At 37.6% G+C, this 130,174-nt stretch overlaps 7 protein-coding genes and 3 long non-coding RNA genes across 12 annotated transcripts; 8 read left to right on the top strand and 2 right to left on the bottom strand.

Moving 5' to 3' along the window:
• The first annotated feature begins 31,881 nt into the window (after positions 1 to 31,881).
• Positions 31,882 to 33,002, top strand: LOC136244744 (uncharacterized). The gene is made up of 4 exons (XR_010695560.1): positions 31,882 to 32,027; positions 32,080 to 32,319; positions 32,374 to 32,479; positions 32,533 to 33,002. It is a non-coding gene; the product is annotated as an uncharacterized lncRNA (long non-coding RNA).
• A 23,242-nt stretch (positions 33,003 to 56,244) lies between these two features.
• Positions 56,245 to 62,169, top strand: LOC136244325 (E3 ubiquitin-protein ligase Hakai-like). Its single transcript, XM_066035897.1, has 6 exons — positions 56,245 to 56,404; positions 57,710 to 57,879; positions 60,550 to 60,611; positions 60,660 to 60,758; positions 60,900 to 61,118; positions 61,950 to 62,169. The coding sequence occupies exons 1-6, from the start codon at positions 56,293 to 56,295 to the stop codon at positions 62,050 to 62,052; spliced, it is 765 nt and encodes a 254-aa protein (XP_065891969.1). The 5' UTR covers positions 56,245 to 56,292; the 3' UTR covers positions 62,053 to 62,169.
• A 12-nt stretch (positions 62,170 to 62,181) lies between these two features.
• Positions 62,182 to 69,182, top strand: LOC136244324 (uncharacterized). The gene is made up of 2 exons (XM_066035896.1): positions 62,182 to 62,298; positions 67,241 to 69,182. Exon 2 carries the CDS (start codon positions 67,261 to 67,263, stop codon positions 68,641 to 68,643), a length of 1,383 nt encoding a protein of 460 aa, XP_065891968.1. The 5' UTR covers positions 62,182 to 62,298; positions 67,241 to 67,260; the 3' UTR covers positions 68,644 to 69,182.
• Positions 62,367 to 66,061, top strand: LOC136244323 (uncharacterized). The gene has a single exon (XM_066035895.1). The coding sequence runs from the start codon at positions 62,512 to 62,514 to the stop codon at positions 65,755 to 65,757; it is 3,246 nt and encodes a 1,081-aa protein (XP_065891967.1). The 5' UTR covers positions 62,367 to 62,511; the 3' UTR covers positions 65,758 to 66,061.
• A 1,489-nt stretch (positions 69,183 to 70,671) lies between the features above and the next one.
• On the top strand, positions 70,672 to 78,689 carry LOC136244952 (peroxidasin-like). 2 transcript variants are annotated; one of them, XM_066036477.1, is made up of 11 exons: positions 70,672 to 70,780; positions 71,166 to 71,489; positions 72,723 to 73,085; positions 73,598 to 73,768; positions 73,888 to 74,202; positions 74,353 to 74,715; positions 74,839 to 75,009; positions 75,563 to 75,904; positions 76,747 to 77,085; positions 77,267 to 77,590; positions 78,526 to 78,689. In XM_066036477.1, exons 6-11 carry the CDS (start codon positions 74,631 to 74,633, stop codon positions 78,678 to 78,680), a joined length of 1,416 nt encoding a protein of 471 aa, XP_065892549.1. In that variant the 5' UTR covers positions 70,672 to 70,780; positions 71,166 to 71,489; positions 72,723 to 73,085; positions 73,598 to 73,768; positions 73,888 to 74,202; positions 74,353 to 74,630; the 3' UTR covers positions 78,681 to 78,689. The 2 variants fall into 2 exon arrangements, with proteins under 2 accessions (XP_065892549.1, XP_065892550.1); XM_066036478.1 differs by having other exon boundaries at positions 71,166 to 72,172.
• On the top strand, positions 71,040 to 74,356 carry LOC136244084 (neurotrypsin-like). The gene is made up of 5 exons (XM_066035603.1): positions 71,040 to 71,079; positions 71,166 to 71,489; positions 72,723 to 73,013; positions 73,888 to 74,202; positions 74,334 to 74,356. Exons 1-5 carry the CDS (start codon positions 71,040 to 71,042, stop codon positions 74,354 to 74,356), a joined length of 993 nt encoding a protein of 330 aa, XP_065891675.1.
• Positions 78,690 to 79,208: 519 nt separating the features above from the next.
• Positions 79,209 to 81,471, bottom strand: LOC136244553 (uncharacterized). 2 transcript variants are annotated; one of them, XR_010695421.1, is made up of 6 exons: positions 81,319 to 81,471; positions 79,891 to 81,262; positions 79,664 to 79,844; positions 79,570 to 79,612; positions 79,455 to 79,517; positions 79,209 to 79,402 (listed from the first exon to the last, which is right to left on the bottom strand). It is a non-coding gene; the product is annotated as an uncharacterized lncRNA (long non-coding RNA). The 2 variants fall into 2 exon arrangements; XR_010695420.1 differs by having other exon boundaries at positions 79,664 to 79,833.
• An 11,446-nt stretch (positions 81,472 to 92,917) lies between these two features.
• LOC136244082 (hemicentin-1-like) lies at positions 92,918 to 102,048 on the top strand. Its single transcript, XM_066035602.1, has 9 exons — positions 92,918 to 93,254; positions 94,887 to 95,207; positions 95,519 to 95,854; positions 96,045 to 96,386; positions 96,568 to 96,891; positions 97,039 to 97,380; positions 98,220 to 98,555; positions 98,759 to 99,082; positions 101,886 to 102,048. Exons 1-9 carry the CDS (start codon positions 92,918 to 92,920, stop codon positions 102,026 to 102,028), a joined length of 2,805 nt encoding a protein of 934 aa, XP_065891674.1. The 3' UTR covers positions 102,029 to 102,048.
• Positions 102,049 to 106,216: 4,168 nt separating this feature from the next.
• Positions 106,217 to 108,303, top strand: LOC136244583 (uncharacterized). The gene is made up of 4 exons (XR_010695445.1): positions 106,217 to 107,534; positions 107,871 to 107,906; positions 107,969 to 108,001; positions 108,049 to 108,303. It is a non-coding gene; the product is annotated as an uncharacterized lncRNA (long non-coding RNA).
• A 3,715-nt stretch (positions 108,304 to 112,018) lies between these two features.
• LOC136244081 (uncharacterized) lies at positions 112,019 to 112,612 on the bottom strand. Its single transcript, XM_066035601.1, has one exon. It carries the CDS (start codon positions 112,610 to 112,612, stop codon positions 112,019 to 112,021), a length of 594 nt encoding a protein of 197 aa, XP_065891673.1.
• Between the last annotated feature and the right edge of the window lie 17,562 nt (positions 112,613 to 130,174).

Below are 130,174 nucleotides of genomic sequence, written 5' to 3'. Positions count from 1 at the left end.
GTATCTATATAATTAATTAATACTGTGTAAACTCATCTAGAATATAGTTAGTTACATCTTTAGTCAATTGTTCTTTACCTGTTTTTATTTTGGCCGGTACAGTTATCTGCATGCAGGTGCACAGACGTATCTCCTAGCCCTTGTGCTGGTGAAGCATGGACACAATGCAGTTGGCCCCTTTACCCACATTGAAGGCCTCATTAATCAAGTATGTCACCTAAAAGGTAAAGTGTATGTTAATATCACAACTTTACTTAGGGTATTGCCTCGTGAAGATGCCACATTTCCATGGTGTTAAAAAATAAATTAGGCCAGGTTGAAATGGGTCACTGGGATAGTGTACCTGTTAGTTGTAATGAGAACATTTTTTGCCTGTACATACAGCACATTTTTAACCTGCTGTAAGCTGTAATTCCCTGGCTCTTATGTAACAGGTATGATGAAGGTGACAGAGGCTGGAACAACCCTGCTACACTGAAAACTGATGTCAGTGTTCCCTGTTGGATTTGCAGGCATTACAATACAGTGACTTCTCTGTGATATCTGTCTGCAGATGGACCTTGACTTGATCAATGATCTGTGCAAAGGTGATCATTAATAAAGTTTGAAATTGCTATGTAATATGGGACCATGTTGTGTACCTTCTCCTTTTGGCAGTCTGAACTATTTGCCATCTTCCTTATTGCCATGCTATTCTGTTGGCAGGTCCAGCAGAGACCACTATGTGGCTTTCTGATCCCAATGTGAGGTAGTTGGGATTGCCAGTACTACAGAATATTCTATAGGATACTGGCTGCATCACATCTGAAGCTCTGGTACTCTCACAGCAGGCGATGTAACAGTCCCAAATTTTCTGGATGTTAGTAAGGAAGTCTATAATCCACATGGTGCCGTGAAGTGTGCATGGGCTACTGCTACTGTGTTGTACCTATTAATTGAGCTGCACAAGTGAAATCTAAAGCAGCTGCTTGGTACTGACTCAGTATTTCATGCATCATTAAAGATTTAGTAAGTTTAATTTATTTGTGTGCAAGTGATGAAACAAATTTCACCATAGTTTGGTAACCAGTGAGTCTGTGCATAGGTGTGCCACAAATACTGGTTAATATGACTGACTAAAATGTTCTGTATTTCAATAAGGGGCATTATAAGGAAAATAGATGTCTGTTCAACAACCTTAAAAGCAAGAATTGTGTATCATATACTATGTAACAATTTTACTTTTTGGTAGGAATACCTTACTGGTGCCAGGAGATGGTAACTCCTTCACATCATCCCTTTTGAATCCAGGAATACGGTCTGGCAAACGGATAGCATGCTGTCTGGATGAATTGAAGGATCCCCAGAATCCTCCCACAGCTAAGGGCATGCTTAGGCTGTTTGCCAGTATTCCTATGCTCTCTTGTAAATATTCCGTTGTCCAGAAAATGATCTTTGATGGCATGGACTTTATGCTTGCTAACCCCATATAAAAAGGTAAAGGTCTTCCTGCATACATTGTATGCTTTTTGCATGTACTCGATCAATAGTGGTTCTTTGCCGTTTTGCAGACTTATGAGCACTCCAGACTCAAACATCATCTTCACAGAAAGTACAAACCACAGACCCCAACAGTACCATGTCTAACTGATCCCTTGACAAGAAGAAGCATTGTGCTGTGGTGTCCATAATGTACTGCTGTGAGAACAATGTGCTACATGGTCTTCCATCAGCCATTGTACACCGACAAGTTTCCAATACGAATTTCTCACATTTGGTCAACTCTGATGCCTGTTCAGTTTCCCAGTGCTTTTGTCTAAAAGCCTTATTGATTGCCAACTGCCTTGTGTGGGATTAGTGGACATGGTAGATGTTTGTGGAGTGCACACAGTATCTGAGGAAGCAGTAGTCAGTGACTTAAGTGTTGAATCAATGTCACGAAATGGATCAGGCAAAGAAGGTATTCCAATGAGAGCTGTAAATTTGGTAATGATATATGCTTTGCTAACATTCAAAGAGAGATGTACATACCTTCATCATGAATGTCACCATTATCATCAGAATCACTCAGAGTGACTGGAGTAGAGTCTATCAAGCAAAAAAATGTTTTATTGTTCTATCGTGCAAAGAAATGTTTTATTGTTTAATAAATTTTGTGTATACTTTCATTATTCATGCTCCCATTGTGCATTGTTGTCTCTTGTGGATCTGAAATGACTTAATGTAATTGTTTACATTTATTTTAATTGAAATAATTATACCTTCATTCCTATGGTCACATTCCTTATCGCTTGTGTCATCGTCACTGGGGCCTTCATTAAAACAATCGGTAATAAATGCCTCAATGGAGCTTCCATCACAGCCATCAGGGTAGTAGTTCACCCGTTCGCCTGTAAGGAAATTGAGTGCTGAAAGAACTCTGACATTATTGTGCGTTTACGTGAAAAGCCCACTAAAAAAGGCAGCTGGTGTTACAAACTGCATGATTTTTTTAAACTCTGCATTCGATAAGCAGTGAGTAGCTACAGAGTTGGAAAGAACGCCACATAACTCTACTTGAGAAAGCTGAATCATGATGACATTTTGCAATGCAGTGGAGGAAGGGTATGTCTCTATGTTAACATAATAATCTCAGTTTGCCCCTAAATTTATTTTTGCCATAATTAAAACGTATTCTTTTGGTGATAAGCCCGGTTTTGTCAGACTGGATCACAAATATGGTCATATTTAGATTCGGCGTTGTTTCTCTTTGTAGAACATTCCTTACAGTTTATCTCTTAACTAAAGAACTCAAATGATAGTTTAAGAGTTGAACAGTATATGGGAGTGCTATTTGGCAGTGTATTGTTATATCATTATTTGTTTGTCAGGTAGCTAGCCATAACCGGCTAGCCAAAGCCCAAATTTTGCTTCCATATAGCATCTCGAAATGTTTTGAAAGGGAGGAACATTCCCCCAAACCGGAGCCTGACACTTTCAGTTTTACTCTGATGCTCCTGGCTGTTGTCTGTATATTCATGTAGTGTTTGCATGTGGTTGTATATTTCTTGTATAGGAAACTGTGTATGTGTAACCATGTTGTATTATTTCCTGTGTATGTGTGTGTTCCAGTTCGGAAGAGCAGCTAGTCCGAGCACTGGAGTTTAAACTAATAATCAATCAATCTTGTGATAGAAGATGAGAAACCTGTAGATGAACACCATTACATGAACCCACAAAAAGCTGCAGCAGCAGAATGGAAAGATGACCAGGCCAGGAAACTTGTCCTTCAAAAGTTGGTTTACTGCATCTATGTGCCTGTCCGTAAGCTTGTGCCCACTAACAATTATTATGGTCACACAAATTTACTACAAGATTTACCATAATTATAGCTGTGCTTGCTTACATCTTCTCCTAATATTTGATGATGTCACTGCAGTGGATGAAGAAACATCTTGATATGCAGCTACAGTTGACAAAGTAGATTTCACTTCTGTAGCTACCATTGTTGATAAAAGTATTGCTTGATCTGATGGTGAAACTGTAGGTTGATCTCTGATGGTGAAGTTGATTGTTTATCTGATACAACTATCACTGGTGAAACTGTTTATTGATCTGCTGCTACCGTTGATGGTGAAGTTGTTTGTAGGCTTGTGCCAATTATGCCACCATAATTTCAAGCTTAAAGACTATAGCTAAAGCATTGAGCATTTTGCCAGCATAATAATTATGATAATTTTCAAGATTTTTAATTAAAATGAACAATACGTGTGCCAAAATTGCAGCAAAAGATGAACACACTACACCTTATTACTGCATTTCATATCACGAAAATGTGTAATGTTATTAAATGAGATCAAGATACCCTAATAGATCAGTCACTTACTCTAATACAGCAGTCAGGAAATGCTGATATACTCTAATAAAACAGCCAACTCTAGAGCACAATCTAGATTTTAAAAGCATACTTTTGAGCATAATAGGGTGGGTTTTTGAGCACTGCACAGAAGCATAATAGGCAATTTTCAAAGCATAATTGGCTTAAGCCTAGTTGTTTGTTGATATGCTGCAACTGTCAATGTTGAAACTGTTTGTTGATCTGCTGCTGCTACTGTTGATGGTGAAGTTTTTGTTGATTTGATGCTACCTTTGTTTGCTGATGGCAAAACTGTTAACTAATCTGCTGCTACCTTTGATGATGAAAGTGCTAGTTAACTGATAAATGCTGTGATATTCTTAGCTGGCTTCTGTCCTGTATTCTTGTACTTTATTTCTTCCTGGACTTCTTGGATTGGCTATGATCAACACTTTTATTAACTTTCATCATCTGTTTGTACAAACACATTTTTTCCTTCAGTATCTTCTTCATCAAGAAAATCAAGTTAAAGCATGTAGTTAACATAATCAGGCATTATCATAATATTATAGAATACACAACCAATTAACTAATTACTTGAAATTTTGATCTATTCTTTAATACATAGGCTTTAAAGATCAATGCCACATCTCAGATTAGTACCACACTGTCGTACTGTTTGGAGGCTATTGTCCACTGAAAAGACTGCTTGAAAGTTCTTTGTTTACTAGAGTGGTATATCCCCAACATATGGAACAGTTAATTGTTTGGTATTTTAGTAGTTTTTCATGTTTTACTAAGAGTTTAAAATTTAGTAAAACAATTATGTTCCATATACTTAAAGTTACTGACATTTTATTATCAGTATAATTGGGTACAACTACAGTAAAGTAGCTTAACAAATTAGTAAACTTAGAACCTTCAAGCAGTGAAAATAAAAGTATGTTTTAAAAGTAATTGAGAAAACATGGTGGTTCAAATTGTATTCTTGTGCATGGACTGGCATATTCAAGGCAGTAGATTCATACTCCAGAAAAAATAATAGCAAAATTGGCCTGTGAAACAAAAAGTGTTGCACAATCACTGAAATGGATGAATGCAAATAATACGTACCACTACAGGTCAAGGAATTCCAAAACTACAGCTGATTTTGAAGAACAACTTGGCCCTCTACAGTGTTGGGATTAAGTTCTCTGCAAGGTGGAATGGTCTGCAAAATCAACATGCTCTCGAGATGATGAGTTGTGCTACTCATCATCTCGAAGCATTTTTATTTGATGGGTTGTATCTCACCAGAGAGTACTTTTGAGAGCCTGGAGTAAGCTGCTGGTTTCCTGCTTCTTCAAATCGGCTGGTGGGACACCAGTTGGTTGCCTGTGAGACAGTAGCATGTGAACATGTACCATCACCATTTCCATGACAGTGTGAACCCAGAGTCAGAGTTGATATCACATGTTGACCACAAGTATACTCACCCTTTAAACTAGCTAGCTGTATGTATGTACTTCAACACTGCACTGACTAGGGTTAAATGCATAGGCACACCTGAAGTAGCTCTTTTGGCAGTTAATTATGAGTGGTACAAAGTTACTAGTTTGAATTCAAGTTTAAGAGGTATGTTGTTGAACCATGGGTATGGGAGTTGTAGAAATACTACTAAGTCATGGGCCGGTGAAAGTTAATTGTATCACACCCCATCAGAGTTGCCCATCAGTGCTGCTGCTGGGATATGCTCACTGAGAGTTGGACAAGTAGGTATAATGGTAGCTACAGTATTATACAGACTGATTATTACTTGGTCAGAGCATGATACCATAAATCAGGTTATTTTGGATGGTAATAAATTTTTGAGGTTAGCAACATCCATGAAATATAAGCAAACAGTGACTTTTATTCGCAGATATGGTATTATGTTTTATATTTCACACATGAGTAATGGCTGACATACACTGCACAATGGAGGCACTGGTAAGCCATACACTCTGCGCTGAATAGCTCGAACAGCCAATGCTTGATCTTGAGTAACCACTACTTGAGTCTCAGGTGGTACCTTCAACAATCCATGCTCAAGCCATTGGAAACTTATACTAATATCTCGACATTAGTCTATTTTCCTTAAGAACTCTCCATGCAAACTCTTGTTTCTCCACTGAAGCGTACACCGTTGCCGACACTCTAAAATGTAGTCATCCACAGATCCCCTGTTCTAAATTCACTAAGCATCTCTTGCACATTGCAAAAGGCTTTCATCAGTACTGCAAAGGTAATTTGCAAGAGAATGTCGTTCACACTCTACAATATCAACGAAAGAAATAAAGCCTCTACCATCATTATGATTCGGTTCCGGTTCCCTATACTTGGATTCAGTTTTGCTTGCAAATTTTTGAAGTAGCAGAGAATATTGGTACCTTTATGGCCCAAGTGATGTTGCAGTGGCACACTCAACTATTTTGTGATGACCACCTGTTAGGAACAGTTCAAATCCAATGTGGTATTTTTCAGGGAGACAGTTTCTCCCCCTTACTGTTTGTTTTGGCTCTCATGCCTCTGACAATGATTTTACGAAGATGTTCTAGTGGATAACAACTGGGTAAAGAGCACCATCATGTTATCCAGGGCTGGCATCTATATACTTGAATCTGTAAAAAGATACTCTAGTAGAGCAGTAATCTGAAAGAATATTACTCTAATAGGTACAGTCATCGCAATACTTAATAGACCATTCAACATAGAATATAGCCAATGTTCTAATTATACTGCTTGAATCTCTGTTAACTGTCGATTCAATGAGTCATCTGCATGGCACTGCATTGGACTAATTAGCAATTACAATTCCAATGACTTTTGTATCTCAAAAAATAAAAAAACAACAACAACTAAGCTTTCATTGAATTTTTGTATCATGAAAGTAAAATTAGCTACTAGCTAGACTAGCAGGTATACTTTAGTACAAAACAACCACTATATATTCTTGAATTCAATAAAATGGAGAAAGAGGCTTTGCATGTAAAATAGCTTCTAGATGCCATTTCAGAGCATCTATATTCAAAAATTTCCCTGCATGTGGGAGAATTCCCCCAGACCCCTACCCTCCCCTGCTCCATGTGCTTAGCACATGAGTATCACATGAAAGCAGATAATCTTTCATTTGTCTATTATAGATTAATAAAAAGTAGTGTGCATGACTATGACCTCTATTTTACAAGACATTTCCATATAGCAGCATAGAGAATAGTTGTAGAGTGCCTACTACTACACATACACCATTAACTCTATTGCCCATTAGCTATTAACCATCGTTGCTTACTGCTACCCACTGTTACCTATTGCTACCCACTGTTACCCAAGGTTACCTACTGTTGCCCGCTGTTGCCTACTGTTGTTCCTCACTGTTGCCTGTAGTTACCTTCTGTTACTCACTGTTGCCTGTAGATACCGACTGTTGCCTGTAATTACCTACCGTTACCCACTGTTGCCTACTGTTTCCCACTATTCCTCACTGTTACCCACTGTCGCCTGTAGTTACCCACTGTTACTCACTGTTGCCTGTAGTTACTTACTGTTACCCACTGTTATCAACTGTTACCCCCTGTTACCTAATGCTACCCACTGTTGCCTGTAGTTACTCACTGTTGCTTGTAGTTACCCACTGTTGCCTGTAGTTACCCACTGTTACCTACTATTACCCACTGTTGCCTGTAGTTACCTACTATTACCCACTGTTGCATGTAGTCACCTACTGATACCCACTGTTACCTACAGTTACCTGTAGTTACCCACTGTTACCTACAGCTACCTACTGTTGCATTTAGTCACCCACTGTTACCCACTGTCTCCTGTAGTTACCCACTGTTACTCACTGTTGCCTGTAGTTACCTACTGTTACCAACTGTTACCTAATGCTACCCACTGTTGCCTGTAGTTACTCACTGTTGCTTGTAGTTACCTACTGTTGCCTGTAGTTACCTACTGTTAGTAACCCACTGTTACCTACTATTACCCACTGTTGCCTGTAGTTAGGGATGCGGCGATTATGCCAGCATAATTTCGGGCATAATAGGTATGTGTGGAAATCAGGAATTATGCTAGCGTTTTGAGGTGATTATAAAGCTTTAACAGTAAGAAAATCTGCAGAATGTACAATTCCGTTAAAAAAGATCGAGATACTCTAATAGAGCAGTCAGAATCTCTAATAGAACAGTCACTGAATATTATTTACTCTAATAAAGCAGTCATATTAAAGTCAAATACTCTAATTCAGCAACCATCTAAAGAATTCAAGACTATTTGAAGCTTAAACATCAATGAAAATAGTCTGATACAGCAATAAACTGGCATTATTAGCCAATTGTGGTGGCATAATTTTGGGAATAATGGGCAATTCTCAAAAGCATAATAGGTGATTTTTTTAGCACTGCTCAAAAGCATAATGCTCAATTTTTGGAGCATAATAGCCTCATGCCTACCTGTAGTTACCTACTATTACCTGTAGTTACCTACTGTTACCCACTGTTACCTACAGCTACCTACTGTTGCCTTTAGTTACCCACTGTTGCTTGTAGTTACCTACCGTTGCCTGTAGTTACCAACTGTTGCTTACCCATTACCCACTGTTGCCTGTAGTTACCTACTGTTGCCTGTAGTTACCAACTGTTACCTACTGTTGCTTACCCATTACCCACTGTTGCCTACAGTTACCCACTGTTGCTTACCATTATCCACTGATGCCTGTAGTTACCTACTGTTACTCGCTGTTGCCTGTAGTTACAATATGTCACCTGTGGTTACCTACTGTTGCCTTTAGTTTCTTACTGTTACCTACTGGTACTGTTACCTACTGTTATCTATTGTTACCCACTGTTATCTGTAGTTACCTACTGTTACCTGTAGTTATACCTACTGTTATTCACTGTTGCCTGTAGTTACAAACTGTTGCCTGTGGTTACTTACTGTTGCCTGTAGTTACTTACTGTTACCTACTGTTACCTGCAATTACCTACTATTGCCTGTAGTTACAAACTGTTACCTACTGTGACCCACTGTTGCTTACCGTTATCCACTGTTGCTTACTGTTACTCGCTGTTGCCTGTAGTTACCTACTATTGCCTGTAGTTACTTTCTGTTACCCACTGTTACTCACTGTTACCCACTGATACCTACTGTTGCCTGCAGTTACTACTGTTGCCTGTAGTTACAAACTTTTACCTACTGGTACCTACTGTTGTCTGCAGTTACCTACCGTTACCCACTGTTACCCACCATGTTCTAGTGTTACCAACTGTTGCCTAGTGTTACTTATTGTTGCCTAGCATTACCCACTGTTTTCGTAAGGGTCCCACTGTTTGCAATCTCCACCACTGCATGAGTCAGATACTTTCTTTAAGACCACTATTCTGGTACCTTGTGATTACTGTAACCAGCAACATTAACTTCAATTTCCATTATGCTATACCTCATTTTGAGCCACATCTCCTACAGATGCATGAAAACAACATTTTCTTGGTTCCTGTAAAATACACACTTGTCTGTCACATGCCTACACTGGCTGCACTTGGCCGCACGACACACTATCATGTGTCTTGATATATATACTTAACAGTTACTGAATATGAATGTTTAGTACTATGTAATATCAAGCACTACCAGCACCTTTTATTATCATATTTACTATTCATAAATGGATTTATAAAAAGTAAACAAATTTGTGTACAAATAAGTTTAAAAGTTAAAACATGGGAATAGAGATCACTGAAAAAAGTAAAGAAACAAGAGTCCAACAAATCAACATGTTAAACACACAGAGATCTGTATTTGGACTGGATTCATATAAACATTTATATATCTTTGAAGCATTCTCAGTGCTTATCTGCCCTTAATTTGTTTAGAAATTACTATTTTCAAGATTTTCAAATTTAATACATAATGAGTGAACCCATAGAAAGCAAAACAGTATTAGCATTACAAGTAACTGATCTGTAAGCTTGAGCTAATTATGCTTTGATAATAGCCTATTATGCTTTTGAGCAGTGCTCAAAAATCCAGCTTATTATGCTGCTTTGTTATGCTTTAGAGTTGCCTGTTTTATTAGAGCATTATCAGCCTTTCCTGCCTCAGCTGTAATAGAGTAAGTGACTGCTCTATTAGAGCATCTTGATTTTATTTCTGCAAAGTGTGAATAAGCAGCCAAGAAACAATAAAAAAAACATTGCACATTTTTTCTTGATGTGAAATGCAGTATTAATGAAGTAGTCCAATAGAACAGTTATAGAAAGAGAGATTATGTAAGAAGTTACAATAGCAGTTAGAACATTCAAAATTTACAGCAGATATTGCTCGTAAATTTTATAATTGAATGAGAAGCCACACATCCATTATGATCTCTACATCTTACATGTACCAATAAGGTATCTCAAACATTACTTATATACAATGCGCACTGTTAAAAGAGCAAAGCTAAGCATGCATGAGATTTTGAGGATATAAATATCATACTGATTGGTGTGGCAACACCCCAGGCAGTTTACACTTAGCAGATTCAAGCAGTGCACACAGAAACATGTCATTATTAAAAAACTGGTTTTACAAATAATAAAATGAATCATTATGATGTCATCATATATCACTTACCGATATCCTACAAGACTGGTTCACATTCCAACCTAAACGAAACATATTGATTTCAGTTCATGGTAGGTACTATGGCAATTGGTGACAGGTTTCCAAATTTTCTGTTGAGTGCACACTTAAATCTAGGATGGGAAGTTTTGTATTCTGAGATTGAATCTGGTAACAATTTTCACCAAAAAAAGTATGACGAGATACCAAATAGTTTGTTCAGAGTCCAATACTCAAAACTGTACAATCCGAGTGCTGTGACAGTCACAACACTAGGCAGTGCACCAAAATATTATAAACTGACAATTTTAATTGTGACTTAATCTTAGAAAACCTACCTTTTTGACGCATTGGTCAATTTTCTGTTTTATACCTTAAATGAGGTACTGGGCGATCATCTATCTTGTGTTAAAATTTCAGCTTAATATCTTTAAGCATTCCTGAGATATGGCCAATTTTCTGTCCTATACATTACAAACTAACTTTTATGGTAATGTATTGAGTACTGTGAGTGATTAAGGGTAACGAATGGTGACAAATCACTTTGTTTACCAATAATTCCATTCTTACCATCCAAAATACTTTAAAAGATATTTCTGATAGTTTAATGAAGTATTCTTGGTAATTTTCAGCAGTTAAAAGCCATGTATCATTCTCTAAGACTAAGTTTTAGCCATTCCAGCACCTGAACAAATCACCCAATTTGTAAGTTAATTGTTGTACCACTCATATGAAATTACTACATGGTCTGAATTATCCATATCTCCTAAGCTATGGGTGTGAAACTTCACAGCAAGAAGGTTTAATAATTGCTTTATCCGAATGTGCAAAAAATTAATTTTAAAAAGATTACTGAAATTTTCATTTGAGTTTCCCAAAAAGTTTGCTTGTGCCCAAAAGGTAGGTTTTCCAAGATCCGGTCAAGTTTGAAGCATGCAACAGGCATGGATGTCATATGAGGGTCTGGGAGCATCCCCATGTTGTTGAAAGTGGTTTGTTCAAATAACGCTTCCTTAGCAATGCATAGCAACCAGACATGGGGCCAAGTACATGAGTACTTATACTTAAGTACACTTAAGTACAGATTTGAAAGTACTTGTACTTTACTTAAATACTTCCTTGATTTCCCCAGTGTACTTGTACTTACACTCAAGTACTTTGCTAAGTACTTGAAGTACTTTGCTAAGTACTTGTATGTACTTGAGTACTTGTAAGTACTGCAAACATTGTACGTAGTTTGTACACAGTGGGTGCATAACAAAATTGCATGATGTTGCATTGTACAATTCTTCTAGTGCCTTCCCTAACCTTACTATGTATCATGCAGCCACGATTAATGATGTCATAGAATTCTGGCAAATAAAAACAATGCTGCTGCTAAAGTTAGTGCATTTTAAGTGTTTAAGAGAGTGAATAGTTGACAAAAACCTGAAAGTACCAACCCCACTAGGTACACTTACATACTACAATACACTGAATAAGTGTACATTGTAGCAAAATGTACTTGTACTTTACTTGAGTACTTCCAGCATGTACTTGTACTTTACTTAAGTACTCTCTTGATTGTCGCCAGAGTACTTGTACTTATACTTGGAAAATTCAAAAGTACTTGTACTTTACTTAAGTACTTTCAAATGTACTTGGTCCCATGTCTGATAGCAACATATTTTAGAGAATTATAAAATAGTTCACCCCCCAGAAATTTGAGGCTTTAAGCACTTAATATTACTGTGTTGGTAGAGGTAAGCTATTATGCAAACTGTGACAGTTCTATTAGGGAAGTTGACTGCTCTATTAGAATATTTCAATTTGAGCCAGTCAAATACTCTAATAGAACAGCCACAACATGTAACACTATTATTGTGGTTATGAAACTGGCATCTGCAGCACCATCAAATGGGCACATTTAACCTGCTAGGAATTTTGCAGATAAAATACGCATGGTCCTTTGTATGACTTTTAATAGGACTATCATACAGTATGATAGTACTGTATAGTAGGGACCACAAAGGAGTACCGTATATGTAAAAAAGGTTTGAGGTAGAAAACTTTTGTAGATGTGGTATGTGTGGGTTCACCAGTCATAATAATAATATTTACAAAAAAAGTTAATAAACAAGACAGAAAAAATTGGAATTTTCACCTAGAGTAGGGACCGTAGCCCATCAATAAAAAGTACTGAAACAAGCTGGAGTAGTGTACGATATTAAATCACAGTAAAACAATAATAAGTGTTATATCCCTACTGTGCTCAAGATACCATAGTAAAAATGCACAGTAGGTATACAACACTTCTTATTGTTTTACTATGATTTAATATCATGCACTACTCCAGCTTGTTTCAGTACTTTTTATCAATGTGCTATGGTCCCCTACTCTTGTTGAAAATTCCATATTTTTCTGTGTACTTGTACTTATGACTGTCATTGATCCCTACAACTCTTGATCAATGCAGATCAATAGAAACCATAAATTATTTACATATTTGTGCATAAATCTGCTCTACACCAAAATTTTCATCCCTGTAACATACAAAAGTACCTTCAGCTTCTGCATGGGGAGCTGTGCTACCCAGACCTTTGCTCCGTTTACTTACTACCGTGGTGTATCAAGGTTCTGCCCCTACTAATAGCTAGCAAAATAGCTAGCTATAAATACTTTACCTGAATGGGAAGCACAATTTGCACTAAAGTTTTACTATCAATGTACTGGTTAAGCAAACAATTCTGTAAAATTGCAGGTCATGATCCTACTCTTTTGCTGGAAGGGAGCAAAGATACATATGCACAGAGAATACCTTGTTTCCATTTCAGATGATGCTACATTGGTTGCAATTTGTTTGAACCATGAGATGAAATGAAATACATCATAATACAATTCCTCAGTCACATGCTACTACAAAGACCAAAGCCAAAGTAGGCATGGAAAAGATGAATACAAAAAATATATAAATATTATGTGACTGTATTTTGGAAAAAATGATTTGGAGGCAGACCACAATTACAGCCCAGACACGAAATTACAGGGATGTGTTGCCGACTTCCGAGTGGCTGATATGCAGCAAATCAACATAGAAAATGTCTGTCTAACCTTATCAGGCCATCCACCAGTGCACTACTAAGCCAGGTCCTTCACAAGGTCAGAAACCACCATTTGAGCTCAGTGTAGCTATCCACCAGTAGTGTTATGCATAGTTTGATTTTGCCTGATGTGCGATTTGGATTGGTTTTGTTAATGGTAGGTTACATATGAGTTAATTAGACTACATAATTGCGAACAAATATGTATGGAAGGAAGGAGATCAAAGAGATCTTGAGATGTACATGTAGTCAATGCTGCTACCTTATCAAGTACTTTTTTGCAGTGTGAAAAACTCTGATTTGTAAAGTTCTTTATAGCAGTGACACTCTCATTAAGGTAGTGACCAAGACATCCAATTTTCACAGGGTAGTACTGTACTTCTAATGTAACTGTACTCTCTACAGGGTGACTTGCTTGTAGCTAATGGAGCTGAACTCCCTACAGGGTGACTTGTTTGTAGCTCAACTCTCAACTGGGTGACTCATTTGTAGCAGATTTCTCCAATGGATGACTTGTTTGTAGTTGAACTCTCCACTGGATGATTTGCTTGTGGCTGGACTGTTGACTTTTTGTATCTGAATGCTCTACAGGATGAATTTTTTTTGTAGCTGAACTCTCTACATGGTGCTTGTTTGCTGCTGAACTCTCCACTGGATCATTTCACTGGAAAAAAAACATATTTGTCTATATGTGAAATAAAACACATATGAAGCGAATTTAGTTAACTATATGTACATCATATGTGAGACAACCCAAATGTGATTTGAATGTAACAAAGGCTACATGTGATATTTGTAACATATGTATGTTAGTGGTTATGTGTAGTACATATAGCATCACATTTGCTACACATTGGCTTCATCTGCAATCCCATTGCACATGTATATGTACTTTACATATACTAGTGTGGCCCATGCATTATATATATGATGTAAATATCAAGTAAATATGAATTATACATGCACTATAAGATTGAAATAAAGCACGCAGTCAAGCAGTACTAATACTTTAATAGAATGATCGTTCAGCTGCAGTGCACAAGTTATCAAGGGACAGACCCATAGGCATAGCACCTGGGCATAGCTATAGCATTAAAAATTATTTAGAATAATTTATAATTTCATCTACGTAATTGCACAATTGTTTAGAATAGCAAGTCAACATTACCCAATATATATACTAATACCATACCTGTTTCACTGCCCATACAAAAGTCTCAATAGTAGCAGTGAAATTTATCCCGTATTTCACTGACAGCAGTGAAAAAGTTGTAATTGTAATTTCATTGGCTAGAATTTATGTTAACAATGTAGCGCCAATTAGTGTCGACGCGTGTTTAGTGTGTTTAGTACATAGTGACAAATTGCGTACATAGCAATGCTAATGCACAGCATGCATATATGCAGCGAGTATGGTATTAACTGGGAATAACATGGGTAGCAGTGAAATTTGGGATAAATACCACTCTTGTTGTATTGGAAATGGTAAATTTCACTCGGCTTCGCCTCGTGAAATTTATCTCCATTTCCAATACAACACTTGTGATATTTATCCCAAATTTCACTGCTACCCATGCTATTACTAGTACAAATATGACAAGCAAAAATTACAGATTAGTAGTACAGTCAAATTATTTACATAGTGTGGCCATAGATATAGTTATTTTAACATAGTGTAAATGTTTCATGGTGAATCTGGATTATGAGTATAAGAAAAGCAATCTATATCAGTGTCAAATATGCACAGAACTCACCCACTAACAAATTATATCCTCTTGATGTCCTCTCCCTCCTCCCATAATTTATAGGTTAGTTAGAAAATATAGATCTTACTATTGCAATGTAAAAACAGAATGAGATACAAAACTGGTACACAAATTAAAGTTACAGTTTTGGAGGTAAAACTTTTGGTGGTGGTTATCGCTCATTAGCTTCAACAAAAACACCAGTAAACCAACGCTGGGACTTGTATTTTGCAATGTCTACAAAATGTGGACGACGATCCTTTTGTTTCAAATACTTTATCACAGCTCGGCGCATGTCAAAGCTGGCTAACACAGGCATGTTAACTCTTACCATCAGATAATCATTCATTGTGTCCCTAGATAAAGAAGCACGGTCATCATCCTTTATCAGGTCGTAGCTACTAATGCATCTTTCTACAAACATGTTGTGTGGGCTCAGTACTGCTATTCTGCTAATCAATTGTAATGCATTGTCAGCTGAAAGCATTTTTTTGTTTGTTAGTGAACAGAGATTTTTTTACTAAACCAAGAAATGAGCACTCTTTCAAGTCCATAGCTGTTATTGCACCTTTCACTTCTGTCCATTCAGTCAGTGTTTCTGCCAGTTCTAGGTCTGGCATATATGTGTTGCAAAGTTCCTGCATTTGTTCATTGCCATAATGTGCAAGAAAATTAGCCCTATTAGCATCAATAGCACCTTGAATTGCACTAGGATTTAATACAGAAGTTAAAGCCATCAACTCATTGCTATCGAGACTTACTTGCAGAAACTTTGTATCAGCTGTGATTAATTCATTTCTGACTGCATTGAAATCATGTGACGTAGACACAAAGGCATATGGTTGCCTAGTACGGCTAGTTTGAAGTATGTGACCAAAAAACACTGATTTCTGTGCACTGTCTACATGGAGTTTTTTGATAAATAACTCCTCCCATCCTCCTATTTTCGGTGCTCCAGCCAGCTGTGTTAGTTGAGCAATTGCAATATCTTTATGCTGAGGAATTTGCAATATTGTTAGCTGGTTGGCTTGAAACTTTAACTGTAATCTTGTAAAAATTTCAGCTGTGTCCAAAAGAACAAACAGAAGATGTAACCTATCTTTATTTAGCCAGGTTTTGAGGAAACCTTTAGCTTCAGGTTTTTCTTGTGAATCTTCTCCTATTTCACTGAGGTCTTTCCAGTATGCCAGGCTAGCTCTAAGGTTACTTGCAAATGCTCAAAGAATCTGTACAGTAAACTCAACCATTCTCACTTCTTTAAGTATTGGCCAATGATGTATTTGTACTAAAGGGCTTAAAGGTTGTGCAGTGGTACCCTATTTTGTGCAGCGAACCCCACTTGTGCGGAAAAAAGTGCAAACTGAAACCACATCTGTGAGTAAGTGATCAACTTCAGCAATTGTGTTTCTTATGCTTTTGAATGCCAATGATGACCTGTGACAAGCACAAGAAGTTTTTTTCACACTCTTGCTGTAACAAAGTCCATACTCCACCTCTAGCTCCAGTATTGGCACTTTCACCATCTGTTGTGATACCACATATCTTTTTCTTTGCATCTTCTTCCCACGACCACCCTAAAATACTGAAAGCATTCTTTACTGCTCCTAGAACACCCCTGGCACCACGTTCTGTAGGTTTTTCAGTTGACACAAATGCTGTGAATAAATCACCTTCTTTAGTAACATAAGTCACAGCTACAGCTTTTTTCTCTGTTTGATATGCATCTACATGACCATCAACCTTTACAGATGCAGCCCAACCTTCATTCAAATTCAAAACAAGATCTTCTTTTCCACAATTAGCAATGAACCTAAGGCACTCTTGATGATGCACTGGGTTAGTATACTGTGCTTGGGACAATTTTAGACAATATGGCCTGAATTCTCCTTCTATCTTGTCTCTCCATGGCAGCATTTCTAGCCATGCATCGTGATGGCCAAGACCAAGCACTTAGGATTCCCCGTTTAGAGTCATTGTAGATGTCATACATATTGTAAAGAACTTTTTGATAAAGTTTTTCTTCTGATCTTTTAATAGAAGAAATTAGTGGATGAGCACTGGAGTCTGCTTGTACCAGAGCTTGGCTTCTTAAGGCAATAGTGCAAGCTGAATGAATTTCAGATGTATGGTGTTTCCAGACAATGGAAGTTTGAAATCTGGTTCCTTCATTAGTTGCAATTGGTGGTATTCTTCCTTTCCACAGAGGCTTGATGACATTTGGAAACTGAGCACATATCTTACAATTGACAAACTTTTTCTTTCCTTTCTTCTTGATAACAATCCATTCTTTAGTTAAACGATTCACTTCAGTGGCAGATGGTATGACTGCAGGCGATGAGGTTGATGACTGAATGGAAGTGGCTGTATCACTAGCTATATATATACACACATTTAGCATGTAAATGTTTTATATTGTTTAATCACAACTGCAGTATAGTCTGATTCTGTGTCACTTGATGAATACAAATCTTCTAGTTGTGTTTCAGTGCTTAATGTTCTTTTCTGAGATGAGTCAGATTCTCGCATACCCTCTAGATCTTCTATTTTGTCATCATTAACCACTGAACAATCCTTTGCATGTATATAAAATTGTTACTTCCGGTTGGTAGTGTGAATGCTACTTATAACTAGCTAGCTCAGTCAAAAATTGTAAACTACGGTAGCTGGGTCATTAACAAAATTACAGCAATAAACTGTCTTGCTACAACTATACCAGAGTACATTGTTTACCTTGCCATTTTCACACTGTCTTTGCTTCTTGGCCAAAAAGGAGTCTAGAGTATGAGCTCTCTTAGCCATTGCTAACTATCTCCCATTTTGCACTAAATAATAAGAATCACATAAGTGTTGCTAGGGAATGGATTGAATTTGGCTTCAGTTATATATCTTGGTAGCTACTGTGTTGAATGGTGCAGATTAAGTAAGTTAACTGTTGTAACGTTACTAACGTTGACTAATGCACGAGCACACAATAGCACACTTCACTTAGATTTTACCATAAGATTCTAATCATGGAAACCATACAACAAAATACATTACATAATAATCACACGAGCAAATCAATATTACAACTACAACTATACAGTTAGTCCAGTCTACCACACACTCCCCCTCATAAGTTCAAACGATCAGGGGCTTTTCTTGTTCTCAATGGATAACGTCAACTCTGTGGTAATTGCTCAGTTTCTGGAGAATTAGGACTTCCTGCTACAGACTCTAAAACAGGAACAGAAACATCAGATTCGTCAATGTTCGACGGAAAATCAGCATAGACATTAGGGTCTGTTTCTTGCACTGGCTGTTCATCAACAGTTCTTTTACGGATCTGATCATAATGATGATGCACTACTAGACCACTGGAGAGTTTAACATTTACTGTACGCTGTGCTACACTGATTAATTCTCCAGGTAACCATCAATGTAAAAGGATAGCCGAAAATGTAAGTATGAAAACGAGAAACTCCGAAACCACATGCTAGCCCTTCTTTTTCCACTTGGGGGTACTGTTTTTCAGCAGTAGTCAATGTTCTTTATACAAAACCAATAGGCTTTTCGGAGCCATCTGGAAATTTATGAGACAAGACAGCTCCAATACCTTAGGCTGATGCATCGCAAGCCAAAATAATCGGAAGACGTGAATCAAAATGTACCAGCACTTGTGATGACAGCAGTAACTTCTTTGAAGCAGTAAAAGCATCACGTTCTGTCTTTCCCCATTTCCAAATTGCGGATTTGTGTAACAAAGAATACAATGGGGCTAATACGTTTGGCAAATTCGGTAAAAATCTTGAATAGTAAGACAACAGGCCTAAGTAAGACTTCAGAGTTGACTGGTTACATGGCTCTGGAGCGTTTTGGATTGCTTGGATTTTCTCTGTAACTGGATGTAAACCTTCAGCCTCAATTCGAAATCCTAAGTATGTAACTGAGGAGACCATGAATGTACATTTCTCTTTCTTGAGATGAAGACCAGCTCCAGCCAGTCTTTGCAGAACTGTTTCGAGTGTTGCTAAATGTTTACTGTCAGTTTTACCTGAGATCAGAATGTCATCTAAATAGACGACTACACCTAGAATGTCCTTCAAGAGGTTTTCCATAATGCGTTGAAAAATACCAGGAGCTGATGGCACACTAAAAGGCAGTCTATTATAACGGAACAAACCACGATGAATATTAACAACAACAAACTTGCGGGATTCTTCTATCAGTGGTACCTGTTGGTAAGCTTGACTGAGATCTAACTTTGTAAAGGTTGTGCCTCCTGCTATGCGAACAAACAAATCTTCAATCTTTGGGAGTGGGTACTTGTCAAGTTTAGCAGTTTAAAGTCACCACATATTCTAACTGAACGACCATCAGCTTTCAACACTGGCACAATGGGAGATGCCCACTCCACAAACTGAACTGGTTCCAGAATTTCCTCACTCACCAAACGGTCTAGCTCGTGTTCAACTGCCGTACGCATAGAGTGAGGTACCTGTCGAGCTTTACAATAACTAGGTTTAGCCTGTGGGTCAACATACAGCTGAGCTTCATACCCCTGAAGTGTGCCTAAAGATTCATTGAAAATATGGGTATGACGGTTGAGAACCTCAGTCAAATCACATTTCTGAACTGAATGTATTTGTTTCCGGTCAAGACGAAACTGTAATAACCAATCTCTCCCAAATAAACTAGGACCATTCCCTTCCACTACTATCAGTGGCAATTGGGCTGACTGATCACTGTATTGAATACTGGCCTCAAACTGACCCAAAACACGTAGCTGTTCATTAGAGTAAGTTCTCAGTTTAACTGATGAAGACTGTAAAGGAGTATTTGGCCATTTACTTGTGAATGTGTGCTCTGAAACTAGGGTAACAGCTGACCCTGTATCAACTTCCATTGACAATGGTTGATCATTTATTATCACATCTACCATATAAAATACCTCAGTTCTGGGCTAAGGATGATTGTTCTAATAAACGAGCACTGCTGGGTTTTTTATTCCAATAAAAGACCACCAAAGAGGCACTTACCTGTGATGATTAATATGTAGCCAACTACATAATACATCTGTGTGATATACGACGTTTAATCCTGGGCTAAGGATGTTGATCTAATAAGCAAGCACTTAAGGGGTCTGGAGCATTGTAGCAAGGTAGTTTTCGGAGATTGAATAAATGATCCGACAATATGGAGTTGAATCATCTATATTCACAATTAGCCATGCAGCTAGTAGTTAGTTAATCATTTTGTTGTGAACTTATGACTATTCATACGTAGCTACAGTATAATACATAGCTAGATAGAATAGCAGTATACATGCTCGCCACTTAAGCATAATAGCTATGTAGCCAACCTGTGGGGCTGCAGCTACTCATGTGTGTTGGAGGTGTGCTTATTATAATGTGCACTGCTCCAAACTTGTGTAATATAACATGTCCATCAAGCAAACTAATTGCTGCATGGCAGTAACTACTGAGTCGAGGTCATGTTTAGGCTAGTTGTAAATTTTAGTTTTTTAGCCACTGATTATGCTCGATTACGCTCAATGTTCATCAACGTTGAAACCGGGTCACTACTGCTGACCTGGATGACCCACTGACCCGGATAGCAATTCCGGGTCAGACCCGGATTAATTAAAGCCGAGACGTGTTTCGGCTAGTCTCGAGTGAGCGAACGAGTCTACATTTTGAGCGTTCGATTCGTGTTGAGTAAATATTGCAACTTCAGCCTAGCTGTAGGTTGAAGACCAAAAAAAAAAAAAAAAAGGTCTTCACCTACTGACAATAGCTACCCCTCACCATAGATACCCTCAATTTCGTGCTACATACTACACTTACTAACAAATGAGCGTGGCTGAGCGTATGTTGGTAATGCGATAAGTGGGCGTGGCTCACGAAAGAGCTACGCGATAGCGTTTATAAGTTCCACGTCGTCAAACGAACAATTTCGTTTCTCACGTGATCCAATCCGGGTCAGACCCGGATAAATTGTAAACCGGGTCAGACCCGGATTACCCGGAGAAAATGTGACCCGGATGACCCGACCCGGTTTCAACGCTGATGTTCATGCTTTAGTTCATATGCTTTGTAATAGTTTAACACTGTATAGAAGAAAAAAAATGAGTGGCTGGAACAAATAATAAATTCTTGCTGCATGTAAGAGAAAAGATCGATATACTTTAATAGAACAGTCAGCTTGATGATTGTTCTATTAGCAGGTATAGTCAAATTCCAAAATCGGATGCTTTTTGACCTCACATTTTCATCCAAATATGGATGATGCTTCACTAAATCATCCATTTTGGATGATTATTACTCATCTCTCTTATAGTTAATAAGCAAACATCATCCAAAAGTGGATGATTATTGCTTGATTCTCTATATAGTGAGTGCTTATGTAAGCAAATATCATCCAAAAGTGGATGATATTTGCTTGATTCACTATATAGTGAGAGATGTATGCAAGAAGCATCCAAAATCGGATGTTTCTAACCATCCAATATTGGAATGTAAACTTAGCCTTCCAAAATCGGATGTTTCTAACCATCCAATATTGGAATGTAAACTTTGCCTTCCAAAATCGGATGTTTCTTGCCATCCAATATTGGAATGTAATTTCTGTCGTCCAAAATTGGATGTTTCTTGCCATCCAATATTGGAATGTAACTTCTGCCTTCCAAAATTGGATGTTTCTTGCCATCCAATATTGGAATGCAATTTCTGTCGTCCAAAATCGGATGTTTCTTGCCATCCTATATTGGAATGTAATTTCTGTCGTCCAAAATTGGATGTTTCTTGCCATCCTATATTGGAATGTAATTTCTGCCTTCCAAAATTGGATGTTTCTTGCCATCCAATATTGGAATGTAATTTCTGTCGTCCAAAATTGGATGTTTCTTGCAATCCAATATTGGAATGTAACTTCCGCCTTCCAAAATCGCATGGTTTTTGCCATCCAATATTGAAATATAAGTTTTGCTTTCCAAAAATGGATGTTTCTTACTATCCATTATTGGAATGTAAGTTTTGCTTTCCAAAATTAGATGGTTCTTGCCATCCAATATAGACTATTTCCGAAATGACGTCTTGCAAACTCTATTTAGGGGACTCTTACGTTTTCGAGTACAGCTTCCCACGAAGAATACTTCTAAGGACCTATCATGCGACTTCTAGAGATAATTTCGAAATGAAATCACCAGGTATTGTTAAAGAAATGCTAATTTACCTCTACTCGGAAAAACAGGCGAAAAATTTAAACCCGAGTAAAAAAAATTGTGTTATTGCCTTATAGCTGTACCTGTTAGTTTTAGCTCGATATCTTCTTCCTGTAGTACACTAACAAGTCGACCTCCATTTACAGCCCATAGAAACAGTACTCAAAAACATTGGAGTCCCCCAAATAGAGGTTATTGAAACCTCAATTATTTTAAGTGAGATTGGTAGCATACAGCTGCAGATGATCAGTTTCTGTGGAATTTTCAGTATGTGTAGGGATCACAATAATAAAAGCACTGAAACAAGAAGATAGCAACACAGTGCATGGCAAGAAACATCCAAATTTGGATGGCAACAAATGTATTCCAATATTGGATGGCAAGAAACATCCAAATTTGGATGACCAGAAATGTATTCCAATATTGGCTGGCTAGAAACATCCAAATTTGGATGGCGACAAATGTATTCCAATATTGGATGGCAAGAAACATCCAAATTTGGATAGCGACAAATGTATTCCAATATTGGATGGCAAGAAACATCCAAATTTGGATGATTGTTGCATAAATCTCTCACTATATAGAGATATGAGCAATAATCATCCACTTTTGGATGATTTTGTTCCTTTGCAATAATCATCCAATTGTGGATGAAAATGTGAGGTCAATAAACATCCAAAAATGGAAACGAACCATACCTCTCTATTAGAGTTACTGACTGCTCTATTAGAGTACATCGATCTTATTTTGCAATTGTCATTTTTCCAGCAAGAATTTATACTATCGTACAAATATTTAACCTATCATGCTGGCATTATGCTCAATGCTTTTAGGTACCTATTATGCTCAAAATTATGCCAGCATAATCGGCGGGTCCCTAGTCAAAATATTCCATCGATTGTGTTACACAAATATCTGGTAGGGATAAAACATTGGTAAGGTTGCTTGAAGAATATATTTCTTGTTCAAATAGGGTCTCAGAAAACGCACCAACTATTTTTGAACCAAGCAATTTTTGAAATAAATCATCAGCTGAAGATAAGTTTAAATCACTATTAACAAGTGATCTAACATACATGTTCTGTGTAAAATGACATAGCAATTGAATTTCAATAGATCGTTTGTTAGTGGGAAATTTACCTAACATACCATTGTAACACTCGAAACTAAACAATCAGTATCCATAACAAGGTCCGTAGTCTCTCAGAATATCATGGACATGCAAGTGTAGATACGTATTGAAAGTTGCAAAGTCTGATCCATGCAGTGTTTCTGCAGAAACATAGAACTGATGCATTAGATCTTGGGCAGTAGTAATTTGATAATCGCTTAAAATTGCAGAACTCATTATACTGTAAGCATTCACAAACAGCTGCCAACACATAAGGTGTTCTTGAGGAAGTATACCATGCAGTGTCAGTAGCGAGAATAACAAGGTCCAGTTTTCCATTCATTGGCAGTTAATCTTGAAAATTTGAGGAAATTTTGTATGGAATATATCCTATTTGACTTGTTGTCACACATATGTCTACCTTTCCTTGTATTCTCTCCAGATCACCTTTATTAAGTAAGTTAGAACCAATCCATTGCTTCTCGGCTATTCGTTTGGTGGTGCCGAGGTATAGGTTGTGCATGGGATCAATGATGGAAACCTTATACAATCATAATAAGTAGAGGTGTACCGATATAAGAAAACTAAACCGATCCGATACCGATATGATATGGATTAATCATTTTCAAACCGATACGATATACCGATATAACTAAGTGTAGCTATTTATGTTTGAAGAACCACATATGCCATGTTTAACTTTATTTTAGCTACTGAAGAAACTACTGAAGACAGTCTTAAGATTATTGGCTATGCTTGGTTACCCATGGTGGTGTGGCCTCTATTGACAGCTCAGACTATAAGGCACCCACAAATATTTTAATACATGCCCCTGCCAAGATTAGTCCGGATTACTCCGCATTTTAATGGCTTGTAGAGATGACTGGTTGTTTTATGCTTTGCTCTTGGTTCATCTTTTTGCTGTTTCCCCAGGCTCATCGCTATGAGTGTTTGTTATATGATTGGTAAGCTTTGTGACAACAAAACAGTAATTATCCGCGCACTTAGATGGCTTCGCGCAACGTACTGCTTTTAGACAAGGAAGATAACTACTGTTTCCCGCCCTTGTTAGCTAAATAGTAGGGTTTATAATATGGCTTGATCATTGGACAGTGTCCTCAAGATAGTTCAGTTGTATATCGGTGTATCGTATCGGTTTTTAGCAGCAATATCGGCTCCCACCGATATAGTAGAAATGTCTATATCGGCCACCGATACAATATGTATCGGTATATCGGTACACCTCTAATAATAAGTGAGATGCATCAGTTCTGTGAATCTACTTCCACATTGTAGCTCCATTTTTTCCCTTTCTGTTGGTGTAGAAGCCAAAGAGGCAGCTATTGCATCTTTTTTGTGTTGCTCATGATTTCTAGATGAACCAACTTCAGCACTGCAAAATTTTACTCTGTTCAAATCTTTATCATATGGAAACTCTCTGCTACACTTCCAGCATCCACGCTCGGATGCATGCCCCAAAAATCCACCAACCTTTGATGTTACAGGTACATCACACACAGTTGCAATTAATGCAGCATGCACTAGTACACTTCCTGACTCAGTTTCAACTGATATTCCTTCACTCCACAAAGAATTCAATTCCTTAACAAGCGGCCGTAGGTAACAATTTATTCCATATTGCTTTGGCTCAGATGGTCCAGGAATTATGCCTGCAATCAGCACATTTTCAGGCTTAAATCTAATTGAACGAGGTAGATTCAAAATTGTTAAGTACAAGACACCAACACTGTATTGAGTGTGCTTGTATGGCTGGAACCAGTCACAATTTAACATCAATGCTAAATTATGTGGTTGTGAAAGGAAGGGTCTCCCATTGTAGTTCAAAAATTCCTTCTAGATACAACCATCGTAAACATCAGATAGCATTCTTTCAGGCACAATACGGGACCTCCACTTTTCACACAGTTCAAGGTAGCTGTTTCGTTGAAGAACCTGACGCAGACTTTTGTATAAAGGGTGGTAGCAATATGTTTTGTAGGGAATCAGTTTTATTTCTTTTTTGCTGAGAAGAGTCACTTCCATAAGTAAATTTTGTCCACAAGGGCTCCGTTTAGGTAAAATGGGATGATTTCGATATGGTGTATATTTGCAAGCCTTGGTTTTGTCTCCAGAAGAAGCTTTCACTATGCAATCTTTAAATGCATACACAGAGTTACATTTTTTGCACACAACATACTTTTCAAAATCATCTTCATTTAGAGACAAGCATTTTCTGAGTTTGTAAAGTGAGGTAGGGAATACCGATGCTAAATCTGATAATGGTGGAAGCTTTTCAGCAATTGATATCAACAAATAGTGAAGAAATTGAATCAAGTGATTTAACGCAGTAGCAAAAACATTGTAAAACATATCCCAGAGCTGTAAGAATAACAATGTTGTTTTGACTATCCTAGGCAAATTACGTGAGGAATCGTCAGAAGTTTGGGAGTCTTGTGATGTGTTGAAATTAAAACTTTCCCAAACATCAGTAGTATCTGTATCCCAGTACTCTTGCTCTATGTCACTATCACTGCTATGTTGCTCATCACTGTCACCCAAGCTTAATAATAAAGCATAGTCTCATCAGTAAAATCTGTAAAAAAAGTATTTTACATGAGTACCTTATTCCTTGTACAGTTTTATACTTATAAATCAAGACACACAGTAGTGTGTCGTGCGGCCCAAGAAGCCGGCGCGCCACACCGTGAGTATATTGACAGGAAGAACGAAAACGTCATTTTCACACCTTTGTATCTCGGTGATCACTTATCTGATTGGACCCAAATTTGCTACACAGTTGCCCGCCAGCCAAGGGAGTCTACATTCCAAATTTGAAGGAAATCGCTCCAGCCATTTCCGAGATACGAGCTGCCAAAGTTTCGGTTTTTCTTCGTTTTTTTTTTTCTTCTTCGTCTTTTCGCACACTTGCAAAAATTGCTGTAACAAGCAAACGCGTACTCCGATCGCCGTGAAATTTGGCACACAGAAAGGGAGTCCAAAGGCGAATCCTAGCATCAAATTTGGTACAAATCCGATGAATGGTTAAGGAGTTATGACCGATTATTCGCGTAAAACAAGATCGATTTGTTGTCACGCCTACAGGGTAAACCGCTTCATGGAATGAGTTGAAAATTGCTATGTAGATGGAGTAACCATCGTAGGAGTGCCCTTTGGTGGTTTGAAAGGAATCGAGATAAAGACCACGGAGATATGACACAAAACCCAACCTGTGTCACAATTACGCGATCGATTTTTATGAATAAAAAAGTATTAGTTTTCACGCCTATTAGGCAAACCGCTTAGAGCAATGAGCTGAAAATCGGTGTATAGCTGGAATAATCTTCATTGAAAGTCCTTGCAGTAGTACAGAAGAATCGGATTACAAACCACTGAGTTATGATTCGAAAGCCAACTCCGTGTAGCAAATGCGAGATCGAGATACTCTAATAGAACAGTCATCCTAATAGAGCATTCGGATAATTTATTTATTCCATTATAGAATTTTATTACATCACAAGCTATTCTGTAGGGAGTTCAGCTGCAAACAGTTAATCTTATAGACAGTTCAGCAAGAAGACAGTCACCATGTGGAGAGTTAAGCAAATATATCACTATAGAGATTCAGAACATTACAAGTCATACTGAAGAAAGTTCAGCTATAAACAAGTCATGCACTGTGTAGAGAATTCAGCTACAATTAAGTCACTCTCTAGAGAATTCAGTTACACAGAATTCAGCTACACACAAGTCACTGTGGAGAGAGTTCAGCTACAAACAAATTACCCTTTAGAGTGATCAGCTACAAACAAAACACTTTGCAGGGTGTTCAGCTGCAACAAATCAACCTTTAGAGCGATCAGCAATGAACAAATCAACACAAATCAACCTGTAGAGAGATAAGATAGAAACAAATCACCCTGTAGAGAGTTCAGCTACAAAAAATCACCCTGTAGAGACATCAGCTAGAAACTAGACACAATGTAAGGAGTTCAGCTACAAGCAATCACCCTGTAGAGAGTTCAGCTAAAACAAATCAATCTGCAGAGAGATCAGCTACATACAAATCCCCTTATAGATAGTTCAGCTACAAACAAATTACCTTGTAGAGAGATCGGCTACAAACAAATCACCCTGTAGAGAGAACAGCTACAAACTAGACACAAAGTAAGGAGTTCAGCTACAAGCAAATTACCCTGTAGAGAGTTCATCTACAAACAAATCAACCTGTAGAGCAATCAGCTAGAAACAAATCACCCTGAAGAGAGGTCAGCTACAAAAAATTACCCTGTAGAGAGATCAGCTAGAAACAAATCACCCTGAAGAGAGGTCAGCTACAAAAAAATCACCCTGTAGAGAGATCGATTACAAACAAATCAACCTGCAGAGAGATCAGCTACAAACAAATCACCCTGTTGAGAGATCAACTACAAACTAGACACAAAGTAAGGAGTTCAGCTACAAGCAAGTTACCCTGTAGAGAGTTCATCTACAAGCAAATCAACCTACAGAGTAGAAACAAATCACCCTGAAGAGAGGTCAGCTACAAAACATCACCCTGTAGAGAGATCAGCTAGAAACAAATCACCCTGAAGAGAGGTCAGCTACAAACACAACACTTTGCAGAGACTTCAGCTACAAACAAATCAGCTTGTAGAGAGATCAGTTACACACAAATCAACCTGTAGAGAGATAAACTAGAAACAAATCACCCTGTAGAGAGTTCAGCTACAAGCAAAACACCCTGTAGAGAGTTCAGCAACAAAGAAACCACCATGTAGAGAGTTCAGCTGCAAACAAATCACCTTATAGAGAGTTCAGCTACAAACAAATCACCCTGTAGAGAGATCAGCTAGAAACTAGACACAATGTAAGGAGTTCAGCTACAAGCAAATCACCCTTTAGTGAGTTCAGCTACAAACAAATCAACCTGCAGTGAGATCACCTACAAAAAAGCACCTTGTACAGAGTTCAACTACAAACAAATTACCCTGTAGAGAGATCGGCTACAAACAAATCAACCTGTAGAAAGATCAGCTACACACAAACCAACTTGTAGAGAGATCAGCTACAAACAAATCACCCTGTAGAGAGATCAGCTAGAAACTAGACACAATGTAAGGAGTTCAGCTACAAAGAAACCATCATGTAGACAGTTCAGCTGCAAACAAATCACCCTGCAGAGAGTTCAGCTACAAAAAAATCACCCTGTAGAGAGTTCAGCTAGACGAAGTCACCTTATAGAGAGTTCAGCTACAAAGAAACCATCATGTAGAGAGTTCGGTTACAAAGACACCACCATGTAGAGAGTTTAGCTGCAAACAAATCACCTGTAGAGAGTTCAGCTAGAAACAAAATACCCTGTAGAGAGACCAGCTAGAAGAGGTTACCTTGTAGAGAGTTCAGCTACAAAGAAACCATCCTGTATATAGTTCAGCTACATTTCAAGTCACCCAGTAGAGAGATCAGCTGCAAAAAAATATCCTGTGGGGCATAATGGGCATGTAATAAATATATGTATATAATTTGTATAATTACTAATAAAATCAAAAATAATTGAAGTACTAAAATTCTTCTTTAAGTTCTTTTCTTCTTCCTGTAGTAAAGAAAAAAACACATGGGTTAAAAAAGCCCCAAAGCCAGCCATAGGCCGGCTTTGCAGTATACAAATACAAAAAGAAGTGATATCTAATCAAAAACAGCCAAGCTGTAAAAAAAGGTGCGGCCCCCAAAAAGGCCATGGTGAAAAAAGATGTGAAATCCAAGGTGGCGGCCAAGAAATGGCTGTGATGGTAGGTTAATGGTTACATTTTAATAACAACAATTCAGGTGAATTTGGTGCCAAGACCAAGCGGCACAAAATTCACCTAAATTGTCGTTATTAAAATGTAACCATTAACCTACCATCACAGCCATTTCTTGGCCGCCACCTTGGATTTCACATCTTTTTTCACCATGGCCTTTTTGGGGGCCGCACCTTTTTTTACAGCTTGGCTGTTTTTGATTAGATATATATATATAGTCTGTTCCGGTCACGGAAATTTGCTGACTTTAAAGCCATGCAGGTGGGTGTATTGGGCAGGTAACTTTACACACCAACAACACATTTGGGATTATTAACCAGTTTAGGCAGGTGCATGGCCTCTTGTAATTATACAGTGATCTGATTAGAAAGGTTTCACTGTATAGCAAAATAATTTATATACCTTCAATTTCATTCTCTCTGTCTATAACATCATCACAATCACTGCTGCTTAATGTGGCTACAGAAATGATAACAACAACATAATTAACCACATTTTTACCACTATAAATATTGTACAAAATGCAAGTAGGGCTGTGACAAACATTACCATGTGATAAGGACAACAAATTAATAACTACATCATGAGAATAGTAATCTAGGGCCATTTTGGTAAGCAGAACTGGCAATGCAGGACGAACTGAATGCAGATCCAGTTATGGTACCAAAGTCAACTCTCATCAGGTTCCACAAAAGGTGTTGGTTGATATAGAAAGCAGAATGGTGGCCATGGAAGTTGGAACTTGCAGATGATATACTTCTGAGAAGTTGTGGCAGTGCTGAATAAGACAACTTTAGCAAGTATAACCAGGTGCAACTATTCACTAACTACTTAGAAAACTGTTCCATAAAATGATTTTCAGTATTAATCAAATGATGCATTTTATCAATAAACCTTAACAATATGTACGTTTCATCATCAGTACACATGCAACCATGATGTATACCACAACCAATGTTTTAGGGCATGAACTTACAGTGTATAGTACATAGCTATATAAAATCTACTCTACCTTGATTTCCGGTGCATGCATCTTTGTCAACATCAGAACGGCCACTAAACATGCCTACAGTATAATTATGACAGCATCAACATTACATGCACGCAGTAGTATATTCAATGTGACACTAAAATGAGGACATGTAGCACACTTAATTTATTTAGGGGCAGATATAGTGAGGGATCAAGGAGGTTTCCTCTCTAGAAATAGTTTTACATATACATGACATTGCTGTACGGATATCTTATGGTGATGTCTATTGTAATATTTACATAGATTTGCAAATGTCACCTCCCTAACATATGAATTCTGTACATGCAAACCTGCATATGAATCAGTTAACCCCACAATTAAATAATTTGAGTGTTGTCTATAGGTACACATTAGCTGAATGTATAATCAAACAATTTTCTTTGACGTTTTTGCTTGTTGTCTAAATACAGCATGCAAATCTGTTAACTTTAACCTTTCATATTCAGAGTTTGTCATCATAATATTTATGAGAACTGCATGCATGTTTAGATCCAATTAGCTGTACCATCATATTTGAGTAAGCATACAGTTGGTGCACGGTGCAGAGCTTTACTGTATACATGCATGTAGGAGCTTAGCCAGAACCTGAACCCAGGCCTGGGAGTCAACAACTATTTTGCACTGTATTGAACTATCACTATGAAATAGAATAGTCACCCTGATACAGCAGTCAAGCATTTAGGGAAGGCATAAAATTATGATAGCATGTGATTAGACAGTTTTTGTAGTCACTGATGTATCTTGTAGCTACATGCATGGAGTATATAGCTACTGGCATTCTAACAATCGGCAACATGATTCAGTAAATATCAAATGAGCCGGGGTCACACGATGATTGGGCTGATAGCTAGCTATACGGCGGCTAGCTATACAAGCTATCTAGCTACCTGAAATTATCATGTCATCTTCATAATCCAGTTCTTCTATGCCTGTGGCACGAGGCTTCATTTTCGGTGTCCATTCTCGATTTTTAGGGTCATAAAACAGGTCCTTATGTTTCTTGTAAACCGGAACGGTAAGTGATTCTTTATTGTGCTGGTATCGTTTCTGCTTACCGAGCACCTTATTCTTCGGTGTGCTATCCTCCATTCTCTCTTAAAGTCATTCGGAGTGTCTGAAATGCTAGGAATCATGTGCCCGAATGTCACAGAAAAGCGCAGCTGGTGACGAGCAGGTGCTGTAAGGACAGGTGCTGTTGCAAAGAACATGGCGGTCAGAAGAAATCTCGTCACACCCAGAAGAACTCCGCTGAGAAGGACTGCCATTGGGATGCCATTGCCAGGGCATAAAGTTACGCCGAGAGTGGGTACACCAACACCAACAGATGCAGCGGCGCAGAGGTCGCGATCGACCGTGACAAGACCTGATGAATTAAATCATCATACGGAGGATTCCACATAAGTTAACAATATAAGCCAGTGCTGTTTAGCTATATACGTGATATTTGAATTTTTTCAGTACTTATATTTCATCACAAGAAGCGGCAGCTTTGCACAAGCAACAAAAGGACCTCCAGGCCAGTACATCCAGAATAGAACAAATGATCGGTGACATGCGAAGTGACATGCAACATTCTACATCTGATAATGATCTGCCAAAAAGTACTCACATATCAAGAGACCTTAGTGTAAGTGTTCTGTTGCATGTTCTGCTGAAAATGATTCTCAGTGATATTATAGGCTGTTGTGCATAATGCTTATGTGACGCTGCAGGAAAATGATGATGAAGCTGCGGAAGAATGCACTGGGATTTCAGTGTCAAGTATGAAAACATATTCAGTACTGAGGCTTTACTTTATGGTATTTTCAGATTTGACGACATAAAAAACAAAGAGTTTAATCAGATGATGATCAAGAATGTGCAAGCAGTTGTTGAGAAACATGGCAATGGAACTATTTTCAATGCTGTTACTGTCAAACGTATGTTCCATAAATTAAAATGTTTTCCATGTGTATCCACTTTATGATCAATAGGAGCAGTAAGGACATACTTTAAATCTAAGAAAGGGCAGCATGCCAGGAAAGGGGGCAGCAATCAAAAAGTGCTGCCATTTTTAGGAGAAGGCAGAGAAGGCATAATGTAAGAATTACTGTGCCTTAATTAGAGTATTTTACATATCTTCTATTTTGTAGAAAGCAAATGCTAGGTGTAAAGCACTACACAATTCCACAACTATTGATGAAGAAGCAAAACGAAAATATGAAGAAGTGTTAAAGGTAGAATACATGTCTTCAGATGAATCAGTTCAGGAAGATTCTGATGACAATGGATCTAGTAGCAGTGACAGAGAAGAGGTGCCAAGGCATCCACCAGAAAAGAAGAAGAAGCTGATCAAGCACGCAGTGCCATATTGTGGTAGAGAAATACAAGCTCTTATGGAAAGTCTTGACTGGAAAATTGACAGACGTTGGAGTGCAAGAAGCAGAGCTATGTGCTTGGAAGTGGATGTATCTGGTGCTCGTGAATCCACAAGACCAAAACCTTATGGTGTGCCAGAGTGGGCATGTGAACTTTTTAGTTAGTAGTTCCAAACTCATTGTTACTTAGAAAAACTGTTATTGACTGTGTGTATGTAATATCACAACATGTTACTAGATGATTAAATTTTTGTCAAGTTAAATTTGCCATATGTATTCCAGTGGCGGATCTAGAGGGGTTTCTGGGGTTTCGACAGAAGCCCCCTTTTAAATTTTTGCTTAGTGGCATTTTCAATGCAGAAACATTGTTGCATTAACAATTTGTCATAGCAAACAACTATATACCAGTAGCATGCACACAGTTGCACTTGACTTAACTGACACCATTTATACCTATTATATGGCAGCAACACTTCACTTTTCATCTCCCACTGCATTAAAAACGATCGAGATACTCTAATAGAGCAGTCAAGTAACTACTCTAATAGAGCAATCAAATTAAGCTACAGTTCGTAGTCACCATATTTGCCCTATAGTTAGCTATAGTATTTAGTAACTATTTACAGTTTAAAGCATTGAATTTGTAATTGCTAACTAAACATAGCCTAAAATCCGATCTCAGAGCTTCTAAAATCTCAAAAATTTTCCTGAGAATTGTCATCAGATGCCTTATTTAGTTATACCAATTTTCAGAAACCCCCTTTTAAAAATCCTAGATCCGCCACTGTATTCTACATATATCTTATATCTACACATCAAGTGCACAGCATCTATCCTACATCTGTCTATACATGTACCATTGCACACATACAGGTCACACATGTCACTGGAAATATGATGAGCATGTAAGTGAATGTGATATTCACATACTATGCATTACATATGCACTGTAGGTACAAATATGATTTTTTCCCAGTGATTTGTTTGCTGTAGCTGAACTCTATACTGGGTGACTTGTCATAGTTGAACTTTCTATAGGGTGAAACGTTTGTCTCCACAGGGTGATGTTTGTGGCTAAATTCTCTACAGAGTGACATTTTATATTTAAACTCTCTATATGATTGTAGTTGAACTCTCTACAAGGTGATTCGTTTGTAGCTGAACTCTCTACATGGTGACTGAATTCAGTGGCAGGTTCTGAAAAGGATGTTTCCTATATTATTATTATTATTGTAGCTACTAGTGTAAAAATAATTTTGAAAGCATTAAATCATGAGAATAGAGATCACTGAAAAAAGTAAAGAAACATGAGTCAAACAAGCCAGCATGTTAAACACAGAGATATCTCTATTTGGAGTCAATGGATATGGTAGAAAGTATAGGGCAGAAGCTATGACCAAAGCTTAGAAATGTAGCTTTGCGGATTGAGTAGTTACTTGACTGCTCTATTGGAGCATTTCAATCGATTTTTAATGCAATGATTATAGTGTTGCTGAGGGTTTAATAGCTTAGTGGATGTTAGTTCAATGCACTTGCATGCATGCTACTGAAACACAGTGGTATAATAGTATGTTGCTGTAACGCATGTCAGTACGGAGTGGCATGTCAGCTTCCTTGGGCTGCACAACAAACTACAGTAGCTATGTTATTGTTGGCTATTTACCATAGCAAAGTACAACTTCATTTCACCACTGTGAATGCAATTGTTATTATGGCTCAGCAACATTTTACTGTTTGTAACTTCCATTCATTAAAAAGGATTGAGATAGCTACTCACTAGTATACAGCAATCAAGTAACTACCCTAAATAAACTTTTCATAGATTTGATTTCAAGCATATGACATGTAACCTCAGTGCGTTTAGAATTCCCTATATTTCCTTAGCTATTGTTTAAATTTTCAGAAACATCTTTTAAAATCCTAGATTTACATGTCACTGGTTTTTATTAGATTTTATATGTTCTATAAAGCTGCTAAAGTAAAACAACTCAGCAGTATGTTGTGTCTAGGGGGGTCTGGAGGCAGCCTCCTCAGGAAAATTTCAAAATTTTAAATTTGAGAACAATTTCCACTAAACTGTATTGAATAAATACTTATGTGCATTTTGAAGCACTTCATGTGATCGTGCTGCAGTATGGCTTAAGTTCACAAGTCAAATTTCAAGTAATCTCTGTAATCCCATGTATTAGAGCAGCATACGCAAAAAAATGGGCATTTTGTGCACTTTATGATGAATGATACAACAATGAAACTTTCCACACAAATGGTACTCCAATGACATCTATTTTTTGAGACCTTTACAGCCAATTTTGCATTGAGAATTCATTGCTTTTGTCTTTATCACCCTGAGGCATTATTTACACCGTAAACATGGTTTCAAATGAAAGGTGTTGATCTAAGAAACAACTTGACTTTTTTTGAAGTCAATAGCTTAATCCACTCCAAAGTTATGGTCATTTTTATTAGTCACAAAATTCTCTCCTTAGAGTGTAAATTACTAATGGGTAAGAACTTAATAGTAGAGCTGCTAAGCAACAAATTTTGATGAAGTTGTAATTTTAATGAAATTGTTCAATTTGTGATAAAACACTAAATTTTCTGTGGGAGTTGAGAGTGAAGTAAATTGAGAAACGGTGTCACGTCAATAAAATCATTGCATACCTATAGGCCATGTTTGGAAACTCTTTACTTAGGATATAAGCCCATTTTTAGCTGATTAGGAAACCATATAAGTGCATTCCAAATCTTTAATTTTGCTTAAATAGCATGAATGTGACTCAAATTTGCAGGTGCAATCAGAAAATCTTTCTAAATGTGGTAAAATGAATTGTTTTAAACATTTCTATAATGGATCAAATGTTTCAGTGTTAAAAATACAGACACAATCCAATAGAAATTATATTCCACATCTATGACGTCATATATCTTGACCCTAGAACTGTGCTCCTTAACAATGCAAGCCAATGACCTGGATGGACACCTCCCTTGATCTCATTCTTTTAGATAAAAGCACCAAACTTGGTACAATATTTACTTGATAAAAATAAGTATGGTACCATTAAACTTGCCAATATTATCACGCTTAAAAAGTTTGACAAATAAAAGGGGGAAAAAATGAATGGAAGAAGACATAAAAGTGCTCAATAGTGAATATTCTGAAACTTTGAATCTGCATAGACAAGAAAGAGGTGGTCATATCCAAATGCTGCCGCTTGACTATTATAGGATTTCATGGCTAATACAAATGATCATAACTTTGAAATGAAATGACCTATTGGCTTCAGATAAAACCAAGTTGATTTTGTCAGCGAGACCTTTCGGTATTGGTAAAACCGGGAGGGGAGCGGGACCGGGACCGGGAGATTTCTTAGTAAAACCGGGACCGGGAGCTGGGAGATCACGTATACAATACTGTTATTTTTGCACTAAAGATGGTTTGTTGATGCAGAAGAGGACTTATGCAAGTAGTCTCCCCTCCTTCCAAACATGAGAACGAACTAGCTATAAGCTAGAGAATTAAGTGCAATCGAGCTGATTGCAATAGCTCTGTACTTTTTACAGAAGATCGAAATACTCTAATAGAGCAGTCAACCACTCTAACAGAACAGTTTCATATTCTTTCTCTTAACGGCCATTAGCTTGTTAATTTATTTGTAATAAGTAAAAGAGTATAGTCTTAGGGCTTTCAAATTAAAGTCACCCATCACTGTAGTTGTATGCTTCAAACTCCATATTATTACTATTATTAGCACTTTACAGTAACCAGCACTGAAGGTCTGACAGCAACATGTGCTGCAGCCTTTGGATTACCTAACCTAACAAGAACTAGAGACTTTAAATGATTACTTAATCTAACATATGTGACTTTCATTGTTATAAGTTTGCCCCGGCTCTTTGACCTGCTCCACCTCATATGCTTTGCTATACTTAATTATTCTACTAAATCAAAATTTTTCTTGGGAAAATTCTCATTTTGAGTTCTGTCCCCATGTACAGTCCCTGAAAGGATGCATGCTGATGTGAGCACTATAAGTCCAATCCATTAGTATTGTCACTGTTGTCCTTCTCATGCTATGGCTAGTTCCACTGATTTAATAATGATGGTAGCTATACTGTAATTTATTCATTTTCCGGGTTAATCCATCCTGATGAATTGACATCGTAAATGTGACCCAACTTTGACAGCAGTGAATATATAGCTACCATGGAAAATGGTGAGCATCTGACTAAGAATTTGTAGTGAAGTTCACTATTTGCCACAGTATTCACTATACTCATTTTTTATGCGCACACATCCTTTTTCAATTGGTCAATTTTTCTCTTTTGTATAGCTAGAATATATAAGGCAATGGATATTAATTTACCTATACATCTTGTGTAAATATTAACTTGATACCTTGAAGCATTCCAGAGATATGCATGGCCAATTTATATATATATCAAGACACACGGTAGTGTGTCGTGCGGCCCAAGAAGCCGGCGTGTCACCCGTGAGTATATTAACAGGAAGAAAGAAAACGCAATTTTCACATCTATGTAGCTCTGTGATCCCTTATCCGATTGGAACCACATTTGCTACAAACCTGCCGGCCATCTAGGGGAGTCTACACACCAAATTTGAAGAAAATCGCTCCAGCCATTTCCGAGATACGAGCGAACAAAATTTCGTTTTAATTTCTTCGTATTTTTCTTCTACTTCTTCATTTCGCACACTTCGCAAAATCCGCCATAAAACACGAATGCGTGCTCGGATCGGGCTGAAATTGGGCACACTTAAAGGGCTTATTAAGGCGGATCTCTGTACTAACTTTGGTAGGAATCCGATGAACATTCACGGAGTTATGACCGATTATTTGCGTAAAATAAGGTCGAAGGTCTGTCACGCCTACAGGGTAAACTCCTTTGAAGAATCAGTTGAAAATTGATATGTAGATGGAGCAAACATCATAGGAGTGCCTTTTTGTGGTTTGAAAGGAATCGGGATAAAGACCATGGAGATATGACACAAAACCCGACCTGTGTCAAAATTACGCGATCGATTTTTATGAATAAAAAAACTATTAGTTTTCGTGTCTACCAGGCAAACCGATTAGAGCAACGAGCTAAAAATTAGTATGTAGCTGGAATAATCATCATAGAAAGTCCTTGCAGTAGTACAGAAGAATCGGATTACAAACCACAGAGTTATGATTCGAAAGACAACTACGTGTAACAAATGCGAGATCGAGATACTCTAATAGAACAGTCACCCTAATAAAGCATTCAGCTGCATTTATAATTTACTCAATTATATTACATTGCAAGTTATTCTGTAGGGAATTCAGCTACAAACAAGTCACCCTGTAGTCAGATCAGCCAGAAGAAGGTACCTAATAGTAGGCATTCCAGTATCCGAGATTTTTTAATAAAAAAATTCTCCGTATATTCCCCAATAGAACCCTGGCACAAAATGACAACTCGTGTTTAACTTGGGATTGCTCCGTTTTCCGAGCTCCAATGAAGATGAAAATCGTTGTGGGGTTTGTCTACACGCTGATCATCATGAAAATCTTAGTTTTATCGTGTGCGTTACATATAAGTAAGTTTTGTGTTGTTTTGTAATCTTTTCAAGCCCTGTAATGTATGTAGAATACTTTAAAACTTTAAAAAACGTACTGTCGGGTGGAAGGTAGTCACTGGTGCTTACTTTAAAGTGCGTAGTTACTTCACTTGGGTTAGCGATTTTCAGCTCCAGAGCAATTTCCTGATGGCTGTGTCATCAGCTCAAAAGTATAAACCACTTCAAAGTTGGCATAACAATGCCATAATTGAAACCACAACTCCACCTTAGGTATTGTTGCATCATTGTGGCACCTCCACTTTAGTTGTTTACCTTTATAAGTTGCTAACTTGATGTTTTTACCAACTTGAGATAGTCACTTGCCTATGGGTATACACCATTGTATTGAAAAGTGTGCAGTAGGTGAAACATATTTGCTCACCACAAAGCATGCAAAGATCGCTGAGATCCAAGAAGACCTGAAGTTACTCTCATTACATGTACAAACTTGCAGCTAGAAGCAACTGCAGTTTCAAGATAGTCCAGATTGCTAGATGGCTTCCTGATTCAATTGTGCCATTTCCCCCTGTAAAATGTTTGGGGAGCCCTGGAGAAAAAATGTACCTTTTTTCAGTTTTTAAGCACTGTGCATGCCAAAGTAGCTAATTCCAACCCAACAAACTATATATTTCTGAGATCGGCAACCAATACTCTATTGAGCATGTAAAAAGCCCGTTTTTCCAAAATTTAAAAATCGGTCTCGAATGCCTACTAATAGAGAGTTCAACTACAAAGAAACCATCATGTAGAGAGTTCAGCTCAAACAAATTGCCCTGTAGAGAGATCAGCTAGAAGAAGTTACCTTGTAGAGAGTTCAGTTACAAAGAAACAATCATGCAAAGAGTTCAGCTGCGAACAAATCACCCAGTAGAAAGTTCCGCTATGAACAGATCACACTGTAGAGAGTTCAGTTAGAAACAAATCACACTGTAGAGAGTTCAGTTAGAAACAAGTCATCTTGTAGAGAGATCAGCTAGAAGAAGTCACATTGTAGAGAGTTCAGCTACAAAGAAACTACCATGTAGAGAGTTCAGCTGCAAACAAATCACCCTGTAGAGAACTCAGCTACAAACAAATATTCCCTGTAGAAAGATCAGCTAGAAGAGTTACCTTGTAGGGAGTTCAGCTACGAACAGATCACCCTGTAGAGAGTTCAGCTACAAACAAATCTCCATGTAGAGAGTTCAGCTGCAAACAAACACCCTGTAGAGAACTCAGCTACAAACAAATATGCCCTGTAGAGAGATCAGCTAAAAGAAGTTACCTTGTAGGGAGTTCAGCTACAAACAAATCACCCTGTAGAGAGTTCAGCTACAAAGAAATCATCATGTAGAGAGTTCAGCTGCAAACAAATCATCCTGTAGAGAGTTCAGCTATGAAAAGATCACCCTGTAGAGAGTTCAGCTAGAAGAAGTCACCTTTTAGAGAGTTCAGCTACAAAGCAACCACCATGTAGAGTGTTCAGCTGCAAACAAACACCCTGTAGAGAACTCAGCGACAAACAAATATGCCCTGTAGAGAGATCAGCTAGAAGAAGTTACCTTGTAGGGAGTTCAGCCACGAACGGATCACCCTGTAGAGAGTTCAGCTACAAACAAATCACCCTGTAGAGAGTTCAGTTACAAAGAAACCACCATGTAGAGAGTTCAGCTGCAAAACAATCAATCACTCTGTACAGAGTTCAGCTAGAAGAAGTCACCTTGTAGAGAGTTCAGCTGCAAATAAATCACCTTGTAGAGAATTCAGCTACAAACAAATCACCCTGGAGAAAGATCAGCTAGAAGAAATTACCTTGTAGAGAGTTCAGCTGCAAACAAATCACCTGTAGAGAGTTCAGCTAGAAACAAGTCACCCTGTAGAGAGATCAGCCAGAAACAAGTCACCCTGTAGAGAGATCAGCTAGAAGCAGGTCACCCTGTAGAGAGTTCAGCTAGATGTAGAGAGTTCAGCTACAAAGAAACTACCATGTAGAGAGTTCAGCTGCAAACAAACACCCTGTAGAGAACTCAGCTACAAACAAATCGCCTGTAGAAAGATTAGCTAGAAGAAGTTACCTTGTAGAGAGTTCAGCTACAAAGAAACCATCATGTAGAGAGTTCAGCTGCAAACAAATCACCTGTAGAGAGTTCTGCTAGAAACAAGTCCCCCTGTAGAAAGATCAGCAAGAAACAAGTCACCCTGTAGAGAGTTCAGGTAGAAGTAGAGAGTTCAGCTACAATGAAACTCCCATGTAGAGAGTTCAGCGGCAAACAAATCACCCTGTAGAGAACTCAGCTACAAACAAATATGCCCTGTAAAATATCAGCTAGAAGAAGTTACCTTGTAGAGAGTTCAGCTACAAAGAAACCACCATGTAGAGAGTTCAGCTGCAAACAAATCACCCAGTAGAAAGTTCAGCTATGAACAGATCACCCTATTGAGAGTTTAGTCAGAAACAAGTCAGAAACAAGTCATCCTGTAAAGAGATCACCTAGAAGTATCAGCTTGTAGAGAGTTCAGCTACAAACAAATCACCTGTAGAGAGTTCAGCTACAAACAAATCATCATGTAGAGAGTTCAACTGCAAACAAATCATCCTGTAGAGAGTTCAGCTATGAAAAGATCACCCTGTAGAGAGTTCAGCTATAAGAAGTCACCTTTTAGAGAGTTCAGCTACAAAGCAACCACCATGTAGAGAGTTCAGCTGCAAACAAATCACCCTGTAGAGAATTCAGCTACAAACAAATCTCCCTTTAGAGAGACCAGCTAGAAACAAGTCACCCTGTAGACAGATCAGCTAGAAGAAGTTACCTTGTAGAGAGTTCAGCTGCAAACAAATCACCCCGTAGAGAATTCAACTACAAACAGATAACCCTGCAGAGAGTTCAGCTAGAGTCAAGTCACCCTGTAGAGAGAATCCTGTAAAGAGTTCATCTACGTACAAGCAGATAACCCTGTAGAGAGTTCAACTACATTTCAAGTCACCCAGTAGAGAGATCAGCTGCAAATTATCCTGTGGGGATTAATTGACATGTAATAAATATATGCAAGAGTTCATAATAAATTATAATGAACTCTTGATATTTGCATTATATATATAATTTGTACATTTACTGATAGAATCAGAATGAGTTAAAGTATTTATAAAATCTGCTTCATCTTTTTCTATTTCCTGTGGTAAAGAAAATTATATAGGTTAAAAAGCCCCAAAGCTGGCCATAGGCCGGCTTTGGGGTATACAAATACAAAAAGAAGTGAAATCTAATCAAAAACAGCCAAGCTGTAAAAAAAGGAGTGCGGCCCTTGAAAAGGCTATGGTGAAAAAAGATGTGAAATCCAAGGTGGCAGCCAAGAAATGGCTGTGATGGTAGGTTAATGGTAAAAATTTTAATAACGACAATTCAGGTGAATTTTGTGCCGCTTGGCCGCACTCCTTTTTTTACAGCTTGGCTGTTTTTGATTAGATATATATATATATAATATTATATATAGATATATAGACAATAATACATGTTTTTGCTTTTCTTTTTTAAGAAAAGGACCAAGAACTACTGCATGATGTAACTATCTGAATCTCTTTTCTATTATTAGATGGGATAGGAATGGAAATTTGTCCTCAAAGTCATGGTAGCTACACCAAAACAAGATAGATCATTTTCAGTCATCAGTGTTGCAGAGCAAGGATTGTCTGCAGAAATTGTAGTCATGTGTTAATAACATGATTGGAAGAATTAATACCATAAAGGCAGCATTGAATGATTCACTTACTTCAGACTCTCTTAAGAAACATTTTCCTACTGTAGCAGTCACTTCATCACATCAATCTGCTGACAACTTTGCAATACCTGCTACTTCATGTGACACTAATCCATTCACTTTTGCTGAGCCGGATTTCTGAATCTTTGGTCCTGTCTCATCTGAACTCTCTGGATCCTAGGAAGTCTACAGGCTCAGATGGCCTGTCTGCTAGGTTTCTGAAGAGATAGGCTACTCCATTGCATGGCTACCTTATACTGTTAATGTTCATTGCAGAGTGGAATTGTTCCTTCACAGACAAGAAGTGTTCATATATACTCCAGTTCATAAAGGTGCATGGTGCTTTGGACAATCCTGGCAACTTCAGACCAATCTCTGTTGTGTCTGTTCTTGCTGTTTGTTTGTTTTTGTGTATTTGTTCAATAATCTGCCTTAAGTTAATTGTTGCATTTGTGTCCATGTATACTTGTTTTGTATCCATGTGTTAAGTTTTGTACTTGTAGATGCTCATTATTTTGTCTGTATTGTATGCTGCTCTGACAAGGAAGAATAGTAGTTGCCAATTGTCAGAGGGTAATTTATAAATCAAATCAGTCTGATAATTAAGAAACTTTTATTGCTGACTGACAAACAAAATTTCTTGCTGTACAAATTCCAAATATCAATTGAATTTATAAACTGACAATAGCTACATAACTGTGAAAAGTGCACGCACTCTGGATCTAGCAACTGTCTACACCAGCGTTGAAACCGGGTAGGGTCATCCGGGTCATCCGAGTCACATTTTCTCCGGGTCTCTGACCCGGTTTACAATTTATCCGGGTCTGACCCGGATTGGATCACGTGAGAAACAAAATTGTTCGTTTGACGACATGGAAACTTATAAACGCTATCGCGTAGCTCTTTCGTGAGCCACGCCCACTTATCGCATTACCAACATATGCTCAGCCACGCCCATTTGTTAGTAAGTGTAGTATGTAGCACGAAACTGAGGGTATCTATGGTGAGGGGTAGCTATTGTCAGTAGGTGAAGGCCTTTTTTTTTTTTTTTTGGTCTTCAACCTACAGCTAGCCTGAAGTTGCAATATTTACTCAACACGAATCGAACTCTCAAAATGTAGACTCGTTCGCTCGCTCGAGACTAGCCGAAACACGTCTCTGCTCTAATTAATCCGGGTCAAATCCGGGTCTGACCCGGATAGCAATCCGAGTCAGTGGGTCATCCGGGTCAGCAGTAGTGACCCGGTTTCAACGTTAGTCCCAATACCTTTTATGCACGAGCAGAGATTGATTTGTAGTGTTTGGATTCTCAGATAATATGAGCCCTAAGTCCTTGTGTGAGTCATTATGTGGTATAGTAATATCCGAAATGGTGTAGGTGGTTTCTAACTTGCATTTAAATGATAAATGTACGAATTATTTTAGATTAAAATTCACATCTGTCTCTCTGGACCAAGTAAATAAAGCGATGATATCTTCTTGCAGAGCGTTGTAGTCAGATATAGTACAGATGTGCATGAAACACTTGGTATCATCGGCAAATTTTAGGAGTTGGCTTTGGTGTATATATGATGTCATGTCATTTATATAAATTAGAAATAGCACGGGGCCAAGAAGCCGTTTCTATGGTAAAACTCTTCATTCTAAATAATGCGCTTGTACATACGTATTTCAAAATATTCTTGATTCTTGAGTAACAATTCGTCCTCCTGCTTTCGTACTGTCTGTTTCCTTCACTATGTCTTGGTTAGTCTGCAAAAATAAAACATGAGTACATGGCTGCCATTGAAAAGGAAGCCTAAATAATTACTTTCCTTTTTACATTGAGTGGCTAGAATTGAACTGGCTAATTAATGGAGAAAATATCATAGTGAGAAAGCTATAACTTGCATGTGACTCATTCAGTTGTAGGCTCAGTAGGTATACTGGCTCACCAGCTAAGTTCACCTTAGCTACTAGCTAGCTGGTAATGGGAACTCTTCAGTTTGGTGCCTTCACTCACTTGGAGTTCTCTTTACCCTTAGTGGGTTACTGTTACTCTCCTAGTAATCTGAACTCCCCTTTCAGAGTAAAATATTTTACTCCCCATAGTTACTGTTACTCCCCTGTTTTAACAGTGTATAGCTAGTTCGTTCTCATGTTTGGAAGGAGGGGAGACTACTGAAGCCATAATATTACATACTGAAAACTACAACATACTACTACTTATTACCTAACTATATACTTATTACTACCTATACGTACTTAACTTAACCAATGTCAAAGTCAGGAAATTCGTCCTCAGCAGTAAGCGAATACTGCCGGAGTATCATTTTTGCATTGTACCTCCACACAGTCACAGACAGTTGCTGGAGAAGTTGGCGCCTAGCAAACTTTCGTGGTAAACCATTTCTAACAGTTGTTCTGTCAGCTATGGATCCTAAAATTGATAGGGCATATGGTGACCAAACACCAAAGGTCTCACATACAAGAGGGATAAAATCTCCTCCATTATCATTTACAATGTTCTGGTATTGGTTGTCCTTAGCTATCTCACCAACAGCAGCGGCCACCCCAGCCTGAGAAGAAGCAGAAGATATGACAGCAGACTGAGTGGTACTCATGACGGAGAGATCAAAATAGGCAGGACGACCAAGATGAAAGTCAGGGTGGTATATGTCGCCAGGACGAGATCGGTCAGATGGAATGCCTTGCTCCCTAAGAACACCAGGGTGATCTTGGAGCAAGGCATGGTGTACAACAGACACTAAAGCATTATGACGCTGGATCCTCAAGGGACCATGAGAGCACCCCAGCAGATGATCACCAAACTGGTCAATGACAGATAGACAAGTACAGAGTGGTAAAGAAGGGAACAAAGGAATGCCAAGCCACAAACGTAAAGCTATAGTAAAATCGTGAGGAGGAATAGCTAGACCCAAAGCAGGCTGTGGAAGTGCTTTAAGCCAACCACTGCTGGTGCCAGAAGAATGTGATAAAGCACGCAGACGTGCTTGATCATGAATGGTGGAACTGCTTACAAGCTGTTTAAAAAGTGAATCATCTAAAATGGCTTGAAGGTCAGTTTGAGAGGAGTTTTGCAACACAGAAACAGACATACCTTCGAAGAAAGCGAGGGAACAATCCTCCCCGGGAAATGGCATAAAAACATCAAAAGTTTCCACTAAACGCAACACTAAAATACGGGAAGAATTACAGGACCCCACAAATGCAGGAGCAGCAGAACGCTCAGATTCACGTAGGCCCAAGCCTCCTAACCTAAATGGCAAGGTGGCTTGTGTCCAACTACTATCAGAAATTCCACAACACAAGATTCTACTAAGGCATTCTCGCAACCTAAGGTCAAAATGTGAGGGAAAGGAACCGAAAGAGGAAGATGGCACACAACGTAAAAGGTGAGTGACCTTGCAAACGCTAAGACAGCTCCTAAGCAGATGCAACTCTACTTGAGGGTCCTCGAGGTCAACCAATTTATCCTGAATTGCTCCTGAATTGCAACTATTTTATCAAATTGAACAGATAAAAAGGCATCGTAAAACTGTGGAGGTCCCCAAATAGGAGATCCAAGAAGCTCCAAACCACTGTTCTTGTGGTTGATACGCTTGATGGCAGGATGAAAGTTAGGAAAAGAACTGTCACCAGAAGGCCAGTATAGTTCACACTTGGATAGATTGATGTAAAGACCAAAACTGGGACCCGACTCAGTAAAATGTGAAAGTAATGCGTGAAGACAAGATCTAGTACCTATAAATGTGCCATCATCTAAATACCACAGGTTAAGAAGACATGTTTCACTAAAAGAGATGGAACGAAGAAATTGCACCAACACCAAAGAAAAAAGTAAGGGACCAAGAGGATCTCCCTGTTGGACACCTGTGGAAGCAAGAATACGCCTGTGGCCAAACCTCAGCTCAGCAGGTTGACTGTAGCACCAATACACCCAGGGGGAAATCTCTGGAAACTCTTTACACACACCATCAAGAAAAGCTGAGCGATTACATTCATTAAATGCATTCTTCATGTCTATTTTGAGTAGAGCTAGAGATTCATCATTGCCAAATTGGGAAAGAGAATGACGGACAGCATGGATAGCCAGTGGCGTAGCCAGACTTTTCACCATGCCTGGGCAATGGGTGGGCAAGCCATTTCCCATGCAACACACGTACACATGCCTATCTTCATATGGACATCAATATAACATTTTAAAAATGCATTATGTATCATCCTACACTACTGTCATGCAAGATGACTAATATCAACCTAATAGAAGCGAATGCCTAGCTAGCTATTGGCCTTCTAACATATTACATACATCTAGCTACATGTGTCTTAATACCAGACTACAAAGATTCTTGAATTAAAGCACGAGGCGCTCTATCACGTGATGACTATGCTCTGCCACTAGTTGTTAGCCTAGAAAAGTGGAAACAAAAAGAAAAGAATTGCTGACTGAACAAGTACTCCATACCATTTAAACTGAGCAGTATCCACACGGATAGATGGGTGCTAATTTCACAAATACCTCTAGACTGCTTTGTCTCCCGAGTTTTGACCACACCAATAGCTACCGTGATCACTTAATCCAAATGTAAACCGTCCAGCCCACTATAGTGAAACCAATTCTTTGTCCTGCCACAATGCTGCACCGTTTTTTGTAATCACGTGATCTTACTTCTATTTATTGCCTCCTCTATTTGTGCACAATCACGTTACTCGTAGGGAAAATCCCTTGGATAACCCCATCTCTGTTTAGCCAAAAAGAAGGAAACCATCGGCGAAAATGGCACGGTGAGTATTATATAAGTTGTACAGTGACTATAGTTAAGTAACTTTAGCAAAATCTCGAGCTATCCAGCCCACGTCTTTATAATTACTCTAGGAGCTGATGGTGGGGCAAAGAAGTCTGATACCCGGGCAATTCCCTGGCTTGCCCGGGTTTGGCTACGCCACTGTGGATAGCTGCCTCAAGACCACCTGGGATACCAACACCCACTTGACCATAAGGTAGGAAAAAGTCAGAGAGAAAGGGACGAGCAAACTGACAGCACAGACGACTGGCAAGACGACGAAGAATTTCACCAACTGCAATAGGGCGAACACCCCCGTTCTTTTTCAGAAGAGCTGTTAAAGGGGCACCACACAACCAAAGGGCAAGCGATGGAGAAGCTTTTCTAGAAAGCAAAAAGTTCATCAGACGAGTGAGGGTGGTAAGGCAAAGTTCAGCAGAAGGTGCAGTGTGGCCACTGACTGCATCAAGAAGGTGTTGTGCCCGTAAACCAGAGGCACCAGGACTGGTACCACGAGGAAAACCCTTCAAACATATTAATACAGCAGATTCATCTACAACTAAAGAAGCAGTCTTGGGGGCCGAACAAGAAGGTGGATCAGAGACAGGATGTCGCTGAAGCAACTCTTGAAATGCCAAATCATCATTCTTATCAGCCACACCAGTAGAAGTAAGAGACTGTACAGCATTACTGTACCTACCTTCCCGAGCCCAGAACAAAGCTCGAGAAATATTGTGTTTTGAAGACTGAATACAGTGACTGGAGCGAGAGACATGTAAATCATCTTGTAGAGCTTTCCAAAGATTATACAAACCATCAGGCTGAGACCAGAGATGAAGGCGGTCTAGCAAAACAGAAGCTAAAATAAAACGACGGTGGCGCTGACGAAGTGGAGGCATACGTAGTGCCAGTTTAGCAAACAGAAAAAGACGCATAAAGCCCTAGACTGAAGAAATTGCATTTCGAAACTCGGTAGACAAGACTCTAGCTAGCAAAGGACGAACACTGCGGGGAATGTGAACAACAGTTGAGACAGGACAGGTCATAACATAATTCATCTCTACAGAAAGAGCCTCAGACTCAAGATGAAGAGGGCCAACAAAAGAACATGTAGAAGCTGACAGAAGGGCTAACTCTAAAGGATCAGAAGGAATACTGGTGGAGAAAGCTAAGGAAGGTGGTGAAGGAAGGTGGTGAAGGAGAAGTGGGAGACTGACTTTCAGACTGATCACAAATTAAGAAAGGAAGATCAGAAGCAGAAACTAATGGAGCATTACAGCGCTGACCAGGCTTAAGTAAACGTCTGCAGCCTGTTTTATGAAAACGTTCATGAGTAGCCAAACGGCAGGAGGGAACAGTGCAAATAAGATGGTTACAGCAAGTAAAGAAAGTCGCAGATGGAAAAACATACCTAGATATGTGAACCGAGTTGATGTGTTGCCATAAAAGAGAACAGGAGGAACAGGATTTATTACAAATAGGACAAGATAGAAGTGAAGAAAAGTGATCAGCCGAGGAAGCACTGGCTGGGATATCCGCCATCATTGGTGAGGGCTGCAAAGATGACTGCATCATAGTGTGAGACAAATCACGACTGTCTGAACTTGCTGGAGAGGGCACAACTTTATCAGGACTTGCTGGAATAGTAACAACTTTATCAGGGCTTGCTGAAGAGGACAAAACTACATCAGAACTTGCTAGAGAAAGAACAACTTTATCAGGACTTGCTGGAGAGCACACTGCTTTATCAGGACTTGCTGGAATAGTAACACCTTTATCAGGACTTGCCATAGAGGACACAACATTTACTGGAATAACAACTTTATCAGGGCTTGCTGAAGAGGACAAGACTTCATCAGGACTTGCTGAGGAAGGAACAACTTTATCAGGATTTGTTGGAGAGGACACAACTTTAACAGGACTTACTGGAATAGTGATAACATTAACGGGACTTGTTGAAGAGGACACAGCTTTAAGACTTGCTGGAAAAGTAACAGGATTATCAGGACTTGCTGGAAAAGACACACCTTTAAGACTTGCTGGAATAGGAACACATTTATCAGGACTCGCTGGAGAGAACACAACTTTAACAGAACTTGTTGAAGTGCACACGACTTTATCAGGAATTGCTGAAGTGAAAATTGGGCCACGACCAGCTGAAGAACATGTAGATACTGACAAAGTAAGACTTGCTGTGTCAGCGACTGTCGAGCGTAACAATGGCGGGTTGGAGGTGACAAAACTAACTTCCTTTTTGCCATTCTGATTCACAACACACTGAAGAAAGTCACCAATGGGTTTCCCTCATATCAAAACATGCTATTGGGATTTGTAAAGTCAGAATTGCAAAAATGGCAAAATCAAATTTACAGCCAGTAATCATTTTATCAGCAATATTGTACATTACCAGTGTCCTTTGTTTGTTTTCTGCCCTTAGATCATGAAATGGACTGATTAAACACTGATTTTTTCAAAGATTTCAGGATGGATGGATCACTTTTTCAGTTTCTCCAATACAAACTCCATACATTTTACATCATTTTGTATATTCAATAATTGCAAGCACTAGACACGATCAAATACCATAAAACTTAATATCATTCAACTCCTTATGAATTGCTCTATCCGATTCCGGCCGAACAAAATTCGTAATTGCTATGGTAACGGCGTGATTCCGCTATTTAATTAGAACGCGAAATTCGTGATTTGCTCTCCAATGGATTTTGTATTGCGTAAGTTGCTATTTACCATCGTTTGTTGTAAATTTGCAAGCTGTAAACACTTTAGCTTCGAATAAATTTTGTTACCATCGGATAGAGGAGTGTTATGCGTGTATAATGTCGGCCGAACAATTTTGATACCGCCTTCAGAACCAGAGTTATGATGAATAATGTAACTTAAAACTAACTTACCTCCATAGGCTGCTGTACATTGATTTTACGCATAATAATATTTTACGGAAAATTGTAATGTATGGGTTAATTTGACATGAGTTTTGATATGTGCGTAACGAATTGTTCTCTTCCAGTTCTTGGATGAAAAGCGACCAGCGCGACGCTCAAACTCACAAGGGGTCATAAACGACCCATTCCCGGCAGTAAACGAAATACAACGACTGAAACCATCCTTGAGCTTATCAGGGAACAGTTTGGCCGGTAAGGAACCACAAATAACGTCAATAGGATGGTCGGGAGAGAGAGCACTTTGAGACACTACAACCGGGAGACTACTTGCATGAGTCCTCTTCTGCATCAACAAACCATCTTTTAATAGTGTAAAAATAACAGTTGCTTGCAGCACTGTGTACATGATCTCCCAGCTCCCGGTCCCGGTTTTACCAAGAAATCTCCCGCTCCCGGTTTTACCAATACCCAGACCTTTGACTTGTTTTAAAAGCATATCAGTTTTGCACTAAACCGTCTATACTGATGCAGAATCTAAACATTATCATTATTTGTTTCGTTTTGCTTGATGAAAACAGGACTAAAAATGCAACCATGACCACTGCAACTGCTGTCTAAGAACATAATGATCTAGCGTTGAAACCGGGTCGGGTCATCCGGGTCACATTTTCTCCGGGTCTGACCCGGTTTACAAATTATCCAGGTCTGACCCGGATTGGATCACGTGAGAAACGAAATTGTTCGTTTGACGACGTGGAAACTTATAAACGCTATCGCGTAGCTCTTTCGTGAGCCACGCCCACTTATCGCGTTACCAACATACGCTCAGCCACGCTCATTTATTAGTATGTAGCACGAAACTGAGGGTATCTATGGTGAGGGGTAGCTATTGTCAGTAGGTGATGACCTTTTTTTTTTTTTTTTTTTTTTGCATGGTCTTCAACCTACAGCTAGGCTGAAGTTGCAATTCCAAATTTCGATCCGCACCTGTTTACTCAACACGAATCGAACGCTCAAAACGTAGTCTCGCTCGCTCGAGACTAGCCGCAACATAGCTCTTATCGCACGCCTCGGCTTTAATTAATTCGGGTCAAATCCGGGTCAGCAGCAGTGACCCTGTTTCAACGCTGTAATGATCCATGCAGAGTGTTCTCAGGTGTCCCACATGCAGGGCTCTGTTTTTGGATCTTCGTTGTATTATATTTATGACCTGTAGAGCAGTGCTCGAATTGTAAATTTATATGAGGGTATACTATCAAGGGCAGATCCAGGATTTTGCTAAGGCAAGGGGGGGCACACAGGTACTGGAAATCATTCCACAGTGTGCAAAGCACACTCTGCGAAATGCGAAGCATGAGCTTTCTAGGGGGGTCTGGGGGCATGCTACCCCAGGAAATTTTGAAAAATTAACATTCTGAGATTGAATTTGGTGGCAATATTGACTGAAATTTGTTGATAGTTCAACACTGGAAGTATGAATGCTAATAGTATAGCTACTGAGCTAAAAAGCAAAATTATAGCTATAGTGTAAAGGCCTAGGCTGCTCCCCATAGAAATTTTGAAAATTAATATTCCGGCTGAGATTATAATATTTTATTTGGTGGCAATCTTGACTGAAATTTGCTGAGTTCAACACTGGAAGAAGTATGAATGCTAATAGTAGCTATATACTGAGCTACATAACAGATCTAGAATTAGTTAGTATAGCTAGTATAAGATTTCCTCAAAAAATCAACTTTTTGAGATTGAATTTGGTAGCGATTTTGAATAACTGTTCAATGCAAGAAGCATGAATACTATAATAAAGTCTATAAGGAAATTTTGAAAAATTTACTTTTTGAGAATGGTATTGGTGGTAATTTGACTGCCATTCACGAGAAAGATGAATACTCTTTGCAGCATCTATACCTAAAGATGGTAACCCAATTTATGATTTAGCCAAGGTGGGAACGTTTTTTTATCCAGCCACATTTCCGGTTCCAACTAGGTAAATGTGTCACTGTTAGTTGGTACATGCTCTGTATATACACTACCATCATTGCATGACTCTTCTTCACTACTTTAATTTGCTGCCTTTCATCATCATCAGCTGATTCATCATCAACTGATTCATCACCAATTACTTCCTTGGTAGAAACATGCAGTCTACAATAGAGGGGTAGATTCTGCATTGCATGCAAAATAACTAACACTTGTTCGATTCTAATTAATGCACACCTCACGAAAAGAATTTTTGAGGATTGTGGGATTAGCTTCCTTGGGGGCTCAATTGGCTCAAGAATCACGTTACACCAAGTAAGAATATGTATTACTATGTAGTAACTAATGTTTCATGGATGTTTTTTGCTGAGGAGTAGCTACTATAGCTACACTGTAGCTACCTTATACTTAGCTAGGCTATCAAGGTATACTAATCTACAAAAATTGATATCAAGGTATACTTCGTATACCCCCGTATACCCTCAATTCGAGCACTGATATCTCAGTAACCTTGATCCACTGATATTGTAACTAACACTGTTCTACAGTGTAGAACAGTGTTAGTTACAATATCAGTGGATCAAGGTTACTGAGATATCAAGAAACAATCCAACTAATTATATATTCCTTGAGTGGACAGCTATGTGCATGCATTCATTAATTTTACCTGGATAGTCACACACAATAAAGATTTGGAATCATCTCATGGCATGACATGAATGAATGTTGACTTTATAGACAGTAGCTATTTTGTCAGCTTTGCTTGTTGTAATGGCTAACATGTATAGCTACTGTGAGTACTTCACATGCAGTAATATAGGCTGATTGAAATGATTACTGATTAAAATGATATCACTGATTAAAATGGTACAAAATTATTGTAAGAAATGATATTAACCTAGGAGCATAATGTAAGCATAATCGGAACAATCAAGTGAAGAGTACAATAGGCTAAAATTTTGGCAAATTCCTGAAAGCATTTTGGGCAAAAATTTGAGCATATTTGACCCAGTCCTAGAAATAACACTGTGGATGTGGTAAAATTGTAGTCACAAACCCCTGGTATAATTGGTAATTCCAAAAACGATATGTGGCTCCAATGGGATACATCTACTGTGCTAGTACTGGTGAAACATGACAGACAGAACTGGATAAAATTATTGTAGTGGCAGACACTGCAAATGCTGATGACTGTGATAGAAAGTTGTGCTCTTATTGATTAAAATCCATTATCTTGCAAACAGTTCTACTTTGGAGACGAACCACACATAGTGACAAATGCTGTGTCAGAGCAGCCCCCTAAACTATTATGGCATAGTAAAGGTGTAAAAGGACTAAGAGTCAGCTATAATTGTTTAAGTAATTAACTGTTTTGAGTTCTCTTATGTGAATTGTACTATTACACACTCAGTAAACTGATATTCAGTGGAGCAAGATGTAGATCATTTATTTTTTTGAATAGGCTGTACAATGCAGCATGATCGGTTTGTACTTCGTTTGAGGAGTAGGCTATGCCATTTATGTGCCCACAAAGTTGATTAGCTGGTTTCATGATCAACTAAAGTTAGGATTTTTGGCCATGTGACCACTTTTTAGATATTGAAGTGTGTTGTGGCAGCCTCAGTAATAACAAAATGTTCATAACACAGCCCCACAACATAAAAACTTTTTTTTGCCATAATTGGTAAACTCTCTGGGGACAACTGGTCAATTAATATTTCATGATGTCCTTTGAATAATGAAGGAGGAGAAATCTGATAAAAATCTGCATATACCTGGTGAAATCTGTGACGCTGAGTCAATGTGCCACTTATTGTTAATTTTATGCTTCAGATCAGAAACTTACCCTAAACCAACATGATCGAGCAACTCATATTCTTTACAATCTGACTGTTCATTGCAGTTAGCTGAATGCTCTATTAGAGTACCTTGATCTTTTATTAATCATTATCGATAAGTGAAAGGGTTTACGTCCCTTCTCCTGACATTGTGGTTGGTCTTCAGCCCATCTAACCTTCCTTTCTGTATGCCTAGCTATGTAAGCAAGTTCATATATAACTTCTATACAATTATTAAACATTGAGATGATGAAATAATGGATAATAATGACCAAATTTAGGCAGTGAGACATAGCAATGCAGGCAGAGGATCTGGTTTGCAAGAAGTGGCAGTCTAAAAGGAAATTTGGAATGGTAAGTCAGTGGCAGCTTGTAGAATGAATTCTTTAAATCAAACAATTCCATTTTGCAGCAGATGAAGACCTAACATCACAATAGTCAAAAAGTGGCATTACAAAAGCTGATCTAATACACACAGCACTGCAGGTGGCCAATGACCCATATCGAACAACTGAAGCAAGTCTTGTTCTGATTCTAGATACCATGTTATGAAGATGCAAGGCCCAGGACAATACATGGTCAATCAAAACACCCAAATACTGAGCAGAATTAACTTGAGTCAACACTTTACTGCCAACGAAACACTCAGTGTTTTACCAGTCACTCTCTGACAGCTTCCAATAAGCACACAATTTTATCAACATTTAGATACCTATGAAGCCAAGTAGCAAGTCAAATTGCAAACATGTTTCCATCACATGTAACTCAGAATGGCTATAATGTAGCTCTGCATACAGATCTAATTATAACACACAGTGATTTACAACTGCAGGCAGATTATTAAAAACAATGCAAAGAGCAAAGGACCCAAGATTGATCCCTGAGGCAATTTAATAGAAATAGCACCCTAATTAGACAAATCACCATGAAACAAAACAAATGAAACTGTTTGCTGTTGTTCGGCCTTGTAATTACATACCAAATCATAAGGTGACCCTCAAACTTGAAGACTGATATCTATTTCAGTCATATACACTGTCACAATAGGAAGTAACCTTTTCAGCATTTGCCACTCAGCCATACAGAGATGGCAGCTGATTTTATGCTTATTGTGTTATAGGTACTACTTTATTATTACTGCATGTATGTAAATGATCTGTGATCACATGTGTACTGAGTGTGGTGTTCTTAATTTGTAGGTGGATTCACTTCAAGATCACAAACAACTGGTTTTCACAAAACCAACATCTAAACGAGAGTGAGTCCATGATAACGTGCAGCCGAGATGACTGCAATGAATTTAAGACAGGAACAAAGATCATGGTATATTCAATATATAGTTTGGCTTTACTATATAGACTGTGAGTTAAGATAGCAACAATTGGTCTATTTTGTGATTTTTTGTTTTCATCAAAAATTTCCAAATGTGGAGTGCAGGTGGACAGGTCACATATATCATGCCTTCATATTTCTTTCTGACAAGTAACAAGACAACACGCAATCGAAAGCACAGCTGCTTGTTCAGTATGGTATAGTCACTACACCATAACTCCTGTAGAACCATCCGCAACCAGTATTAAATTTAATCAAGCGATCAAGAGGTTAAGCAATCAAGAAGTCCTCAAAAGAGCACAAAACAATATGCTTTATACTAGCAAGTCAAGCAATCAAGGTCCCATAAATATTCGGATGAGATCAATCATCTTGATCCCAGTCACAGAAGGTTTTACAGGACCATATTATAATATATTCCTTGTTCAGTTATCTAGATCGAATTCATGATCCCTGTTAACTATGATGGCTCAGCTGAGAGAACCATCACTATTTAAATTCAATAAGACAGACAGTAGATTAGTCCTCAGTCCATTTATTTAGCAAACACAAGCTGTTTCATACTCACATGCCAATCAGTTTCACCAATAGCTATGAATCAGATACTGCCGGGTAGCTCTGTGCTGTGAGGCATTCTCAGATTAAATGCGAGACGCCATTGACAATCAGTTGGGGCAGCCTGTGAAAAACCACATTATCCAGAAAAATAATGCGTGAAAATTTTCTAAGTCGAAAGTCTGCCCAAAAAAAATGTTCGCCCTGGAAGCACTACAGACCTGCACTACAAGGCAACTTAAGCCATTTCTTGAATAAACAAGTGGCAATGGATTCTAACTTTGAAATAATCATCTACACACAAACAAAATTAAAGTAATTCCAGTTCCCCACAAACAGGGAGTATGTCAGTGACAGTAAATAAATCAGTAAACCAACTAAATTATCCGTTTAGTAGCAGCAAGTACGTAGCAACCTGGCACTTATTAAAGGATATGTCGAAACACTCTTCAGTTCCCAAAAAAAAACATGGTTTGCTCCGCAGTGATTGTGTGAAACCCTTAGACAGAGCAGAGATAATAATCAACCGCGCCCCTCTATAATCTCTGGACAAAGGTATCCCTTATGGTAAGATTTTGGAGCCATCAAACAAACCGAGATACAATTGAGGGCTTAGCGGCTCCAAGATCAACATGGATTTGTGTATATACCTTGAAGGCAAAGTAACGTCATCAACATATCCCTTGAAAGAGTGTTCCATTTAATTGGCACAATCGTACAGTAAATTACAATCGCAACCCGAGTCGCAACCAATAACTGTGGGACTATAATCTATTTATCGCACACTACTCCAATTAAAGAGCTTCATGTCTGATTCTGCTGTTAGAAAGAAAATATCGCTGCGATTAAAAGGTGATGGAGAACATAAAACAAGCAAGGAGAATAAGGCACAGACTAAAACGTCGCATGAATCTCACGGTAAGCTGCATGTTTATTAATATTGTTTATGGTATTATTAAATGTATTACCCGTGTTGTAACAGTGTAGTTAGCCTGTAAACATTGCATACAATTTGTACTGAATAACGTCTAGTATTTAAAAGCTTCATGACGGGCACACTGTACAGGTATTGCCTAATGTGTAATAGAGGTATTCCATCTCCATAACCACAGTTTTCTGTTAGCCACATTGTTGATCAAGTTGTACACAGTGTGTCATTGGGAAGAGTTTATACTAGCAACTGTGTGCCAATTAACCGCTAAAGCCTTGGAGGAGGTATATAGTTAAAGCAATGTCACACTTGCGTACTAAGGGACAAGTCAAGAGGCTAATACAGCATGAGGCGAAGCCAAGCTAGTGCTGTATTTGTCTTGAAGCATTCCCAGTGCTATGATTTTTTTTTGTACACAAGCATAGGTAGTGCTTTAAGTGGTATATTGTATGGCTTCTTGCTTGGAGCAATTCTCAAATCGCTTCAGTTTTTGGTGATCAGACTATCACTTAGTGTTAATGTAATCTATTTCTAGTTGTAGAACAAACTGGTAAGATTAGTTTGGCTAGTTTTAGCAATTTACAATGATGCGCACATGATCATTCGTGGTGTCCAAGGTTTTTTTTGTAACATTTCTTACTGCATATAATTTTCTGTGTAATTGTACTGTTGTCTGTACTGTATGGTTCATACAGTACAGTTATGCAGTTAATTGGTACTGTGAATCAAAAATATAGTACGTGGTGGCACTTTGATCCACTCTCCCACACAAGGTACAATATATTGTAGTTGTGAAAAGAATCATGCTTTCTGAATTGGTAGCTACACTACAGTGAAACGTTCAGACAACCATGCATCTGGCAACAGAAACTACTGATACGTACTCTCAGAAACTCAAGCAAAGGCTCTTCGTTACATTACTATTCACTAACAGAATAAGTGCTAGAGTCAGTTATGTATAAAGTGTTGTCTTTCTCTGTGTAAATGGCTAATTTTAAGTTTGCCCCGTAAACTTTATTACAAGGAATGTTTCCTTGTTTTTTGCAATATACGGAGTTGTTTCCAATTGATACATTATCTGTGGTTTTAGCCATTCCTACTTGAAAGGTGAGAATTTCCTATTGGTTACAGTGATGGTGTGAAGTGTTGTCATGTATATCATAGATTAATGTACTGTAAAAAAACACATTATAAAGATAGACATTTCTTTGTTGAACTGTGTTTAAATATTGTCTATTGTAAACTCCATGATAACCACTAATCATTACCATGTGTTACTCCCTTTTGTATAGGACCACCAGAAGTGAAGTCATGTAAAGTGGATTCTGCTGGATTCCCATTACACCGTGGAAAATCCCTCAACTGGAGTCAGCCAATCAATTTCTGTGCAAAGACTGCTAAAGAGCCATTAGTACATATCTGTGAGCAATGCCAGTCACCCATACTGATATATGGAAGAATGGTAGGTGTGTAGTAGAGACCACAAAGTGCCTAGATTTATGATTCTGTCTATATACACTTTACAGTACAATATTTTTAATGTAGTGTGGAGCTAATTCACAGTGTTTTAGAATAACTCTGTATGTACATGTAGTTTTTTTGTTAGTGGTGGTGCAATGATGCTAATTCACAAGAGATGAAATCAAATCTTTGTGTTCAGCATCACTATCAGGACTAAATTTACAGCTGCAGTAGAGAAATCCCCACGTAGTGAATGCTGTCTTTAAATAAGACCACCTTTTTATAATGGCCATGTCATGAAAGTCCCAAGCTCATTGAGTCCAAAAGATTTGATGAGCTCCTAATGTCAGTAAGTGGTGTTCTTCATGACTAGTAGTTTGTTTACCTCACTGCTAACCACTCCTTCAACAGTTGAGGTTTACCATGTTTACCAATATCAAAAAGGGTGTTCAGAATTATAAGCCTGACATTTGAATTTGAAATTCAACATCCAGGCATAAGTTACTGTATCTCGCCCATGCTAGTGGTGTGAAAATTATATCAATACCACAATAATTATTTCGGTAATTAAAATGTATAATAAAAAATAACAAATGAAGTAACCAAAAAGTTAGGATTGTGGGCTAGTGCTATGGAATATGTAGATTTGAATTTGAATGCAATAATCAAAATTTTAAGGATCATGAGGTTTGCACTTTCTTACAAAAAAGGTATTGACCAGAAACCAGTCTCCCTTGGCAGTATTGGTACAATGTAGCCCTTCAGTGTGTGACCCAATATGGTTATTTTTAAATTCAATCATTCAGTGGGATTTTTTTACTGCCTGACTGACCAACTGACTTACTAAGCCAACAAGTTGATGTCTAAAACCAGACACACAAAGAATACTATCCCTTGCAATGCTGTTGGCAGTGCATCTATGGGAACTGGTAATGGAATTATGTAAGGTCCTTAGCGCTAACAAAATATATAATATGTTTTAAAGAAACAGATTATTCTACCCCTTTATTGGGATATATCCGCCACATGTGATGATTGTTTGTGACTGTTTGATGAAAGCGGAGGCCATTAGTGGCAAATTGGTGACCACCACATGTTGTCATTTCATGGATTTTATCCGGAATTTCGTCATAGACATAAAAATGGCCGCTGTAGTGTGGGGTCATTCGTAAAATTTGTATGGGTGACTATGGAAAGAAATTTTTTGAATGGCAATATCTCAGCCAAGAAGGAAGATATCGAGCTCTAACCAGCAGGTATGGTTATAAATTAGCTGAAAGAATAGGAATCTAGCGTTGTTTTGATAATCAACCAAAAATCGCTTTTACGTACTTATTGTGATGTCTTATAGCCATACCTACTAGTTAGAGTTCGATATTTTCCTTCTTGGCTAAGATATTTTCATTCAAAAATTTCCTTCCCATAGTCGCCCATACAAATTTTACAAACATCCCCACACTACAGTGGCCATTTTTATGTCTGTGATGTAATTTCGGATAAGGCTCATTTCTCCATAATGACTTTTTACACCATCGTAAACAGTAGCACTACTCAAAACCTCATCAAAACTATATTTTGTACAGTACTTTCAAACATTGTTTAGGTTCATTACATAATGTATGATATCAGCTCATGTGGGGTAGTTATCTGAATAACTTGGTTCCGTATTCAGATTAGTGCTCTGTGATATATCGGTGATACCATTTATCGGGATAAATTATCTTAACCGATTATCATACCATGACAGCCTTTGATAACCGATATATCAAAATACCGGTATATCGATGAATACTGGTATAGGATTGCTTTTAACCCAACCTTTGGTATTTAATTATCCAATTTGTTGATGGTTTAGCAGACATGCCCTGAACAAAAACTTGAGGTTGTCACATTACAACACATGCCTACTTGTACTGAACTATATATTTTTTGTGTTTTTGGAATGATACCGCTTCATACTAGGCCCAAGAAATTATGCAATAGTTACAATAACAAGCTAACTATTTACCTATATACCGCGATATTTTCCTGTTACTAATACTGTGTATTCAAATTTTAATACCGCCAAGCTCTAATTCAGATAAGTGAATTTGTTAAGATCAAAAAGGATGCACACTAGCAATGAAATACTGTCACAGGGATGCAGTATATTAAAATTGCATCCCTGGTATAGCAGTGATAAATCAGCAGTGTCTGTCTCATAATACATTGATTCATTGATTATATAAGTAGCATTTTTCTGTTAATTGTTAAGTACATGTATTTCATAATTAATTTAATTTGTAGTTCATTAACTATGTTGCTAAGGAATGAACTTGTTTTGCTCATGGAAAGACAAACATAGAAACAAACACACATGTATATTTATATTTTGGGAGATGATTTCATGAATCCAAATGTACACCCACAGTCTGCTTCCAACGGTGGATGTGTGTCAAGCTTAAAATATGTCCTTGCAACATCCATTGACTTCAGTAGCAAACCATATCTCATGATGATAGTGGTAATGGCCACTTCATCAATTGTGCTCTAATTGAACAGTCATTTTCATGTAATAATCAACATTTGGACAAACATATGTCACACAGGTATACTACAAGTATATTAATCTATACGGCTCATACATAGAGTTGAAATAGTAATGCCAGCAATGTATGTTTGTTCTTTGTAGAAAAAGTGTCGCCATGCATTCTGCAGGGACTGCACGAAGAAGGCTGGTGGAAAGTGTCCGAGGTCAGTGAGATATGGTGCCACGTAGTTGTATCATTTGATCTTACACAGGTGTGGTGAGGCTGGTCAAGAATTTGATGAGTCCACTATGGGAGCAGTACATGTGTGTACTTTCGGAGGCGGTAGGTATGACAACAAAGGTTGTGGCAGGTGAGTGGTAATTACAGCATAACATGAGACGCACACACACACACATGCACACGCACACACGCAACACACCCACACACACACACACACACAACACATGTGTATGAGTACCTTACTTGCCATACATGTATTGTACACACCCAGGTCGTATCTCTCTAAACGTGACCTTGATGCACATATGGCATATCGTCACAACACCATGACCACCAATCAGCAGCCAGCACCTATGGTACCAGCTCCTCCAGCCTTCTTTCCTTTTCCCCCAGGACTTCCCCCACCACCTCTGCCACCTGCACCGGGAATTCCCCCACTGCAACCTCAAAGACTTCCTCCTCCACCAACAGACCCTAGCCACATACTGAGGTAGGCAGTTGTGAATTTGTAATGCATTGTGTATAACTGTGTAGTTTTGGGCACTTTGTAATAGTAATATTATTATGGTGTAGAAACAGTACTGTTAATGACTTGTATCTAAATTGTGATCACAAAGCAAACCATATCAATAGTGGGAGGATTTTAGTGTTTTAAAGTGTGGAGAAAAATCTTGGGATTGTTTATATTTCAGCTGAGAAAGGGGAACTACAATTCTAATATGCTTATGAGGTAGTTGAATGTTTATTATTTATTTTAATGTCTTATAGCCATATACCTGTTATAGTTCCATTTGTTTTGTGGCTGAAATATGATGAAAGATTCTTGCATTGGTGGATGTGTCGATAATGTTAAGGTCCCCCCACTGTCAGGAGCAATCTATCTAATTTTTATATGATGTCATTTTGGAAATTGGTATAAAAGCACAGTAAGGCTGCTACATGTATCAAATGCTGGAGCAGTTAGAATTTGGGTATTAAGCACAAAGGGTAGTCGCTGCTGTAGAACCATCTCTGCAACCAGCAAATCAAGTGTGATCAAGAGGTTTGAACCAAATAATCAAGTATTCCTCAAAAAAAAGGGGATTAAGCACCGTAGAAACTTTTAACAGTTAGCAAATTGATAAGTTAAAACTAAACTGTCAAGCAATCAAAGCCCTTTTCAGAAGCTATATCTTAGTTGATCAAAACTTGTGTTCTCCCAGTTGAGATGACTATTGGTAGTGGCTACCCCTTGAATCAAGCAGATTTGTTGTTTCATGCATCCTTACGTGATTATTTATCTTAGAATTTATCACATGTTTCTCTGTGTTTACTCATACAGGCCACCACCGATGAGCAGCTCAGGTGCACGTCCTCCTCCACCAGTTATGCTACCTCCTAATATGCAACCTTCACAATGGACGCCTAGCTCATCCGGAGTATAGTGTAGTGCACACACACAAAAAATGTACTCCATTTGTATTAGAACTTCATGTTTGTGATTTTGGAAATGTGATTGTTCATGTTTGCTATCGTTAGTGTAATAAGCGTCTCTTGAAAGAGCTACCGTATGTTGTAGGCGCATGCTTGTGGTAAGAGGTCGCGTGAAACTAGGGTCGCTAGGCCATGCATACCACGTGCAAGATTGAGTCCCAGGTAACTTGCCATACGAAGCTGCAGTGAAACTTTAGGTGAGTCAATACACACATATGTGAGGGTACGTTTGTAACTAAGGCCACACCAAGTCATACCTTAGTTTCTGGTCACCCGCCCGCATGGAAATCTGGAACTACAGTTTATGGGGACTATTATTGTTTTTATAGGCGCTTAACGGCACGTGACTCACCTATCTGGTTTATCACGTATTTAACACGTTTTACAAGTTTACCACGTGTGTTCATAGAATGAAGGTGTTATTGTTATTGCTATTAGTGATGACAATTGTTAACTGTTGCGTAGTGGACAAGGCTAATCACAAAGTGCTGTTAAAGTGGAAAATCATAAAATGTGAAACACAAAACACAGTTGCAGAGTTTTTTGGAGTGATCTGTCAGCAACATTTAGAAGTGGAGGTTGACTCATTGACTGTGGAAGCTGCCTATATAGGTAGGAGTAAGGAAGCACTGGATTCAACAGATTTAGACATTGATTTAGGTGAGGTTATAAGTACTTTTGGTTCCTTTTTAAAATATGAAGTTAAATCAAAGGCTACACAAGTAAAAAGCACCAGTAGTAGCGTTTCAGCATTTGCCATTATGATGGCTGCTCAGAGAGAAGAATGTCGTGGTAGATTACCCGATAAACTAGAGAAAGATACACTTACAAGAAAAGAAAAGTTGTATAATGATGTAATTGATTTGCTGGAAAAATATAACCTTTCATGGAAAGGCAGAGATGCCACAAATAGCTATGGGGTGCGTCTAGTTAAAGTACTTGTTGAGTGTTTGTGGTACCTTGATGGTCGTTACCAAATCTTCATAAAGCAAGGTTATCCAATACCACAAATCTTTACCAGCTTTACTGGCTACAATGTTCCAGAAGCATCTAAGCATCGAAAACGTAGCCTTGATAATATGGCTGCTACCACACTCCGTGATCACTCAACATCACTGCTGTCATGTTTGCAAAGTACCTACTGGAAAGAACCAATGTTTGTAAGTTTCAAAAAAGAAATTGAGTTGTTGACAGAAAGTTTGTTAGGCTATCAAGACTACCTAGAATCACAAAATAAAAAAATAAGGCTTTCGCACAATTCATGTGTCCCTATTCGAAAAATTTCAGAGTCTATAAGTATTGAAATCATTAAAAGGAAACAATTTATAGCTCCATGCCACAAAAGCTTGAGCGTGGCTCTATCACAAGCTGAAGCATATCAACATTTGTCTGTAGGAGAATTTTGTCCTAGTGATGTTCAGTGCCGTTACAGGTACATGCAAAGGTTAAAATCAGGTTTAAATGTTCCCTTTGTCCTTTTGACCTACTCTCCTGGAAACAACATGGGAAATTTATATTTTGTGTGGAATTTTGAAAGCAGTGACACCATAGAAACTGTTTTTCAGAAGAGTTTACCTGTTGTTGATACAATTAAATCATTATTGCCACAATATCATACAAGAGCGATGCGTAAAGCACTCCTGTCAAAGTATGGCTGCATTACAAGTAAAATTCAACCTGCACTCTTAAGGCAGTTTTATAGAGATTTAACTGGGGATTGTTCATCGGCTTCTAATCTTTCTGAAAAGGAAATTGATCTTCGTGTGGCTCACATCATTGATATGGAGCCAAGTGATCCAAGCACAGTTTTTGATCTTCGTTCCTTAAATTCTTCAAGTGATCGCAAAAAATATGACGTTTTTTGGGAATGTTGTTCAAAGTATTTAAATGAATCCATCGGTACTGCTGTTGATGACAGACGTCATTCTGATGTGGTGCATCTGGCACAAGCTATATCTATTCGTGACCTCCGTGATGAAGTACAAAAGAAATGTCCTGAAGGTACTTCTATACCGTCGTTGGAATGGATCAGACTACAATTTTGGCCAAAGTCAAAAAGGTCAAGTAGTATTCATTATACTGGAGTTCTGAAAATCAAATTTATGGTACAAAAACGCCAATGGCGCAAAGAACATTGTGATGCTCATTATGGAGCAGCTGTATTTAGGTATTTACGTGAACTAGCCATCAAATTCTGTGAATACACTGGTTTTGTTTGCTTAGATGATAAGCACAAAATTAAAATTGGCGAGCCTGGGTATCCATTAGCTGCAGCTGAACGTGGTCGCCGTGTTGTGGTATCTGCTACGAAGACATTTGAGGTTGGGGACCATGACTTTTCAAGAGTGTCTGTAATCCCTTCAGTATCATTGTTGGTAGACGTTCCAGCTGATATCTCTGAGTCTTGGTATTCTGGTCGAGTAAATGTTTGTTTAAAGGAGAGTGCATTTCAACCCTCATCTCCACTTAGACATATGTCTGAGTTGCATAAAATTCTTACTCAAGCTAATTTTGACAAACCCATATTATGTATCTACACAGATGGTGGCCCAGATCACCGAACCACATATGTTTCAGTTAAGCTTTCTCTAATTGCCCTTTATCTTAAGTTGGACTTAGATTATTTAATTGCTGCCAGGACACCGCCTTACCATAGTTGGCGAAACCCAGTAGAAAGAGCCATGTCACTTCTAAATTTGGGATTGCAATGTGTTGGCATGATGAGAAGAGAAGGCAGTGAATCATTTGAAAGAGAAATGGCACAATGTGGCAATATGAAAGCTATAAGAAAGGCAGGAGACAAAAGAGAGGGATTCAAGGGTGATCTAGAGGACTCTGTAGAGCCAGTTAAGGGTTTACTATCTCAAATATTTCAGAGACTAAAGTTGAAGGAAAAAGATGTAAATTGTATTTCTCCTGCTACGGACACTGAAATCACAGAAATGTGGGAAGAATTGAAATCTATTGATCCTGGATGTGGTGATCCACAGTCACTGAAGACAAAGTCAGCAGTAACAGAAAACCCAATACTAAGCCAATTTTTCTCCCACTGCTGTCGAGAGCGACATTACTATTTTGAAATTAAGAAATGTGGCAAGGACGAATGCCATATTTGTAGGCCTGTCAGATTAGCCTCATCTGTGTTTCAAAATATCCACCACTTTCCTGACCCAGTTCCAGCAGATAATGATCATTATAAATCTTTTAGTGACATTTATGGACATAACACTACAGAAGAACATCGACCATCTTTAAAGAAACGGTCGTCCAAAGAGAAGACTCTGCCATTTCATGGAAAGCTTCAGCATGTTAAAAATGCAAATCTAATGCTTGAATGTGAAGAGTGTGGTATGTGGCGGCTAATTTATGCCAAAACAAAGCTTACCAAAGCACAGAGTGATAATTTGCAAGCAGCCCTTGAAGGAATGTCATTTTCCTGTGGAGCTCCGCTTCAAGAACTAGAGTTACCATCTGACTTGATTGACACTGTGTTTGTACGTAATCTGAACTGTCATGAACCTATTGAAGCCCTGTACTATAGTGCTAAATACGAGCCCATATGTGTATACTGTGCAAAGCCACAGGGTTTCACTGATGATAAGCAGTACCCCCAATGCAGTGACTGTAAGGATAAGCCTGTTGTTACTAAAAGGTAACTTCAGATTTATAATTTTGTCTACATGAATGCATAGTATACACCTTTGAGATGTTGTAGTTTTTAGAGTTTTCTTTTTGTGTTTGCTATGTACGTTTTTACCAGTCATCAACTTTTGTGTTTTCAGTACATCTTGGCAGTATTTTGTAAGTGTATACGTATGCTTATGTTGTGTGTGTCTGTCTGTTATTCACTGAAGTTTTAACATGAAAAATTAACTGGAAGTAGCTATGCAATTAAATTTAGTTATTAGTGAAAGTCATGTTCATCCTTTGCATTGTGTGAGGGTATAGTATAGTACAGTATATGAGGGTGTAGTATAGTCCTCAAGTCCTGATCATCCGCCCGCCCGCATCAATTTCTTAGGTTGGGTGTGACCAGAAACTAAAGTATGACTTGGAGTGGCCTAAGCCTTTAAGTAACATCATCGCTAGCATAGTAGATTCCGTCTTCACTACTTGCACGTGCCGCACTATTTTGAGTGTGTGTGTGTGCACACGTAAAAAATCGTGCTTTTCTAGGATATATTGAAAAATTTTTTAGCAGTGTAGTATGTCCAGCAAGTTTCTGCCGTGAAATCGCTAGCATTCATGCAACGCACTGTCCAGGTAGTCGGCAGGTAGGTTTTGTCTGTGATCTCTACGCTAGCGTGTGATGCTCGGAGTGACGGGGCTGAGTGCATGCCATGCTGGGGTGAGCCGTGTTAATAGCTAACCTGTTTTCTTTGATGTGTGCGATGATGCAATAGGCTATATAACCACATTAGCTATTATATTGCAAAATGTAAATGCACAGGTGTCCACAAGCAGTGGTGAAGACATGCAGAATGACACAGCGATGGTGTAGTATATAGGTGTAAGTGAATTTTAAGGGGGCTTGGAGGTGCAACCTCCAGAAGCTGAACAATTTTTAGGCTTTTATGCAGTTCATAATGCAAATCCCTCTCCCCCCACCAGGTGTACAGAAACTTTGTTTCACCAAAAAGGGCTGTACACCTTCCCCCAGAATTTTTTATGTCCATAAGGCTGGCTGCTGAGTTATGTACAAATTTCCATAGCATACAGAGCATTAAACCAGGACAAGACTAATAGAGCACAACCAGTTTTCCATATACGTATATATATCCTACTGTTTGTATATGGCAAATTGTAAACAGCATAACAGTTACTATCTAATTCTGTGGTAGAGCCGTTTTTGATTGTAATGCAACCCTGTCTAAATTGTTAAAATCATTTTTAGGAATATGTTCAGTTGTCAAAACACCTTTAAAAAGAGAATAGTATTCAGATAAATGAATTTGTGTGAGTCCATTGGTTCTATACGGTCAATTACTCTAACATGGCATACATTTACCCTAATAGAATGCACACTATAGTGACTTGGCATTCAGATGTTCAGGTCACTGGCCATGGGGTTTAGATAACCAAGAATATGCTATAATAGTAAATTGGGTAATTTCATTGCATAACGTGTTATACTTACAGGTACCTTGAATACAGTGAGAATGAAGAGAGGTTTATTGCAGCAGACAACATCGTTGGGAGACATTATTAACTTCATTGGTATTGGAAGATTCCATTTACTCATTATCTTTATAACTTGTGGAGGATATTGTGCATTCTGTTGTGAACTGATGGTCTATGTGTTCCTTAGTGATAGGCTAGGAGATGTGTGGAATTTGACTCACCTCCAATACTCACTTCTACCATTTGGTACTAACTGTGCTAACTTTATTGGCGGACTGGTGTTGGGTTATATGAGTGACAGATGGGGAAGAGTTTGGTCATTTGCCATCTCTACAATGTTCATTTTTGTGTTTGGATTAGTGTCTGTTTTTGCAACTAGTTTTTCATTCTTTGTTGTGATGAGAGTGCTAGTCAATGTTGGTATTTGTGGAGCACTGACTACATTGTTCCCTACACTATTGGAGTTTCTTCCTTCTAAGGATAGAGGCAGATACATGACCTACATCATTCTGTGTGGTACTCTTGGTGCTACGTTTACTGCCGGCTTATCGTGGTGGTTGGTACCAACATACCCTAAACTGGGCTGGAGAATTGTATTGTTTATATGTGCTGTCCCATCGTTCATCATCTTATTTGTCAGAATGCTGTTTCGTTATGAGTCCCCTCATTTTCTTGTTGGACAAGGAGAGCTGGGTAAGGCTGCTAGTGTACTAGAGACCATGGCTACTATTAATGGTCGTCCATTACATGACATTGGTCTCAGCAGACGTGAGAAGGTAATTCAGGTGTTACACGAAACATATGAGACAGCTCAAGATGAGAACAAAACTCCTGTGACTTCATTATTCCAGAGGAAATACCTACGCACAACTCTATTGCTGTCTGTTGCATTTATTTGTCAAACTGGTGGATATTGGGGTGTGACATTGTTTCTGCCTGCACAGCTGGAGAAACTAGGAGTTGATGGATACTTCAATACTTTTGCTGTATTTCTTGCTGAATTCCCAGGAATACTGTTAGTTGCAATTATCATTGAATGGCCGGAAATTGGACGCCTGAATACCTTCAGGATATTCTCAGCTATGACTGTGTGTTTTATGGCATTGTTTGGGATTGTACAGAACCCTATTGCAACCACAGTCTTTTCCATGTTACTCTACTTTGCCATGGTGCCAATATTTGGAATAATGTACACTTACATATCAGAAGTGTATCCAACAAGAGCACGATCTGTTGCCCTAGCCTACATGAATTTTATCGGCAGCTTGCCAGGGTTAGTGACACCATTTGTGAGTGGTTATTTGGTGGATGTCAAACTGGTGTGGCTTTATCCTGTGGTATGGGCTGTTGTATTTTCCGTGCAGCTAGTTGCTGCAATATTGCTGCGTCAAGAAACCCATCATACTGAACTGCTTGAATGAAGTACAATGCAAGAGTTCACTATCCCTACTTAGTCATTGAAAACTGTAGTTCATGATGTTACTTTTCACTTAGCTACATACTTTCACTTACAAGTTCTGTTTCATGTCAAGTTTTTGTGTACAACACTATCTAGTCAGTAACAATTTCCTCAACTGTTAAACTATTATCAAGAGTATACACTCTTGTTGTTACTTACTGTAGAATTGCTGAATGTGGCTCTAGCTCTGCATGACTATATGACTACTGTATATTATTACACTGTAGAGCCTTTAGTAGATCTAAGAGTTGATCATTTACACGTTTAGCAGCCACCTGTTTATAGACGGACTTTACATTCATATGTGAGATATGGTACAGCACTCCTACAGTTTGCTAGTACTTTTCTGGGAATGTTAGAAAATGATTAGTCCAGAGGTGTTCATGTTTTAGTAAAGTGATCTTGTAACAATAGCAGTTGAAGGCTTAGGTTGTGTATGTAGTGTAGCCTGCATGTAGTGCTATTGATAATGTGGTTTATTATGACTTAGCGATACAACAAGAGGGACTTTCATGAGTAGACACTTTCATGTGGTTTGTATCTTTCACTTCATTAATTTTGTTGTACTTGAGTAGTGTACAGAATGTGCATGCACCTTCATGTCATGATAGTGTCTGGTTTGCTTAGACTATAGTATGGTGTTATTCACCATCTTGGTTTGTGTGTGTGTGTATGCTATCTGAGACTTGAAGTTTAGAGAAAGGGATTTCATCAAACCATAATAATTACTGTACAATCAGTGATGAGAGGTGACAACACTATAACAGTAAACAAGATCACTGTCACTTTCAGCTGTATCTATACACCTCGTTTGATTCAGATGCAATAACTTAATGCTGTTCACACAGGTCCCATAATCTGAATACTTGTATGATTCCATGCATGATATGAAATGTATTGCTAACAGCAAGATTATCAGTGACAAAGCCATTAGTAATTTTAAGTCTCTTTTGTATGGACCACACCCACCTTATAAATATTTGCAAGAAGGCATATTACTGTAGTAATAACATGTTGAGTACTAAAACTTGAACATTTTGCTGATATAAGTCTGTAAGTCTTTGTGTTTCTGATACTGCCAACACATATCTTTTAAATCTTTATTTTGATATTTAGTGCATGGAATGATAATTACACAAAACGTTTGCAACATAAGTAATGGGTGGTTGCAATATTATAATTAACAGCGTAGCTATCACATAATGTAATTATGTGATTATATGTGATTATATGTGATGTGATTACTGATTACTGTACATTTGAGCAGTTATGTATGTCAAGGTTTGTAGTAATTAAAATAATATAATGTAAATTATACTAATATGTCTAGATACCTTAAAACATTAGTTAACTTTAGTGCCTGTAATGTACAAAGGTTGATTATACTCTTAACTTGTATATAGATAACTTAAAATGTATGTGGTACCCCTTTAGAATGTAGTTACTGCCCGGGGATGTTAAAATCTCCTGACTATGGGAAAATTTTCAAGAGTGATTGTTACTCTTCATTTTCAAGGGTGTGGCTAACACTGATAAACTTATGTTAAAATTCACCAGTGGTATCACTGAAAAGTCACCATGTAAGCCCTGAAAACTTGATGAAACTATTATACCCTTCATGATAAATTCTAGTGTTTAAATGTGTGCAATTTCATTTACATTATTATTATGATTATTATCATTTACATTATTATTACGATTTCATTATGTGATTATATGTGATATATGTGATATTATGTGATTATAATTAACAGCGTAGCTATCACATAATGTAATTATGTGATTCTGGTTTCCTGCCTGGTCAAGGAATTGCCTAATAATTATTGTGTGGCTAAGGGTGACCATGGTAACAGTGTGGTTTACTATTGTTATCATTAGAATACACTGTGTGGTTTTTAGAGGAATAGTGGATTCTGGGAATGCATCATGTGTCATATTTGTTTGCTATATATGAACACAGTATTATATAAGAAATTTCATTTCAGTTTGTTGACTGTTTTGTGTTTGTGTTAGGAATACGTATATGAATTATAACCTAATCATGAGAAGTGTGCTTGCCAGTGTATTAATTGTACATTTGAGCAGTTATGTATGTCAAGGTTTGTAGTAATTAAAATAATATAATGTAAATTATACTAATATGTCTAGATACCTTAAAACATTAGTTAACTTTAGTGCCTGTAATGTACAAAGGTTGATTATACTCTTAACTTGTATATAGATAACTTAAAATGTATGTGGTACCCCTTTAGAATGTAGTTACTGCCCGGGGATGTTAAAATCTCCTGACTATGGGAAAATTTTCAAGAGTGATTGTTACTCTTCATTTTCAAGGGTGTGGCTAACACTGATAAACTTATGTTAAAATTCACCAGTGGTATCACTGAAAAGTCACCATGTAAGCCCTGAAAACTTGATGAAACTATTATACCCTTCATGATAAATTCTAGTGTTTAAATGTGTGCAATTTCATTTACCTTGCAGCATTTGCACAGTTGCCATCAGATGTTCGTTTAGTGGATGGTGATGGCTCATACCGAGGTAGGCTAGAAATCAAAAACACTGGAGAATGGGGGACTGTGTGTAACAGGAATTTCAATAATGCTGCAGCGAATGTTGTTTGTCGTCAGTTGGGGTATACAGGAGCATATCGTATACAGTCATTTAGGAGTGGTCCAGCTGGTGGAGTTATCTGGCTAGAAAATGTTCAGTGTAATGGAAACGAGGCATCAATATTGGAGTGTAGTTATGATGGGTGGGGTAATACTAGCTGTAGCCATGATGATGATGTTGGCATTTCTTGTACAGGTACATGTATCCTTACATGATTTAAAGTATCTGATGCTGTTATACATAAAATAAGTGATGCCACTGGAAGCTTTGTCCCTGAACATCATGCAGAGGTCCACAGTGTACATGTCAGGCTTGTCAGTTTCTGATGATGCGCATTCATATCATCTTAGGCCATTGCTATTTGTATGGCAGTCACGTGAATAAAAATAAAACTTAGACAAAACTGCAACAGTTAGGAGAATCAAACCCAAAACATGGCAAAAATACTATCCACTGCCAAGGTGAACCTATAAAAGCATTAAAAGATAAACTAAAAACTGAACCCAACCCTAACCTAATGCTAACTGACAATCCCATGATATCTTTCATTGTATGCATGGAGATAAGTTTTGGTGAGTGCAAAGTGCGCTAGACTTTGAGAGCACAAAGTGCCCTACCCTGGCAAAGCTGGCCATGGACTAACCCTAGCTTGCCACAAACTCACCAAAAACTTACCTCAAATAACTAGTAAAACCCTTTACTTGCAATGTTTAAGTATAGCAGAGAAAACTCTATTCCAGCTGCTGGTGCATGCCTAGATTGGGATCAAGTCACTCTTTGGTCTGGAATCTTTTTCTACAGTTTTAGTTACATATTTCTGACTTCCTGTATTCACAGGCTTAGTCTTCTCACAAGTCCCTAGTGGGACAGCATTTCAGGTGAGTGTGTTTGATTGTTAAGTTGTAAAAGGACCGCTGTACGAATAGCATAAAGATGTTCATACGGCTTGCGCTGCAGTCACTTTGTATATGATATACATTTGTATTTGGTATACAGTGGGGCGCATATAAGTTATCTATATAAACTCATTAGAATCAACTACTGCACAATGCATATGAATCATTGGTTTATTGCTTTACAACATGACCATAAATCACTGTAGTCAAGTGTTAAAGTGGGAAATAATCATCGAATTGAATGCATACGCATTCGTCTATTAGAAATAGTGCAAATTCTGGTCCTGCCTGTGTATGTTACGTGTGTGTGTGTGTGTATGTGTGCGTGTGTGTGTGTGTTTGCATGCGTACGTGTGTCTGTATGCCTGCGTATGTGTACTTGGGTGCATGTACGGCCCTACCTTATATCTCTTACAATCACCAACATTAATTTTGATTTCTTATAATGTTGCATTGTATCAATCACTGGTATATGTAATTAAGCATGTTGTTGTTTAGAACTATGCATAGATTATGTACATTTATTTTGTAGTTAAAGAAGGGTCAGTGCAGTTTATTGGAGATACTAGTACAACAACATCTGATGTAAAAGTTGGAAGTGTTCTAGCATACTACAACGATCAGTGGGGAATAATACTTCACTACAATGGCTGGAATGAAATGCATGTGCAGGTAGTATGCAGGCAACTAGGTTATCACAGTATTACTGGAGACTTTAGTCCATGCTCATCATGTGGACATGTGCCATGCTCCAACAGATTTCCTATTGGTCTTTGGGAAACTGGTGCTAAATGTACTGGGAACGAAGAGTCATTATCAGGATGTATTTCAAATTACTGGAGACTAAATAGGTCATGTGACATGTTTTATAGTTCAGTTGGAGTCCGCTGCTCAGGTAGATTTCAAACAATAGACAAACATTATACAATCACCTACAGGAGTTTATGGTTTCGCTACAAAAATAATAGGAATGCAACTTAAAGTATTGATAAATTTAATACTTATACTTAAAGGAGCATACATATACACAATTCATTCATATACCAATTGGATTAAGTATTTTTCATATCTCTAAGAAATGTGCAGTGTTAAAATATTGTGTGTACTATCATTTAAGGGTGTACGCAAAACACAGAAAATAACAGTATCTTAGACAGAAATGTATGAGGTTATATATATATACAAGTTAATTATGATTGAAATTACTCTGAGGCTTAACAAATAATTTTATGAACAATTTGCCTGGGAAAGGTTTCTTTATGTTTTTGCTTTTTTTACCTGGAATCGCCTGATTAAGTTTGCCATAATATTTGTCTGCCATGCAGTCTGTCCACTCTCAACTAAATATTTTCCCTATTATATATGCATGTATATACTATAGTACAACATACCTTGCTCTTTGTGTAGTACCAGTACAAGGTGGATGGTCTTCGTGGAGTATATCTCCTTGTAGTAGCGAATGTACTGGTGGAATTAGAAGATAAAGCAGAACCTGTGATAATCCAGCACCACTAAATGATGGAGAATTTTGTAAGGGAACATCAAGCTTCACCGAGAACTGTGGATCTACTGAGTGCAGTAAGTAGTTATTTTTGTGCACATATGATATCTCTAGTACCCAAATTTGGTATATAGGTCCATATACTACCATATGTATTGTTATAAAAGAGTGACCAACTCATATGTGTTTTTTGTAGACTCGTTATCAGATGTTCGCTTAGTGGATGGTGATGGCTCATACCGAGGTAGACTAGAAATCAAATACACTGGAGAATGGGGGACTGTGTGTAACAAAAATTTCAATAATGCTGCAGCGAGTGTTGTTTGTCGTCAGTTGGGGTATATAGAAGCATATCGTGTACAGTCATTTAGGAGTGGTCCAGCTGGTGGTTTTATCTGGCTAGAAAATGTTAAGTGTAATGGAAATGAGGCATCAATACTGGAGTGTAGTTATGATGGGTGGGGTAATACTAGCTGTAGCCATCACGATGATGTTGGCATTTCTTGTACAGGTAAATTCAGACTGCAAATACCTATGCATAAATATTGTACATGCATGGGTATGAACAATGTGTCAAAGTGTCACTACATATATAAGATTTGAATCCTCTATGTATTCACATAATGACTATTATCTATATAGACACATTGTTGTTCTTTAGCTAAACCAGGATCAGTCCAGTTGCGCTTGGATTCTACTACAGTGACACCTAATGTAAAACTTGGCAGTGTTCTAACATATTATAATGGTCACTGGGGAACTATACTTAATTACAATGGCTGGAATGAGAATCATGTCCAGATAATATGCAGACAGCTGGGGTATCACAGTACTACAGGAGACTTTAGTCCTTGTCTAACATGTGGACATGTGCCGTGCTCCAAGAAGTTACCAATTGTCTTGTGGCATATTGATGCTGCATGTACAGGAAGTGAAGAAATGCTGTTAGAGTGTCACTCTAGTGATTGGTCAGCAAACAGAACATGTACAGTGCCCTACAATACAGCTGGAGTCCGTTGTTCAGGTACTGTATTCATGTATTTGTAGTGGCTAAGCAGTTTTTATATCATGAGTTTGTATTTACATAATTTAAACATTCGTTTCCTTTGAAGAATCGTGCACCCTTATCACTTTTTTATTTATATAGTACCAATACAAGGAGGATGGTCATCTTGGAGTATATCTTCTTGCAGTAGTAATTGTATTGGTGGAATGAGACAGCATAGAAGAACATGTACCAATCCATCACCACAAAATGGTGGAGAATTTTGTATTGGAAGATTTTCTTTCATTGAAAGATGTGGATCTTTGGATTGTGGTAAGTCATATAATAGTTCATAATTGCTGCATGTTCACTGGAAGATTGAAGGAAGGTACTTGTGAGGCACTGATTGAAGCCCTTTTTTTACCATGCACCAGTAGAAGTTTAAGTCCATATGCAGTACAAGATAACAATGGAAAGGGGGCTATTAGACTAGGATCCAGCTCAATTTGTACATACTGTAACTTTTAATCACTTTCCTATAAGTCTGCATACATACTATGTCACATCAACAAGTAAGGTGAAATGTGAAACAGAAAAACAGGACGCAGTATGATTCAAAAGAAACTTTACTATATACAATTAATGGTTACTAGGTCTTTACAGTGCTTGGTATATACAGATATACAGACCTAATGATCCATTGGTGACCTCTTTTTCTTTACATGTTGTACAGTCTAGCAGATAACAGTATCATGCATACTGAAAGACATGCATGTCATCTTGAATATGTACTTAAAAGAAAAGAAAATCCCTTTTCTCTACACACTGAGCTGTAAATATTGTAAACCATGCAGAGTTTCATTCATTGTTTATTTCTTTACTACAGTTATCCCCATTGCTGTCAAGCAACCAACAGACACAATGTTCATAGTGAGTGGCAGTAGTGTCAACTTTACTTGTGCTGCTACTGGTAAACCACGACCTGCTATTAACTGGTTCAGAAATGATAATAAATTATTAACCAACCATTTAAGTGATGGAGGAGTTCCAGTTATAATAACTAACAGTATAATGGGAAATTGTACCATCACTGATCCTCCTAGTCAGTGTGTGTCATCCAGTACACTACAGATATTGAACACTAGAGCGGTTGATAGTGGAGAGTATACTTGTATTGCTAGTAATGAAGCTGGAAGTGATACAGTGATGGTTAACCTGATAGTCAATGGTAAATATGAGCACTAAATCTGACTGTATATGCTGTAATAACATGTTCACACATGTGTTTAGACTGATTTGTGACATGCTTTCACCTACATGTACCACATCAGCTACACCATGGACCTACCTTCGTCGTTCTTTGTGTCCCATTTCTTCCTCCACTACCTTGATTCAAGGAGGGTAGTGCATATATTACCTGATGTGCTGACTATCAAGCTTATACCTGGAATCTCCATACTGACTGTATTGATTGAAAAAAAACACTTCTTGTACTGTTCTTCATTTGTAATCATGTGTGTTTACCTATATATACCTGCAGCTATTCTAGTAGAAATTTAAACCCTTCTTCAGTAATGGCTATACAGTTGACAAACAGTATGAATAATATGTGTGCTTTAATATAGCTGTGGATGCAGGTCACATTTCTTGTTTCACAGCATTAAATTCCATGATACCTGCTTAAAACTACCAAACTTTTCCTTGTAGCTACTTGTATTAGAAATGATATGATATGATGATATACAATCTTTGATTTGTGGTCTCATGTATACTTACAGTGATTACATTAATTGGTTAATAATTGCTACTAAGTCACATGTACTGCCTTTCTTATTATGTACGTGAGTTTTGCAACAATGTATTACCTTAGTACATTATGGGATTCTAATTATAAAGCATAAGACAATTCAGTGTTGCCAAGAAAAACGTTGCAATAATTCTCTTGACAGGTTACTATAATTTCATTCAGTATATTCACCACAATTAATCAAAACAATATAATTTGATGTTGGGAGAGCATGTGTATAAGTGTATCTAACAGTGCCATTATGTATATTTTCTTTCCTGCAGTCATCCCAATCGTTGAACCACTGGTAGACAGACATACCACATCTGGTGAAGATGTCAATTTTACATGTACTGCTACTGGTACACCACAAGCTGTCATTAGTTGGTTAAGAAATAATAATGTGCTTATAAGTAGCAACAGTTTAAGTGATGGAGGAGTTCCAGTTGTAATATCTAACAGTGTAATGGGAAACTGTACCATCACTGATCCTCCTAGTCAGTGTGTGTCATCCAGTACACTACAGATATTGAACACTAGAGCAGTTGATAGTGGAGAGTATACTTGTATTGCTAGTAATGAAGTGGGAAGAGATACAGCAATATTTAATGTAATAGTCAATGGTACGTCAGTGTATATTGCAGGTGTAACCTTAGTCCTCATACAGGATGGCATATTGCAGAAAAACTATACTGTAGTGCAGCATTATTTAAGGATTTATCCTTATTTTTCAAAAAAAAAATCAATTTGTATATGGCAAAATTTTATTTTATGTATTATAGTGCTTTATTTTCTCTCACACAGTTTTTCCTGTAATCACTCATCCACCAGTAGATGTAAATGCTAACTTAAGTGAAGAAGTTAACCTTACATGTATTGCCATTGCTAAACCACAAGCTACTATTTACTGGATTAAAAACATGAAGACTGTTATTGGTAATCATTTAGGGAGGATGGTATCTAACAGTGTGATGGGAAACTGTACCATCACTGATCCTCCTAGTCAGTGTGTGTCATCCAGTACACTACAGATATTGAACACTAGAGCAGTTGATAGTGGAGAGTATACTTGTGTTGCTAGTAATGAAGTTGGAAATGATACAGTGACTGCTCAGCTAATCATTGATGGTATGTAATTTGTATAAGTTAAAAATCTTAAAATTTGGATGGAATATGACAATGCATGGGTTATATATAATTTTCTCTTGTTTGCTAGGCATATCACTGTAATTTACAAGTATAGTATTCTATGTCAGTTTTATCTTGTTCATGTTTCTATACATAGCCTATGCATGATCGAGTATATGCAGCTAACCATATAATTATGTGTCTGCCTGTTTGCTGTATAGCTATTAGTTATGAGTAGCCATCAATCAGTCAGTTTGACCACCATAACTATACCAGTAACTTTAAATTATACAATGGCAAAATTGTTCCCAGCAATCTTTCATTAACAATCTTAGTAAAACTTGTTGAAAGCACTCATGATCAGAAGGTATTTTTGGGCCAAGCTGTTGCAAATAAAAAGTGAGGGTGGGTTTTTGGTAATATTTTGAGAAGATAAATACAAACATTCATGATCCCTACTATAAAATGCAACCGATACTGTATGATCATGCATGCATGTACTTAATACCACAAATCTAGAAGCATTTACATGGGTAAACTTCCATTTTGTGTACATTATGAAGCACATTGCAAAATAAACTTTCACCAATTTTGTTTGCCACCCACTTTCATGGGAACAAGACAACCATCATAAATAAAGCTTCTGGAATTTTGACTAGACTGTTGTAAAGTGTACAGGTAACCAGATTAATGTGCTACATACTTACCTGGGCTCTCATGTTTCCATAATATGCATAGCTTCTGTTATTCAGATTGCCTCATGCCCCAGTTGATATATACAAGCCTTGCCAATTGGTTATTCTAAAAGTTTGAGTAGGAAACTGTGGTAAAAATGTTGTTAACATTGTGAAGTACAGCTCTTTGCTTACTTCATTATACATCTTTGCATAATTGTATTTTAACCCCTACTTCATCTAATCGTGTTAATGTTACAGGATTAATGGATGGAACAGGAGAGAATAAGTCACCTTCAACAGTAGGAATCATCCTTGGAGTTTACACATCATTTTTGATAGTGATAATAATGATTTTACTTTTGGTTTTTGTGGTAGTCTTACGCTATAAGCACATGCAGGCAGAAATTAAATGACTACCAGGAGATAACAATCATATATTATGTTATTGTATAATTATATAATATGAAACTGTATAAATGCTCACTGTATAGTTATTTCATGTTCACCTGGGCCCTGGCTAAAGCCATTTCAAAGAGGTAAGTGTTTAATCAATGGAAAATAAATAGAAATGGTCAAAACTCATTTGTATGTATGCTAAAGCATGCCACAGTATGCATGCAGTTATAACACACAAGCGCAGTATATATTTGCAATGTATGTTGTGTGCATGTGTTTTATTGAAATTTCAGTTGATTAGGTTATGGATTCACACTGAATTTCATTGTTGATTTCAATGCAATTTTAATTTTCAAAGCATTCTTGGCCCAATATATTGCTAGGTTTACTTCAGACCATGAAATCTCAATGAAATTTTAATACAATTGTGAATGATATTCAGGGGCGTACACTGTTAAAACAGTTGGCTGCATGCCTCCTCACACCGAGCACACCATTTGTAGTGTGTATTACTGACCATTTCACCCATAGTATGTAATGTACACTATTATTTTGGTATGATTTAAATACTGCTTACAATTATATGCATATTTTGAAATATTTCTAATTACAATTATTATTCCAGGGTTTCTTGCTAAACCAGCCAGCGCTGATGTCTTGAAATCAATCATACGGAGATGAATGGTAGCCTTAGGAACTCTGTTGTCATCAGTATGACCTATTTCCATGACCAATGTTTCTAGGGTAGCATGATACTGTGAACAAATGAAACCAGTAAAGAAAGTTCTCACCATGCACAGTTGAAATATTGCCTGGAACTTCTTTCAGCTATTGCAGCTACATTACAATTCTGTCTATAAGTGACAAACCCCATTATATAGTCGTACAGTACATACAAACGTATACCTCAGTCAAGCACATGATACATGCCGGAATTCAAATCAGCATTCTGTGAAGTCAAGTTGAGAATACATTAGATCATTGCACTTCACAATCTTACCATGTTTTGGTTGTCTACCCATCGAACCTGAAGCAGTGTCACTGTGTACTTACATCAGTCTCAGGGGGAATGGGAGGGGGGTGTCTGCATGCTATGTCGACATCGTTGAAACTACAATGCATTGACAGCAACTGCGACTTTATGTGCCATGACTCTATCCTGGTCCTTGCCTAAGTGAAAACTATGAGCTAATGGAAGTACCACACTATGGCGTGAGTGTTACCAACCTGTTATCCAGCCGCTAAGCTGGAACCGGCCAGACTGAGCATGGCCACTTATAGGGGAATTTGTGATTTGCGCATACTCGAAGTATAAGGAACATAAATAAAACTGGACGTATAAATTTATGAGACAACTGGACAAAACATAAAAAAGCAGCTAGCCCTATGAGGTACTCTTGTGTATTAATGAAGGTTTAGAATTGGTTGCTAATGTTTTTCAAAGCTTTCTAGCGAGATATTTAGAGAGAAACTTCGCTAAGAGGGTGGTTTTGCTCATACCCATGCCTGATAAGGACATTGGCATAACAGCCTTACTGTTGGCATAACAGCCTTACTGTTAAAGCTTCGGAGCTCAAACCCCCAACATAACATTGCTGTGAGCTCGTTAACAACAAGACGTGTTCAGTCACAAAATCGCACTACGTGTTCAGTAGAAATCTCGACTTCAATATCACCGTACATTTCCACTGGCGAAATTGAAGTCGAGGTTTCTGCTGAACAAGCAGTCCGATTTTGTAATTGAACATGTCTTGTTGTTAACCAGTTCACACCAATGTTGTGTCGGGAGTTTGAGCCCCGAAGCTTTAACAGTGAGGCTGTTATGCCAATGTCCGTATCAGGCATGAGTACGAGCAAAACCACCCTCTTATCGAATTTTCTCGCTAAATATGTCGCTAGAAAGCTTTTAAAAACATTAGCAACCAATCCTAAACCTTTTTTAAGGCCACTCCAAATAAATTTTCTGTTTCCCGTCCTGGGCTCAGGCTTATTTGCATGTGGGCGGTCCATTTCCATTATTTCATTATTACGGTTGGCAGCTTTTCAAGCCATTGTTTGCCTGGCCCAACCATAAAAAGGTGCATAAAGGCATGCTTAAGCTTGTTCCTTCCTTTTTAAGTTGCAAAAATAACACAAACATGAAATGTGTGCCAACTTGATAGCACTGCTGACACCGTTTCGAGATGGCTTTTACTGAGCCTGTCAGTATGCAAGAATAACCGGAAAATAATAGAAGAATACGGAATAATGGAAGTTTTAGAGCTGACAGTAATCAGATGCGGGCGGTGGACGGGAAACAGAGAATTTATTTGGAGTGGCCTAATATATAAGAGTACCTGACAGAGCTGCCTTTTCACATTTTGTCTATTTACTGCCAACTTCAAAGGCCTGCGGCCTAGCCTGGCAAGTTAGCGCTTGCCTGGGCATCTACAAGCCCATTAAATAATAATAAAAGTTTTATACGTCCAGTCATGCGTAAATTTTCGTGACGCATGAAAAATCCGTAAATATGCTCAATTCACAAATTCCCCTATAGGCACAGTAGTACGAAAGAGTTATATGCAGCACTTGGGCGACCGTTAAATGTGTTTGTAGCTGCCTACAAAACAGTAACGTTAACACCGACAAGAAAAATTTGTGATGTCTGAAACAAACCTGCTCAGTCATGTCAGTGGTCTTCCGACTCAGCTCCGCTCGCCCGGCTCCGCTGCACCACTGCCACTGATGAAGCAACCTAACTTTTAACAGTCTCACTTTTAGCGTGGTAGCTACATAAACAGGGGGTGACAAACTTCCAAGTTTTGTACTAGTCTCGTGCCCAGCCGGGCTCGCGCTAATGCGCAAGCGCGAGCCCGGCTGGGCACAAGACTAGTTTTGTACTAAACGAAAAGCGGGTAGTTATAAAAACCGGAATCGAAACGGGAAACGAAACAAAACGAAACGAAATCAGCCTACACTCTAGTAGAGGACAATCACTATATTATGCCTAGAATCAATAAATATCCTCTGCGACCAACAACATGGTTTCCGACCTAGAAGATCATGTGAAATCTATAATAGAAAAGTTCTGAATAATTTAGATGTAATCCAGTTACTATATACCCTCACCCCTGTAAACATGGTGTTTCATAGTCACCACAGCTCATCATTTTACTGATTACATGCAACTCAGACTTGAAACAAGTATGTCGGTATAAACAATGCTGGTTACGCCTCCCTCTAATTATTCCAGTTTCTACTAACCAATTGTATGCTCATGATAAACAGTTTTGTAAAATGTTGATAGTTAAAAAAGAGACGACAGTTGGCCATCCTAGATGGTTCAGCATGGCAGATACACACAATGCAACAGGCAGCCCGCTGAATGTTCTTGTCCAATTAAGGGTCCCATATACTGGTTATGAGTGTTCAAACAAGAAGATTGGATGCACCAGGCTTCTGTATGCCATGGATTGACATCTTCAGAGCACTCACAAAGGTTGCATGCACTTATTGAAATTATAGATGCTTGGGTACAGATGTTACTTACGTCACAACCATTGAGTTGGTAGATAAACAGGGATAGTATTGCATGGTGACCTGCTACCATATAGCCTAAACATTTCAAGGTGGAAAATTTTTGCTGATTTTGTGGTTTTAGGGGTTACCAACGAATATTTTAGCCTTGAAATATTTAGAACTTCATACAGTCTAATACATTTTGGGAGTCTTTGCAAATCCGCAAAAAAATTATTTTTAGCAACATTGCTCAACCTTGAAAATCTAGGCTATATATGGTATACTTATAGTATGTTCAAGTTGAGCTGAATCCTCAAAAACATTTAATAACTCATGGATACAATTACACACGATCTTGAAATTTGGCTCATTGTAGTACTGCTTGACCTGCTAAAAATATTTCAAAATGTTTTTGTTCAAATGTTTGACATAATATTTACGGCCAATTAAAATTTTCACAATACATTTCCTAAGGAGAAGCCATATAAGTACAGTGTCCATTACAGCCCTTTTAATGGAGCCAAACCATACATGTCTGTTGTTGACACCTTTGCTGTTACCAATAATCATCTGGTTGGCTGAAATGTTAACTCTGTTGAGAAAAAGTCCACTTTTAATTTTTAGCTGTTTTCAGGATTCAGCTCAACGTGAACATACTATAGTAAGATTACACACTTGGCTATGTTAATCATATTTGCCAGGTTACACCAAGTGTACAAATGTTGTTACTGCATGGTTGAATGCATGCCTAGTACATTTCACCACACTTCCAGTTATACATACGTGCGCACAGTGATTTAAATTTTGTAGGGACAAACATTGCCTTATCACACAAAATTACAAACAAAAATTCAGGTAGTAAAATGAAATATTGCATTGTGTAATGTGTTACTGAAATATACATATACATGAGAATCTGTCTACTCTTACGATTCGTTTACACTAGTTACAAAGTAATCTGGTAAGTGTGGTTTGTGTCCTTATACAGTTCTGCAGATCCTTGCGGAGGAGGCTGGAAGCATGTACACGAGTATAATTGTTCTGAACCTCAGGCTACTATAATACCTCCCGCTTGATGGATATGAAGAATCCGTCATGTAAAATTAAAGTGCGGCATTGAACTCCAATTTCTTGTTGAGCTCAACTATGTCACCATTATTCTGCTGTACTATATTATAAAGTTGAAATTCTATATACCTTCAGGCACTTATACGTAGGAATTTATATTGTTTTAAAAGCCATTCCAAAGCCAAGTATTGACATAAATGCAGCTACATACGGTAATGAATACTCTCAGTTTCAGCTACAGTACAAACTGAATGTTCAGGTTTACATTTACATGCACAAATACAATATTAATTCTTGAGGCATCTTATAGGGATACTCATTCAGAATTTACAGACACATTTTCATTTCCTTATATCTATAGTAATTCTGGGAATTGTTTTATTGAACAGTGTATCTTTCCGATATTTACTGCAGCAAATTTAGTACTCCTTACCATCCCACCCCTAAGTAATATTCTAGATCCATTCTCTTGTAGAGGGGAGTCCCAATAGAGAGATAGTGTGAACAGTCTGCCAAGAAATTAGCATACAGTGTACAAATTAGTACCGTACGCAAGGAAATTTTGATGTCAAAAAAATTTGAAGAATTAGTATGAATCGTCAATATTTAATTCGTCAAACTTTAACTGATTAAGCGCCTCTGTACTTTGTGCTGTGCAAAAGCATGTAAAACCAGTCTTAGTAAATACATTTTGAAGGCGCTTAGGCAAGTCCAAGCATTTCGTCAACTTTTAATTCGTCAAATCTGCACAATTGTGAATTCATCAAATTTTTTGACGTCAAAATTTCCTTGGTAGTCTCTTGTGAAGTGCACAGAACTACAAAAAACAGCAAAGCGAATCCTCGGCAGACAAATGATGGTCACCACTCAGTGCTGTTGCTATAATTCAATGCTACCACCTTAGTGAGTTGGAATCTTAATAATTTTCATAGCACTTATGATGCTTCCAACCCCCTCAACTTCTTAGTGGCTCTGTACTCCTCTTGTCCACAACCTTGGATTCCACCATGTAACTTCTGCCCTATGAATACACGAATTGGACTGTGACACTTGATTCACTATGACACTGTTTAGACCCACACTATGACCATTTACAGATCAAAAGTAAGTAAGAGGCCACTGTGAAACACAAATTCAACTCAGTAATCTACACACTAATTGAGGAGAAGTTATGTAGCTAATACTTATTACTTAATTCAGGCCTTAATTTACTTTTTAAGGTGTTGAGGACAAATGTCCTTACATATTCACAAATGTACAGACATAGAGTCAAATTGTATAGACATCAGCTAGAGAAGCATTTTATATACACTGCTGGAAATGGAATAGAGAGTTTCCATTGAAAATTTTGAGGCACACAAACCACATAGCTGCATCATATCACCAGGCTGTGGTCATTACAGCTGCTGGTGATAGCAGTACACAAAGGGGAGGTGGAATTGGTAAATCCATGGGTTGGGAAAATGTACAGTAGTATCTCCTAGCAACAAAGTGACAGTTATTGTTAGCACTACAAAGAAACGTGCTTTTATGGGGATGGTATATTCAGCGGAAAGGCGGAAACAGCAGAATCATCATTTACAGATTATGAACAGCCTTAGAATACCCATCACCAGTTAGTTACCCACTGTTAAGTATATTAATACAGGTCATAGAACTCACCACGATTAATTGAAGCACACAGCCTTTGTAGTACCAATTTTCTGTCTTCTTGCAGCTTGTCATCATCTATGGCAGTCAATTCTTAGACTGTAGACTTATCTCAAGCCTCGTCAATTGATTTAATGATCATCACTCTCCAATTAACATACCATATTGATTGATTGATTATAACACCATATTTTAAAGCGCATGTTACTATAAGTGCCTTATATTTATGTACCAAACATGTGGTAAGAGCATTCTAGAATGTTCTTTAACTTATGTGACTGATTACCACATTTTGAATTGTAGAACAATTGGTATTGAATGGTCAGGCTTAGCCTTGGGTGGTCATACTCTATTTTCTCGGGGTGGCGTTTACAGATTTTCAATTATAATCAAGTGCCCCCTTTGAAGGTGCTTCTAGTAATATGTGCTTCAAACTATGGAGTGTGAGGGGTGAGGTATGACCACACTATAAGAATTGAAGGCCTTAGATGATGTTAAGCTATAAGAAGATAGAAAATCGGTGCTACAAAGACCATGAGCTTTTAATCGTGGTGAGTTCTATGAGCTGTATTTATATATTTAACAGTGAGTAGCTAACTTCTCGAGGGGTCCTTCACTTCCAGAAATGTCGTCGATGACCATGGAAATTTGGCAATTTTTATTCGAAATGTAGGAATTTTTGTTGGAAATTCAGAAATATTAACTGAAATTTTAAATACATAAATCCGTACGATTAAAAATTTTATAATGTTTGGCATTGAATTTTGATTATTTCATTAGTGTAAGTTATATTGCATGGATTTATATGTGTATATACACGAGGCCAGATGCAAGGAAGAGGGGTCACTATCAATAGAAGACGTATAGCGCCATCTAGATTATACGCACTAACATTTGTCCGTAATCTGCTTCGTAAATTTGTTGTATACTTTTGAGCTGATTCGATTCCCACAGTGCAAAGGCCACAGAATGTACTACAACTCAAGCTACAACTTCGTAGCACCCGAGAATTTCCAAGACAGAAATTCGGAAATTTGGTAGAAATCTATCCAGAAATTAGAAATTTGGGTTGGCAAATTTCCACATTTCGAAATTTCGTAGATGAATTTTGTATGTGAAGGACCCCCCGTAACTTCTGATGGGTGTTCTAAGACTGTCCATAATATAATCTGTAAATGATGATTCTGGTGTTTCCACCAGTTCCGCCATTCCGCTAAATATACCATCCCACTTTTATGGTACCATGCACTATTGGTTTTGCAAGGACATGTGTGTCCACCCAAAACTAATTATGTGCAGACATTGTGCTATTTGTGCGGATTTTGTCTGTTGACCGCACATTAATTTAAGGCCTGTAATTATCAATTTCTATAGAACCAGACACAATCCTCTATTACCACACTCATGCCATTACATTGAAACTTATGTCATGTAATAGCCGTGATGTTTTGATGTTTTACGGAACCTAGGTCACTATGGACGTACAAAACATGGGATGTTCTATTAGCATCTCAAAAACTACAACTGCAAATCTGCTTTTGTTCTTATTCACTATACACCCATATTGCCTGTGGAGTATTGTGGCTAAAACTGCTTAACTGTGACTGTGGAACGAATTTCACATTTGGTCAAAAACTTCTGATTAAAGCATACTTTACGTAATCACTGACTTTTCTCCAAAATTTAGCACTGGATATTTTCAGGGCCGCCTACAGGGGGGGGGGAACTAGGGCAATTTGCCCTGGTCCCATTAACTGTAGTAGTTATAGGGACCCACACTCTTGATTTGCCCCAGGCCCCCTAGGATTCTCTTGGCGGCCCTGGATATTTTGTTACTATATATATACTGACAAATTAAATATCCCTCCTTCACTGTTTCTTCGAACAGTCTCTAATAACCATTGCTGAGTAGAGTTACAAAAAGTAATACGTCCAGAAGAGCATCAATTATTTCACATGATTTCCAATATTTCTACATGATATAAGATCAGATGTAATGGCATCCCATAAATATTTGTGTTTTCGGATCCTCTATACAATAGGCATACTTCAAAAAAAATTATTTACTACAGCACTCAGTCCATCTGCTGAACTAACCAGTAATGCAGTTAACATGGCCTTTTAGTGTGGTGCGGGTGCACTTTAATTGAATACATATTTTACTACGCTGGACAACATGACACAAAACCCTAAAGTGTGTCTCATACCTTTAGTTATTGCCACGTAGTCCTTGTACCACTGGCTCCACAACTAGAGTACAGCCACAACTGTTTGAATGAATTATTTTAATGGGCGCATACAAGTGTTACAAAACTTCGCGATTTAAATATTTGTATGAATTTGTAAATCGAGTCAATTTTGACTAAAAATAGAGTTGGTTTTAACCGAAGCTCTTTACTTGAAATCGAGTAGGTTAGTTTCAGAATCGAGTCGGTTCTAACTTGAAATCGAGTCGGTTTATTTTAGGATCGACTTGGTTTGCAATCAAACCGAGTCGATATTATCACCATTGCCAGTGCATAATTTTGAAACAAATGGCACACCATAGAGTCCCAAACCAATCAGGTCCCCCTCTCTGGGTGGTCCTGTTTATCATGAACTGCACCACCAAGCTCAACAGTCGTTGAAATCTAGACAAAGTACTAGCTATCCTTGCATGCCAGATGGGGGTGGCAAATAAAACATGTGGTCATGGCACATTGCACACTTTCTGTGAACACTATAAGGAGAAATTGCTTATAACTCCACCACCCTATGATGGATTTTTATGGAATAAGTGTTTATGTGATCCTCAGGGAATACTACACAAGACTAAAACCTACTTCCATTCATTTTAAAATTCTTCCGGAATCATCACATGTGCTTTGCACCCTCTATCCTCATAAGGGGTCCACAAGTCTTGATCACCTTATTCTTGTGCACTTAACAATAATGTATTAATTGTGCATGTTCCCACACTTGATGGACATTCAACTTTATAAAGAACTACAGTGAGGCTAGTAAAGTTAATTTTGCTTAGTGTGCTTGAGTTTTATGATCTATGTCTTCATGTTTCCTTTGATCCAACTGAATATGTAAATCAACTTGTCCTTCATATATTTAAGGATTCTGACCTACTGGGCCATATATCCTCCTACTTTTTTACTTTGATGTAGGGCTTCAGTGGATAGATGATCAGCTTGTTACCCATAAATTCCAACAAGGGAGGAATTATGTATAATGCAGCTTTCATTTGTGTTTTATCTTCTTTTAGAAGAAATCTGGATGTCATCTGGATAACTGTGGTATTGGTATAGGAAGTGACATCTTAGAGGTTTTACAGGGGATGTTCACTAATTATGTACATAGACATTGTGAGTGAATAAGGTGAAATACTGATACCCACAAAACTCTCATGCAGCTAGATCTCAACATTAGATTTGCCACTTGTTACAATGGTACAGTATTTTGTACCTCTAAACATACCTCTACGATAGAACTTCTCATTTTGTGTTTTAAAAATTGCTGTAAACTCCTCCACTCATCCACTCATATATATCACAAAGATGATACATGTAGGCCAACATGGCTAGAGATTACCTACTACAAAACCTCTCTAGTATTTTGTCGTACAGTATAATTTCATTTTCATAATTTGGAGAAATGCATAGTACGTACGTATTTGAAATTTTACAAGTTTACCCTGTTTGTTTAATTGTTAGCTGTTAGAGAATTCTGTTAAAAAACATTAAACACCTTGACAACATGCAGTTTTCATGAGAATATAGAGATTCAGAGAATATTCCATCACTTATACCTGTTCCGCATAGACTTGCTGTATGATGATTGCACAAGGTATACAGCCATCTAAACAACCACAAGTTGGGCGAAATGTTACATCAACAAGAGTATATCAAAAATGAAAGCTACCTGTATGTACTCTATTATTGCAAACAGTACAGTTTATGCAAAAAAAAACACAAGAAGTACAGCCAAAATAGTCCTTTGTATTACTGTCTGAACTAGTTGGTGATCCAGCGTCAGATCCGAGATAATTTTCACTCTGCAGCTGCATGCACATCACTACATAATGTACGGCACACAGGCTTTGTTTTAGGAGTGCACCTCACAAAAAAAACCAAGACCCTCGCCAAGACCACACCAACCATCTGGTTGGTTGAAATGTTGAGAAAAAATCTTCCATTTTTAGCTGTTTTCTCACTAGGGTTCAGCTCAACTTGTTCGCGGTCTGACCCACACAGCTGCTAGAACAAGCCAGCTGCAAGGATCTGGCCTACAAAAGAAGAGAAAAAATCTTTCATTTTTAGCTGTTTTCTCACTAGGGTTCAGCTCAACTTGTTCGCGGTCTGACCCACACAGCTGCTAGAACAAGCCAGCTGCAAGGATCTGGCCTACAAAAGAAATATATAATCCCAGGAAGCTACTATCAGGCCTGCCAACCCTCACGGATTTACCGTGAGACTCACGATTTCACTACCAAGCTCAAGGTCTCACAAGCAGTAGCTCTAAACTCACGGATTTTTAGTTAAGCTTACCAATTCTCACAGATCATCAACGTAAAACTCACGATTTTCCCACTTTCAAGGTCAGGCCAGAGTCAAAGCTCTCAGATGCTGGCCTTTCCAGTTCTCAGGGGATTTCCCCGGGTGCGTAATTGTGATACAACTAATAATAGAGGCAAGATCACGTGATTATAAAGGCGGGCATTGTGGCAAGGATTCGACTTCGGCCTTCTATTTAATAGCAATACATTGGATATTTAATAGCAATACATTGGAAAGTATTTGGAACAAGATGTGGAGTTGATTTAAGCGGTCAGAACTCTGATCAGAATTACCAACCCTAAGGGGCTTAGTTTGCACGTCAGACAAGAGACCCATACAAGAGCACCTACATGTTTTCCTGGGTTTGTAGCTTATACAAATGGTATGTACTATGTGTTTGGAGTATTGCATTTGCTTGCATCCTCTAGGATGAAATTGACACAACTCTAAGTCATCATGTGATACTATAAGCACCTAGTGGCTTATATCAAGAATGTTCCATAGTCCAGTCAAGTGTTACAACTTCACAGCAATAAAAGAGCAACTGTTTCAACACAGTGGTGACTTCTGAGTAAGTACATTAGCTGGTGAAATAAGACTCGTGCACACGTTTACTCAGGTCTAGAATAGATTAGTGATGCACAACATGTTTTAAATGCTATATTGATGCCCATATAAAGATGGGCATGTGTATATGTGTCAGGGGCGGATCCAGGGGGGGGGGGGGGGGGGCTTTGGGGGCTGAAGCCCCCCCCTTCACTATTAGGCTTTACTTGATTAATATGCTGAGTATTATAATGAAATATTGTCTTAGCATAATTATATGATCACTAATAATACAAATACTACATCTTTCCAAGGTATTATCAGTGGATTTATGCTAAAGTTTATGCTACAAGGACCAGGATCAGCATTGGAGGTGTACAAGATCGAGATACTCTAATAGAGCAGTCACCTAATACTCTAATAGAACATTCACTAGAAGCATATAGTTGGTTCTGTTATGGAATTTTTTCTAGTCTGCCTGCACCTATACATACAATGAAGTGCATTGGTCTGTTTAAAGGGCTTCCTTCATCTACTTGTGTAGTTAATATGTATGGCAATACTTAATTCAGCTACGCAATTTCCATTGAAAATGCTCTCAGATTCAATCTTGTATTGTTAAATTTCAAAATTTTCCACTTTCAACATTATTATTCTAACATGCACCTATTCAGTGTTGTACAATTGTGAGAAGGTGCATCATGTACTTATAGTTGTCTGAACCTACCCAAACTTTTCCATTAACAAAATGCTTCAGAGAGCCATACCTATAGCTAATCTAAAGGCAGTATATTAGGCCAGGCCAAGTTGATTCACAGATTATCGTCCGGGATTTTTGAAAAAGTCACACGGGCGGGAGGTCATTTTTCATATTTCATACTTTTTTAACATGGAAAAACATTTAAAAAGTAGCTTCACACAGTTGCTAGCTACATACTGATTGCAAGCTTATTTGATTACGTCACAATTTATACTTACTCGTTTATGCAATCTCCCTTTAGAAATTAATTTATTGAAGGTTCTAACGAGTCCAGGCTGGGGATAATCATTACGTTTGTTGCACACACCATATTTTAATATCAAAAACGAGTTCGGGAGTGTAAGCAATGATTATCACATGAGAAATAATGAATTATGAAATTATGGCTCTATTCCTAAAAACCCATGCGGGCGGTGACGATAAACTGTGAATCAACTTGGCCTGGCCTTAAATATCTACAGGCAGAAAATATTATGAATTTTATGTGGAAATGTCTCAAAATTGCAGTATTTTAGCATCTATTTTTCAAAAATTTCCTGGGGGGGGCATGCCCCCAGTTCCAGCATGCTGGGAAGTGTGTTTTGCACACCTCTACCCAAGAGATTATAGCCCCCCCCCCCCTTTTATAAATCCTAGATCTGCCCCTGTGTGTTGCATGGTAAAGGTAACCTACGTGCCCATTGTATGGGCATGGGGGATCTTACAACTTGCTGTGTCTGCCTATAATAATGTGTAGATATAGCAGTCAATTCTGGAATTCAAGACCAAGTCTCAAGGTTTTTCTGTTTCCTAGGTTGGCAGGCCTGTACTATGGCGTGGGGGATTCCAGTCTAAAATTACGATGGTAGTTATATATCCGTTTACAATGACTTATACACGAACTTACTCGGCAATTCGCTGGGAGAATAGTGTGATGCATTCAGCGCCTTCATGTCCATTCCGAGGCATACCGTGACATTCAGCAACAACTTGCAGCCGATTCACCTCCACTTGTTACGCACACAGGCCAGTTATATCACCAATCCACCGCTTCAGGAAGAACCATTAAGATGGTAGCCTCGACTTTGTCTCTATCCCCGGTTCTTATTTTCACGTGAAACATCACGCAAAATATCACGTGAGTCCTTGAGGGAAATTTGAGCGTTTGAACGAAGTTTCTCTTAGCAAGTCACTTTTAGTAGAGCTTCTAAACACTGAACTTGAAGCTTTTGCTACTGATTTAGCTAGCTAATCTGATACTGAAGCTGTTATTATGCATGCATGCAGTGTTTCCTATGTAATATAATAGCCAATCTTCAGTAACTGTATGCCGGTTCTCCATTCAACAAAAAGTAGTGATATTCTGTGCCAAAAACAGCCCAGCTGTAAAAAAAGGTGAGGCCAAGAATGCACAAGTACATGTCCAATTGTTCATGGAGTAACTACAACCAAAAGACATGATATCAAAATCTGGCCAAGAAAGCATTTACAGTATAGGCACTTTTATGCATTCATTTTCTATATGCTTCACATTATCACATCCAGCTAGCTGTACATGTGTGCTTGCAATATAAACAATACTACTGAGATGATAAAAGATGATTACACTACATTGTTACCAAAATTAATTTAACTAAAATTTTACAATTGGTTTCTACTTGGCCATCTTTTTATTTTAATATATACAGTGCAAAAAGATGGCCAAGTAGAAACCAATTGTAAATTTTTAGTTAAATTAATTTTGGTAACAATGTAGTGTAATCATCTTTTATCGTCTCAGTAGTATTGTTTATATTGCAAGCACACATGTACAGCTAGCTGGATGTGATAATATGAAGTATATAGAAAATGAATGCATAAAAGTGCCTATACTGTAAATGCTTTCTTGGCCAGATTTTGATATCATGTCTTTTGGTTGTAGTTACTCCATGAACATGTACTTGTGAATTCTTGGTCTCGCCTTTTTTTACAGCTGGGCTGTTTTTGGCACAGGTTATATGTAGTATTGCATGAGCTAACAAAACTGTGGTGATATGATGGGAATACTTGTGATTTGTAAATCCTTCAAGAAACTTGTGTTAGAACATATTTCTAAGTTATATAACATGGAATTTAGTGGTAATTGCATCTCTCCTTTATTGCACCTCTATACTTTAAAATTCTAAAAGCTACATACCATTTCTCTTTTCTTCTTATAACAGTGCCACCCATGGTCACACAGCTACCAGGAGACATACTAGACATCACAGCAGGAAATGGTATAATTCTAAGGTGTATTGTCATGGCAAAACCACGAGCTATAATTCAGTGGCTCAGAAATAACACAGTCTTAAAAGATGACATTACTTCCAGTAAAGGAGGTGATCCACTTATAATAACTAACAACATAACAGGAAACTGTACCATCACTGATCCTCCTAGTCAGTGTGTATCATCCAGTACACTACAGATATTCAGTGCTGCTATAGATGATAGTGCAGTGTACACATGCCTTGCTACAGATGATGCAGGCAGTAGCACAGCCTCTCTGGTGCTGACTATTAATGGTAAGATTTTGTACATGTGAAGTACTAACAGCGCATACATTTGTTAAGTATTCTTACATGTGCATACACACAAATATGTTCACATCTCTTGGGCCACTTTTAACTTGTCTATCTATAACCTATAAAGTATGCTTTCATTGACATTCCTAAGAGTTGCAAGACAATGAGTGTGTAATACTGTTCAATAATTGAGTCAGCATCCAGAATATCACTTATGTTATTGAGTACTCTAGAGCAGCAGTGCCTTGATTTTTCTCGTCACAAGTGTCAAGCTATGCTGACTTCACCAAGCACTACCTATATACAAGTACAAATTTGAAAGGGGTTTACAGAACCCCATAAACTCTCCTTCCTCCCTCTTAATTTAAACTATGTTAAATTCTTCTTGCAAACATAGGAAACACCAAAATACTAGAGATTAGCATAACAAACTATGGGAAATGGAAAATGCATTATAACTTGGTAGGGATAAATCCAAAAGAAAAATATACTCCCACAAAAGAATATAATCCCTTCATGATTACACTATTCTAATAAATCAGTCAACTGTATAGCTGCACTTATACAGCTGTGAATATTTAAGTGATCATGCAAATATTGTGTCAGCTGTACTTGTGTTGACTTCAGGGGCGGATTCAGGGGGGGGGGGGGGGGGGGCCTTGGGGGCTGAAGCCCCCCCCCTTCATATTTAGGCTTTACTTGATCAATATGCTGAGTATTATAATGAAATTTTGTCTTAGCATAATTATATGATCACTAATAATACAAATACTCATAAAACCACCTTATAAACATCTTTCCAAGATATTATCAGTGGATTTATGCTAAAGTTTATGCAACAAGGACCCGGATCAACATTGGAGGTGTACAAGATCGAGATACTCTAATAGAGCAGTCAGCTAACTACTCTAATAGAACATTCACTGGAAACATGTAGTTGGTTCTGTTATGGAATTTTTCCAAATCTGCCTGCACTTATACATACAATGAAGTGCATTGGTCTGTTTAAAGGGCTTCATTCATGCATCTACTTGTGCAGTTAATATGTATGGCAATACTTAATTCAGGTACACAATTTCCATTGAAAATGCTCTCAGATTCTATCTTGTATTGTTCAAATTTCAAAATTTTCCACTTTCAACATTATTATTCTAACATGCACCTATTCAGTGTTGTGCATTTGTGAGAGGGGTGCATCATGAACTTGGTTGTCTGTACCTACCTAAACTTTTCCATTAGCAAAATGCTTCAGAGAGCCATACCTATAATCTAAAGGCAGTATATAAAATATCTACAGGTATGAATTTTATGTGGAAATGTCTCCAAATTGCAGTATTTTAGCATCTATTTTTCAAAATTTTCCTGTGGGGGGCATGCCCCCAGACCCCCCTAGTTCCAGCATGCCTTGCATGCTGGGAAGTGTGCTTCACACACCTCTACCCAAGAGATTAGTACCTTGAGTTAGCCCCCCCCTTTTATAAATCCTAGATCCGCCCCTAGACTTACCTAGTGTTCAATCAATCAATCACTCAATCAATCAATCAATCAATATGGGTGATGTTTGCATTCCATTCAAAATTAAACTCTGACATGCTATACCAGCAGTATGTAATGATATCTTATTTGTTGCAGCTGCTGTACACATTCAAGTGTTTCCACCAGTGATCAGAGTGGCAACACCTAGTGCTGTGACATTCACATGTATGACTACTGCTGAATTTTCAACCAATATCTACTGGATACGACATGAAACTAGAATAGTTAACAATCACAAGTATATAATGACATTTTCACTTGATGCAGAAAACTGTTCTGTCTCAGCTGTTGGTCAGTGTGTATCATCCAGTACACTAGAGATATTGGACGCTGATGTGTCTGACAATGGATTGTATATTTGTTATGGTACCAGTGATGTTGAAAATACTACAGTTACTGTTGAGCTAGTTGTAAATGGTAATATGATAAATATATACAAGGATATAAACATTACACTTTACAATGTGTTGTCAAGATGTTGGTGTTATGTAATTTGACTATGGTATTACATGTATAACTGTTGCTAACTTCACAGTACACAGCAAAGAAATTAAGTTAAGATGGTGGCCAAACTTTAGAAATCTATTATTGTACAGAGCAGTATATAACTACTGTATGTGGCTGTGTAAATGCGGACAGTCATATTTCTAGACTTTTTTCTATGTATATTTAGTTTGTCTAGATATATACTGTTACTTTTTGTAAATGTTCCTTTTCAATCTTCACAGTTCTTTCCAGCATAACACAACCACTTGTGAGTAGAACAGTTTTGTTGAAAAGCAATGTCAACTTCACATGCAGTGCTACTGCTAAACCAAGAGCTGTAATCAACTGGTTCAGGAATAACAGCCTGCTAATGCAAACTATTCACGATGAAAATCATTTTGTTATAGTAACTAGCAGTATAATGGGAAACTGTACCATCACTGATCCTCCTAGTCAGTGTGTGTCATCCAGTACACTACAGATATTGAACACTAGAGCAGTTGATAGTGGAGAGTATACTTGTATTGCTACCAATGAGCATGGAAGTGATGCAATGACAGCCACTTTAATAGTCAATGGTAACACGTTTATGCATGGAAATTAGCAATAAACACTTAGTTGGATTCTTAACTGAATTGCATTCTCATTAGCTCATTTCAAAACCTATTAGTATTGTATTTATTACTTTTCCAGGCTATATATTTGAACTATGTGCATGTCTTCATTTTTTTAGATTCTTTGATTTTACTATATTTCGTTTTCTTGTAGTTGGCCCTATTATCACTCAACCACTCGTGGACAGAATACTGACATCAAATGAAAATGTTAATTTCTCTTGTGTTACTACTGGTACACCACAAGCTGTCATTAGTTGGTTAAGAAATAATAATGTGCTTATAAGTAGCAACAGTTTAAGTGATGGAGGAGTTCCAGTTGTAATATCTAACAGTGTAATGGGAAACTGTACCATCACTGATCCTCCTAGTCAGTGTGTGTCATCCAGTACACTACAGATATTGAACACTAGAGCAGTTGATAGTGGAGAGTATACTTGTATTGCTAGTAATGAAGTGGGAAGAGATACAGCAATATTTAATGTAATAGTCAATGGTACGTCAGTGTATATTGCAGGTGTAACCTTAGTCCTCATACAGGATGGCATATTGCAGAAAAACTATACTGTAGTGCAGCATTATTTAAGGATTTATCCTTATTTTTCAAAAAAAAAATCAATTTGTATATGGCAAAATTTTATTTTATGTATTATAGTGCTTTATTTTCTCTCACACAGTTTTTCCTGTAATCACTCATCCACCAGTAGATGTAAATGCTAACTTAAGTGAAGAAGTTAACCTTACATGTATTGCCATTGCTAAACCACAAGCTACTATTTACTGGATTAAAAACATGAAGACTGTTATTGGTAATCATTTAGGGAGGATGGTATCTAACAGTGTGATGGGAAACTGTACCATCACTGATCCTCCTAGTCAGTGTGTGTCATCCAGTACACTACAGATATTGAACACTAGAGCAGTTGATAGTGGAGAGTATACTTGTATTGCTACCAATGAGGCTGGAAGAAACATAGAGACAGCAAATTTAATAGTAAATGGTATGATAACATTGTAAAGCATGTGATAATCGAATAACATTCTTGTAGTAACACTTAACCAACTGGCTAAACAGTGGTACACAAACCATAATATGCAGTGTCAGGAAATGGCATGACTGTAAACCATTCATTCTTTCTTTACTACAGTTATCCCCATTGCTGTCAAGCAACCAACAGACACAATGTTCAGATTGAGTGGCAGTAGTGTCAACTTTACTTGTGCTGCTACTGGTAAACCACGACCTGCTATTAGCTGGTTCAGAAATGATAGTAAATTATTAACCAACCATTTAAGTGGTGGAGGTATTCCAGTTGTAATAACTAACAGTGTAATGGGAAATTGTACCATCACTGATCCTCCTAGTCAGTGTGTGTCATCCAGTACACTACAGATATTGAACACTAGAGCAGTTGATAGTGGAGAGTATACTTGTATTGCTAGTAATGAAGCTGGAAGTGATACAGTGATGATTAACTTGATAGTCAATGGTAAATATGAGTACTAACTCTGGGTTTATATGCTCTATATAGTAACATGTTCACACACGTGTTTAGGCCGACTTGTGACATGCTTTCACCTACATGTACCGCATCAGCTACACCATAGACCTACCTTCATCCTCTTCTGTGTCCCATTTCTTTCTCCACTACCTTGATTCAAGGAGGGTAGTGCATATATTACCTGATGTGCTGACTATCAAGCTTATACCTGGAATCTCCATACTGACTGTATTGATTGAAAAAAAACACTTCTTGTACTGTTCTTCATTTGTAATCATGTTTACCTATATATACCTGCAGCTATTCTAATAGAAATTTAAACCCTTCTTCAGTAATGGCTATACAGTTGACAAACAGTATGAATTATATGTGCGCTGAAATATAGCTGTAGATACAGGTCACATTTCTAATTTCATAGCCTTTAGTTCTATGATACATGCTTAAAACTACCTAATTTTTTTTCCTTGTAGCTACTTGTATTAGAAATGATATGATATGATGATATATAATCTTTGATTTGTGGTCTCATGTATACCTATAGTGATTACATTAATTGATTAATAATTGCTGCAATGTTTTTCTTACTATGTACTTGTGTTCTGCAACAATGTATTACCTGTAAATTATGGGATGCCAATTATAAAGCATAAGAAAATACAGTGTTGCCAAAAAATGTTGCAATTATTCTCCTGACAGGCATAAAACAGTTACTAGCAGTATAATTTCATTCAGTATAATCACCACAATTTTTCAAAATAACAATTTGATGCTGGAAGAGCATGTGTAGGAGTGCATGTAATGACGTATGTACATTTGCTTTCCTGCAGTCGTCCCAATTGTTGAACCATTGATAGACAGAAATACCACATCAGGTGAAGATGTCAACTTTACTTGTACTGCTACTGGTACACCACAAGCTGTCATTAGCTGGTTTAGAAATGATAATGAATTATTAAACAACCATTCAAGTGATGGAGGTATTCCAGTTGTAATATCTAACAGTGTAATGGGAAATTGTACCATCACTGATCCTCCTAGTCAGTGTGTGTCATCCAGTACACTACAGATATTGAACACTAGAACAGTTGACAGCGGAGAGTATACTTGTGTTGCTAGTAATGAAGTGGGAAGAGATACAGCAATATTAAATGTAATAATCAATGGTACGTCAGTGTATATTGCAGGTGTAAACTCAGTCTTCATATCCTGATGTATAAAAATACAGGATTTCATAATGCAGAAAATTATACTGTAGTGCAGCATTATTTAAGGATTTATCCTTATGTTTTCGCAAAAGCAATTCATATATGGCAAAATTCGAGTAAATATGATTTTGTGTATTATAGTGCTTTTTTTTCTCACACAGTTTTTCCTGTAATCACTCAACCACCAGTAGATGTCAATGCTAACTTAAGTGAAGAAGTTAACTTCACTTGTATTGCCATCGCTAAACCACGAGCTACTATTTACTGGGTTAAAAACATGAAGACTGTTATTGGTAATCGTTTAGGGAGGATGGTATCTAACAGTGTAATGGGAAACTGTACTATCACTGATCCTCCTAGTCGGTGTGTGTCATCCAGTACACTACAGATATTGAACACTAGAGCAGCTGATAGTGGAGAGTATACTTGTGTTGCTGCTAATGAAGTGGGAAATGATACAGTGACTGCTCAGCTAATCATTGATGGTATGTAATTTGCATTAGTTAAAAGTCAAATTTGGATGGAATAAGATATTGATAATTGCATGTGTTGTATATAATTTTCTCTTGTTTACTAGGCAAATCACTCATTTACAAGTGTCAGTTTTATCTTGTATTATACAGTTCATAGCTCTGTTATAACCTATATGTAGGTTATAATCGAGTACATGTAGCTTACAAATTCAGCCATACGTATAATTATGTGTCCGGCTGTTTACTATCAGTTACCATCAATCAGTCAGTTTAACCATCAGTAACTTTAAGTTATACAACAACAATGTTGTTCCTAATTAACAGTCTTAGTATAAGGATATGGCAGTGGCCACATAACTTATTATACTGTATAGTGAGTACAATAGTAGCAAAAATTGTTTACTTTTTGGTAAAAACACCAATCTTGGTAAAATACTGCTTGGTTCATGGCATTACATCTATACAGTATGATAGTACTGTATATTAGAGACCACAAAGGAGTAGGCGTGGCTCATGAAATAACATCACCCAAAAACCAGCCTCAATTTTCCCTGACGACGATGAAGCACTATTGGTTAGGTAAAACTAAGCCCAAACAAGCCTTCAGATCGACCTGAAATGCTTTCAACAAGTTGCTACGGAATTACAAAAAAAATTAACAGAATTTTCTATTGACTGACTGACTGAGTAACTGACTGATGCCTTCAGACAAGCGTAACTCAATAATGGCTGAGACTATATGGGCTTGATTTTTTTGGCTGTTTGATGTTGCTTCAGCCTGAGAGGTACCTTTTTGCATACCGTAATATATACAATGCATTCTTCATGGACTTACCAGTGTCCTCCTTCATCTTTGCACACAGCGAAAAGTGTCGATTTGGTGGTAGCATGTGATGGTTTCCCTTCGTAACAGAAATTGTCACAGTATAGTGTGTGCTGAAACATAGCGTCTTTATTGGCAACCAAAAATGGCCAGTTTACACAACTGTGGCTTCACAAGTACAGTCCCTGGTACTTTCAAGAGTTCCGAAACATGCCCTAAACAATGATTTTCATTTGGAACCCTACCTTTAATCACTTAGAACACATTTTTCAACTTCTACAGAAAATTTGGTGCTTTACCAAAGTTTTGCAATATGGAAAATCGGGAATTATTATTGCTTTACAACGCTAGTGCATACGCAAAAAAAAAGACAGGTGGTATAGTGAGGTACAAAATAGGTGGTGTTGAAGGTTAGGTCAGTTGGTAACATGTGCCAATTGCAACTACCCAAGATTTAAAAATTGGAATAGGATCTTTGCAACAAAGGCAATAAATCAGTGATATTGCTTATACATGCAGCTATACTAGTGGTGCACGTTTGATTCATATATACATCAGTCACATAGCTTGTCTATTATACAAAAACAGCCAAACTGAAAAATGTGTAACACCAAAAAAGCCAGGGTGAAAACAGATATGAAATCAAAGGTGATGGCTAACAAATGGCTACCATAATATTAATCATGTCTCATGCATAAGCAGTCTCAAACAGTGAAGAACTGAATCAAGTTTGCTGCATTCGAGATATGCTTGGCTGAAGGCATTAGTTGAGTTAGTCGAATGTTCTGTTAAATAAAAACCTTTGTTGAAAGTATTTTTAGGGTTGCTCTGAAGCTTCCCAAAATATTACCCAAAAACCAGACTTGCTTTTTATTCACTTGCAACAGCTTGGCACTATTGATTAGGTATAATTGAGCCCAAGAATGCCTAGACAAGTACAAATTTTCAGCTGTACTATATGATCATGTATGTGCTCTGTACAGTTCATGTACAGCTCCCGTGAAATTACCATAACTCACAAATGGTTTGGGCAAATATACTGTACTTTCTTACTGAATATAAGCTAACACTAGAGCACACTTTAGTTCAAACCCAACTGCTAATTTGCTGTAGAATGCAAGTTATAATATTTCCCTTTAAACTAGAACTAGTCTTACAGTTTACACACTAGAGCCTTGATACTTTCATGATACACTACACAAAATAGTACAAACTATTGTGCATTTTTATTTTAGTTGTTTAGCTCTTCAATCATCAGATACTCAACTTCCGGTTTGACACTGCCACCAATCTTTCTTTTCACTTCCATGCTATTTGTCACCCGAAGTTGCTATCAAAAAACTGCAAGCGCTTTTTTTTAGCAAAATTACTACAGTAATTCATCCAAAATTTTCATGCCTTTTGGGTGAAAAATGACAGGCTAGTTCTATTTTAAACATAAGGGTGTAGAATAGTAAGGGGTGTGCCTGTTTCCTAATGTACAGATGCTAAAAATTCAGCAATAAGCCACAGACTAATTAGCGACCATAATATTTCCATCAAAGTAAAAGATAACCTGTTTTGCCATGTGACTTGGGAAGCCTTATGCAAACTGTACAGAGCACCCTTAATACCACAAATACAGAGACATTCACATAGGTAAAGTTCTATTTTGAGTACATTTTGAAGCACATTGCAAAATGAGCTTTCACAAATTTTGTTTGCTACTCACTTTCATGAAAACAAATCATCCATATGCATCTTGAATAAAGCTTTTACAATTTTGACTAGGTTGTGAAAAGCGTACAAGCTATTTACCATAAATGTTTCCAGATTTATATCCTACATAATAAGTTTTATACTCTTGGTTAATATTTACCTGGGCTCTCAAGTTTCCTAGCTTCATTTATACAGATTGCTTAATGCTCTGGTACTGTATTAAGAACCACTGAATAATAAAATTATACACTTTATCATAAATCACTCTTTCATCTAGTTGTGTTAATATTACAGGATTAATGGATGGAACAGGAAAGAATAGATCACCTTCAACAGTAGGAATCATCCTTGGAGTTTGCACATCATTTTTGATAGTGATAATAATGATACTGGTTCTAATTTTTGTGGTAGCCTTATACTATAGGCACAAGTGTTGAAAAAACCAGGAGATGAATAACAATCGTATGTAATATTTAATAGTTATACCATGGCCACGAGGGATTTTCCTGATATATATGCCCAAGCCCGAGGGCGCGGGCATAGAAATCAGGCAAATCCAGAGTGGCCATGGTATAAGTAATATATACCACTCTGGCATGTTCACCTAATAGGTGAAGGAAGACAAACCTGCATTCACCACATTACTTTTATACAGAGGTTTGCAAAAATCGATTGTGGGTTTAAATTGTGGGCACAAAAAAGAAATGATTGTGGGTTTCACTGGTTGTAGTGATACCATTTTAAACCAAATAATCACTTTGTGAATGAATAAAGTTACCTAAGGTGCTAAAATAAACACTTAGACATATAGGTTGTGAATGTTTGAGGCATCTTTTCGTGCAGTTGAAATGTACTCTGTAGAAAAACAATCCCCACATTGCAAAAATGATTATTTAGTGATGCTTAGTAACTGAACTATGCAATGCTGACTCGCTCAATTCTTTTTACTTCACAATAATGCCCTTAACTAAATCAACATGTTTAATTCAAACCCACAATGCAAAACTGTAAGCAGCTCTAATTAAAATCCACAATGCAAAACTTTAAGCATCTCTATATAAATAATCAAAGGGAACTGATGCTTTGTAGCTGACTCAGCATCAAAGGCAGTTGTGGTCAGGGCTATATCATGATAGTGCCCTAACCACAGGGCGATATCTAGATATTTCCCTGTGGTCAGGGAAATATGTGACATATAACCCTGTGATTTCCTTTGATCTGAGGTGTCAAAGTGGTATATATATAATGTGAAACTGTATAATGCCTGCTATGCATAGTTGGTTCATGTTTACCAGGCCCCGGCTGAAAAAAAACCAGCCATATCAAAGAGGTGATAAGTGCTCACTTCCGGGCTATTGGAAACAGGAAAATAAATACAAAACTCATTTGTATTTATGCTAAAGTAATTAACCTTGCTTGGTGGCCACCTCTTAAAGACTACAAAGACCAAGGTTCCAAATATTCTAAATGACTTCATTAATGAGAATACCTCATTTTTGGTAACATCTTTTTACAAAGACTACCTCTTTACAAAGATTTCATTGCAATAATAATTATAGCTTAATTGTAGTATGATCACTGTTGTACTATATACTCTGTATGGAAGTTTCTGTACAGTAAAAAAAGCATAAATACCAATACAAGTAGTACAGTGCATGACTGAGCAAAAAAATCATTCACTTTTTGATAAAAGCACCAAACATGGTACAACATTTACTTGATTCACACTATTTCATATTAGATATGGTGCCATTAAAATTACCAATCATATCACAACTGTCTAATAAAAGTAATAGAAATGTAATAAGGAAGCCATAAAAGTGCTCGATAATATGCACATAGTTGTCGTAATGAATTAAGAGGGCATATGTGTAGTGCTGTGTGCGAGTTGTTAGGCTGGTGTTCAATCATCACAGACCCTTTTGGACCCCACTAATAGTTAACAGACTGTGGGGTCTTTTTTGCATTGTTTGGGACTTCAGTAGAATGGCAAAACAGCAAATTGTGATGAAATTGTTCAGCTGACGAATCGCAAGAGCTTCTTACAACCACCTCCCTCTAGAACACCATGGCGTGGCTTGGAAATCTATTCCAAAGAGGGCACCGTGGTGCAGTGGGTTTTGGGAATGGTTAGTTGGGCTAACTAAACAAGTACTTAAGAAGACCTAGGGCAGAAGCTTTGTCATCTTGCCGATTCTCGAGACTATTGTTGTGGAAGTTGAGGCAACCCTTAATGATCGACCCTTAATGATCGACCCTTAACTTATGTATCCTCCGATGTTACTAATGTTGTACCTTTAACCCCAGCACATTTGTTGTATGGCAGACGGGTGACATCTTTACCTCATTCATATGATGAAGATCCCGAGGACCCAAACTACAATGTGTCAAATGCACGGATGAGGAAGCGACTTACCAACCATACTAGATTGTTGCAACATTTTCAAACCAGATGGAAGAGGGAATACTTAACTAGCTTAAGGGAATTCCACAAGGCGTCTGGTACAAACATGCAGCGTGTCAAGGTTGGAGATATAGTTTTAATTCATAATAAGTTACACTGGATACTTGGTGTTGTAGACAGCCTCATCCTTGGTAATGATGGTTTGATTCATGCTGAAAATGTCAAGACTAACAATCAAGTTACATCCAAGCCGATCAGCAGACTGTATCCTCTGGAAGTGTCACTCCACCATATAACCAGTTGGAACACAGTAATGCACCTGAGAGAACTGTCAGCATTGGTCATGATGCAAGAGATCGTCCACAGCAGGCAGCAACAAAGAGGGCAAGAACTTGTCTGCTAGAGTGGACAACTAGATTAAGCCACCCCCCAGGGGATGTCGAGAACTATACATTAGTGTAATTGTATCTAGGTATTATTTAGGCTATTTTGTGTGTATTTAGGTTTTTAGTTTGCACAAATATACTGCATAGACAAGTAAGAGATCATAAGCTGATCAAGGGAGGTGTCCATCCAGGTCATTAGCTTGCAACGTTAAGAAGCATGGAGGGTCAAAGTATACAAAGCCAAAGATATGCAATATTATTATTCTATTGGATTGTGCCTGTACTTTTTACACTAAAATAATATTATTGGCTAGATGTTTATTTTACCATATTTTGAAAGATTTTCTGATTGCATCTATTAATTGAAATATATTCATGCTACTTAAGCATAAACAAAAATTTGGAATGTGCTTGTATGGTTCCTGATCAGCTAGAAATGGGCTTATAACTTAGTGTAAAGGTTCCAAATATGCCCTAAGGAAATGATTTCGACATTGCACCATATCTGAAATGATTTAGCATACCTTACTCAACTTCCACTGAAAAGTTGGCTCAAAGTGGCTGGTCTCTCTACAGGGTGATTTGTTTCTAGCTGAACTCTCTACACGGTGGTTTCTTTGTAGCTGAACTCTCTATGTGATGGTTTCTTTGTAGCTGAACTCTCTATAAGGTGACTTCGTCTAGCTGAACTCTCTACAGGGTGATTGTTTGCAGCTGAACTCTCTACATGATGGTTTCTTTGTAGCTGAACTCTCTACAAGGTAACTTTTTCTCTACAGGGTGATTTGTTGTAGTTGAATTCTCTACAAGGTGGTTTGTTTGAGGCTGAACTCTCTACATGGCGGTTTCTTTGTAGCTGAACTCTCTACAGAGTAATTTGTTTGCAGCTGAACTCTCTAAATAATGGTTTCTTTGTAACTGAACACTCTACAAGGTGACTTCTTCTACAGGGTGAATTGTTTATAGCTGAACTATCTACAAGGTAACTTCTTCTAGCTGATCTCTCTACAGGGTGGTTTGTTTGTAACTGAACTCTTTGCATGATGGTTTCTTTGTAGCTGAACTCTCTACAAGGTGACTTCTTCTAGCTGATCCCTCTACTAGAAGAGGTCACCTTGTAGAGAGTTCAGCTACAAAGAAACCATCCTGTATATAGTTCAGCTACATTTGAAGTCACCCAGTAGAGAGATCAGCTGCAAAAATATCCTGTGGGGAATAATGGGCATGTAATAAATATACGTATATAATTTGTATAATTACTAATAAAATCAAAAATAATTGAAGTATTAAAAATCTTCTTTAAGTTCTCTTCTTCTTCCTGTGGTAAAGAAAAAAACATATGGGTTAAAAAAGCCCCAAAGCCAGCCATAGGCCGACTTTGCAGTATACAAATACAAAAAGAAGTGATATCTAATCAAAAACCGCCAAGCTGTGAAAAAAGGTGCGGCCCCCAAAAAGGCCATGGTGAAAAAGATGTGAAATCCAAGGTGGCGGCCAAGAAATGGCTGTGATGGTAGGTTAATGGTTACATTTTAATAATGACAATTCAGGTGAATTTTGTGCCGCTTGGTCTTGGCACCAAATTCACCTCAATTGTCATTATTAAAATGTAACCATTAACCTACCATCACCGCCATTTCTTGGCCGCCACCTTGGATTTCACATCTTTTTTCACCATGGCCTTTTTGGGGGCCGCACCTTTTTTTACAGCTTGGCTGTTTTTGATTAGATATATTAACCCAGGTTCAGATCAAAGCTGAAACAGTTTCTATTCTAGAGTATTGTGATTGTTTTTAATGTTATAATTGTATTGTGTATGCTGTTTTGTACCTGTATTTGTTGTTTTGTACCTGTATGAATTGTATGTAAGGGTATCACCTTGTACAGGCATCTGCCTTTTGTGTATCCCTTTAAACAATTTGATAATAAAAATAATAAAAACTTCGATCTTTCGAATTGCAAAATTGTCTCGAACAAATTCAAATCGAATACAAATTCAGATACAAGGGTGTAGGCAGGGGGGGTTCGGATGGTTTGGATGAGCCCCCTTTCAGAGGCAGAATTTTTAAAAGTAAAAATTACACCAAATCTTACATACCTGGAGCTTTCCAGTAGCTACTTAAATGCTGAGCCATTGCAAATCATATCTATTGATTCATTTGATCAATTGCACACGCGATGCATAGTTGAAATGATGCATGTGAAATGGTCATTGTTCAGTGGTTGGTTGAGATAAGGCAGCAGCTGCTAAACTTGAGTGGTCGTATTATACATGTGTCAGGTTAACACAAACTGTGAATTGTTGATGTATATCTGATGCATAAATGGTTTGTTTATTAGTTACATGTTGTGGGCATGTGATGTCTCGAACATATTGGAGTACAAGCCAATTAAGTCTGAAGTTATTGACAAAGAACAGCTGAGAGTAATGTAAAGCTAGAAAGAAGTATTTCCAATGAAGGGACTCAGAGTGTCGAGGGCTTCCCTGGTGTGCTAGGAAATTGAAGTTGGCGGCCAGTTTGCTGTCTGGAAGTGAAGATTAGTTAGTTTACAATAGGTTCATAGTTTCCATAAGCTGCATAAACAGCAGTGTGTAGGTTTTAGCTAGTTAGATGCACAAACAGCAGGTTTTAATGTTACTACCTAAGAGCACATTTTGTGTATACATCATGCATTTTCGTTCAACATGGTCTAGGAGAAGCACCCAGGCCTTCCCTTTAAGACATTAAAGTTTAAGTCCAAACTTCCTTCAAAAAAATCCTGGCTATGCTCCTGGAATATTCAGTATATTTGTTTTATTCCTATACTTGAGATTGAATAGTTGTGTTGATCATAACCATTTTCTATTTGTAAATCTTATTTAATTAGTTAACTCCTTCATGAAGGTTATGACTTTTACAGTTACAAGTTTTGTGAACATTATGTTGTGCTCTAAGTAAGCAGGTATCATAAAATTAATGAATCCATATAATTTATTATACACTGCTTATAAACTTACACCTTATATTAATCACTTCATCTTAACGATTATGCAACTGTACATTATGCTGTGTAAATTTTACTAGCTGTTTTTTGTGTTTGTAGGAGCAAACTTTTGCTTTCTTGCTTTGAAGTAATCCAGAACTTTAGGAAAGACAAAATACTTAAAAACAAGTAGGTGGTGTCAAGAGTTCATAATAAAAATAGTGAGGGAGAGTGTGTAACTGCCAATGCAGCCTGCTACATATAATATTGAATAGATAATAATCTTTCAACAAATTAACACTCTTACTGATGATAGAGAGCTGTTGATAGGTGTTGAGTGTTATTAATAGGTGCTATATAAGGTAAAGCCTTTGATATGGATACTCTCTAAGTTATGCAGTGATTTTGCCTGAAAGTGTCCTCCTAGTTAGATACTCTCCCTTAATATATTTTATTATGAACCCTTGGTGGTATTGTGCATTCGTACAGTAATATGTAATCAAAATCATACCATTTATTGGCTAGTTCTGATGATGATGATGATGATAATGATGATGACAAGTTAGCTAGTTACTGTTGTGTATCAATTAACTTTTATATCACTTGTTTATGTTTCATTACAGTGTCGATGACCACACAGAGCACACTGATCATGAGTAAGTATGCATTACACCAGTCTATTAATTGTGTGGTATTGTTTCAGGGGTGATGTTTATAATTCCCTCAAGATTAATGATTGCAATAACCAAACAGATTAAATTAGTGATGAATGAATGTCAAGACCACATGTAGTTGTTAGGCTTTTGCTCTACTGTTTTGTTCATACAGAACTGTATCTGTTCTGTGTACTTATTGTTTATGTGTATGTGCCTATTTTCAGTATATCTGTGCACATAATTATATACCTGCTTATGCAGAAATAAATATTCTAATAGAGCAGTCATAATTATGGTAAGTGGTACAAATTACCGTATTCAAGATGTTTTGTGTACATTTATAAAGCTCAGAATATATATTATTACTGTCTAGCTACATAACCATTTTGTTACACTATATAATGTAATCTAATCCAAATGTATAATGCAGAATACTAGCAGAGTAAATAATTTGCTAAAACCCTATATATAATAGTATTATTATACACTAGATGACTGCTATGTGGGTGCTATCATACCAAGCATGCTCTTGACTATATAGTGTTGTTGTGCTAAACTACACCTTTTATGGAAAATTTCTGCAAATCCAGCAATTCTGTAGGAGAATGCTACAGTTAAGACAAGCACGTACTGTCACATAATCTGATAATCCTTGTGTTTATTGTAATTTCTTACACTTTGGCTAGGTATCATGCAAATGTGATCTTCTGAAACTGGATAGCATTCCTCCATAGCCACTGTTAGTGGCCTAAATCCTGCAGGTTGTTACCATACACTATGCTATACTGTTGATCATACAGGGATAATCCCAATGAGCTGTGCATTTCGTACAACAGTAGTGAGCAAATGCAGAGTGCAAATCATAACATCAATGCTACTAGCTAGTACTAGTTTGGACTTGTATATATACAATGCCAACTATAATAAGTTTTCAATTGCACATTTCTTATATTAATGAGCAAGTGAGATGCCTACAAAATATTTTATATGCATTAAGTTTGTTGACATACATGATTACCATGCATGTGAATACTCACACTGTAATCTTTTTCATTTGCACTATATAAATTTACCGACTGTAGCAGCAATCATTATGTGATATCAGTAAGAAACAATTTCATATCACCAGGTCTAGATTCAATAGGATTGGTAAATTAATACTAATAGCATGTAGCGTATAATATTTACCCCCAATGTTTTGCACAATATATTATCAGAGTAGATATGCATCCAGCATGAACCACTACTGAGATGAACGTACTAATTTCCAGCAAAATAAAAAAGGTTTTATAGTACAGAGATCATTTTTTTGTAATAAACTGCACTAGTACTGTAACAAACTGTACTCTATAAGGTTGTTAATTAGAACTAAGAATGATACAAGGACAGTAGTCACAACGCTTGATAAGTTGACTCAGTTATCAGTGGGAGAAATGACTGGTAATAGTTAATCATGATAAATATGTGAAGCTTCTAATCATTATCATGATGAAGTCACATTATATGTGCCAAAGATCTCGTCAACAAGCAGAGACAGTTTCCACCTACCAGACTCTATATATCTTGTAACTATCAGTGTATCAGGTCAAATATCAGTTGCATGGGTAAGTGAGTACAAGTATGAGTATAGCAGAGGTCATACTCAACTGCAAGCCGATTATTACTTAATACTGCTAAGCCATAAAGCTTTTCATGGTATAATGGTAAACTACAGATATCCAAGCCATGTATGATATTTCAATGTCCAATTCCTTTGAATTCAACATTAAAACATCAATGATAGCATGTACATGCACATACACACAAAGCCAAGTACATTAATAAGCACTTAAGAAAAGTCCAGCAGTGTTTTAAAAATGATTTATCATTGCTAAAATGATCACTCAGCTGCTTGCAGATCATGTGATGCTAGAAAATAGGCTCATTCTGACAACTAATATAGAATATAACAGTCTTCTTATGTATAGTCTACATATACAGTCTATAGTATGTACATGTTGAGCTGGATCTTCAAAAACGTTTAATAACTCACAAATGCAATTACACACAATTTTGAAATTTGGCTCATTTGTAGCACTGCTTGACCTGCTTAAAATATGTCAAAATCTTTTCATTCAAATCTCTGACACAATATTTACAGCCAATGAAAAATTTTCACCATACATTTCCTATATGGAAGCCACAAAATGTAGTGTCCATTACAGCTCTTTCCCGAACTTGTAATGGAGCCAAGACAGGTGTGTCTGTTGTTGACACCTTTGCTGTCACCACTTATCATCTGGTTGGCTGAAATGTTAACTCTCTTGAGAAAATTTCACTTAATTTTTGGTTGTTTTTCAGGATCCAGCTCAACTTGTACATACTATAGCCTGTATCTTTTATAAGGGAGATGAACATACAGTACCTTCAAGCAAGTAAGCAACGTGAATCCATTCATTATGGTAAGGCTTGCTCCAATAGTATAGCCTAGCGCATTACAACACTACAATAATCATAGCTAGGTGTGAGTCCATTGAATCTACCATGCACGTCACTAGTCTCACATAGCCAGACCACTACTTTTCTCAGTTTTGTGTTGGGGTGGGACTTTTCCCACCCCCATACAAAAGAAAAGTAGTGGTCTAGCTATGCGAGACTGAGAGCAGATTTGGTCACTCTTTAGAAACAGCGCCAGTTGATCTCATCGAGCATGCAGACTGCCATCACTTATGCAGCAGTAACTGTTATTGTTTTTGTACATTTAATTCATTTGTTTTATGGCAAAATTTAAAAGAAAAAGGTGTTGGGGGTAGGCATAAACAGTAGACCCGGGGACCGAGGATTCAAGGACCCAGAGGACACTAACTTTCATGGAATTTTACATATTTTGCACTGTTTATATACACTCTGTACTATTACTAGACACCTCTACTAGTCACAGTGGCTAATTTCACAAAGCCAATCCACTTTTTGTCCATTGCAATTGTTCACGCTGTCAATTAGAAATAACAAGCTGCTGCACAAAGAGCCTATTATTATTTCACCAGTTAATAAAGCTTCAGTGAAAAGATTACTGCAGAGTGCACCAGTAGCTCAATAAACAGGCTTTGTGCCATTCCAGCATAGCACACAAAAGCAATGACCTGTCAAACAAGCCCTTGATTATACTACAGATACTGAAGGCATGAAGAATGAGTACGAATCTATGAGGCACTTGAGATATCTAGGCATTGTGCAAGGAACCGTCATGATGACAAGAGTCACAGGACAGAGGAAGAGTGATCTAGGCCATTTGAGACTAGCCACTGTGACTTGCAAAGGTATCTAGTACTTATAACATTGTGAAGTATGTAAAATTCCCAAAAATTCCACAAATTGTAGGGTGCCCATGAGTCCTTGGGTCCCCGGATCTTTGGATTCCCTGTCCCTGGGTCCACTGTTTTACCTACCTAGGTGTTGATGTCTGACGTTGGATTTTCACATTGACGCTGATGACCATACTTCGAGAGACACACCCACAAACCACCAGGCCCTGCGCAGGCAACCTACCAACAAATTAATCAAAATAATCACTGGCACTATTGATTGATTGATTTTTAATTTAACCTCATGGTAATCGGCATAGCTGTTCTTCCTTACGGGAGCATTACACACATACAGGGCTACACATAAAAGCACAATGACAAGGTGACATACACAAAAACAACTATATTACACAAATAAAATACAATTGACTATTCACTACACAAGAAGAAGTCAAAAACAGCGGCAGGAAGGTTTGATGATAAAAAGATGTCATCAGGTAATCCGTTCCACCATTGTGTCGAAAAAGTTTTTTGGTGGAAGTTAAATAAGAGAGAGAAACCATCATTATAATGATGAACAAATTAAATGTACATAAGTTAAATTGCATGTGAGGCCTCGGGCAACATGCGACCACAAAGTGAATCACCACAACAGAATCACACCGTGGGCATGACAAGGCAAAAAAAAAAGTAGCTATTACAATACAAAAATGAAGAATAAAAGAGCCTATCATTAGTTTGTGTACCACTCCTTACAGTTTCTTGCCAGAAATATCCTCTGAGAAGCAGAAATACTGGCAAAGGCAGCATCATCCAACCAATTCTTGACAGCAGACTTTGGAGAATCAATATTGGGGTGAACAAACTTTAAAAGATTGAGTAAATTCTTGATAGAGGAAACTTGATAGTGGCCCAGTACTGTTATTTCAATAGTGTCATAATAATTAGTAACATTCAAGTGGTCAAACTCAGCCAACAGCTGGAGATATTCTGGTTTTTTCTGCTTTCTTGCACGAGCAGACTCGATATGATGGTTAGAGTCAAGAGGGCAAGTTAATTCCAACAAAGCAACAGATGAACTCTGAGAATTATATAACACAATGTCTGGACGGTATGATGTAATAAGCAGACTAGATGGAATTGTTGACTGGGGGCAATGGTTTGCATGGAAATTAGGAAGATCTGCAAATACTTGAACGTGTGGGGTGCCAGCAAAGAATTCAGTAATCTTAGTGGTCAGTACGAAAAGAACTTGGTCATGATGATAAGTATACCGTGATTGATTGAGTGCTGCAGGGCAGCTACTTAACACATGAGCAGTTGTCATAATACTGGTGGAACAAATCGTGATGAGCATCTATTATTATTATTATTATTATTATTATTGTTTTTCAGTACACACACACAAAAAAGGTACTGAAAGCCACTGACAAGTGCTGCCAGTGACTCTACTACAATTAATTACAGTAAATAATTACTTATAACAGTACTACATATATTGGTGATGGTGACGCTGTTGAACAGTGGCAGCAGGGACAGAGGTAATGGAAGGTATCATTGAATTGCTGCATGAAATGATCCCACATGTAGTTGTACGGTTTGTGTTTAATAATGTTTGTGGACAGAGATAGGTCTATTTTTGGTAATGAGTTCCAGAGACGTGGTAAACGATAAAAGTAAAAGTTTTGAGCAGTGTTGGAGGAACATCTATGATGAACCATTTTTTCAGATGCACCAAATCGTGTATTAGAGGTACTAAACTGGACATATTCAGTAATGTTGAAATGTGATGACTGTTGCTTGTAGGACTTGATGAAGAACATAATATCATTCATTTCATATACATACATTAGTGGTAATAGATGTAGAGTGACCACGTGTGATCTATATGATAATTGGTAGTCATTCAAAATCCACTTTGTAGCTCGCCTCTGTATTCTTTCTATCGTATTGATATTTTTAATTAGATGAGGTCTCCACACTTGTGAACAATATAAGATTTGTGAACGGACAAGTGAGATATACAACCTTTTTCTAGTCTCAACTGGTCCATTACCTGAAAAACTTCTACGAATTAATCCAAGAATTTTGTAGGCCTTACCTGATATTAATTTGTAGTGGTTCTCCCATGTTAAGTTCTGTGTTATTATTATTCCTAGATCTTTAGTGCTATCAACAGTAGCAATCGGCTTGTTGTCAATAAAATAGGAGGTAGCAGTCATGTAGCTCTTTAGCCAGAATTGTAAGTGTGCAAATTTGCTGAAATGGTAATATAAATCAGATGTTATGCCCCATTGGAAGAGGTTATCCAGATCTTTTTGAAGGAGGTTCATTGCAGTTGTATTCAGACCACTTCGATGTTTCAGGCATTTGGTATCATCAGCATAGATAAATGCACTAGAAAACTTTAGGCACTTAGGTAGATCATTTATAAATAGAACAAAAAATAATGGGCCTAGGATACTTCCTTGGGGAACCCCAGATAACACCGGTAGAAACTCTGAGAGACTGTTGTTGACTCGGACATATTGTACACGATTAGAAAGATATGCTACAAACCAGTTAAATAATGTTCCAGTAATGCCAAAAGATCTTATTTTGTGTAGTAACTTGGTATGAGTAACAGAGTCGAAGGCTTTCTTGAAGTCTAGATAAATGACATCTGATACCTTGTTTGTTCTTTTCGCTTCCAATAGTTCATTGATGAATAATAACAACTGCTGTAGGGTAGATCTACCAGGTAGAAAGCCAAACTGATGAGGGGTAAACGAGTTGGATAAAAACTTGATTGATATATGTGACTGGGCCTGCGATAATAGGGCATGTGGGCACATGATTCTTGCCTAATTTTTCACACTTTCATCACTCATAACGTTTTCTACCATTATGCTATGGTATTACAATTTTCAGCTCTTAGTAAGCATTTAATTGGCATCATGATGCAAGTTACAGAATGCAAACATACTATTCCAGCACTGAGATATAATCTGAAGAGTGATGGGGTGTAGTTTGTGCCCACATGCCCTGTTTTTGCAGGCCCGGTCACATATTAAAGATGATCTTTTCCAAAACCTTTGAAATGATACATAATAGTGATATAGGACGGTAGTTGGATATAGTAGCACGGTCCCCACACTTGAAGATTGGAATGACACAATGTGTACGCCATTCAGATGGTAAATAGCTATTTGTAATGGTTAACTGAAAAAGATAACTGATGGGTTGACAAAGGGCGTCTGCACAATATTTTAATACTTTAGGGCTGATGCCATCAGGTCCCATTGCTTTGTTTGGATCTAGGGAGACTAGAGCTTCATGAACATCTTCAGCTGTGATTACTATGTCACTTAAGGAAGCACCAGAAGTTTCATTGGTGGTAGTCAGGGAATCATTGGTCAAGTCTTTATCATTAAAAACAGAGTAGAAATAGCTGTTAAACAATCTGGCTTTGTCCTGGTCACAGGTGGTGGTGTCTGTACCTAAATGCATCTGAGGTGGTAAGCAGTCACTTTTTGAAAGAGAGGATATGTATTTATAGATGAGACTATTATTGCTACTAGCATAGTTGCTGATTAAGTTGGATTCATAGTCACTCTTAGCTTCTACAATCAATGCTTGGAGATTATCTTCTTCTGCTTGTAACTTTAGCTTTAGATTATTACTGGGATTCTTTTTGTACTTTCTTCTTAAAGAATGAATACAGTTCAGACAATGTTTTATGGTTGGTGTAAACCATTTGGGATGCTGCTTCTTCTTGACCAAAAACTGTGGGACAAAAGCTTGAATAGCAGTCTGTAGAATATGTTGTAATGTAGCCCAAACTTTTTCAACGTCACTTAGATGATAGTATTCGTGAAAATTGTGATTCATCATAGAGTTATACATACTGTCCCAGTCAGCTCTTGAGTAATCGTAAGCAACATAGGAGGCTTTCTGTTCCACAGTGTGAGATGATGTTGGAACACTGAAATTAATTATAAAGTGATCAGATGAGAGGCCTTGAGGGTGAGCATCAGATACTGCTGGCTGGTTGATGACAAAATTTGCTAAAACGACATCCAGGATGTTGCCATTAATGTGGGTGGGTTGGTTTATCAACCAGCTGTTCCAAGTTTAATTCAAAAATCTTGTCACAGAATTGAGAGGAAAAGTCAGAGTGACCTTGGTAGTTTCTCCAATCGACATCAGGTAAGTTAACATCTCCTAGTATTAGCAGATGATCATGAAAAGATAGACTTGATAGATATTCCAGTAGGGTTTCATGATGTGATTGGTTAGCATCAGGAGGAACATATAATAAACAAATGGTGATCTCCTTGTTATTACATAAAACTGACACAACAATGGCTTCCAGACTGCTATGTCTACCAATCAACTTAGAGGTAATGTTATCCTTTACTGCAAGCATAACCCCTCCTCCTCTGGAGTGACGATCATTTCTAAAAATATTATAACCTGTGGGTAAAATTTCACTGTCCAGAATGTATGGCTTTAGCCAAGTCTCAGTTATAGCTACAATCTGGAAATCATAACAATATACATAGCTCTGAAAGTGGTTTAGTTTATTTACCAGACTACGTGCATTCCATAAGCAAAAGGACGACTGGTTGAAATTAGATGAACTGTGACAATGGTACTGACCCTGGGCTAGTCAGTTGTTGTCAGTACCATTAGAGGTACTGTGATCACTACTAGGTGGATAGGTGACAGAGTACTGTACATGATGCTCATTATGTGTTTCATCACTGATAACAGTGGCAAAAAGTTTGCCAGCCAGAAAACTTTTATCCTAATTGCCTTTCTATCTTGGCCCTTTTGTATGAGTCGCCACCGTTCTTTTAGCAGTAACGATTCAATTTTTCTGGCCTGCAGAGGTAAATCAGGTTTCACAGTGATACCCTTAGGACATTGCTTTTTGTTGTAAAGTAAGTTGGAAACATAGCCCGAAGAATTAAACTTTACCAGGACAGGTCTAGGTCTTGCAGAATCGCTAGAGTACTTTCCCAGACGCACAGTATCACGGATAACACTGCTTGGATTGTTAGAAGGAACAATAGCAGAGCATACGTCAAAGACTTTACAGAAGTCTTGCTTAAGTCGCTCAAATCTTGTGGTGCCCGTGTTGCATTCAGGGATACCATATATCACAGCATTAAATTTTCTTGAATCCTCTCCTGTTGGTATTGCTACATTTGTTGATTTACTGATTGACCATTCTGACAATTCATCACGATGAAGGGGAGAACTTTGATCATCCATAGCCATCGGCTGCTCTTGGTTCTGAGGACCGCCAAGTAAACTGGTAATTGTAGTCTGCATTGCAGTTTGAAGATCACCGATTGCTTTGAAGATCACCGATCACCAGCAAAGAATTCAGTAATCTTAGTGGTCAGTACGAAAAGAACTTGGTCATGACGATAAGTATACCGTGATCGATTGAGTGCTGCAGGGCAGCTACTTAACACATGAGCAGTTGTCATAATACTGGTGGAACAAATCGTGATGAGCATCTAGTATGATAGCTAGTGATGGTTTTTTTCCAAATGAAATAGCTAAGTTATTTTGTCCAACGTAGCCCGGATTTGCCTCATGGAACACGATATACGGAAGCGTATTGTAAGTGGCGTATTTTACTATCCCGACCTTCAGTTACGAAGGGGTAACGATGATCAGGTAGACAAATTTGAATGGGCTCACGTGAGATGGTTCCAATCGTCCCGGCGATGATGAAGCTTGTTTGTTTGTTTGTGTTACTGGCGTGTGTACAAGCTCGCAGCAGAAACATACCAGGTATTTGAATGTGCTATGACCTATGTAGTACCGTGTATTTACTCACCCGGTAGCCTATTATGAATCACAGAAAGCATGCTCTAGCTGCTCGCATGGCCCAGCCCCTAAAACAGGCGCGCTTAAATTCACAGGAAAATAGGGGCTGGGCCACGCGAGAATATGATCTGCACGAAGCGATTTAATATAGCCTTGCGGATAGCCAGTCCCTCTTCATGCTTGAAGCAAAACAGGCTGACTACTCCAGAGAAGATAGATGTATAGTTGTAGCCTATCAGCACTAAAACAAAGTAGCCAAGCTGTGAAAAAGGGTAAGGCCCCCAAAAGAGCGAGAAAGGTGGCGGCCAAGAATTGGCTGCAATTTTTTTCACCACTATGATTAAATACGTTGTCATCACTTAAGTGGCCAACCTTATGCACTTGTCAATTTCATGCCCCACCCCCCGGGCGTCCCCACACCCCAGGTGGGGATTTGACATTGCTTCTTGTCCCCACCCCTGGGGCAATTGACAGTTGTCCAATTCACTGACCGATTTTCGGTAGTTGCATTTCTAAGCAATATAATCGCACTTGCTAAATTTTTATTACTAGTCGCATGCATGAAATATATATATATATATATATATTTTTTTAATGATATTTAATCAGGGAAAATAGCGTCAGCCAAAGAAGGCTGTTTTTCAGCTATGCCCTGAGAGCACAACAAAAAAATACAATACAATATAAGTACATACATACACAACAAAACAGAATTACATTGTACAAAATAATGTTTTAAAACCATTCACAGTTTTAGCACTGTATAGTGCTTTAGGTAATCTGTTCCATATGGCCATACCCCTGTACGCCAAAGACGCGCTTAGTCATCCTTGAGGTGTTGTCAAATCCCCTACTATGGGGGTGGGGATTTGACAGCCGATTTTTCCCCAGTAGTGGGGAATTTGATACCACGATTTGTCAAATCCCCTGTATTCCCCCACCCTCCCCGGGGGTGGGGCATGAAATTGACAAGTGCATTACAACTTCGAAGAGAGCACTTGTCTAATTTACAAAATAATATCTTACAAATTCCAACAAATCTCCCAACTCCATCACCAATTACTACCACCAGATTAAGAAATGACATGAAGTTCCTCCATTACCAGCCTACCACAGATTGTGCTTTTTCCACGCACCATTCCCGAATGGAACTGTTTGCCTTCAGATGTTGTTTATGCTGATCAATTAGACAGTTTCACAATTAGTTTACTGAATAGATACTATAATTCGTATTTGTAATTGCAGGAGCGGATCTAGGATTTCAGAAGGGGGGGGGGGCTAACATAATGGTTGGTAGGCTAAGAAAAGCGACAACTGGTTAATACAACTAGCTATAGTGTGCGAAACACACTCAGCATTCGGAGCATGCTCTATCTAGGGGGGTCTGGGGGCATGCCCCCCACAGAAAAATTTTTGCAAATTTAGCTTATTCACTATTAAAATTTGGCAATATTTTTGACTGAAAAATGATGCCACTTTTTTTAAGTGATTCACAATATTTTCATGAGTCACTTAAGTATGAAATGACACCATTATTCCAGAACAGTTTTTATTATTTATTAATGCTCCTGCATCACACATATACAGCAAGCTGAGAACTCTTTTATGGGGTGTACATTATTTTTATTATTGAAATACGCACAGAAATCAAAATAATTAATTCTGGTAAATAGCTAACTAAAACGATCATCGAAACCTAACAAAGGTTCAAAGATGAATGTTCAGTATTCAACGCAACAGTCCAGCAGTTTGCAGTAAAACAGATTTCTGTAAGACACAGAGCTTCAAAGTAATAGTAAGCTGGGGCTCAGAGCACCAAGGGCACCAATAACTATTGCAGTTAATTACATCTGCCTTAACATGCCAGAGTCTCTGGATCTCAGTTAGTAAGTCCTGATACTTGTCAACCTTTTCAGCTTCTTTACTAACAACGTTAGAGTCAAAAGGATAAGAAAAGTCCACCAAAAAAGCATGTCTTTCTTCTTTCAACAATAAGATTAAATCAGGACAATTGGCATGGATAGTTCTGTCAGTTATAACAGTGAAGTCCCATAAAATTTTCACACAGTCAGATTTTTCAACAGGTCTTGGATTATGTTTCCACCAATCTCTCACAACTGGGAAACCAAATTGTGAGCACAAACACCAGTGTAAGCGTTGCCCCACTTCATCATGGTGCTTCTTATACAATGTGCCAGCCAAAACAGAGCACCCTGAGACAATATGAGCCACAGTTTCAATCACTGACCCACACAGGTGACATCTAAGATGGATGCATTGTAATACTTAGTGTTTAGTGCCTGATCCTGGCAGCTAAAATTAAATTTTCAGTCTCAATCTTTAAGTCGGAATGGACAAGCCATCCAAAAGAGTGGGCACAATTGTTATCATTCAAGTTGGCCATTTAAAGATTTGTCTTGCCAATTTTGAAAGTGTAAAACATTTAGGTGATCACTAAATGTTTCAGGAGTTACTGATACACCACTTGGAATCTTTACATTGCCACTAGAGAGTACTTGCATCAATAAAACATTAGAGTGGTTCTTTAAATAGTGGTAAAGTGCTGCACGTACAGCAGCAACAACACTTTCTACACTCACAAGTCCTTATCCACCCAGATTGTGATGAACGTAAATCCTATCCACGGATGTAACCCACCATTCATTTTAAAAGTTTTCCTGGTTTTGCAACCCAAAACCTGTAATTCAGTTTGTTTCCAGTCAACAATGGAGGCAGACTAGCATAAAATGGGGATAGCAAATTCATTAAGTGCCAGAATTTTATTTCTTCCATGCAGCTGAGATGATAAGATCTTTCACACATGGCGAAGACACTCCTTTTGAACTAACTCCTTGGTTTCTGGACAATTGATGGAATCAGCCTCATAAATTCCCAAATACTTGTAATATTCTGAAGTTGAAAGAGCTGCAATAAATCTGTCAGGCAAGTCAATTCACTGGAAGAACACAGTCCACCACATTGCATAACTACACTACACTTGTTATTGTTATTATTATAAATTATAATTGCAGGAGTCTAAAAGAGTATACATGTAATATGCTAAGTACATATAGGTATAAAAATTAACTATAGTTAACTAAGAATTACATACAATTTATTAAGTGTAAGTAATTATCAAGTAGGTTAGTTGTTGATCACATAATCATTAACAGAGTTACAAAATCTTCTAATGGTTTCTAATTTAACAATTTGATCAGGTAGGCTGTTCCACAATCTAATGGTGGCCGGAAAGAAACTAAATTTATGAATATTTATCCTTGAAAGTGGTATCATGACCTCTGCTGATGGAGGTAATATGCTTTTGGTACATATGCATATACCAAAAGCAGATTTAACGAGATGTTTGGGATGTAGTCGCTAAACTAGCAACCCCTCAAAAGATTTGAACAATATAAGTATGAGCTACAAAGTAGATGTTAGAGGTGTAAGCAAAGGCAATAATTTTATATAGAAAGATAAAGGGGAATGGATGAGCTTTACTACTTAGAGTATATAGTCAGCAGATCAAAACCATTTCATAATACTTGAATAAAATGGTCAACCATATGATTACAGCACACAACTATTTGTCCTATTTTCTCAACAGCCACATTATCATAATGTCTCCTGTACTATTGTTAAAACATTCTGCCATAGAAGTTAAAATTCTAAATCTCTTCATGAACTGATTATTATAGCTAACTTTTAGCTATGCAAACTTCACTCTTCCTTGCCTTCAACAATTAGATCATAGAACAATCTATTGTCAACCAGCCATATTTAAACGGTTTATTGTATTATTATTATTACTTATAAATTTAGTGATTATCATTTTTGATGTGTGTCATACTTTGTACAGAGCTTCTTTATACACAGTAATAATATAGTGAACACTTTTGGCAATGTTCAAATTATAACATTAACTTTCACAGATTTTATAATTATATAATTGTGTTGTAGCTGTATTTTAACTTTTAATTTTTATATACTAGCTTGACAATAATTGCATGTGGTACTCTGTTCAAGCACACACAATGTTATCATGTTATGTTTCACTGTATTGAATGCACTACCAGTATTATAGTACATATGTGTATTTATACATTAGTGTAAAATGATCCAGTGACTGTCATGATTTATTGTGGTAAGTCTTGTGAAAGTCACTGATCAATCAGTGGGATTTGCCACAAAAGTAGTGATGGTCACTAGGTTGTTATACAGTGCAGTGATAGTGACATATACAGCATACATTTCACAGAGACAGCTTATGATATAATGTAATTATGGTAGTGAATACTCTTATAGTAAGGCTTTGTGAACTTTACACTGCAGCCATTCCAGCCAAAACGTATGGTTTACATTTAAGCCTTACAAGGGTGCACCTTAAGCTTCTTTTGGGCTTACCTCATTCACTAATATACAAATGTCACTTTAGATCTGCTATAAAAACAGTGACAGCAACTACAGCAGTACCATAATACAGTATTGTGTCTCCAGTAGATCAATATGCTAACAATCAGTGTAATAGCAATCACTCTGACAGCAAGTCTAGCAGCAGCTCAGGAGAATACCTGCTCAGCCTTCTGCACTAGCTTGGGAATGATGGCATCCAACCCTGGAAAGTCTTGTGATGACATCTACAAGATCAACAAGGCTAGCAGAGGAGTGTCAGGTGACTATTGGATCCAAACAGCCACTGGTACACATCAAGTCTACTGTGATATGGAACTAGAGTGTGGTGATCACAAGGGAGGTTGGATGAGAGCGGTTAACCTTAGTACCAGCTCAGGAGATGACTGTCCTACAGGATGGACTAAGATCACTACTCCTACTGACCCTGTACGTCCCAGCACTGACGTATGTCGTTCACCTAATGATGCTGCTGGCTGCTACCCAACAGTTTTCTCTGTATCTGGAGCAAGTTATCATAAGATTTGTGGCATGGCAAGAGGCTACCAAAAAGCAACCCCAGATGCATTTGCTCTGTTTACCAGTAACCAGAGGAAAAGTATTAACAGTCCATATGTGGATGGACTGTCCATAACGATTGGAGATCCTCGTCAACATGTCTGGACTTATGCTGTAGGGATTAGTGACGATGTTGATCTTGGAACATGGACATGTCCTTGTGCTAATTTTCCTGGCAGAAAAGCTCATCCCTTTATAGGTGACCATTACTATTGTGAATCAGGAGCCACTGGGCTTCAGCAATCTGTTATATATACTGATGACCCTCTGTGGGATGGTGAAGGTTGTATCAGTGCTAACAACAACTGCTGTACTAGTCCTGGAATGCCATGGTTTATCAGAAAATTCCCAGTCAGCCAACAAGTAGTGTTGTTTTGGTTCTAAAGTACTAGAACTAAATACACTTTTAGTACAGCTATTTAATTTTAGTTTTGGTACACTAGAACTAAACTAAATTTATGAATAATTTTGGTTCAAAAACTATAACTAAACTAAAATTCTTTAAACTTCTGGTTCAAAAACTAAAACTAAACCAAAACCTTTTCAACTTTGAGTTCAAGAACTGGAACTAACTAAAAGGTTTCATGTAATCCTATGCCTAAAAGATTATTCCTATTAGCACTTTTCTTTGAAGATGTTGATGCTTGCAAATGATACACATACCACAAATGTGTTACCATTGATTCTGCTGATTAAGCATTTTTCTTTCTGCTATTTAAACTCAATTATTTAAAGCATTTGTTTATTTGTATAAAATGGCAAGTGGAGGTGGAAGACCAAAGTCAAGTGGAGTATGGGGCTACTTTAGGTTTGATAAGATCAATGACAAAAGTGTGTGTGATGTAAAAACTAATGATGGTTCAGTTTGTGGTAAAAAATTTAAAGGCCAGTCTTGATGAACTTGCCTGGGACAACCTTACTGCAACACAGTGGAAGCATTTAGAATTCATTCAACAACTACTTCAGCCATTTGCTCACCACACTAACATCACTTCAGCCGAAAACAGCACAACCATTGCAATGGTTATTCCTGTCCTTAAAGAACTAAACCTGCACTTTGAAGAAATGTGCAAAACCAGTGGAGTAGCTGTAGTATGCAGGAGAATGCTTATCGATTTAAATCGAAGATTTATGTTTGCTACCAATCCTGATATGCCTAATTTTGATCCAGTTTATGTAGCAACCACTTTGGTAAACCCTGCATATCGTAAGATACTGAATGATAAACAGCTAGAAAAGGCAAAAGAGTTCATATTACAACTAATGCATATTAACAGACACGCTGAAGAAACGGAACAATCGTCACCAGGAAGTCAAGAAAATGACAATGAAGAAATTAATTTGCCAATTTCAAATGATGATCAAGATGGACAGCCCCCACCTGCAAAACGCTTTAAACATTTAGATCGAGTCAGTAGACTGCTAGATGAAGAAGACGATGAACAGGACCATCAAGAGAACATATCAACCACAATATCGCTGGAGGAGCAACAATTGAATCGGTACATAGAATGCAGAGTTAGTAAAGATGATAAAAAATCGATCCTTTTGAGTTTTGGCAGAAGAAAAAAATGAGTTTCCAGATCTGGCTTTAACTGCTTGCAAAATTCTCGCAACACCTGCATCATCAGCTCCTGTTGAGAGAATTTTTTTCTTCAGGGGGAGAGGTTACCAGAGGTAAAAGAAATCGTTTAACAAACCATAATCTAGATATTCTTGCGAAAGAACAAAATGTACATTCAAATATAATTTAAATTCTTGCTGTGCAATAGATGTGTGAAAGTGTGCAACTGGGTATATTAATAACCTCTGTATGGCAAGGGTTGAATTTGGCTTCACTGATTCAGATTCAGATTGCAATAAAATCTGAACATACTAGTAGTACACTAACTAAAACTAACTAAAATTGGGTACTGCAACTAATACTAACTAAAATTACAGAAGAGCTGGGTACTAGAACTAATACTAACTAAAACTATGGTTAGCTGAGAGTACTAGAACTAAAACCAACTAAAATTGCAGGTATTTAGGGGTACTAGAACTAAACTAACTAAAACTACAGCTAACTAATAGTACTAAAACTAGAATCAAACTAAAATGATTTAGCAGTACTAAAACAACACTACCAACAAGAAGATATTGAAGTCAGGATTTGTCGCGATGAGGCTTATAGTAATGAAGGAACTGTAATTGATAAATTACAGCTTTATGTAATGTAAATCTTATAGTGTTATAACTACATGGCATTTTATGTACAAAGCTGTGAACAATAATACAAAGTTGTAAAAGTGTGCATTTTATACTAATCTAATTAGTCTCGGTATGCGTCTGATATAGTAGTAATGGTGATTCTGAAACTCTATGGGCACACATATACTGTAGTGCTTCTTTACACATTTTAGTTATGCGGCAGTTACTTTCATGCGTGTATGGATGGAAACTGATATGTCTCTTAAACTCTCTTGTTAAACTTCACCTTAATAGATGGGTGTGCATACCTGCAGTGGAGCTATTAAGCATGATTGTACTGACACGACTAGTGTGCCATTGTTCTTCAATGCCGGCATGCATTTTAATATTAATGTATTATAATGTTTATGGGAGTAGAGTTCACACATAGATGTGTTAGTTACACTAATTTATAGTGTACATTACACATATGTGTAGCATGTGTTGTAATTCATTACTAGAGTTATATAAACACACACAGTATTCCATCATGAGATGAGATGAGATGCGTACAATGGCAATGGATGCCCTGTGCTATACATGACCGGATTTACTAAAGGGATCTTCCACACATGAACTCAGAATCTATAACTCAGATTTCAAGATACATATTGACCCTGAAATTTTTTCCATCCGCTAAGCTATGTTGGTGCTCACTGCTGATCACTTTTCAAGTCGATAGCCTTTTCCAACTGAAGTTATGTGTCATCAAAGTTGGTAAATTGTATGTGTGTGGAAGACCCTGTTTCACAAATCTGGTCACATAATTCATTTTTCACAAGTTTGATACTGTCATATGCAAACATATTCTCAAGCATGCAGTCAAACAGGTATCATGAGTCAGTATTGCTACATGTAGAACATGTAGAAACGGACGTCAATCCTACCAAATGGGTCGTTAAGACTCTATTTATACATATTTCATTACATTCATTACAAAGCGGACATTGTATAGCACTATTTGAGATGTATTTCCAATCCAACACTGTATGTCAATTTCATTTTTAAGCAGTAGGCCAATGACCTCTAATTTCTGGTATTGTGCAAATTCATACTGTAATGTTTAAATAATCAATGTACACTAACAAAATTGTATTTTCTGCAGCTGCTGTCAAACTTTATATTATAGCAATTTGTGATATCTACCGTTGTGCTTTATCATATCCTATATGTCTGGGTAGTAGTGTAACTCCTTGTGGTGTAGTCAACAATAAGAGATGTCACTAGTTATCACTGTACCAACCCACTACATCAAGTCATCAATGTATGAAAGGAATTGTATTCTCTATATATCAGTTGGAAGTGAGATACGCGCTTGTTTCATTGTAGAGAGTATGCATGTCAGCACAGACTGAAGTCTGTTTCAATCTGTATAGTTAAGAGGTATAGCTGGAGAGGTTTGCTATATCAAAATGATTGATTCTATTGGTGTTTTCAGTGCTTCAGATATTTCTGTTAGTTAATCTTGCCAGTGGTGCTAGTTTTGTGGACAATTTAGGTAGTAGCTACCTGTCATGGTTGCAGAAAGTCTGATTTAAATGATTCTGAAAGAAAGTCTGATTTGTTACATACTACCATTTTATAAATTGTCTTCAACATTCAGTTATCTGTTTAAGAGTTTATCAGTTCATATAGTCATAATCAACTCTGTATATTTACTAAGAATTAACTCTTTTAATTCAACATCTTGATCTCAAAATTCATTTAAAATTACTGTAACTTGGTGTTACATATATATGCATGACTCTTAACTTTCTTTACAAGAAGTATTAGACTAAAGGTTAAAGGTCAAGGAAGCTGCAGACTCCAGAAAAACTATGAACGTTCATAGAACTGCACTAACAGCTTCAGATAATCAAATAATGTGTACATGTAAAGATTCTGCATCAATGAAAGCTTTGAGGAAATGTACCATGTAGTGTAGTGTGAAATATTCTGTGTGATAAGTACAGCATGGTATGAGGAAAATTAATACTTTTAGAACTTGATATTTGACATGCAGCCGTACAATTTAGGTGATGACAGTTCTTACATACTATTGGTGTATAATGAATTCACAAATCTTAGTCAGCTAGTAGCTGAATGTCTGGTTAGACTCCTGCACGTATATGATACAGAATATCAATCAAGTCACAACCATGCAAGTTAGTAAACTACATGTATTGTAATCTGTAATACTAATCACAGATACAGAGCTGATTTAGATATGCATAACTAGAGATTCAACTTGTCTGCATGCTGCCCACTCAGATGAATATTTGAGATTTCATATGAATGACTTCCCCAGCATGCCTGGCTGTATGGATATATACTGGGGTATAATATCATATTACATGCTTGCACACATGGGCAAAATACACATGTAGTTAACTATTACCTTAAATATAGAATCTACGCACATGTGCTGAACACCATGCAATTTTTAGCTCATTATGTATATAAACACCAACCCTAGTACTACATCAATTCATCAATGTATACCAGTTGGTGAAGGAATTTTATTCTCTATAATCAGTCGTAAGTAAGGCATGCACTTGTTAAGTCAGCACAGATTGGAGCTTTCAACAACACAGTTGCATGTAGTTAAGAGATATAGATGATTAGCCTTTTGTTGCATACTTCAGAGTCCCGCCATTTTATAAATTGTCAATTATCTGTTTTTACAGTTGATCATGCAGTTCATATAGTCATAGTATTTACTAAGAATTAACTCTTTCAATTCAACATCTTGATCTCAAAATTTGCTAAGCACTTTTACAATTAGTTACTGTAACTTAGTGTTGCATAGCATGCATACATAGCTAATTGATCATGAAAGGAAAACCTGCATGGATTCTGTAACTTCCTTTACAGGAGATAAGAGTTAAAAGTCATGAAAGCTGCATAAAAGCTATGAAACTTCATAGAACTGCACAAACAGCTTCAGATAATGTGTACATATAAAGATTCTGCAGCAATAAAAGTTTTAAGGAAATGTACCATGTACTGTATAGTGTGAAATATTCTGTGTGGTGGGTACAGCATGGTATGAGGAAAGATTACCATGAAATAACCATGCTTTTAGAACATTCAACAACATGCAGCTATACAATTTAGGTGATGTCAGTTCTTACATACTTTATAGAGTATTAATTCACAGATCTTAGTCATGCCCATATCTATCCCTGACCTACAGGCAGGCCAGCTCCTTCTCGATGGAGCCCGGTTCCCTTCGGTGTTGACCAAGCCAGTCCTCCTTTAGACTCTAAACCCTTGATAAAATAGTAGTCAATGCATAACTACATAATTATAATGATTTAGATATGCATATAGCTAGCAATTCAACTTGTCTGCATGCTACCCACTCAGATGAATATTTGAGGTTTCATATGAATGACTGCCCCAGCATGTCTGGCTGTATGGGTAGATACTGGGATAATATGCAGTGTGTGCACATGAGCAAAATACGCATATACATATATACAGTTGAATAATTATTGCCTTTATTTCACATAATGCCCTAACAGTATTGTGCATAGCCTTTTGCAAGATTGTATAGGGATTAAAGGTTTGTACGACTCTTTATCATGTGATAAAATATGCACTATCATGTGCTTCTGATCCAAGCAAGCCACCCTCCCTGTAAGATGATAATATATCACTCAAAACATAATGTAGTGATTTTTAGTGCAAAAGTTAAAATGACAACAGTCACAGACATGCTGATAGTAGCTATCTCAGTAGCTACTGCCACCACTGGACCTGATAAGAATCTATACATATGTGCTGGAAGCAATTCACTGTACAACTTTTAGGAGCTCATTATATAAAGACCTTAATATGCTGATACCTGCCGGATGCACTTGTCATAATTAACATAATTATGTAACAAACTAATCTAGCCCATGTCATCCCTATTTTCAAAAAAGAGACTGATCAAAGCCATTAATTATAGACAAATCTCACATACAATAATTATTATTATGCCATAAATTATTGTGAGACACTTTCAATGTAATAATGTCTTACATAACTCTCAGCATGGCTTTAATTTTAGTAATCATGTGAATTTCAGCTACTCTCATTAGCTAGTCCATGAACTGATGCACAACTATGATAACTTTGCAAAGGCTTTTGTTGTTAAAGTCTCACTTAAATGTCTATTATAATAACTACAAGGTATGGAATTAGTGGAGAAATTTATCAAAGGATTTATTCTTTCGTGAGTATAATCTATGACAGAAAGTCACAGTTGAAGGTGAAGGCACATTCTTATCTCCTACACCAGTTACCCACTCAGGTGTGCTGCAAGGTACCATTTTAGGCCCCGTTTTGTTTAGGATATATCAATGACTTGCCTGACTGTCTATCATATTGTACTGTAAGACTACTGTACACTATATCAACCAATACAAATTGAACTCGACCCTGTAATGCTTGATTAATTTTTGGAACAGTGCAATACCTGGAAAATGAAGCTTAATAAGTGCTGTATCTCACCATGCAGATATGTCTATCACATGTTCAACATTCCACTAACTGTTACCCATTTCAAATACTAAGGTGTAACAATTCAATCTGATCTAAAATGGAACAAACACATTCAACAAGTTACAACAATTCTCTCTCTATGTAAAATGAAATATCAAGATAGCTACAACTGAGACCATGTCCCTTGCATACCAGTCATTTCAAGTAGCAATGCTCTGGTCACCATGGCAGTCATACCTGATAAAAGTGTTGAGAAAGTCCAACGTTGTGTTGCATGATAAGTAACAAATAATTACAGTCCCTATATCTATGTCTCCCATCTCCTATAATCACTTGGCTGGGAATCTTTAGAATCTCATAATACTCGTGCTAGACTGCTAGACTCTCAATGTTTTACAAAATTATATAAATCAACGTATCATAATACCATGTAACACCTATCTCCAATATTCAAGACTATATGAGAACTAACAGCTGGCTAAAAATTATACTATTTTTCTGCCACAAAACAAATTTCAGAACTTTTTCTTAACTCACATCCAAAATTTCAGAACCTTTTTCTTCCCTCACACCATAGCAAAATGAGGACAATTTACCAGACCACATTGTAAATTGATTTACTATCTTTTGATCAATTTAAATTTGTAATTTATTGAATTTTTATAATTGTCTCTGATCTGTACATATCCTTCAAATTAAAGTTGTACAGGAAAATAATAATATTGATGTTCACTAGTATACTTTACCATATCCCTGTTAGTAGTGTGACTCCTTGTGGTGTAGTCAACAATAAGAGATGTCACTAGTTATCACTGTACTAACCCATGAACACCAACCCACTACATCAAGTTGTTCATGTATGCTAGTTGATTAAGTCTCTATGTATCAGTCGGAAGTAAGGTACGCACTTGTCTTAGAAAGTTTGTATAATTTTATTCAAAATATGTATTACAGACTTTTGGGAAAGAGCAGCTCTTGGCTAGGAAAATATCAAATCAAGGAGGATGTAACTACTCACTGGACTGGACTACTGGACTGGAACACTGGACTGGACTACTGGACTGACATATTTTTGGTTTTTACACATTTGGTTTTATGAGTCTTGCTATATAGCTAAGGGCCTTCAGAAAACTTGCAGTCTGCTACTAAAATGATGAGTGTGAAGAGTGGGGTAAGCAAAAACTGACTTCTCACTACTTGTTATGCTCTACAGCATTTATACACTTCTTAGTATTGTGTTTTGGAGATTGTAATATATAGCAATACTGAGCTAACCAAAAATCATTTTACTATATTTGTGCTACCTATGATACACTGTATTCTTGAACTAAATAGCTCAGACCCCTGGGACACAACCTATCCTTCCTAAGACAATCTATTGTAGCTAAATTTGTTC

The sequence above is a fragment of the Dysidea avara genome, chromosome 14 (assembly GCF_963678975.1).
Source record: "Dysidea avara chromosome 14, odDysAvar1.4, whole genome shotgun sequence".
NCBI classification, from domain to species: domain Eukaryota; kingdom Metazoa; phylum Porifera; class Demospongiae; order Dictyoceratida; family Dysideidae; genus Dysidea; species Dysidea avara.
Note: the sequence above shows the minus strand (reverse complement) of the source record. Positions and strands in the feature narration are given on the sequence as shown.

Excerpts from the sequence above, each read along its gene's own strand:
- LOC136244952 (XM_066036477.1), top strand. The coding sequence starts at position 74,631 with ATGCTGTTAGAGTGTCACTCTAGTGATTGGTCAGCAAACAGAACATGT. Across the intron at positions 74,716-74,838 it reads AGCTGGAGTCCGTTGTTCAG|TACCAATACAAGGAGGATGG; the intron begins GTACTGTATTCA and ends TTATTTATATAG. Across the intron at positions 77,086-77,266 it reads ATTTAATGTAATAGTCAATG|TTTTTCCTGTAATCACTCAT; the intron begins GTACGTCAGTGT and ends TCTCTCACACAG.
- LOC136244323 (XM_066035895.1), top strand. The coding sequence starts at position 62,512 with ATGAAGGTGTTATTGTTATTGCTATTAGTGATGACAATTGTTAACTGT.
- LOC136244325 (XM_066035897.1), top strand. The coding sequence starts at position 56,293 with ATGTCTGATTCTGCTGTTAGAAAGAAAATATCGCTGCGATTAAAAGGT. Across the intron at positions 56,405-57,709 it reads AACGTCGCATGAATCTCACG|GACCACCAGAAGTGAAGTCA; the intron begins GTAAGCTGCATG and ends CCTTTTGTATAG. Across the intron at positions 57,880-60,549 it reads TACTGATATATGGAAGAATG|AAAAAGTGTCGCCATGCATT; the intron begins GTAGGTGTGTAG and ends TGTTCTTTGTAG.
- LOC136244081 (XM_066035601.1), bottom strand. The coding sequence starts at position 112,612 with ATGACAACTGCTCATGTGTTAAGTAGCTGCCCTGCAGCACTCAATCAA.
- LOC136244084 (XM_066035603.1), top strand. The coding sequence starts at position 71,040 with ATGTTAAAATTCACCAGTGGTATCACTGAAAAGTCACCAT. Across the intron at positions 73,014-73,887 it reads CGAAGAGTCATTATCAGGAT|ACTCGTTATCAGATGTTCGC; the intron begins GTATTTCAAATT and ends TGTTTTTTGTAG. Across the intron at positions 74,203-74,333 it reads TGTTGGCATTTCTTGTACAG|ACACATTGTTGTTCTTTAGC; the intron begins GTAAATTCAGAC and ends TTATCTATATAG.
- LOC136244082 (XM_066035602.1), top strand. The coding sequence starts at position 92,918 with ATGGTCACACAGCTACCAGGAGACATACTAGACATCACAGCAGGAAAT. Across the intron at positions 95,208-95,518 it reads TGTTGAGCTAGTTGTAAATG|TTCTTTCCAGCATAACACAA; the intron begins GTAATATGATAA and ends CAATCTTCACAG. Across the intron at positions 97,381-98,219 it reads GATTAACTTGATAGTCAATG|TCGTCCCAATTGTTGAACCA; the intron begins GTAAATATGAGT and ends GCTTTCCTGCAG.
- LOC136244324 (XM_066035896.1), top strand. The coding sequence starts at position 67,261 with ATGAAGAGAGGTTTATTGCAGCAGACAACATCGTTGGGAGACATTATT.